Below are 121,896 nucleotides of genomic sequence, written 5' to 3' on the forward strand. Positions count from 1 at the left end.
TTTGGTTCTCCCTTTTGACAACACTTAAATGGAACATTTTAGGATCAATATGCTGCTGTCAATCGAGCATGATAACTGTACAAAAAAAAGAAAAGAGAAAGGACTGCATTAATGAAACAGGTTTCTTTTGTTTCCTGGCGAAGGACTTGTCCATTGTAAACAAGATTACATTCTGTCTTATTGTTTTTCCAATGTCCAGATCTCATCTAATTCAGGCCCAAGTTGAATCATGAAGCTTATTTCACAGTACAGTACAAAACAAAATAAAAATAGGAGGAAAACCAATCCCAAAGGATTTGCTAATGAATTGAGGGTCATGCTTCTAGACCTCTGTTATGTTGCTCAGTAGAGTGTATGCTGTATATTCGTTGCTGCAGCAAAAACAATCCTCTTCTCTTGTTTATGTATGCAGAGATATCAGTGACTGGTCTCTGTAAAGGCTTACCACTGACAGGCACTTTTCCCTGTCTTCCCATGCATTCATTGTATTTCTTTTGCCCTGCTGAATCTGCTGAAGGAACAGTTGGCCCTATAAGCTTGGAAAAGATAATAATCCTTCATTGAAACCACAGTGTCTGAATGAGTTGGGCTATTTTCAATTTTGCATCCTCTCCATAAAAGGAATCTTATCTACCTAGTGGTGTCAGCAGAACTCAGCAATGCTTTCTTTCTCAACAACTATATAAGGATAACTCGTTAATCAAAATGCATACTAATGAGATCAAGAAAAATAATTTGCTGTTATCACCTGCTTGAAGTGTACAGGGACAACAGACACCTCCCCATTCCCAGGCTGTGTCTCCCCTCTGCATCGCACTGGCCAACATGCAGGTAGGGAAAAAGTAGTATTTTTAATCAGAATATTTTTACATTTTTTTTTTTTTTCGTGGATGGGCCGATAACATTACAACATGACAACATGTATACTTACAAATACGTTTAGGCAAAATACATGTCAATGTTCTGTTGCTGACAGTCCTGGCCTTGGCGACTTCTTCGGGAGGAAGAGTTCAAGAGGCTCCAGTGGTTCAAGATGAGGCGCTTCTTCCTACTTGCCTTCCTCAAGTGCGTTAATCATTTCTTGGTCGTCCAGCAATCTTCGACGTTGTTGTGCAGGATACAACATGCTACGAAGATCCTTGCCCATTCCCTCTTCCCCTCTCCCAACCGGCTCTCCTTCTTGCACTTGGTTTTCTTGTCTGTCGCTTTGTACTGAACTCCCGACCGCCGTTCAGCCAAGCTATTTATAATTTAAAAACTGCTAATTAAAATGATCCACGAGTGGGAATGTTACCTCTTTTTTTTATTTTTTTTTGTAAAAAATATAGTGTTGATTACAATGTGCTTTATGCATGGTTAATTCACGGAAAGTTACATTGTTGCTTCACTATACGTGCATTATAGAGAGGGAGTTATTTTATTTTGTATTTTAGTCAGATGTGTGTTGTTATGTGTCCCGTGGCGCCCCCCACCCCCTCCCCCATTTATAACTCTCTTTGGTTATAACGCTCATATTGTGTGCCCCCCGAGACCCGCGTTATAGTGAGGGAGCACTGTATAATGTATAATTCAAATAAAATCTACAGTAGAGATCAGTTGTCATATAATGTATGTATCCAGAGTTCAGATAGGCTACAGTTGCATTGATCATTTCTTGGTAGTAACAGTACACTGGGTGCAAATAATGGTATAACATTTTTTTGCAATACAACAAATGTTCTGTAAGGTTGCAAATGGTTAAAACAAGGTAATAAATCTCATTCATAACCATAAGTATAGAAAAGGCTAAAATATTTTCATAACTACAAATATTGCAGCATACTGCCATACTGTAGTTTGTTTATTCTATTTTTTAACACCAAAGAACTTAAATACTGTTTCAAGGTGAGTTATATACCTTTTCGTTAATTAAAACCCTCTTTTCCAAGTGCAAATTAACTCCTGATAGATTATGACAATTAACACAGATTTCCTTTTAAATTCTCACGCAAACAAAAGAAATAGTCACAAGAAGCACTGCTCATTAAGATATAAACATTATTTCGGAAATCACCATAATTTCAGAAATCACGATTATTTAATAACAAAATAGGCATAACGACAGCTTGAAAATGCCCAAATCAATGCTACATGTTGATTTGTTCTTTAACACTGACGTTATCATTTACAAACTTTTGAAAATCTCCCCCAAAGGGTCCACTTGAATACATCAATTTCAGTAATAGAAAAAAATATATAATGTTTACTCACTGCATCAGGTTTTTGCTAAACCAGTCTAGACATCGCAACGTCACCTTATCAGTAGCAGCAGTACAATCACTATGGAAACGTCAAGAGACAGCAAGTAGGATTGTTAACAAGGTTTTTGTCCAGGAGCATCATTTTTTTCATATGTATTTTCTGCCAGTTGATTCTACCAGGACTGTGAAGATTACCCTTAAATGCTCATCAATGGACTAAAGTAAGGCAGCTGCAGTCGCATGTTAATTACAACCTGATCAAAATGCTGAATGCAAATAAAATACGTTGTTTTCACTTCTAATTTTCTGGGCAGGGTTATGTGTTGCTATTATTGATTCTGAGACGATTTTAAGAGCCTCATGCAAACAAGCCTGCCTTATTTGTAGTTTGTCGAGTTCCCTCAAACTTAACAAAGTTAAAGCATTTTGAGTCATTTCCAACTCTAGTCAAACCTGGCCTAATTAGAACTCAGGTTGACAGAGCACCAGCTGCCAAATAATCATACTACATTAAACCTGTAGCTAAAACACATTAAGAGAGCTCTGTAAGCCTCATTAGCAGAACCCTTCCGAGGTGCCAGAACAAATCAGCAAAGAGCTGGAAAAAGTGTTCTTCTGTATGTGATTCATTTGTTTACTTCAAAGATGAACAACCTGGAACAGAATACTGTGAAGCAAACCTATGAGATGTGATTGCTGTCTTTCATGGCATTGGGACCCAGAGTAACATCGCCAGCCAAAAAAATTTAAAAAACACATGAAAGGAGCCTTGTTCCTTGGCTGTTGTACTGTGCAGGTATACAGGCTATTAATAAATAAAATGAAAGGGAACATTAATGCCAGCAAATAGAAAAGGGTTTTTAGAGAGATGGAAAGCTCTCACACCCTGCCACAGTGAATTAAACTTTAATACCAGTAATATAGTAACATTTTTATCAGGGCCAAGCTGTCCTGATCTATATTAGCTATAAATCCAAGGAAATAAGGCTTGGAATAAACAGATTTAAATCTGCGCCAACTCATCTATTTCTAATTAAACCCTTACCGCACCAACTACCTTGTATTTGTTGTGAATTATATCACTGACATAAAAGCTTTGAAGAGCTTGAACACACGATACAAAAGGGTATTTATTAGAAGGAAATGAAGCGCAGTAATTATTTTTGGGATGCACGCGAGAATAAATAAATAAAAATGTGATTCTCAAAGTATTTTTAATATTACATGTGGGAGTCGAAGTATTTCTGGAATTTGTGTTGGTGGTAAATGGTAGTAGTAAAGAGAAAAACAATAAAAACGTATTTTTTTCCTTGTGTAACGCAGGGCAGAGAAAGACATTAACACAACATGACGACACACCTAAACCTGCACCAGAAATGTTCTCCCTGAACAAAACGAACAGTCATAATAGATTGCCTAAACGGATCCATGGCTGTCTAAAGGTTAAAGGAACAATGTGATATTTCATAACATGGTTAAAATGAGAGGTGCTGAAAGGATGTTTAATGCCATTGCTGGAGTGTCAAACATCATTGAAACTATTCATTGTACTGACATGCATTATGTTTTTTCTCTTCAGAGGATACATTTGTTATTTATGAAAAGCATTGTGTTCCATTGCTGTGCAGATACAGTGTAATGTGTACTGAAGGTTCACTTACAGTAGCTAATAAGTGACTAATACATTACAGCCTGTTGTTTTTATATTATCAACTTAATCATGATTCTTGCCAGTTTTTGCATTAAATGTCTCTGTTTACTGTGTATTTACATAGTAGTTACTGAATAAATAAATGGGTATTTACACATAATTACAACAGCTTTTGGCATAGTTACAATGTACTTAAATATTTGTGCATTATTATTATTATTATTATTATTATTTATTTCTTAGCAGACGCCCTTATCCAGGGCGACTTACAATTGTTACAAGATATCACATTGTACATTATTTCACATTATACAGATATCACATTATTTTTTACATACAATTACCCATTTATACAGTTGGGTGTTTACTGGAGCAATCTAGGTAAAGTACCTTGCTCAAGGGTACAACAGCAGTGTCCCCTACTGGGGATTGAACCCACAACCCTCCGGTCAAGAGTCCAGAGCCCTAACCACTACTCCACACTGTGCATGATATATGTAAGTACACAATTGTATCAGAAAAGGGTTAGGGATAGGGTTAGAGTTATGTAGGGATAAGGTTAGGGTTATATCATGCAAAAAGATTTACACCTTAAGTACATTGTAACTATGCATAATAACATTGTAATTATTTGTTTAATAATTTACTAAGTAACTACTATGTAAATATATAGTAATTTCAGACACTTATGGATAGATGTACTAAAATGTTGCGCTTGTTGCAATAGTCGCAAACCAGTTGCAAATGAGTCGGAAGTCTAGGGGGAAATATACTAAACAAGCGCAATGCTGTTAGCGACTTTTTAGGGAATGCTTTGCGGCACCAGTTTTTCTTTGCGGTTCAACCTTAGATGAATCTGTAATTATGGGCATTCCTACATAAATTCACAAAAAGGGGGCAGAGATAGTGCAAATGAGGGTTCTCAAATATTATAATGAGATGTACTAAAGCTGCCGACAAATGCGACACTTACAATTGCATCAATTTGTTAAGAACTTTTGAAAGCATTTTTTAAACAGTCGCAATCTTTGCTGGAATTTCCAAGTCTGCTTTTTCTCTACATTGCCAGTTGTGCTCAATGCAGTTTTGAGGTGAACACCCAAGGACCTAATTTTCACTAAAGTCAAGGTGTACTTACAGGCCTTGAAAACAAATTCCTATGCAGTTTCTGGTTTCCCCAGTGTATTAGGAGCAACAGATTGCCCACATGTGCCATTAACCCCTCCCGCGCATTCTGAATTGTCACAGCAAAAATGCAAATTGCAGTATGTTTGAACTGCGACTTGCACATCTACCCCTTAATGTAACGTGTTACCCAATTCTTTTAATGTTTGCATTTCATATGAGAATATATATGGTGGCTGGTTGGTTAATTGTCCATCCTCCCTCAGATATACAATAAGAGTTGAGAGATATTTAATGTTACAGGGTGAATCATTTATACTGGATCTCATTTTGGAGTTTATCTTGCAGTTATTCAAATCCAGCTACAGTCAGGGTGAATCTCACTGTTTCAAATCATGTCACATTGCTTAGCATATGTGGAGTTTGATTTAAGCAAAATCATTATCTGACAATGTGAACAGATTTACTGTGTACACATATTCAGTATGCACAAGGGCTAATGCAATAAGTCCATTACCAGTAATTATTATTTTATAATTGCGTACTGACATGGTCGGTAAGATATTTTTTATACCAAAAGTTTTTGTATGCTAAGTAATTATAAGTTAAGGTAAACAGACAAGTCCTTTTGATGTTGCAGCCCTGAAGTTAAATACGATTTTTAATTGATGTAATATTTTTCAGTGTACAAGCCTCTTTTAATTATATTCCCAAATAAAAGAGGACGTATTGCAATTATGCAATAAAAAATGAAAGCCTGAAGAAGATAATAGATAAGCTTTGCTTTAGACTCAAAAAAAAGAATATTTTAAACTGTTCATTAGACTTTCCATACAATTAATGAGAGCGGAAAGATACAACGAAGAATACTTCTACAAATTGTGAGTACTGTCAATTTTACTAATTAAATGGTAAGGCATTTTTATTATATTACAATATATTTACTTATAGTCCATTTTTGTGTTTGTTTTGTTTTTTGATGATAAGAAAATGTATCTGTTAATGCCAGCCTTGCTTTTCTTTCATCTCTAGTTCTAAAGATGTGAAAATTAACACAGATTTAACACAGAAAATGAAAATCAAAGACTTGCAGCTGTGTTTCAGCACAGAGATAACTGGGTGTGAGGATTCGGAAGTTGCTGCTCACTCAAAGATTTCACAAGCCCTTCAGAAAAACATAAAGCCATCTGTCACAGACTTGGAATGTAATAATCCAGATCACTGCTGTCTGATGGACAAACTGGCAGATAACATGCCAATCGCTGGCCATTGGATGTGTTTATCAAGCAGCTAAATATCAACACAAGATACAGTAAATCCTGCTTTGAGAGGGAACACTTTGCAGTCTACTTGTTCGGTATTAGGGAAGCTTACTCCAAGATAGCTGTCCCTGATAAATCTGTAAGCTGTCATGTTTTATGGACAATGATATTCTTTCTGGTCCCTGATAAATGGTTAGAATGTTCAAGTGATACTGACTTGACTTGTGTAAGATGAATAAAAGAAGAAAAGAAACCGGTTTACACCTGTTGTTGCATTTCTTAAATAAAAGCCCCAGATGCTTTTGGATCTAAAAAAAATATGTTGTAATTTTAATGTGTATTACACTGTGGTTTTACTGTAGTGCTGGTAATAGTTTGCTAAGGATTTTATAGCAAGAGTAGTGATATTCCACCATCGCTCCTTGCAGTGTATGCATTCATTGATACAAAATAACTATTCCTGAACTGAAGGAAAACTTGGGTGAATCAGGTCGCGGATGGATCACACTAGATATGTGAACTGATGACTATCTGAAAATTTCTTATCTTTGTGTGATTGTGCATTACATCAACTTGGATTGGATCTTGAAAGAAAGAGTGCTGTGTACATTACGAAAAACTGCAGAGAACATTAAACCAGCCATCATACATGCACTGAGAAAGTTTGATTTGGACGGGCTTTTTTCTAAACTTGTTTATGTAACAGATCGTGGTGCTACTGTGAACTGTTACATGCCTGAACTGCATCAATACAGTGTTGCAAAATACTATCGGTCAAAATGTGAATGAGGATGTTTTTTCCCCAAGAAACAGCGAGCATCGTTGAAGCTGTAAAGGCATTGGTGACATACTTTAAACAATCCAACCTACAGAATCGGCTACAGAAGACACTGAAGGCTTCTGTTGAAACGCGCATAAACAGTATAAACAGTCTTTATATTATGCTGGAATTATTACTAATAAGAGCAAGTTTAAGAGCAAATACGGTATATCTTTTTTGGAATGCTACCTGTGCTTTTGATATGCAGTGCCTTTTAAACCTGTTTTACTGTGAATAAAATTACTTTTAAACAGTGCATGTAAAATAAACAGCTTGTGTGAAAATAAATTAGACCTGACGTGCCTGACAGGCTCTGAATAAATGGACAGCAAAGTGTTAAAATGGCATTTTCTGAAAAATCAGGTTTGTTACATTTGTGATAATGTAGCATTATATAAGATTTTGTACAGGACCCTTTCCTGCTATTCCTGGGTAACGAAATGTTTGATATGATGAAATACCATTTAATAGATCATTAAAGTATGCTGTGTATGTCAGTTTTAAGTACCGGTAACTGACAAAAGACTATTGGAACAAATGGTGTTTCTATTTTCTTTATCCATATTGCCAAGGAAAAGATTTAGTTAAACCTTGCAAATGTGAATCCATTGCTGGTATATATTCCATATGCTTGCGATACATAGCATATTAAAAAATAAGCCCCAGTTAAGATTATGAAAGTGGAAGCAATCAAAATACACTACCATCTAAAACAGACTGCTCTGCTATCATATGACATTGTTCTGCTTCAGTCTGTCCTATTTTAGTAAAGAACATTAGAACATACACACATTTAAGTGGAAAGTGCTTATCTATAACTAGAATATGAAAGCCTCTGTAGTTAATCCAAATAAAGTAAATCTGAACTGCATGCCCAGAAATAGTATCAACACGTTTAAGAACCTGCCATAAAGCCATCTACAACTCTTTTTTTTCTCAAGATTAAATTGCTTTTCAAGGTGTCTTTAGCTGACCCAAGAGCACTTTAAAAATGTGCAGTGGGTTTGTTAAAATGATCAAATACTTTTCCATCTTTACACGTATTAATATTATAAATTATTTTCATTAGATAATCTGTATAGTTCCATGGAAAGGTGCTGGAAGTTCTCTAAACCATTACCAATGCAAGTGATATTTTTTTTTTTTTTTTTTTTGCCATGGCAAAATTCCCAATTCTGCAATTTCATCTATTCCTTAGTTGCTTTATTGCACATTTTGTAGTTTACTGTATTTCAAAGTACTGTAGCCTAAACATGGGGTAAGTATTTGTTTAGCATCCAGAGACAACCAAAACAAAGATTTTACTGAACATTGAGTTCTCTTGTGGAGGTCAGAATTTAAATGAAGACCACCGATTGGTGACAACAGTAAATAACATTTGAAAACTTACAGTAGTATTGATTTTTCAGTGAACTAGATAATCCAATTTGAGTATGATTCCCAGTCTACAAAGATATGAGGCTGTGACGGATATGACAGCATGTTTCTGATAGCTCGAATCCACAGCCATCAGAGATACGAATCATGGAAATGGTTGAAACCAACAATAGCTCCAGGCTACATTAGAACACCAGCCGTGCACTCTACTTAATGGAGTCCTTGACCCTGTGCCAGTTTTGAATTAAAGAAATCTTACAGAAATTTCTATAATGTTGTTGTCTTCTGGTGTCCATATTGTTTCAGGTTTATCATAGAACAGAAACCAAAGGCACTCTTTAAAAGTTAACTTTTTTAAAATCAGGATTCTTTATTTTGTTTTTACTTTTAGATTTTATCTCAATTTGACAGGTTTATGTTAAGATTCCAAGATACAATATGATTGGGTTCAAGATTACTATGGAATAACTAAAACATGACCCCATCATTTGGGGTTCATAGTTATCCCTATTAACCCCTGTTCATATACTTGAGATATAAACATATCCCTCTAGTTTCAACGAAACAGCTATAATCTGTGACTTGCATTATTTTCTTGTGCTTGGCGGGATTCACTGAGAATACAATACATGTCAATTACAGTATTAATTGTTCACTGTTCCCCTGCAAGCCAAGTTTTCCTTAGTATTTAAAATGATTCATGTTTTTCAAAGTGATTTGTTTCTTCATCTTATAAGCATTTTGTACCAATGTGCATACTGTATCATTTATTATTATACAGATTCAACATTAATTAATCTCCTCAACAGTATGTTTATTTTTGAAAAATGTGCATTCTCTTTAGGCGTTCAGAGTGCTTACTGGCACATTTTCTGATTTCCTCTAAATATTTCATATTACCTAGAGTGGTCACCAATCCAAACTATAAATGATATTCTTAATTTTTTAGCGTATGGGTGTGGACATGAAATAAAACAAAGAAACAAGCACAAGCATCAATACAAAAGGTTTAAACAAAATACTTCTCAGGTGGGGCATTTGCCTTCATTGAGTAATTCACCTTTTAGTCATAATACAATAGAACCCAACACAGCACAGCACAGCACAGCACAGCACACAGGTTACTCACCCAAACTCCCTCTCTCAAACAAAGGATGTCTAGCTCCTTATATGCAGTTGTGACTGGAGCATAATTAATCATCCATTTTTCAATTATTCACTCCAGTCCCATTCTCACAGGGAGCTGACAGGGCGAGATTAACTCCTTCCGTGCCAACAACACAACCCATGTGCAGGGCCTCTGCCCTGTCACAAGCACCTAGTGTTTTTATTTGCAAACTAACAAATATACAAACCAAAATGTCTTGTACAATATTTGAAAACACCAAACTAAGATTTATTGAATGATAATACATATACCTTTATATATATATATAAAAAGGTACAAGGACTAACAAGCACATTACTATAATTGAAATAGGCCTACTGCTTATCGTTTACAGATGTACAGCAGTTATTAATTATAGATGTTTTCTTTCATTTACTGGTACAAGTAAAAAATATAACTTTCCTATGCAACTTCTTGAAGCATTCTCCATCTCTCAAAGATCTTTTTTTTATTATTAGTTTTAGAACCTCTGATTTGGGTTTTAGTTTTAAAATAGTTCCACTACTGCAGTGTTTTCTTTTCCATCTCCACTATTCTTTGGCTCCTACCTACAATCTTAGCTTTCAAGCAATTAATTCCCTGTTGGGTTTAACATTAATCAATCATAGAATGCACGAGGCAGTCAGGCTTAAAATACTTAGGAACGCAGCATGCAGCTGTCACACTAATAGCTGGAGGTTCTGCTAAGTAAACAAGGACTGAATTGGAATCTGCCAAAATTATATGCAACCCCTAAATGAAGAACGTTTGCTGTTGCTTTGTTTTGTTTTGTTTTGTAAAAAAAAAAACTTTTATGGTTTAACAAAATGAATTTTCAGCAAGGTACATATTTACATTTTCATGCTAATGGTGCCGCAGCAAATATTGACTTGTATAATTTGTTTCCAGTTGATACCTCTATGGAAATGTAGTACTGTTCTTGGATTCTTTATTGTCTTACTTTAATGTATTCTTCTGCTGTTTTCTCCTGAAACTAATATTTATTTGCATATAATAATAAAAAGGTATGTTCATCTGCATAGAGTATTTTACCTGCACCATATTTAAAGAAAATAAATGTCCAGATCTTGTGTTCTCATCTTTTGCCAGCCTCCATTTCATGGTTCAAGAGTGACACTTTTAGGCGGCATCTGGAACTGTTGTTGCCATCAAGTGTGTTACATAATTTGTTGATATACATTTAAAAAAAAAAGCACAGATGATCAAATTAGACATAGTTATTATGTATCAAGTCTGTGTTTTAGTTTGTAGCATTCTCTGAACAATTTAATCTCATTCTTATCCTAGCCAATAGATCCCTGATCCTCTATATAAGGAGCATCATAGAAAGAGCTGCATTTAATTGTTCAGTAAGATTTTTCCTGCCACATGAAGCTTTCTATCACTATTAAAATACATACTCTTGTTGTTTTACTTACAAATACATTATTGTAGGATAATCTAACAGTTGCTGAATCGTAAGTTTATTTATTTTTTTACATTTCCTTTATGTATTTTTTTATTCTCTAGACAAGCTCAACTTTATACACATCTACTTGATAACATATTTTAAACATGATACACACACAGACAATTGTAGCATATTCACAGGGCTAATTAATAAATTTGAAATGTATTGACACTCACTAAAGCCAGGGACTCAATTCCAATTTCAGAACTATATACAAAAAAGAACTATGTACAAAACATTGGATCTGCAAAATGAGGTCAAAATAGCATAATGACGCTACACTCCCCAAAGCATGGCAAGATCCAGGACCAAGGACCAGAAATACTGAGATCAAGATACATTAATCAACTGGTGGGGGAGACAACCTTGAAAAACTGGTCTTGTCTTTTGCTTTGTGCACAAGCACTTTAAAACAAAATGTTAGCAAGAAATGCTTAATGAGGCTTTAAAAATGGGTCAGAATTAATAAATCAGATCTTCAATAAACTGAGAGTAGAGGAAAAACACTGTCAACTAACTGTGGAATTAGTCATAGTAGTTGCAGTCATAGTAGCAGTAGTCATATTATTATTATTATTATTATTATTATTATTATTATTATTATTATTATTATTATTATTATTATTATTACTGTTGTTGTTGGTGGTGGTGATGCAGTTCAACTTGTGCTTTGTATCTCCAGACATGTGGACTGAAGGCAAAGCAACAAAATGCCCAGACAAATGTGGTACCTTGTGCAGATCAACTTCAAATAGACTTATGTCAGACAATGAAATTAGGACTTGAGTGCCAGGCTTGTTTATGCAGGCAGTTACAGAATCTCAATCTGGTGATCTTTCCAGTTGTGTTGAACGGCCTCCACAGGAGTTATCAGGTAAAGAGCAGCAGTCGTATTTCGTTTGTCAATCCATACCATCTCCAGGTGAAATGGGTAATAAACCCCAGTCTAACACTTTCCATTCTTCTGAATTGAGATTATTTTATATATGTACATTACATTTTAATTGACCTAAATAAATAAATAAATAAACAAACAAAACATGAAGAAAATGTCTGAATCTTCCAATAACCAGAGTTCATTTTCTTTGAGTCAGTGAGCCATATTAAATATATTTACAGTGGTTCAGCAGCAAAACTAACCTCATAAACTGCCATTAACAGAAATTTGCAGAAGAAGACTGATGTTTCAACAAAATATGTACCTTGCTGACTTATGTTTCAACATAATTCCACTCAGAACTAGAAAAGTGTTAAGGCACAATTATTCAGCACTGAGTTGTGAAATGCATACAGCTCATGTTGTGATTGTTTTGCAAACTATCAAATGCTAAATGTTTTTGGCACATATTTGTATACAGATGAAATGTATATAAAACTGTTGTAATGTTTCCGACAGAGAATACAAACAGGAACAGCATTGCCTTTACAAGTTGCTGAATATAACATGGACAAAGCCAAGAACAGAGCAGCGTTTATAGACACTGACCTTTATGGCTGTAGCAACTAAAGATATTCTTTATGCTGCAGTGTTCAGCTACCTCCTTTCCCTTTATATGGATATAAGAAAATCCATTCATTGCAATGGTCATATTATCAGAGATCTCCAATGTGGCACTCTGTCTAGTATTGACCCCCACAAATGATACATAGAAATAATATACATTGAAAACAAAAGAAAAACTATGTAGCAACAGTAAACCCTTCCCAAGCATGCTGCAGGGCATCTACAGCTCAGAAGAGGAGACATTGATCTTATTGCTTTATGCCTCTGTGTGTCAGTGACATAGTTTGTTTAGAAAAATTATTTCTAAATGAAAGAAATGAAAAATAGGTCAGCATGTGCTTTCATGTGCAAAGTTCCATAGGCATAACGTCACTCAAACCTTAACATTTCTTAATTCTAGTCTGCTGTGTTTTATTCCAATCACTTGCCTGAGGGTTTTAGTAAAATTATCTATTATAATAACCTAAATGTCCTCCAATGGGCTCAGTATAGATTTATAGTATTAATCAGCTCCTTGCAATGAATTCAACACCAGCTTCTCTGTAACTCGCTGTGCTCCAGTTTCTAGTTAAGCACATCCTTCTTTTAGATGGAATGAGCCTTTCAATTACATGCCAAAGTGGAGTTTTAATATGTGGGTTTGCGATATTTTGCTGTTAACCTGAAATCAGTAGTTGAAACCATGAACACAAATCTCATGTTTTGAGTATGAACTCCAGAGGGTAAATAGCATAATAGTGCACAAACTTTGTTTTGGTTATGCCAGGTTTTTATTTATTTTTTTATTTTTTTCTCCAAAAGGATCCATTAAACCACGATGCATTGACTTGCTTTCAGCACTGTCTTACAGACAGTTGCTGAGAACTGGCGCTGGATTTTCAGATTGATTGCAGAGTGAGTTCGATGGCCACAGCTGTGATGCTGATACAGTATACTGTCTGCTTCTTTCCCTTTTGCCCAAAAAGAGCATCATCATGGGCAATTCTATCACTTTTTGCAATAATGAACCTTTACATACTATAAAACAAGACTGTGGCCAACACAAGCAATCTGCAGCCTCTCTGCCATAGTGTCAGTAAATGGGAGAGCTAGAGCTTACACCATTTGTTTTCATTGATCTCACATCTCCTGAAGAATTAGACTAGGGAGTCACAGAGAAAATGGAAAATCAACGTAAACCATAAAATGTTGAAAAAGAAAGACAAGGTATCTACAAGGTTGAGAATATTGCAATAGAATGCCAAAGAGGTATGCATGGGTCAACTACCATAAGTATATGCTTATAACTAGCACCAACTTATAAATCAAGCATGCATATAATAGACACATTTAGAATCCCATATCAAGAGAACACACAGGTAACTCCTACCACAAATAAGATGCATGAGTTAATAACCTACACAAGTTATTTTAAATGAAAGATTGTGTCCATTGTTATACAGTAATTATGATAACTTGTCAATAAAGATTTTAAGGTAAATCAGTCTATATGCCCCAGACTACAGTATGATACTTATTATCAATACAACCTGTATGCTAGGGGTATCTAATCACAGTCCTGTAGGGCCATTCCACTCCAGATTTAACAGGTAAAATTAGATAGTGAACTACTTTAGAGTCTCGGTGGAGGTTTAATTGGTTCAATCAAGCAATTTAGAACAGAGTTGGAATAAAGAACAGGACCAAACTAGATCTGAGATATGTAGCACCTTAGCAATGGCACCATATATGGTTACAGTTGTCATTAGAAATATGCATGAACAAAATGTATAAATCCAAAGTCCAGATGATCCATTGTTTGCATGTAACTTGTTTGTTTCCCAGTCATATTGCTGTGTAAGACTTTCCCTGTTATATTTTAACTCAAATAGGAATTATTCCCTTTACTGAACATGACCTTCACACTCAACACCACTGGTAGCTTTTTTTTTTTCAATCACACCTTGACAGTTTTATCATTTAGCACAATGAAAGGAAATAGGTTTGTCAGGAAAAATAGCCTCAGAAAGTTAAAGCGCCTGGGCTTTTGATCAATTTGACACACAATTCTCTCCTGCTGGCCTTATCGAGACATATTTTAACACAATGCAAAATAAAATTTAAATTGATCTGCCCGTGCATTCAGCGTGTTGAAATTGCACTTTGAAAGCATAATAGTTAGATGTTACCAGGCACGATTCCAAGCAACAAGCTTAGTCTGATTAAATTATGCTGGATAGTCAAAAAGCATGTAAGGTGCTGAGCTATTGTGTAAGGACTGGCCTTACAAGTTACAATTGCTTTAAATATGATATGCTCCACTGAAACCCACAGAAGAGCAACAGTGTGTGTGTTGAGTGTTTCCCACATTTTATTTAATTTGTACTGTAATTTGTTCTTTTTATGCTTAAACCAATAAAGATATTGAAAAATAATGTTTTTTGAGTTTCTTACAGTTGCATGCCTCCAAAGAGATATTATGGGAGAGGAAATTGACATACTTTACTTTTCATATTTTTTTTTTAAATAACATTTTATAGAATAGTGGATAGCAGATTACACCTACTTTTGGCCTTTTCTGAAAAGAACTCTGCACTTCATGTTGTATATCCAAATTTAAAAAAAAATAGAACATGGAACAGATTTACTATCTTGGTGTATTTGACAACATGCAATTTGTCATAGTCACAGTGAACTATTTCTTTAAGTTTTACCTATCCTGAGGTAACAATTCAGACTTTGTAGAGTGCTAAATTCCTTTTCTATGTATAGAACATCATGATAGGTAGGCTTTTGAGATCTACACAGTTTGTAACTGTCAAACTTAAAGTCCAGCAATTACTCTCAGATTCCATTCCATTACGTCTGACAACTATATTTTATGTCACACAGGGATGCATTTGCCATGATTTCCAAGGGTTTACATTTCTCATGCTAAATTATTGGAATTGAGTCTTTCCCTGTGGCGCTTTGGTCCGTCATCTGACAAGAGAAGATGTCTGTTAGTCTAATAATTTGGAAAAGTCTGAAAATTTAATGGACCATCTGATATTTTTGAACACCTAAAAGAAAATTATTGTGAATTAAGTGGTTATGATAGATGAGTGACAATAGCACTGAAAATGTTGTCTTAATTGTGTGGTTCTTTAATGAGCTAAGTATAGACTGTGATGAATCACCACTCTGGGGTTGCTGCGAGGGGTCCTTTGCGGTCATCCATCGATGGGAAGTTCAGCTGTAGATTTGATGAGAGGCCAAAAAACACAGCCACGCAGCATTTCAGGAAATTCAACTTTGACTTCTCTTATGTCGCATGAGTTATACATAACTGGGTTCCCTTCTGCAGCAGTATCAATCCTATACATATATAGGCGTTGTGCATACTGTCTCTACATCAGTAAAATAACAAAGGAGGAACGGAGCAAAGAAACACATGTCCTCCATTTACACTGAATTCTCCCTCTTTCCCCTGCTCGCATTAGAATGTAGTGTCTTCAAGGTGCAGAATTTAAAGCATAATAACAGAATCGCCACAAGACCATCAAACTCTTTTACGTCTTCAAACCCAGGCTTCCAAAGGTAAAAGCATGTGAGACTAGTGAATTAGCCTTGCACTGCTAATAAGCAAAATGTACTTACGTATCTGACCTAGAGTATATATATTTTTTTTTTCTCTGGGAAAAAATTGATTCAATTTGAGTGGTTCTTTATATTCTTGCTTGATAGTCTTGCTTGGAGTTTATGTCATCTACTGGAAGCATTTAATGTACACAATGACTATAAAGATACCGTAATAGAACAGTAACATTACCTGCTGTTCAATATTGCAATGCCATCTAGATATAACATCAAAAAGCTGATACAACAATAATCACTGGGTATCACTTAAAAGAAAAAAGAGTTCTGATCAACTTGAGTTGCTGTAGGCTACCAATTAAATCATATTTCAGCAGCTATTATCAGGCAAATCCCAGTACTACTAGACTATTAAAGAGTATTCAAGCTGTCTCTGAGTTTAGGTAACAAAGCACTTGTGCCCAAATGTCTCAAACCGTTTAACTGAAAACCCATCACGCAAGCATGGCATTTCACACAGTTTTTCTTTTTTTTGTTTCTTCTCTTTATGTTTCCTGTGTTTCTTCATCAAAGCAATTTCTATTAATAATACACGTGTCACCATTTTCAAATCTGCTTGGCTATATTAAAGGAAATGGAAGACAGAATTGGGTAACACTTTACATTAAGGGATACTAACTACGGTGTAATTATATGGTAGTTACATAGCGAATACATGTGTACTTACACATATTTGCAGTGTTATTATGCATAGTTACAATGTACTTAATGTGTAAATACACATGGATAGATTGTAACTATGCATAATAACATTGTAATTATGGGTAAGTAAACATGTATTTACTAAGCAAATACTATGTAAATACACAGTAATAAGAGACGCCTAAGTGTCACCCTAATTGTATTCCAAGCACTTCAAGCCATTTGAAAAGCGGATGTATGGAACAAATACATTTCTGCAGTTGTTGCATTCATTTTCTAACAATAATGAATTAAATAAATTGCCTAACAAATCCTGCTGATCAGTCATCCTAGCCCCAATCTGCAGTTTGGTTTCCAACAGTTTGACTTTTGCTGTTGGAAGTGGAGTTGATATGATTAACTTTTTAGAACATTACAGCAACACCGGAGATTACGTACAGTAAATGTAAGTAATTCTTTAATATTTCTTTAATCAAAATGTAGTACCGGTAGTTCTCTTCCACCTCTTGGCATCACACTCAAATACAGGCCATTGCTACAGTATTCTTTTGTATGCAATTATCAGGTAATGATTTTATAATATATATATATATATATATATATATATATATATATATATATATAATTTAGAGAGACTATTGTTGTATTCTAATACATATTTTAATATCTATGATCCTGTAATTTACAGAAAGACCATTTTTTAATTGTATTTTTTACTGGCAATCATTCTATTTAAATTAAAACTTGATTATACTTGTTTATTTCTTTCTTTCTCGGCTTGATCGGTAATGTCACTTTTGAAACCAAACAAATCAAATGACTATTCTAGTTATGATTAATAAGTGCACTAAATTAATTTCATTACTGTATTAAAAAAGAAAAGAAAAAAGATACGAAAATAAGCAACCCACTCCTAAGCTTGTGGTTTAAATCTGGTTTGAAGACAAAAGTTATTTCAAATTTATTATTTTTTTTTTCACAGTGCAATGAAGCACTGCTGTCTTTTCCTCTTGTTTTTTTTAAACCTTTGTTGGTTCTCATCTCTAAATCTTATTGTCTAGTATTTCACTGACAGCAAGTAAGTGGTATTGATGCTTTACCAAAGAGGGTTACATTCAAGACTGCACACAACTTTGTTAATGTTTCAAAGCTATATGAGCCACTCGGTATTGTGGAAGAGGCATAATTGCATTTTCAGGTAGAGCAATCAATAGTAATTCCAGAATAAGGAAGCCTTTTTTCCAGATAATGAATAAGAAAAAGATGTAGTGCAATAATATATAATCATCTGCTCACAGTAATGTCACAATTACTATTAACAGATTGGTTTGTTGAGTTCATAATACTATACTAAGAATGAGGGAGGTCTGCTTCCACACCTCAAAATATGTAGCTCCCAGTGTCATTCAAGTAGAGACAGGTTTGTAGTCTCTGGCTGCTATGCTTTCAGTGGTGGTTTTATGCAAATGTAGACAGTCAACAAAGAAACTGCCTTTTTGTCAGTTTTTTCTTTAGGTGTATGGAAAACTACAAAGCGGTATGTAATTCAATATTTTAAAATAATATTAATCATCAGGTTTCATTTGACTTTGAAGCAAAATGAGTTAATTCTATAGGGTGAATCAAAACTTTTGGCCATAGCTGTAGGATTAGATACATCATATAACAAAATCTGCATATATTGCAAACTAGGGTATTTTCTAATTTTACTTACTTGTACATAATCCCTTTTCTCAAACTCAGTAATTTCACAGTTTATTGAAATTGTAATTGCTCTTGTGCCTTAATAAATAATGTTTGTGTTGCTGTTGTAAATGCATTTTGCACACACAGTATTACACTATTAGATTCCTAAATAATACATATTAAAAAATAAACAATAATAATAATAATAATAATAATAATAATAATAATAATAATAATAATAATAATAATAATAATAATAATTACAAAATAGGAAGATGGATTTACAAGAATACTGCACTTCCTGGACATTATGAAATATATATATATATATATATATATATATATATATATATATATATATATATATATATATATATATATATATATATTAAACTATATATTAGTCCATCACCTGCATTCTCAAAAAAGGCACTTTACTGTTACAATAATGATTTCAAGTGTGAAACGAGACCTTTATATTCTGTATAACACTAGTGCCCTACAAAATTGGGTGGATCATAAGAAATTGAAGTTGCAAGATGTGGTTTTAAGCTGCATTTACTTGGCATCGGAAGAGACATTTGCACAGACAGCAAGTGGCAAACAGCTGATAAGAAAAGTGTGTTCAAGAGAATTAAATGTCACATTTCTTTATGGTAATTTGTGAAAACGTATATTGTCTAAAATAATTTTAACACTAACAGTACGTGCTTATGAGAACCTCGTATTTATTTATTTATTTATTTGTTGTTGTTGATAAGAGCATAAAACTCAAGCATAAATGGTTTGTTACAAAATGTATTCATGCATTTGTATCAAACACGGACAAAAAGGCCTTAATATTTATATTTTCTATAAGGCTACATAAGAAGAAAACAGTTCCATAAACCTTTGTTTGGAAAAGTGAATCTAGGTCTGTGGTTATATTCCTAGTAAAAAGTCTGGTATAACTTTAATTAAAAATTGGAAACCTCTCTCCTAAAAATAAGATTCTAATTAGTCGGGATGATCAATGCAATTGTAAGGCCCTGTTCCATCGTGTGATTTGGTGGTTGCTCTTTAAAGTTTATGCTCTGGGTTAAATAGACACTAAATTTAAAAGCCCTTCCATTAAAGATTTTTTTCCTGATGAATGTCTTTCTTTTTTACACCAAAAAGAGTCAAAGTCACCCACACAAGTGGAAGTAAGGAAAGTAAACCTGATGTGCCCTTCCACCATCTTGTGGGGTGGTTTAACTCAGCAGTGGATTTTTATTATATGTTTTTTATTAGAAGAATGTTATGCCAATTTTCAATAAAGAAAGCTCAATTTCAGTCTCTAGTATTCTTGAGAGGGAATGGCAGAAGTAATTACAATATAGGGGCTTAGATACAGTCTTTATCTCCCAAACCCCAAAATAACCCCTAAAAGAAAAATTAATTGAACCCCACACAGATATAGCCTCAATAGCATGCCAACTCATGTTCAGTTATGATTGTCTTTAAAGAACAAAATGGCACTCTTAAAAAAAATTCAGTTCATTTTATAGTGATAAGTGGAAATTTGCCATCATATTAAAAATGTCTGCACTTGAAGAAATCATTGCAGAAAGAAATAAAAGTCAGCGTTTTTTCAGTCACTTATCTTTTACAATATTTAGAAGCTTAATAAAGGATAGCTAAATTCAAAAGAATGAATTAGGTACCATTAGCATTTTACACCTTTAAAAGTGCCATATTCCAGATTATCTCCCCCCATGTTGCTTGTAACTGAATTTCAAGTAATTACTATTAAGAAATCCATAATTCTACTGTTTAATAGAAGGGTAGTACTCAGAATTTGTTCAAAGGGCCTTTAGAACTAGCTTCAAAACAAAGATGAACAAGGAAGGACTAGCTATTAAAATGAAGCCATGCATATTTTTGTATTATTATTTTTATTTAGACTATCCAGTTACTTTATCCCCAATTTAGAATGTCCAATTATTTGTTTCCCTTCACCGCAGCAGTTCCACACATAGCTTAGGGGAACTGAAGGTCCAGTGGGCGTCTTCCCATCCCATGACCAAGCCAGCTTCCTCTTCTACACCCAGGAACCTAAGAGCAGATGTTAGTGAGCTATGGGCCTCTGGAGGACAAAAGCCAGCCTGTAGGTGGCCGCCCGAGCTCACTAGGCACCTGGCTGGTAGGGTCCACTATAGCGCGATGGGGAGAAACAGTCGCTTCCGATTTTGCCTCCCTAACCAGCGGGAGCACCAGAACCAATGCAACGCTTCTTCTGGAACTCCCTGGTGAAGACCGGTGACTATTGCATAGCCAATGCAACATAAACAAATTGTGTCATTTCTGCAGGTTTAATTTAACTTGTAGTTGTTTGTAGTAGACATTTTAAACAACACTTTACCAAACGTTTTGAAATATTTGTGAGAGAATAATATCACTGCATGAGTTCACAATGTATCTGAAGGGGATCTAACTGAGCGCTGCAGTTCTCAATATAATTCCTGACAATTGGCATCTCTGTTGAAAGCACTTACTTGGATTAGCTTATTAAATGCTACCTTGTCATGTGACTGTAGAACCCACTTACAAAATTAGTCTCTTTACCATAAAAGAATCCCCCCCACCCCCAAACACTGGTTTTCTCTATGAAGCAAGTTCCAAAGATGGGACATTGCATACTCTGCTGTGTCAATTTAATCCTGTTTCCCAATATGAATCAATATTAACCAGCCTATTAATCCTATGCATTAAATGTTCCATCTATATGCTGAGAATCAATCTGTTTGCTTACATTAATTCATGAGATTGTGTAATCTGCATTTTAACGAGTGACCTTTTACTGTGGTTGGATTTCTTTAATTCTTAGCTACTTTACTCTTCGATAAATTTAAATGAATGTCCCTAGGTGGAAGTCTTTGTGATGATTCACCGTTTTGCTGTGTTCTCCCGTTCAGCCTCAAACAAATGTTACAAATCTGTAAGCTTTTTAGCTTAAAATAATTATAGATAGATAGATAGATAGACAGATAGATAGATAGATAGATAGATAGATAGATAGATAGATATGGCAGCTCAAATGCCAGGAGTTTTTAAAAAGAAATCTAAATGTAGTGGCCTTTCATCTTTAATGACTAAGTTTATGAACCTAGAAAACCTCAATTGGATGGCTTTGAAGTTCTTCAAAAGGTTCTTGTTGTTGTTTTTTGTCCACTTGTGTAGGTTAGCATTCCGTTTTTAAACATCCTGGCACAGCAGCTTGATCTTCAAAAGGAAGTGCAGGAACATTGTCACAGCATTGCTTGCCACTGGGGATCGGTCTTAAAACAACAACAGTCAGAGTCAGGGAACGTGATTATATACTAGTTGTGCAACCACAATTGAAACTTTTGAAGATTCAGATAGATTTGAACTTTCTAGAGTCATTTAAAGGGGTAATAGTAACCAGTTTGAAACAGTTTGGGCAGCAGTGTGGAGTAGTGGTTAGGGCTCTGGACTCTTGACCAGAGTGTTGTGGGTTCAATCCCCAGTGGGGGACACTGCTGTTGTACCCTTGAGCAAGGTACTTTACCTAGATTGCTCCAGTAAAAACCCAACTGTATTAATGGGTAATTGTATGTAAAAATAATGTGATATCTGTATAATGTGAAATAATGTATAATGTGATATCTTGTAACAATTGTAAGTCGCCCTGGATAAGGGCGTCTGCTAAGAAATAAATAATAATAATAATATTGTCTTATTATTTGCGCCTCTCACCATGGAAAAACACTCAGTGTTCACTTATAAGTTTATCTTTATGTGTTTTATTTTCACAGGTGAGGCCTCCTACCACAACACTGTAGTATAAGTTCACCAGCAGTGTTACCGTTAATATCAATGGACCCTACCGGAGCCTTACGCATACAATCCATGAGGCTGTTCAGAAATCATTTTATTAAATTAAACCTATATATTTGCCTCAAATGCTGTTGAAAAGCAGGTGTGTGAAATCATCATCTTCTGATATTGTTTCTGTACTCAGACAATACAGTACACAGCAATATATATATATATATATATATATATATATATATATATATATATATATATATATAAGCAATATATATATATATATATATATATATATATATATATATATATATATATATATATTGCTTTTGTAACGGTTCCTGTTCCTTTAAGGATAGATGGTGCTCTGCCCATATATTGTGTGTGTGTGTGTGTGTGTGTGTGTGTGTGTGTATGAGAGAGAGAGTACACAGAGAGAGAGAGAGAGAGAGAGAGAGAGAGAGATAGCACATGTGAGATAGCAAAATGTTATCTGCAAGGGGTATATACAGTAGGTGGTTGGCTTGGGGTTGGGATTGAATTCATGTCCATAACAATCAAAACCCCTCTGAACAAATTATCTAGGGAATCTTCTGACAGCCATTCAATCAGACTGTGCAGCCTTGGGGACATTCTTGAGATTGCTTCTGTGAGAACCACAGGTGACTGATCAGGGGCTAGATGGTCAGCCCTCTAGGGCATTGGCTAATAGTATCGGTGCTTTATTTAGAAAGAATCACACTTATTTGCAGTTATAACACCTTAGTGAAACAGACATTTTTCAAGGTTTACAAGGTACACAGGCTTGCTCATTTACTAGGTGCTTAAAACAACAAGACTCTTCACTTGTGTGGGTCACATTATTGAGGACTATGTCAAGCTCAAATGGAAAAAACTTTTTGTGTTTGCCTTTATTACTTGAATCTCATATTTTTTGGCATGGTTTTGTCCGTAGGCTACCATAAGTTTACCAGTAGTTACATCATTAACATTATAATCAATAAAGGTTATCATTAGGTACTTTTTAAACCCACAAATACCAGCAACTAAATAGGAATACACCCCTAAAAACATCAATTAAATAAAGCTTTGTGAATAGGGACCTGTAGCAGTATTTCTTTTCTATGTTAACCTAATAAGGCACAGTGATCCTGATCGATCTGTGCCGAGTTAGACGCCTCTGCTCTTGATATACACCCCCACCCCCAGGGCAGGCCAGCTCATCAAAATCAGAGACTGGGGAGCTTGTACTGGTCTCGAGTGATGTGTGCTCAGGATCACTGACCTGTAAACTATTATTTTGTAAAGACAGTCTCATGCATCACCAAATCAGAGAAATCATGTTCAGGGGGAAAAAAAGGCCAGGTTGACTGGCTTTTGACTAGTACCAGATATAAACGACATACAGCTGTGGCCAAAAGTCTTGCATCACATTGAATTTTAGGTTTTGCATCTCCCCTTAGAGTTACATTGCTTCATAAAGTTGAATGTTACGTTAATATTGAATTACCTATGGCTTTGTAGTTTTCCGTATACTTAACAAAAAACTAACAAATTAAAAAATTTGACATTTCGAAATCTAATGTGAAATACTGTACTGCTATTATGGCTTCAGGAAGACTTTTGTGATATAATTCTGTAGCTTCCTTGATTACATCATGTTAAATAAAAGATCAAAATTATGTTCATATAGTTTTTAGTTTTTAGTTTTTTTTTTAATGATGTCTCAATCCTAAAATTCTAGGTGATTTTGGCCATAGCTCTACTTCTTTCAAGTATTGTGAATAGGGCCCATGACTTAATGTTATTATCCATATTAGTAGTTGCAAGATAACCCGTTTTAGTGAAAGGAAGGAAAGTCCACTGGATAGCCTTAAGAAAGCAGCAAAAATTAGATGAGCCGTAGACACCAAGGGGCAGGGCTGCTTAGAAGGTTAAGCTGAGAAGTGCTAAATAAATCATTTATATCAGCAAAATATTTTCTCTCTAGAAAAGTATTTTTTTTCTTCTCATTTATTTCTTCACACTGCTCCTATTTAAAATCACCCAGCCAGATGCATAACGCCACTAAGCATTTTATAGAAAGACGCATTACTTGCTGAAAACTACTCCAGTCTCTTTTGCCCCAAAGAAACCAACAAACACTGGAGTTTTTATGTCTAAAAAAGGGACATTAAATATAATATCCTTCTTTAAAATAACGTAATGCTAAGAAAGGATATCCCCTAGACGAGACCCATTTAAGTGTTTACACAGCTAAATGACCAGTGTCATATTTAATTGAAATATAATTGCCTGCCTATATAATTGCCTGCCAATGGTGACTCTCTGCAATGTATTTTATTAATACTATTTAAATTAACTGAATATCTTTTATCTTAAGGGGCCATCCAAAATTATCGACATTTCATAATGCCCCTGAAGACTGGAAACAACAGGGCAGGATTAGCCTCAGGCTCTCACCAGGTGCAATAATGTACCTTTTCTTCATTCCTTTGAAACATAACCAGTTGTCCCTGCAACTAAAACCCACAGTAGTTGGAATTGAGATTAAAAAATGATTTATTCTCTTAGAAGAGCCATTATACCCAGTAATAAGCACTACAGTAGCATTTCAGGGAGCCAACAGCACAAACCTGCACTCAGGTGTGCTCTAAGCATTTTAAGCAATTCAAAGAAGATACCATTTTTTGAATGTTATTTTTTATTTATTTTTTTTCTTGCTACATCATATGATACAGGATTTTTAGATTAATCATTTAATATTTGGTTGCTGTTTGAGGGGTGTGTTTAAAAATACTTTTCATTTGTGGAAAAAGAAAATTGTGCCTCAATGAAAATGACCCAAAAGAAAGATGAATTGGTAGTAAATGCAGGTAGCATTAATCCTGTCATGTGCTATCAAGACAATAAAATGGAAGCATGTTATTGGCTATCTCCCTTAAAAAATGGTAAACTAGATTTTGTGTAACAGGTTAAATAAACCTTTGTTTGATCTAAATGAGAAACAACAGCAAATCACGTGGGATCCAGTTCACCCCATGTTTGTGTCTCTAATTATGCCTCTAATTTTAACAGCATAAAATACAAATCTATTTCTACAAATATTTTGGAGTTCGCCTATTTATGTAATATAATAATACAAATCATGTTGGTACAGAAATCAGCCATAGGAGAATACTTTTACTTTATTTACTAGTCAGCTGGGCCTATGCTTTGAATCTTACTTATGGTACCTAATTAAAGTAGGTATGGAGTAGTGCAGACATTGCAACATATTCTCTCACCTTGAAGAGTAATTAAACAATTTGGTTGCTTCATAGTACGAGAAGTGGTTGGAACTGCAATAACAACTATATTTGCAATTATTCTTCAAAATGGATAGTTTAAATTATAAGGGAACATAAAGAATGACAAGGGAAACTATTTATACAACTCCTGAAACATATATTAATTATGGTAGCTAGTTACCTAAACGACAGAAGACTTGTATAGATCTAGAAATATCATACTGAAGTTTCTTCAACAGAACACAACTTATATAGGATTTTACTGATATTTAAAAAATGTTGTATCTAATAACATTTTTTTTTTTTTTTAAGTGTCAGGAGTATGTGCAGTCTAAGTGCATACATCAGATACTAATCATCCAAACAGTGGCAGATCAAAATACTTCTTCTGTTTACAACATCATTAAAATAGGACCCTCGGTGTACCAAGGTTGGGCTGCATGATGTTTGTGTCACCATGTAAAGCAAGATTCCTGAAGTCTTGTTAACTTTAGTGGGCATGTACCTATGGGGTAATTACCACTTCCCTATAGGTTTACTATATGTATTCATTTTTAATGCTGAATATTTCACCCCCAAGGCTAGCCTGACACTCTTTAGATATACTTTATTAAATAGAGCAGCTGTCTGGCTCTAGCATGTTCTAGCATAATATATGTGCAACAAAAATAAAACATCATCAACAGCCACATGACTGAATAGGTCACAAGAATATAAAGTTATGCTGATGGTGTCCAGTCATGCTTGAAAGTCTTCAAGCGCTAGGAAAAATGGAAATTTGCATAATTTCTGTGAAAATTAATAAGTAATATCAGCTTGCTTTTTGTTTTTTTTGCTTCATTTCAAATTAATGTAAGAAACTGTGTCAAGAATTCCTTTGGGACTCTGTTTCTTTGCCACCATTAGATGCCTACCCCAAATTTGAAGGAATCCCAATGCTTATGACTTGATCCGAAAACATGTTTTACTTGTTTCATTGTACTTTCCATATTTCCATGTAGGACAAGTGATACTTGATAGTGAATGGTTTATGTGTCCTTTGCTGTCCCATGAAATTCTAAGAGAATTCTTTTAGATTTGCTGCCATAATATGAGAGTGTTACCAGTCAATTAAAATAACTCTTTTGTACATTCATTCCAACATTATAATCATGCCATGTAAGTACAGTACCTTCATGCTTCTTTAATTCTAGTCTACCCAGTAGATCAGGCACCATAGGCAATATCATACACTATGCCAACGAGAATGTTCACAGTTAAATTGGGTGTCTAGACCCTGTTGGTTATCTGCACCAAACATCACAATTATCTGAAATTGTGCTTAAGACATTTCACACCTGAAAGAAATATACATATAAGCCTGATGCCTGACTTCTGAAACACTCATTAGATCACAGACATTTAACCTTTTGCTGCTAGACCTACATACATCTACACAACTGCATCTGTCATTCATTCCGTTTGCACCTTTACTCTGTTTGGTATTAGCCAGTCCATTGCTTTTGTGTTTTTTTAGTTGCACTGTGAGTTGCTGCACACCTTGATTTCTACAGTATATTTCCTTTTTGTCAAAGGTCAAATACCCGGGGGCAACTGAGTCAATAATAGCTCTGCACATGTCATAATAAAAAGTCACGCTTTAGAAAACTGATTCCATACAAGCTGCCCATGAAGCAGTGCTGCACGTAAAGATATGAAGTTAGAATGTAATGATAGGAAGGAGATTTTAGATGAATCTTAGAAAGAAGACAAATATTTAAACTATAGCCTTCATCATTACACTTTGGTATAAGTTTAACCTTGCATTTTAAGGTAGTGTTTTGAAGTTGTAAGGGAATGAGATTTTAAAAAGTTATGGATATTAGTTGCCTATGCCGAGGTGTGAACTGAGAACTATATTTGAAATATGATCATGTTAGCAGCGTCTGAATATACTTCAGTCACTAAAGGGTTAACCCTGGTACTTTCTACCATGCATTCATACATAAACTACCATACCAAAACAAAAAAGCAATTATGGATTTCAGAGAAATTCAAATGGCACTTTATTTATATTCATTAAAAAAAATGTAAGTTTTGAATTTTAAACTGTGGTTTATGAATAGCCATATGTCACATTTCATTTATTTGACATTTCTGGACACAGCAGCACATTAAAATACCATGAAGTGGCACATGGACCATCTGTTAATGTGTCTGCATTAATCAACACTTTCCCTTTCAAGCATATTAAAAGTTCTTAACCCAACTGTGGTCCTGTATTGTAACACTAAAACTGGTTTAAGCATGAACAGTTGCTCCAGTATTTGCAGTATGTCTTCACAGTAAAAGCTTGATTATCTGAACTTCACAGTTTTCTGAGCACTGCTGTTATCTGTTGTGGAAACCTGCAAGCCTCTTTTTCCCTGTTGTCATAGAGAAAAGCAAACCGCAATCTGCACTCTACCTTACAGTACTCTGCATTACATATTTAAAGGTATAGGGGATTAGGTTTGTATTTATTTATTTATTTTTGCTATTGTTTATAATAGATACAGTCTGTCTGCCCGTCTTTTCAGGTCTGTTTGTCTTTCTATGTCTGTCTGTCTGTCTCACCAATTGTATGGCACTGCTTTGTTTTTCAGTACAGTTACTATACACTTTTGCCATTGTTTTTTTTTTGCTTTTTTTGCTGCTGTTTATAATCACAAATTGCAGATACCTAAACTGAAGTGTTACCTACATTTCGTGAGAGTTGGGTGTTCTCAAATATATTGTATTCTCTACTTGTGGGCTATGTAAAATGTTTCAGTCTTGGTAAAGAACATGCATTCTCAGTCCTGACTTCGCCTGCCTTCACTAGGCTTGGATGCTTTTTCTATTTATCATCTGTTTGGAGCGTAAACCGTCAGGTGAGAAAGATTTCTGATATAAGTTAGGAGCCTGAACCCACGAGAAACACACACAGCTACTATAGCAGAATGATTTGTGGGCCACACTTGATTTAAACCCTTTTTCTATCTTTCGGTCTAATGACTTTTGTATTGTTTACCTATAGGATTGCCATACCAAACCATACCATTTAATTTCCAGTGCCACCTGGCTCGTAATGCACTACACCTCATCTTTACAGCTGGCTGGGTGTGAGATACATCAAGGTGAAGTGACACCAAGGTCACATTGTAAGCCAGTGGCTGAACATACGCTTTAACTCCTGGATCCTTGTCTTTAAACTACTGTTCTAAGCTCACTATAATACCCAGCATATTCAGTAGTACTTCCTGAATGTTAGCCCCTAACAATAAAAAAACAAAGCAGTATGTTTCCCTCCAAAAATGTCTTTCCTTCTAGGGTTAAAACATACAGTTGTTTTTTGATAGGCAATTAGAAACAGAAAAAGAATCTTTGATTATTACTTTATAAGACTGCCTTTCAGTCTTTCTTCGGCCATTTAATGTGTGGCCATGTAATTAACATCAACTTAGGCCCATTGTAAAAAATAAAATAAACAGCTGCAGCAGTTAATAAAATGTATTCATGCACTGATCTTTAATGTCACCTCCGATAATGAGACAAGCTTGTTACCAACCACAAAAAAGTTTTAGTGATTAATGGCAAAGTTCATTTAAATCATTTATAGTTTCCAAAGAACAAATTATAATCATACTGGGATGAGATAGATGGTAATTTAAAGGATTATAGATATTTTAAAAAAAACATATTCTTAGATTATTATTATTTATTTCTTAGCAGACGCCCTTATCCAGGGCGACTTACAATTGTTACAAGATATCACATTATTTTTACATACAATTACCCATTTATACAGTTGGGTTTTTACTGGAGCAATCTAGGTAAAGTACCTTGCTCATGGGTACAACAGCAGTGTCCCCCACTGGGGATTGAACCCACAACCCTCCAGTCAAGAGTCCAGAGCCCTAACCACTACTCCACACTGCTGCTATATGGCTACTTGCTTAGATCAAGCAAGTAGCCATATAGCTATATTGTATATGAATACAATCTGGTTTCTTCACTTTTGTACTCATCTACATACATATTTTTAAAAAGCTTAAAGCATTGTAAGGAATTTTGTAATCATTTTTGTATTGGAACTAATTATTCTTTTATAATGTTTTTTCTTTAACAAACTGAACTGAGTAGCTGGGTGTGGTACTTTTTCTGAGCTATACCAATAAACATCTATTTGACATCAATAATATTGCTTGTCAGTTTTATTTTTCTCTACAGCTTGTAAACAAATGTATTGTTTAGTAGAGATCGAAGCTTTACACTTCCGAAGAGACCCAAGCATGAATAATCAGGGTTGAGACATCTCCAATGCAAATGTCTTTTACAAACTTGTCATTTGCATCCCTGTGGCTGCTTTTAAAATGTACATTTTCCTATGTTTATGCTTAATCGATAGGCGCTTACTTTTTTGCATGGATAAAACATGATACAATGTCTGCAAGATAAGTCTTCAGTTGAAATAGGAAGCAGAAATACCAATATGAAAAAAACAGTGTTTGTTTGTCTTCATTAAATGTTTGTTTATCTTCATTAAATAAAACATAAAAAACATGCTCATTTATATCAGTTAGGAAGTTGTTATTTGGTGAAAGGAAATGCAAGCCCAGGGTAATAAATGAGTGTTAGCAAAGACCAGATTCTGTCTTAGGAAGTTGTTTTTCCTACATATTTTACACAAACACACACACACTATATATATTGAAATGGTTTTCGTGTAACTCACTGAAGAGGCCCATCAATTATTTTGTATAATACATGGATACCCTTGTGATGCTGATATCAAAGAAGTAATAGGGCTGGCTTTCAAACTTGTAGCGGCTGCCTGAACTTAAAGCACATCACGAGTAGTGCTATGAGAGGAAAACACTTTTGACTTCACCAGATTTTTAAAAGGTGAAAAAAAAAAAATTACTAGTTTTATTTTCAAGCTTGCTTTGTGTGTTTTAGTCACTTTTTAGAAAATACATTCCACACTGAAGGCAATATCATAAGCAATTTCAGAGATTTGATGAAAATTACACTTATTCACTTTTATTAAAGCAAATGGTGCAATCAACTTTCGCCTGTCCTGTGCATTTTTCCATTTGCATTGCTTTGATGTCATTACAGTTAATAGATTTAGCACTCCATGTTTTAAAGTAATTGGATGTCCCTTTTGTCATGACTCATCCTATAAACCTCAAAATAGAAATCACAGATAACAGATCTGAACATATATGAAACAATGCAAGGACAAACTGCACATACAGTACTATAGTAGCAAGAGCTAAAAATGTACCATCTCAAATGGGAGGTTGTCAGTCACAATATGTATTTCTGGCATGCATGTCTGATTGTATACCAAAGCACCCTTGCACCTTTCAAAAGTAACTCTTCTGTGTTTTGGCAGTTTTTCAGGCCTACGCATTGTACCGTGTAGGGTTAAGAGCAGCTTTAACTTAAAAGCTCATCCTTAACTAGCAGAGCAGAGAGTTCAGCTAATTCCGCTTATTACCAGCACTCCAGTAAATTACTTCAAGGAACAGCATGCTTTTTTATTATTATTATAACATTAACACTGTCTCACAATGAAACCCAATGCTAACCATGTAACCTTCTTTGATACATCAGAACAAAAGGGAAAAGGCTTGAGAACCAAGCCCTTGGCTTTTCAAGGCTGTAACAACTATAATGAGCATTGCTGATGCATTACAGCTCCCCAAGAGAGTGTTGAAACCATTCTCAAAATTACAACTGGAGAACTCTTCACAACAAATCCAGCATGACATTTTATAATCCTAGCTTGTATTTTTTTCAGGCTATAAATTAACTTGATGTTTTACAAGGAAGTGAAAGAGGCTTTAAAGTGCTCTCAATGGGTTTGCATTGACATTTCACCAAACAATATGTAAGTGTTTTTCTTAAAATAATGTAATACTGGCAAAGAAAGTACCATCACACTTGAATTTGCACCCACTAACCAGAAAAAAGGACCCAAATACCCCAAGATCCAGTCAGGCTGGGTTCGTGCATACCCCTATTGGAAACGACTGCTTCTTCCAACCACTAGATCCCTGAAAAGTCTCTCTATTGGTGATGAGGGAAGCAATTTTAACAAAACGTTATGAACAAGATCTCTGGAACCCCTGTTCTTTGACTGACACAATTTTGAAAAATCCTTTTGTTCTTAAGCTGCAGAAAGGAACCCTGGGTGTGAAATGACCACAGGGGTTGTGTAACTGTAATTCCTGCCCCTCGGCAACTGTGAGTTAGTAAATGGAAAATCTCTATAGAAATTCAGCAGACAGTGGTTTAAATGCTGAAATGCATACTGTAGTAAACATGGTAAGTAATGATCTTAGCAGAATCAACAACCGGGAATGAATGCAGTGAACAGGGAATGGCAGAGTAGGATATTAACCAAGTAAAAATGAATTATTTGTGTTTTGAAATATTATTCAAATGACATATGCCTTTAACTCCTATTATACAGAATCTGGTAATGAAACTCATATTTTTCTGTTTATTTAATGTCAACATTATAGTGTTGATTGATTTTAAAAATCATTTAAATGGATGATTAATTAAAGTAGAGTTTATACAATAACATCCCAGTCTAGGTAACGAGAATCGCACATTTATTGGTAAATGTGTAATTTCTGGTGATCAATATATAATTATACATTGTTGATTAACTAGCTATGGTATAAATTAAAATTAATTCAATTCAATTGTATGATTTGCTTTTAATTCCACAAATGTAATTTATCATTAAGTAATATAAATGAGTAACTTGTGTCAGTACATGGTTGTCACATCTGAGACTAAGTGTTCCCTTGTCAACATTTCAGGAGCCTCATATGGGGGTACCCTTGTGCCATCACTAAAGAATTGCCCACTTGATGAAAAAATAAAACATGAAACATCAATAGTTGTGAGAGAATGTGGATGAGTTTCCTAACAGCAACCTCTTTCTAAAGTCTCAGAAAACCGACAAACTATCAGAAGCTGAAACACATTGGTTAGAGGAATAAGCTATTTACGAAACTGGAGGTGGTTTTTAGTTACTTCAGTTTGGAATTTGGTATCCTTGGGGTTTAGTTTTGTTTTTGCTCTACCTGTGTTTTATCAGGGAGATGTCTTGTAAAATGAGCCATCAATGAGTCAAAAGGACTTTTCAACTGTAAGCCACAGGGACTCCTCTTAAGATACACAGGAACAAAGTGAAAATGCATACTCAAGGTCATACCCTGTAGTTTTAGTTTGTGTCATATGAAGGACATTATTGTTCTGATAATAGGTTGAAAAAGTGAAGATGCCTAATTCAGCTTTAGAAATATCCTTGAGAAAATACTTGACGTACTTCTTCTAAGTGAGTAACTAAAAGCCTAAAGTACAGTACTATATTGTTCATATTGGCTGGCTACTGCATGTAAATTACACCTAATAAAATGAAACCTTTAATAATGACCTGATAGCGTTAAATCACACCAGGACAAAATGCATTGCAGACAGCACTTCTAGTTGTGCAACACTTTGGGTCACATGACTGTTATCTAATTCATGGTTTGTCACTTTACTATTAGTTAGTCGTCACTGTTGCAGAGCAAATAAAAAAAGTGTATTATCTACATCATATACTGAACACATTGTTCATAGAACATGATCATCATGTTTATATATATATATATATATATATATATATATATATATATATATATATAATTCAAGATTAAGAACTTGAGGTTTTTAAGGTTATGGCCCATAGTTTAAAAGGAAGGGTATATATATATATATATATATACAGGATTATACAGAATGTAATATTAATAATCACATGTCTGTACATTTTGGGACAATGGGAATACATTTTGTTTTGCTCCTTCAGTCTTTCGAGCAAGGCAATGCATGTGTTATTCTTCTATCTCTCCCCTGTTTCTCAAAGGTAATTGCAGCCAAGCAAATTAGTGAATTCCATGGATGCATAACTTAAAGTTATGATTGTTAAAAATAATAATACTGTCTTTCAACGACATCCTTTTTGTGTGAATGCTTTTTGCATTATTATTCACAACCTTGTTTGTCACAGGAATGACTAAGAGGCAACTGTGAGATGTAGAGCGTCAGTGTAGAACTTTAGTGCCCTCCAGTGGTTGATATGAGATATGACATGTATTCTCAGCTTTATGAGAAACAGGTACCAGAAACTGCCAGATAAGATTCATAAATGGTTTAAACTGTGGTTTGTTATATTTGCATACAGATTCTAGGGTATGGTTTGAGCTGTGGCTTGTGTCTCAACTAGTTTCTCTTGCTGATAGCTTGGCACAGAAGTACAACCAGTTTAAATTATTCCAATTTATTCCAATAAAGCTGCTGTTGTTGTGAAAAGCACCTGCCTTTGCCTAGTGTGTTTTCTTTTCAAATTGCAGTCGGTACCCAGTGCCATCACTTGACTATACCAGGGTTTCCTGTTCATTTTGTTTTAGGGAATGTAGGCTTTGGGTGCAGCCTTTACAGGATGGTAGTTAACTTGCCACAGGCTGTAACACTGCCTACCTCTGTAGAAAATATTGCTTCTCCCTTATCTTTCAATAAAGTAGCTCCACATCCCCAGAGTGTACTCGTCTAGCTTCCTATGCTTCTGGCTCACTCGCTATCAAAATATCTATTCATGTTTACATATGTCTTACTGTTTATTGTTTGACATGTATTGCATTAACCACCCACTATACATGCTGCAATGTGTTGTTACCTATTGCCTCCTCAGGGCCTTCTATAAACATTTGAAGTAAATTAATGAAATACACCAGAATCAGGCAAAACTGGGCCACCCTCCACTTTAATGTTGGTAAAACTCCTGGGCTCTAGGACTGCTAAGAGAGGAACTGTATTTGATTCTACTGTCTATTAGGCCTGATGAATGGAGAATAGCAGAGCGAAGAAGGTAATGATAAACATCACATGATTTATGAGAGCTGTTTACAACTGTAAGGCTCAAACATATTAACTCCTTAGCCTGAGGTAAAAGATGGCAAGAGACAAAAGTTGAGGGACAGCCCATTAATCTTCATAATATACATTAGATCCTTCTTCACATACTTTTCCATATTTGCTTAACAATGTACCTTCGAAAGATGAATGATATAATCTGCTTCTGGCATACTGCATGGAAAATGACTGCGAACTGTGACTGGGATTTTTTTTGCAGAAAAAACTGAACAAACACAAACTGCTCTAAGTTTGACCCCCTCAGATTACGGTCACATGAATGCAAATATTTCACACTTTAAAGATATTACACAAAAGCTAAACATATTGATTAGTGTGCATTTGTGTCCTTCCTTTCTACCCTTTCCCTTAGTTACAGCTGCTGGAAGCACCTGTTGCTAAGTGGTAAACAGCCTTGTGACCATGGGTATAAAAGCTCATTACAGTTGTTTCTCTGGTAATTATCCCTGTAATGGAAACCAGTTAGCTGGTATGCAAGAAGTTGCATTAACTGTTTTAATCTTACCACTGTAAAGTCTGAGCTTTTTGAATATTGAAATACAGTACTTGAATAGAAGTGGGTTAGATGAAACCTGTATCATTATTAGGGCTGGGATTTAGTCATGGTGGTCGGATTTAGTCATTTCTCTCCCCAGGGGGCGGCAGCGCTCGGGGGGGAGGGTTTAGGTTGGCCAGGGTGTCCTCAGCTTACTGCGTACCAACGACCCCTGTAGACTGGCCGGGCGCCTGCGGGCTTACCTGTAAGCTGCCCAGAGCTGCGTTGTCCTCCGACACCGTAGCTCTGGGTTGGCTGCATGGCAGGCCTGCACAGTGAAAAGAAACAGTTGGCTGACGGCACACGTTTCAGAGGACAGCGTGTGTTCGTCTTCGCTGCTCCCGAGTCAGCACAGGGGTGGGAGCGGTGAGCTGAGCCTAAAATACAATTTCAAATTGGGCGAAAAACAGGATAAAATCAATTGGCGACTACTAAGTAAAAAAAAAAAATAGTAGTGTATTATTATTATTATTATTATTATTATTATTATTATTATTATTATTATTATTATTATTATTACCAGGCAGTGACCCTCTTCTCATGGTATTAGCTTCAGTGTTTAAAGGGGCAGCTAACAGCTAATACATTTGTTCACTTTTTCATTTCAAAACTTTTTTGTTTAGTTGAAGGAAAAAAAAATGTACCGATGCTTCTAGGTTTGGCTACCGAGAAAAACAATAGAGCAGCTTAAAAGGAAGGAGGGGTCCGGCACGCCTGGTGGATTTCAGGGGGCTAGTCTATTCCGGTCATTCTGACTTAAGCTCTCTGGAGTCGAGTTTACATGCATGCAAGGCTCTTCACTTGCTTTTCTTGGTTGCTTTCATTTTACTAAACATAATGCTGAATTGTTACACGGGTAGAATTACAGCACCACTGCCTTCCCCCTGGAATGGGATGAACAGAAGGTTGATTCTGGGTATGGTTTTAACTTGCCAAGTGTTTGGGGGGGGGGGGGGGGGGGGCTACAACAATATTGAATTAGCTACTTATTTCTTTCTGTCATGCTTCACCGTCTCCCTTTTTTCACATGCTGTATACAATTTCGAGCCCACCAACAGTTCTGCAAAGTAGGAGAAACTAGGGGTGAAGCAGGGGAATTTTCTAGTGCAAGGGAAGCATCGCAAGATTCAGTTATTTACAGCTGGCATGACTGTGGTTATAAAAAAGCTTGCAACCCCACCAGGCTTTACCTCCTTGAGAATGGTGACTGGGTTCATCCTTATTTTATGAACCGGAATCACCTGTCAGCATTCAAAAACAATGGCTCGTGTTGACTGTGTAAATGGAACAGCATCTATTCAGTCTAATGTGAGAAGCTTTTTAGTAAGAGTGCTCTGTGGAAGTAAGTGAACATCATCTGTGCACTGAGAAATGAGTGACTACAGTAGTACTCTGGGTTATTTAGTCATTATAAATCAAATTGCCATCTTTTGGTTATTTTTCAGGTGATTGGGGACGGGGGAGGGGTTGCATTCTCTGAGGTACAGCTATACATCATCTGTTTTAGGGTTTAATCCCAGTGTTTCTGAAAGTATTTATGAAGCATGCACCAGGCTAGTGAATCTACAACTAAAATATAAAAACTTCAATTGCAAAGTGCTACAGCTAGGTGAACCCATTCAATGTGACATGTTAGCTCATTAAAAAAGGACTGGAATCTCAATGGATATGTGTTCTTCCTAACAAGGAGTATACGTCGACTCAACTAGGTGACTACACATATGTGGTGTGATAGGCGGAAAACACATATGGTCAATATCAAACTGTATACTCCACCACTGTATGTGAAACACGTGTTGGAATGGCAGAACAATATGTTTTCTTAGTGGCACAACTGCAAGGGACTCATTAGCTCTGATATTTCTCATCTTGACTCATGAAAGGTCACGCTGACAAATAGAAACAGAGTTAAATTGTAGAAGAGTGTGTTCAACAAAGGTTGAGGCTGTGTTTATGAATACAGAGCCCAGCTCATTGTGCCTGGCAGCCCACCTGACCTTGAGATCACTCAAGAACCGTCTGCCTGCATTCTAATAAGGACCTCATGACAGCATCACATCTTAAAATACTATTTATTGTTACAGCTTTGAAATGTCATTTCACATTTTTCTTGATACCTCAATGATGAATGAAAAAGTTCTCTGAAGATCAACAGTCTCAGCTGGGTCATTTTTTAAACCAGTTTAAGTCAGCCTCACTAGGCTCTAATTAAATTTAAGGCAGCGAGCCTTGGAGAAGCTGGGATTGAAATTAAAGTCGACTCCTCTATTCTTGCTTCTAAATCAACTTTCTTCACTTCTATAATGTTCTTTTTCTCTCTTGAGTATTATGCTGCAAGGCTGGTATTTTTTTTTTCAATTGCAAACCTTAAGAAAGTTTTTCATTATAAACAAATCACAGCCTAAGTCATGATATGCAGCGTGGATTTGCATTTTGAATTCTATGAATAGACAAAAATGAGTTTGTTCTCCAATGGCATTTTGATTCACACATTTTGTCAGTGATGTTACTTTCCATTTATATTGCTAAAGGCATCAAGGTAATAAGCCCGTTTTATGAGTTTTTCCACGACAAAGGACTCAAGGACAGCAATCAAGAGCTGATGGGGAACTGCACATGTGTCCTGATTCTAATGTTTGTTCAAAGCCATTTTTGATTGTTGTTTTTTTTAACAGTTTATCATGGCTTTACTGGTAAAAAAAAACAAACAAAAAAATGCACACGACAACCCTTGCATACATTTAAAACATATTTTAGGAACATTAATTAATTTAAAAAAAATGTTTTCAAAGCAAGCTCCAATGCTTACTGTTAATCAGTTAATTCTCTCAAGTGCAACTGTATAATTTGTTCACTGTTACTAGCAAGAGCTCTATCTGCAATCAGAACAAGACAATCTAAATGACAGCAGTACTGAACTCTGCAATATCCTTTTCAACATAATTATCATTTAACCCACATGCATAGTATTAGCAGGAGCTTGAGAACTGAGAGTTTTTCAGCTAAACTATTTCCTGCTGAGGTGTATCCAAATAAAAGTTCCCATGTAGAACTGGGCTCCTGCTTGTTTTCAATCTACCGAGAGGCATGCTCAGTTTTTTATGCAGGATACACCACTGAGGTCATTATTGTCAGGTAATATCATTATCATAACCAGTGATATACATTACATATGAATATTAGATTTCTATATGTGTGAAATGTTCTTTCTATTAAAAAAAACAGGCAATGCACAATACTGGAATTACTGCTTCATTTTATTTCACATGTTTCTAATATTTAAAAGCACAAAGCAGTTGATAAGATAATTAACAACACTGTGTATCAAATCATGTACAATTTGAATAAATGCATATCAGATACACAAAGATACAAGGGTACTGAAATATGTATTTGTATACACTACTTCATTTAAAGATAGCCTAATGTTTCCTTCTTAACCCACATCAGTTTGTTTTAATCTCAAGAAATGTCTTAAATGTCTTTTACTGATACTGTGTTAATAATTAATTACACATATCTTTAAATGATATGCTACCTCTTTTTCAATACTTGAAACAGTTACAGAAATCATAAAAAGAGTAGGAAATGGCATAAATCAAACCTCATCTGAATACAATAAAAATCCTGAAAAGGTGCTGTCGTCTTCACTGCTAGCATACACCCCATTCCAGTCTCGCAGGGTTTCCAGCCACACTTGGTCACCCGGATTTAACTTCAAGAGGATAAAGTTAGAAGCTTGGTCAATATCCTGTCCGTACAATGAATCCCTGCTTCTGAGCTTTCTGGAGCCATCGACAACCAGCACGAGTCGAAGAGGCCTGTTTCTTACAGTCACGTGGTAGGTGAAAACATACACCCCCGCAATGCTGCAGTTGAATTTACCGATACTTGCATCATAATGATTCTCCCCATTGTAGAAGATCTTATCGAATTTGACTGGGAAACCAGATGTAGGGAACGATTTACTGGGTGACAGGCCAACGCTGAAGCTAGATCGTTTGAGTACCAGGCTGTCACCCCTGGCTCCTTTAAATCCTCTTGGCCCACGGTCCCCTTTCATCCCTGGATGTCCCCTGTCACCTTTTGGTCCATTGTTCCCCCTTGTCCCTGCTGGTCCTGGTAAGCCTGCAGTGCCAGGGTTGCCTTTATCTCCACTTGCTCCAGGTTCTCCTTTTACTCCTTCCAGCCCATTGGCACCATTGGCACCACTGATGCCACGATCCCCTTTATCTCCCTTTTCACCTTTCATAGCCTTTTCCCCCTTCTCACCTTTGCCCCCTTTTTCCCCTAGTGCCCCGCATTCCCCTTTCTCTCCCATCTTCCCTTTCTCTCCTGTATCCCCCTTCTCTCCACTTAACCCCTGTACACCTGGAGGCCCCCCTTCACCTCTCTCTCCTTTCGTACCATTCTCACAAGGATCCCCTTTCTCTCCTCTGTCACCTGGAGGCCCAGTGAAACCAACATTTCCCTTCTCTCCTTTTGATCCAAAATCACCTGCAAACATTCAAGAACAAAAACAATGGGTCAAGTTGACTGTGTAAAAGGAACAGCATCCATTCAATCTAATATGAGAAGCACTTTAGGAAGATTGTAAGATTGGAAAAAGTAAATAAAACAATTTTCACATTGAGAAATGAGCAATTACAGAAATACTTATTTATTCACAGTTTTGCTTAACCCTTTAGTGTGATTAAAAACATGAATGAGAGAGAGTGTTCCAAAATACCTTTAGCTCCTTGCTTTCCAGGAATCCCTGGGATTCCACTCATTCCATTTTCCCCTTGGTCACCTTTGTCTCCTGAAGAAAGAAATTTTTGTAACAATGTTAAGTTTGATCTCAACTTAATACAAGTAAGTCATGACAAGAATACTCAGAAAGGTTCAAGAAAAAATGACTTTTTTTTTCTGGGATGTCCCGAAATACCATTTAGTTTATTTTCCAAATGTAATTGAAGTGAAACTGAAAAACAAATAATGTCACTAACACCCAGCAAGCCGAGCAGAGTTTCTCCCATTTCAATTGAGCAAATAGGTTCCAACAATTGCATGACCAGAACTGTAAGCAAGTATTTGTCTGTACTCTAATGCAATTCAAATTAAATGAACAGACCATTCACTACAAGAACATCCCATGAATTAGAAAGACCACATCATTGTGCAATAGATCAAACTGCATTGGAACAGACAGTTACTGTACCTTTCCCTCCCTTTAGCCCATTTAACCCAGCAGGTCCTGCTGCCCCTTGCAACCCTCTTAGTCCCTGCTCCCCTCTTTCTCCTCTGGGACCTGGAAAAGGTAAAACATTTTGAAGAGAAAGGAATTACAATATTATACAGCAAACACATACAGCAGGTCTTTAAAACAACCCCTTTTTGATGATTGTTCTGTACAGTACGTGAAGTCAGAATCATACTGCAATCCGGTTTACAGATACCAGTAATTAACCAGATTTAACTAGTCTGTTTGAAAACATATTACCCCAGTGTGAAATATGGTTGAAAAGTTTTAAATTATTCAGTATAATTAATTAACTCCTTCAGCACTAGGACAGCCCTAATTAAATGGTTTCAGTGTCATACATCAAAATATAATTTAAAATGGGCATAGCTATACAGCTTTGTATGCAAGACTAGTTTACATGTTTTGTAAGGAGTTTTCTTTGCTATATTAATAGTGGTCTGCAGTTTTGAGTGGTTACATTTTCTAGACCTGTCTGCATTGCTGAAGGCGTTAATATGCACCATGTTTATATACCAAGGCATTGCTGTGCTTTACCATACTTATCTGTCATTTTCAATGCTTTATTGAGCTTTTATTACTGGATGCCACAGTAAAAGGATAAGAATGAATTAGCTTGTAAAGTCAGTACTGTTCGATTGTGAATGCAAGTTAAGTGCCAATTAGTACACAAAATCATACCTGAATGTGTTTTAGTCCTCTAGAAGCAATGCAATGTTAGAAATCCATTTGGGCATTTAGGTCTTTTAATTATTGAAACTAATTAACGTTTAAAATGTGATCAAGTGAAAAAAGTTATTTATTCAGCTATTGCAGTGTTTTATACAGGTTAAAATGCTTTGCAAACACACACAACTCATCTAACAATTGATAAAAATATGGTAAGGTAGCATCTTCACCCATGGGTAAAAATGCACTGTTTGAATTGCATGGCATTTACTTGAGAATAAAAACTTAGCAGTGTACAATGAAGATAACGGATTACCTTGTTAATGAACACCCCAGCAAGCATTGGAATAGTGCAACCTATTTATGTCTACATAAGAGCCAAATATATACCTGCAAAACCAAGGCCTCATTGGCATTGCTAACTTTAAATGCCATTTTAAAACATAAAAACATAATCCAAAGAAGGACCTGTGTATTTCTTTATTCCTCCAACAAACATATTCTGTGGTAAAGAAATGTTTTTTTAAATTATTATTATTATTATTATTATTATTATTATTATTATTATTATTATTATTATTATTATTATTCTTTGTTCTTTCAAATGAAGATGGTTGCATAAAAACATGCATTCAGTTCACATCATATATTGATTAATGTCGATGCATACGCGTGTGGCTTTATGACTTCATTTACCTGGAAGCCCTCTGTCACCTTTCTGTCCTTTTGGCCCTTGTTCAGGGGGGCAGCACTCGCAGAAATTGAAGAAGCACTCATTATAATCAAGGGTGAAGTTTTCATGTTCCCCACTGGGAGGTGGTGTTGTTATGGTCCTGAAGGCGTGCTGCACGGTGTCAGGGAACGTGGTGCTGTCAGTGGCAGCTGAAGAAGAGGTTTCAGTGCCGTCCGTTGTCTCCTCTGTCATTGCGCTGGAGAAGGTAGTTGTGGTCTGATGGACCTCTTGAAAGGGCTTCTTCGTGTACTGGTATTTTGGAAATTGGGTGGTCTTTGCCGATATATGTGCAACAATAATAACAGCTACGAACAGGGCCGCTTGCACAGAAAAAAATCCCATGTCTGTACCTGAAACAAATAAATACAGTAAAAATAGAACAGTACTTGCATAAATAAATCTGAAACAAATAATGCTGAAATTGAGGATACAAGTTTATCATTTGTGTTTCAATCCTCAAACTAACAGTCACATCAAATGTTGTGTAACAGTAGGAGTATAAATATGGTGTCCTCTTGGCTTTTCAGGTTTACATTGAATATTCAATATTTTCCCTTTACCTTATTGTCACTCATATTAAATGGCAATTTAAAAGGATAAGATGCATTTGTTTTCTCGTTTCATTTTTTACAATTGTGAAGGATGAAATCAGAACAAGTAAATGTCTATATAGCAAATAAAGGTGAGAAAATATAGCAAAGTGGTAATGTGTTTCTCATGAACCTTGAATTTGACGCATGCACTGCACAGCATTGTGTTATTGCTCGCTCGCATTTTGTATTTCTAACACCATTTTCTTGTATTTTTTCTCCCAAAACAAGATTTCCAAATTTATCTTAAAAGCTAGTTTAAGAAAGCAGGTGAAGCCGTTATCTTGGTTATTTGCTCTTTAAAATCTATCTAAAGTGTATTGGTCAACTGAGAGCCAACAACAAACACTGCACCTATTGTTGAGAAACCCAATTAATAAAATAGCAATCCAGTTGAATATCACATCACTGATTTCGTATAATAGGGTTCAGTTTAGTATCCAGCACTGTTACCGACCCGGTACTGTAACTTAACTCCATGGGTTAACTGAGAACAGTTATTTGCTTTGTTAAGAAAAATGTAATCTTAGCAATTAGGATCTTAACAGTCTGATGACTCCGCAGAATTACACACGAGTATTAGATACTCCAAGTTTTATCTTGTAATTTAATGTTCTGCGGTTCAGTGCTGCTCAGAAGTTAAATGGTCAATAAAAAAAAAATACTTGCAAAAAGAAATATAAAAAGCATAGAAGCACTCACTTATGTAGGTTTACTTTATATTTCTCTCTTTTGCTTTCATTAATTTGTTTTCAATTCGTTTATATTCTCATTTCAACTTGCATCCAATAATTAACTTGTGGCATGCACTAAACAAGAATAATTGCACACTTAGCTATTCACATTCACTTGTAGGATTAATTTAAATATGATATTACATTATAACCTAATTCATTCTGGCAAATAGGTTCTACCTGCTGTATTTTAAACTTTTTTTTGTTTAATTAAAGTCCCTTTAGTAAAAAGTGCATATAATAAATTCAATATTTATTCTGGAATGCAATTTCTGAACTTCAGAGCTAATTAGTTAATCCAAATTGGCACCTACCGTATTAATGATCTCTTTATCATTTATCCCATCCCCTAATGGCACTTTGGACAAAGTAGAAACATTCTCTTTCACGCACAGTTTAATGTTATTGCTTTAATTCATTATGCCCTGGCCAATGGGAAGGTATGAACAACAGGATTGGTGGATTCTCACGATTTTCACAAAATAGCCTGAAACCTGAGGAAATGCTAATGTTTGTCGACATGTACTTTTTAATTGAACTTTCCTTTTCTGAGGTGTTCTTGTTTTCTTCAAATTTTTTGACATTAGATATGGCACTCTCATGTACTCATTGTATAAACAGTTGGCCATGGGAACAGTGGAGCTGGTGATTTGATATATAATGAATTCCTCTTCCTTAGAAGAAGTTATGGAAATTTCCACTGCAGGTACTGTAAGTTCCTTTTAATATTATTATTATTATTATTATTATTATTATTATTATTTATTTCTTAGCAGACGCCCTTATCCAGGGCGACTTACAATCGTAAGCAAATACATTTCAAGTGTAGCAAATACATTTGTGTGTAATAGTTTATATATATATATATATATATATATATATATATATATATATATATATATATAAATTTCTGTTTTTAAACAGGTTGCAGCTTTTTAAAATGGTGTAAAATTAGTCAAATCTTGAGTTATAACATTATTTATAACGTCCTCCTGCTGAAAGTAGAAGCTTGAGCGGACCTACTTGACGCACCAAATTACAACAAATTGTCTTTGTGGAACGTGAGCAAGCTTGACTGTCCACAATGGTATATATTTTATCAGACAATGTAACAAGATCATGGAGCACAGCAGCTTTAAAATGAAATATTGTAACAGCAGAATATCAGATCTGCAGTATGTTGTATAACTGGTACAACAGGACTGCTCTTATTAACTGGTCTCTCTTAAATTTACCAAAATCCATTCAAACCAGGGCAATCTGGTGTAAGGTCTTAATCATTTAAAATAATGATATTCTTTTCCATACAATGCATGACTTAACGAGAATATAAACTGTAGGATTGGCAAAGTACAGTATTATTGAATCCCATGAGGGAAAAACTATTTATAATAATGAAAGTGGTACAAAGTGTTACATAAAGGAAGTGTGTACTAATATTAATATACCCATAATATTATGTACTGTGCCATCTTTATATATAATAAAAAGCATACAACGTGGGTGATGTTTCCTATATATATATATATATATATATATATGTGTGTGTGTGTGTTTTAAATGCAGAACTTTTACTTTATCAATATTTTTTTATTGCAAAGCATCCCATTGATGGATAACTCCCAGGAACATGGTAAACACACACTTCCCAAATCCTTTTAAGAATCATGTTTTCTTGTAAGGAAAATATTGATATTTCCAAACCTTTTTGTTTTTCTAATGAATTAAGATAACAACCAAACAGTATTTGATCAGTCTGTTGGAATATTTCCATGAATGCATTTGCCGAGCGAGCTGAGAAACAGATTTGTTTGGGGTTTTTTTGTATTGTTGCCAGCACTCTGTGACGCCCATATTGATGTGCTCCCTGCGGTATACAGGTAAGTTGTAACTATAATATTACCATCAAAGTGGTACACTATCTCGTAGGATAAGTAAATCCATTATTTTAACATCTATACAAGTGAAAGTCTATCAACACAAATATCTTGGCCTCCGCAGACACATATTCTACACACAGAAACAAAGACTTTTCATCCTCCAGATGTGCACATTCAAGTATAGTAACTTTAATCAACAACCGACATTATATAGATAAACGTTTACAGGGCTACTTAATTCAGATGCAATGTAAAATATAACAAATTGTAATGATTTTTTTCTTAAACAAGTTGGTTTTATTACTGCTATAAAAAGGTAAGGATTTGATGCACTAGAATTTAAATTAATTGCAAAATGAGTCGGTAATATATAGACAAAGAGAAGGAGATGTGATACCTTTTGTTGGAATAACTAAACAATAACTTTCATTTCATTGTATACAGATAACATGGATAATGTGTCAATAGGCAAAAATTATTAATTTAGTCTCCTCTGGGCATTCCTATATTTCATACTCGTAATAGCGGAAGTGTGAATATATATATATATATATATATATATATATATATATAAATGCCAAAATTAAAATACAAAAATAACAATAATTTCAGGAGGGCCAATTTTCCCATTGTTAACCCATCAATTAATTCCATTGTCAGATACATTCAACTTGAAAAACAAGTGCTGCTTACATCTAAGCAAAGAGAACACTGTTTCAAACAGACAACTGCAGGGCAGAGGGAAGCCAGACAAAGCAGAAGGGAGAGCCCATTGTTATTTACACTTGATACCCATTTCATAATTTTCATTCAAATTAAGAGATGTAAGAAATACAGACATGTTATCCATGTGGTCGTTTATTTGATTAAAACTCAAATTCCATCTCCAAAGTTCAAGGGAGAGGAATATTTGAATTGTTTCTGATAGCAAACTGAGAATGCCAAAGCAACAAATCATTTAAGTCTCCTTTTCTTTTTCAGGCCAGATGCCTCTTGGTTCCCAGAGATTTTCTATGCTCTAATCAGCCCCGGAGCCCCCGCTAGGTCCTGGGTATCCTGTGATCGCTTCCCCTCCTTCACTGGATCCCTTGTACTTGGGAGCTACAGCAACTATAACTAGCTTCTTATCTAGGCCTCTCACTATCCCTCAAACTCCCTGACTCCTTTAAACTGAAACCTTCAATAACGCCTTTGTTGTTATCGTGGTTCATTTAAAGAAACCAAAATCTAGAAGGAGCTCTGGGACAAAATCTTCATGTTGCCTGGAAACCTTGGCTTGTCTCACTTCATTAGCTGTATTGCGTCACATCCACACTAGAAGGCTCATGGCCCCAGTTAGAGGGCCCTATTCATAATACTTAAATGACTGTTTTAAGGAATGGATTTTCAGTGTTTTTTACAGGTCATTTTGATTATTTAAATCGAGTTTTCAGTTCATGAAACCTCTTCTCAACTGTTTGAGAGAGGATTAGACGTTCTTAGCGCTATTCAAAGCACTGCCAAGAGGTGTTTATTAACACTGGAGTGGGAATTTCATTTTAAACACAAAACCTTGAAATACTAAAATAAACTTAATATATTAAATGTCAATTTTTTTCCCAATGTCTTCAAGAATGATTTAAGTTTATTATAGTGTTTCTGATTTTAGCACTATTGAGTTTTTAATAGTTATGGATAATGCACACATTAAGAAAACAAAGCATTACATTGTTTCTACTAAATAAGCAAAAGTGATACACTGTAACAAATGGTTTTCAATCACATTACCATATTAAGCAATGTCACAAATAGTAGTTACCTGCATCTCCTTTATCACCTTGTTCTTTCGTTTGTTCTGAAGGTCCTGTAATGTTGTAAAAATGCTGGTTCTGTGTTTAGCTGTTCACAGCTCCTCCTTCATTGCAGTCAAGAGTTCAGAAGGGGTAAGGTGATGTCATACCGATGAGAAGGTTGCCAGAAATACTTTGTCTACCATAGTCTCCGTTGTGTTGTTACTGGACTGGCTAATCGAAGGTGTTAATTTTGAGAATGCAATTACACATCCAGGGATGACTGAGGAGGAGCTGTGTTTAAAGTCTTGAAGATCGTTATCGTTTTTTCAAAGTCCATTGACTCTCTTTATTTGTGCAGGTTGTTAAGGACTTCTCAGCTTGAAATTCTGATCCGGATGGAATCACTGCAACTCTTGTGAGGGATGTTCAGACTGAGAATCAGGGTCATGTTGTTCTCTCTGTGTTACAGACATGCACTGATGAACTCATCGAATTGAAAATGAAAATCAACTAAACCAGTAGAAGCAATGCTGGCTTCATACCTGAGAAAAGACAGAAACTAGTGTGATAAATAGGAACAGAAAAAGTGCTTTATTGAATAACAGTAGAATTGTATATACAGTAGAATTGTATTTACTGTATATGATGTATTGGAAATTTTACCTTTCAAACAACCTGTCGGTGGTGCATAATAATGCAGGACTAGTTTTACTACAGTCATTTCATAGGAAATTAATATCCTTGATATTTATGGTAGCACCATAAGGCTCTGTCATAAATACTGTATTTGGAACATAAACAGAACAAGATATGGCACTTTTATCCTCCTATAAATAGTTTGACTTTATTCAGTACTTCACATATGGTGCTAAAACTGGTGTTTTATAGCAGAGTCTCCATGTCAGCATATGCAGTTTTGAATATATGATGGTATTCTAATCATATTTGACAATAATTCCACTGATGGGTTCAACAGACAAAGCAAAGTATTACTAAAAACTGATTTTAAAAAAAAAAGATAAAAAAGCCAATCTTACCTTGCATTTGGTAGCACTCATCTTTCCGTGGCGTAATGTTTTCTATTGTTGAAATGAAAATGCTTTTCTTGCTAGATAATTTACCTTTGCCATTTGTTTTGCGCTTCTTTGAGAGTTCTGTGTTTGGATTATCATGTCACCCTGAGCAGAGTGTATTAATATAGGAGGACATTAAGTTAGGTGGGGAACCTGGTTTTACCCCCTGATGGTATAGGTGGCCTAAAAACAGTGACCAACATATAAATATTTTTTGATTCAGTACTTTTGTGACCCACTGTGTAGCCACTTTCAATAAATAGAACTGTAACAACATTCCTTTAAACACTTTAAAACATTACCGACCTGCTGTTTCTCTGGGCAACACAGAATATCTACACATCCAGAAATCAGTTTTAAAGCGAACGCAGAGTCCCCAGAGCAATTTCTCCTAAGTACAACTTTGTTCATTATATCAGGTTTTATCATTTTTAGCTTCCCAAATATTCATTTGAGAAAAAAGATGGATGAATAAATTACAGTTTTCAAAATATAATATTTGGTCAAGTATGAAACAACATACTATTGAAAAAATGAAAAGCAAGACTATAAGACTATGGTTTTGCATCTATTTCTGTATTGTGAAGAGCTGTGTGTATTTATATCAATTAGAGTATATTAATGTAATGAACTGCCTTCGTGAGGAATTAAAAGCCATGTAAGTGCTAATAGAATAACATTTGTAATGAAAAATCTTAGCGTTTTAATCAACAAAAGCAAATTACTTTCAACAAATATAAAAAAGGAAGAATCTGTAGCAAACTGACCTCATCACAAAGAAGAGCCTGGAATGAAATGCATAGTTTCATTTAAAATCCTACAGCAGTATATACACATACATACATATATATATATATATATATATATATATATATATATATATATATATATATATATAGTTTTAGTATTTTAGTATAGTAGCAAAAGTAGACAATTTAATTATAAATTACCATTTGAAAAGATTAAATTTTACCTGGAGAACGTTCAGCAGGTCATGCTCATTAGATCTGATTTGCAAAGTGGAATTCACAAGTACTTTAAGTACCGAATGATATTCAAAGATTACTTTTGTGACCCTTAATTAGAGTGATGCTTCATTTACCTTCCCTTTTGTATATTTATAACATTAATGTTTTCTATAGGGTGGGACCTCTTTATGCATGAATGGTCTGTGACACTTTATAATGGACTTTAAAAATGTCCAACAATTCAAAAATGTGACCCTGAAACATTACACTACTCACTTGAATACTTTTACCTTAGATGCTATAACTTAACTTCCCATGTATGTTTTTTTTATGAATGACTTCTATTGTTTAAGTACTACCTTGCAATGGGTTGATAGTACCTTTAAGATACTGATATGCTGTCCTACTTTATATACATATATTATATGCAAAAAAATGTATATATATATATATATATATATATATATATATATATATATATATATATATATATATATATATAATACTATGGGAGATATATGGGTTTCGTGGTTGAATGTGTTTCAAAGATGCCACGCTACATATCGGTATGTTAAGTATGTTTTAAAATGAATGTAGATCATGTACCGCTGAATCAAGATCAGCAGGTGGCGTATTTGGACAAAAAGAAATTGCAACTGTGGATATTTCAATCTGTATTCTCTATTTTCAACCTGGTTTTGAAGACAGCATTTCCCTCAACCAATATTAAAAATGACTGGGTGTCCTAATATATAATATACAGATATGTGATAGTAGGCTGTATTAACAACGCTTTAACTCATGGATGGATTATATCAAATATGGCATTCATGGAACTTTTCTAGACTGCTGTCAAAGCAATATAAATATTTACATTGAATCGGATACGAATGTATAAAACAAAATTGTAGGCCTACAGCATCCATCTACATGTGCTGGAGACATGAAACAAACAATGAAAATATAATTTTAAAAAAAGTTTATTTGTTTATTTAGCAGACACCTTTATCCAAGTCAACTTACAGAGACTAGGGTGTGTGAATTATGCATTAGCTGCAGAGTCACTTACAATTACATCTCACCCGAAAGACAGAGCACAAGGAGGTTAAGTGACTTGTTTAGGGTCACACAATGAGTCAGTGAATGAGCTGGGATTTGAACCAGGGACCTCCCTTTATTATTTTTATTATTTGTTTATTTAGCAGACACCTTTATCCAAGGCAACTTACAGAGACTAGGGTGTGTGAACTATGCATCAGCTACAGAGTCACTTACAACTACGTCTCACCCGAAAGACGGAGCACAAGGAGGTGAAATGACTTGCTCAGGGTCACACAATGAGTCAGTGGCTGAGGTGGGATTTGAACCGGGGACCTCCTGGTTACAAGCTCTTTTCTTTAACCACCAGACCACACAGCCTCTTATAAGCCCACATATCCAAATGAATGTGCTCCACTGTCAAATTGGTGTTCTGGTCAAGTTACATTAAGTAATGCTAAAACGCTGACAAGTAAGCCTCATTAAATAAGCAGAACAGGAGATTTCCAAAGGCAAACTCGAGTTCGGAGTATACTCGAATACTATTTAAAAATGGCTCCAGAAAACCCGACTGTCAAGAGCCAATTACCCATGTACTATGCCATTTTGTGAGTTTTAGTTTTTTTACGCTTCTGTTGAAGTTGTAGGTTTACAACACGTGAAGTGGCTTGTTTGAAACATTGTTAACTGCTTGATAAAGACCTTTGGGGCAGGCTAACTGTATACAGCATGTACTGTAGACTATCTGTCAGGGACTAGAAGAAAAACTAAAGTCGTTCTGCTGCATTCCTCCAGTTGGTCTACAGGCTGAATCCTAGTATTATTTTTGTGTACTCTATGTAAACAAAACAAACAAAGGTATTATGTCCGGTGAATGGTAACCTATTGCAATGTTAACCTATGTTTGTCTTTTTTTTATTATTTTGTATTCAGTCGCTTGAAACCAACAGATCAAAGAAGCAGGTATGATTATAAACAAGAGGCAAGGGGGTGGCTGTGTGAAGCTTTCAACAATTTCACTACTGGTTGGTGCTACTAACTTCTGGAATAGGGGAGGATCTGTGTAAAATAAAAGTCCTGTTTAACACATACTCTTGACAGTATCAGGTAATATACATGACCATTTTTTTTTAAACAAAATAGGTATCTTATTAATTTGTATCTGTATCTACACACATCCATTCATTATTATTATAAACGGAGCTGTTACAATATACATTTAATAAATATATTTTAAGTACAGATCTCTGTGTTAGTTTGAAATATAGCTTTTATCCAATTTTTCAGACCGATTACAGTTTAAATTACACATTTGTGTCTTTCTACCCATGCATTTTCATATTAAAGTCTTTTTGTGTGCTTCCTGTGAACATTTTGCGTGTATGTATGTATGTATGTTGTGTACAATAAGCGTTAAAATTCTGCCAAATTCATATAAATAAGTTCCTATAAAATGTTATTTTTTTTTGTATTGCATGTTTCAAGCATTAATATAATGTATATATAATGTATTATATTATTACTTGTATTGTAACGCTTGAAATGTTTTTGCTTACGATTGTAAGTCGCCCTGGATAAGGGCGTCTGCTAAGAAATAAATAATAATAATAATAATAATAATATGCATAATAAATGATAAAACAAAGTTGAGTGTTTGTTACTTAATTGTAATCACAGTCACATTCCCTCATACAATTAATGTATCCAACCACCTTTGCAATTTATTACCCTATTTAAATAATATTATCTTCACATAGTGTTGCCTGATTTTAGGGTGTGAGTGGTGGTAGTGTTTACCACATCCTTGAGTCAACAGCTGTGTGTACCCTGAGGAATACAGAGCAGTACAGAAAGAGAGGGAAGAGTCAAGAACAGAAATAAGGGAGAAGGAGACAAAGGCTGAGAAAAGAACAGAAAAAGCTAATAAGATAAGTCAGTCATTTACTTAGACTGAGGCAGCTATGTAGATAAGCCAGGAGCAGTTATGCCGACAGGTAAAGCAGACAGTCTGAGAACAGGTAAGGTGATAGGGGAGGAGGAAGGGCTGAGAACAGGTACAGTGACTGGGGAGGAGTAAGGGCTAAGAACAGGTACGGGACAGGGAGGAGGAAGGGCTGAGAGCAGGTACAGGACAGGGAGGAGGAAGGGCTCAGAGCAGGTACAGTGACTGGGGAGGAGGAAGGGCTGAGAGCAGGTACAGTGACTGGGAGGAGGAAGGGCTGAGAGCAGGTACAGTGACTGGGAGGAGGAAGGGCTGAGAGCAGGGACAGTGACAGGGAGGAGGAAGGGCTGAAAGCAGGTACAGTGACAGGGAGGAGGAAGCGCTGAGAGCAGGTACAGTGACAGGGAGGAGGAAGAGCTGAGAGCAGGTACAGGACAGGGAGGAGGAAGGGCTGAGAGCAGGTACAGTGACAGGGAGGAGGAAGGGCTGAGAGCAGGTACAGTGACAGGGAGGAGGAAGCGCTGAGAGCAGGTACAGTGACAGGGAGGAGGAAGGGCTGAGAGCAGGTACAGTGACAGGGAGGAGGAAGAGCTGAGAGCATGTAAGGTGACAGGGAGGAGGAAGAGCTGAGAGCACGTACAGTGACTGGGGAGGAGGAAGGACTAAGAACAGGTAAAGGACAGGGAGGAGGAATTATCATATGCTTATATATAAAATATTGTTTTCAAATGATTTTATTCTTGACGAGCATTCCCTGGTACGTTATTATATTTAGTTCTATATGTAGAATGCCCTATTTTGATTAAGCCATTTGTATGTAGCAGTGTGGAGTAGTGGTTAAGTCTCTTGACCGGAGGGTCATGGGTTCAATCCCAGGTTGGGGGCACTACTGCTGTACCCTTGAGCAACGTACTTTACCTAGATTGCTTCAGTAAAAACCCAACTGTATAAATGGGTAATTGTATGTAAAAAATAATGTAATTGTATGTAAAAATAATGTGATATCTTGTAACAATTGTAAGTCGCCTTGGATAAGGGCATCTGTTAATAAATAAATAATAATAATATGTACAACTGCTTTCCACGAGGGACTTTTATTTTGAAGTTAATGTGAGCCGTTCCTATCGGAAGTTGCTTATTGCTGCCAGCAACTGTTGATAGCTTCAAACAGCCCAAGTGGGCTGTGGGATGAATAAATACCTGACAAAGCTGTGTCAACTTACATAAACTCGCTGTGAATAGTTCGTGGGTTTCTCACAACAGTCTCATTAGAGAACGAAAAAAACACACACACAGCAGTAGAAACGCTTAAAAAGGTGAGTGCTACATTTCTTATTACCAATTTTCAATAATATCAAGGCTACTGTAAAGGGGAAAAAAGAGCAAAATAAACAGTTGTCTGTGAGTCCAAAAATATAGGTTAAAACATTTTCATAGGCTGTATTAAATAAATTGGGACCAAAGAAATGTCTTTTCGTGTACTTTATTTAACACACATTTACAATTAAAATAGGATGTTCACTTCGAAAACATCTGTGTGATAATTTAATTTGGGATGTTAACTACTGAAAATCGCTAAAAAGAAAAACGGCGTAAAGATAAAATAGACTGCTTTGTGCTGTCGGGTCATATGTTGTTACTATAATTAGTGGTCGTAGTATTATTGTTGATATAAATATAGAACGAATTCTGCAACCCAAACACCACAGGAATCCATTTACCTTTCTTTTTTTTATTTTTCTTTCATTCAACTTTGGCTCTGCTCCTGGCATTATCTTTACTATCGCCTCCAAACCTCAATTTCAGTATCATGACTGCCAAGATAATGTACCTGGGAATTACAACAAAAAGTTTTGTAGGTTGTAGTGCAACAGAACAGAAATAATGCCAACATTGACTGTACCAGTACAGGTGTCAACAGCAGGGGGCATTGCAGTCAGTGTTGATTACAGGCCACCTACAAATAAAAGAGGTTTTCACCTGGGAACCTTTGGTGAAAAGGTATGTGACAATGACACTTTGATTGGCCTTCCACATCAATGGTGCAAATAGCATACCAAAATAATAAGATTTCTTAAATAGAGGCTACAGCATCTTCACTGTGGTATAGTGGGATGTTGGTGCCGTTGAGCGGTGTAAAAACACACTGGAGTGTAGGTTACACTGGAAACATGAAAAGTAGTAATAAGCAGATGAAAATGTCAGCCTACTCAGATAACAGACATCAAGTGAAAGATACAAGACCAAATCTGGCATCAGACTTTCTTTATCTGACAATAATTTAAGCCTCTTGTTTTTTTTATAAATATATTTAAGGGACTTCATGGATGCTTGCACTCCTGTTGAAAGCAGATAAAGGGTAATTCCAGCTTCACTTAACCCACACGTTTTCCAGGTACTCAGATAACTGGCATTTGAAGTACAAAGTCAATTTGTTTGATTATTAATGAGGTGTACACTCTGGTAATGTAAAGCAAGCCAAATATGCATATACCAAAATCAGCTAGATTATTAATTAGCAATTATTTGATGCCATACTGGTTACAGTTATTATTCAATTCCCAATTGGGTAAAAACATATATAAAAGTGCTTTTAATGGTTTTGATGGAACAAGGAATAACTGTTTGTTACATTATAATGACACATTACTAGTCCAAAGTTTGATGTTGTGGTATAGTAATTAAGTGTATATATATATATATATATATATATATATATATATATATATATATATATATATATATATAAAAAGGCAATGGGACAGTTCAAGTCAAACTCTGTAACTGTTACTCTAAAATTCTAAAGACTTGTGTCTAAACTGATTCTTTGAATGTGGCACCAAATATGCTTAATTAAATTAGATAATTGCCCATCATACTAATTGCAACTGATACACAAATAACAGTTTACATCTCAAAAAGAATCAAACAGTCAATTTCTTTGGAGGGGGGGGGGGGGGGAGTTTAATGAAGTCATAACCTAAAGCATCAGCCCTTAATGTGGCATTGCATTAACAAAAAAAAAAGTCTTGGTTCAAACAAATACATCTTACTCTGCATCCGTGAAATACCTTCTCACAGCTGACAGAACCGTATGCTTGCTTTGTTTTATTATAATACATGTATCAAGTAAGTTGTATAATTTGTGATTGAGCACAGTTGGTAATTTATTTGCTCTTCTATTTTTTGTAGGTGCTGTACCCCCACCCTGCACATCTCACAGTAACAGCATGGATGTGAAAGGGCTAAAGGAATACCTGGCCTGGCTCTACTATCAGTACCTGCTTGTCACCTGCAGCTATGTTTTAGAACCATGGGAACAATCCATCTTCAATACTCTACTATTCACAATGGTTACCATGGTGTTTTACACAGCCTATGTTTTTATTCCCATCCACACAAGCCTGGCACTTGAGTTCTTCTCAGGCGTATTTGGAGGCCAGCATGAAAGTACAGTTGCCTTCATGAGTTGACATTGGAACACTTTAAAAGGCATACAAAATAGACATGTATGCTGCTGATGAAATATTACCAATGTTGAGAAATGGTATTTGCTTGCAGAGAATGACTCACCTGCCAGATTTCCTTGTTGAAATTGTGCAACTGTACAATAGTATCGGGGCATGTTAATTTCTATTCTGTACCTCGGGCATGACTGTGCTTTCCGTCTCAGTTTGTGAAATATTTAGGATCTGAATCAGTCTGTGATGCAGACATACCCTCTTAACTTTCTTTGGTCACTGTACTGTTGGTGTTTCTCTTCAGTCTGTAAAGAAATGCATACAGCGTTTGGTGAAATGAAATTCAACCCATAGAATAGTTTGACTACCTGCAGAGTCAAGTTTGAAGTACTTACGCCTTATATACTTGTACTCCTGGGTTTGCGGTCATGAAGAATGTTGAAAAACCACTCATAGGTATGCAAATTACTCTTTTTTATATAAAATCCACCCACTCTTTAGAGCAGAGAAACAGACAAACTCAATGCCTCAATATTCATGGTAAATAAATACATATTTACACTTCTGTCTGTGCTAGACCATAGTGATTTGTTTGGTCAGTAAACAATCAGCCTTACTCAGCTACACTCAATATTTAATCTGCCCAGCAGGGATTATGAAGCAACCGAAATGAAATGCTTTGCCTACAATTGGATGCCTAATCCCTCTGAAAGCAAACTGTGAAGAATAAAAGAAATGAAAATAAAAAGATGCCTTACACCGTAGTGCTGGAATGTCCATTATTGAACTTTGAAAAATCTTTAAATACAATAAAAGTTGATTGTGAGTGTGTATTGGGCTTTAATGCAGGTGCCTCTTGTCATGCTTTGTATATCACTATGGGCATATATTCTTAACCAGGTAATTACTGTCACTTGCCAGTCAGCAGAAACAGAATTTGAAATGTTCAGTTTCCCATGTAGTGTGGTGAAATGGCAGGCAGTCAAGGCTGGTGAGCGGCAGGAATAGCAAACACACAGAAGCACAGTAACTAGTTCAGCACCTTGGCACACTTGTTTTCACAAAAATAGGCCACTGGCCCTTTAAGAAAACAAACAAAAACCTAGCTCCACCAAGGAGTCCCAACTTAACTTTTCAGTTGGTCTGACTAAACACCAGACAGCTAAGCCATTTACCAGTAACACAAAACAGTTGTAACACAATACCTTTACGTCCAGGTCTAGGCTTTTTATATTTTAAGTGTAAAATTGAAAGTAAAACCTGCCCGGTCTGATTAACAGAATTATTGAATATGTTTAAGGGTATGTATATAGCATCCGTCCTGGTGTAACTTGACTGTTGAATGAATGTGCCACCTACAGTTTGTTTTTAGCACAAGTCAACTTCACAGGATCTTTTAAATGTGAAAAACAACTGTACTCTACATTTTGCCTTAGATGAGTTCTCTGGGTACTGTAAATGTTTTAAGAATCTGTCATTGGACCCTTTTTTCAGAACATGTCTAAAAGTGATAAAAAGTAAGATGCAATTTCCCTAACACCTGTGATGATTTTAAAATTCACTATTTGGAAAAGGCTGTCATAAAAGATAAGGGGCTGTATTTACAAAGTGTTTCCTCCATTCTTTAATTAACTCTTGTTTTTTGAAAGAGCTGATAAAACAACAAAGTGATATATTTCAAGTTCTCTTAAGCACTCTCAAGTTGATTTGTTTTTCATTATGTAACATTAACATGATTTATTCTCCTTTCAAAAAATAGGAGTTAATTAAAGAATGGAGGAAACGCTTTGAAAATATGGCCCAAGCAGTCTTATCAGTAACGACTTTGGTCAGAGGTGGCAAGTCAAGGGAGGATCTCCAATCTGTTGCATGACCAGCAGGTGAGAGGGATGCTCTGCAGATGATCATGGTCATGATTTTTATGTTCCTCAACAATGCAGAACAGCGGTACCCTTTAAAATTTGTGAGTTCATTGGGGGTTCGGAAGGTTATTTTTGGTTGACATTGTGTTGCTTTCTGATTATGCATGTAATCGCTGTGAAACTTCATCTGTATGCTTATTCTTTATGCTGTCAAATGTTTTAATGTACAGTTATATTATTGCTCTTCCTTGCCGTAGTGCATGTGTTAAATAATAAATATATGGCGATCATTCATATGGTGTATTTGTCAAGTTCTGTTTTTGTCCCCCCCAAACACAGAATAAGAAGCAAAAAGCTAATAGTAACCCGATATCTCTGTTCTCTTTTAAAAAGGAGATACACATCAAAATCCCTGAACCGTTTCCCTGGTCTGATTTAATCCTGGTCATCGAAGTTTGAAACGCAAAGCTCCGTTTACAGCAAGGCTATTGTGCGGCTCCTAGCGTTTTATTTAGTCATTAAGTAGGACGGTAATGGTAACTTACTACCAGATTGTTACAGGTAACTGATTTCATCAATGCCCCTCCTTTCTTGTTTGTTAGTGACTGAGCAGTAAAGGTTCATGGGAACTGCAAGGTTTGATTACAGCAATGAAGAAAGGACAGTTTATAGATCACAATGACTAAGCACACTGAATAAATGCACCAATGCACTGGTTCAGGTTGTGGTCAGATTAACCAGGGAACAACTAACCATTGTTTGGGCACAGTCAGCTTGAATGCATTATTGGTTTTATTATATACTCCGTTAATAAGATAAACACAAAATAGCTTTTTTATTAAATTGCATTTTTACTGTCTAGTGGAAAGAACCTGATTACCGCTAGTGTAGATCAATACTGAATGTATTCATGGTTCAACTCACACCTCTGTTAATAGCATCTTCTTTCTTATGAGTACTGTTGTTATCAGAACTGCATATAAACACACACAACTTTTATACATAAAACTGTTAGATGCATATCTGACTTGTATATATTTTTTTTCATAGTGCAATCTAACTTCCTGACAAGACCAATTGCCAGATGGTAATGCCCTCTTACTTAATTAATAGAACCCAATAAAATGTACTGAATATAGTTCTTTAGATCTAATTTGCAAATAGTGTAGGTGTTTTAGCATATTTTAATGGTTTTCTGAGTGACTTTATTCTGTACACATTCATGACATGTGTCGTGGAAAACTGAAATGGAATTCAGGATTAATCTGAGAGAAAAAAAAAGTGATATTGCATACTTTATGTAATCTTTCATAATGTGTATGTTAGCACTTTTTCGACCGATATTAATATTTCATTTTAGTTTCCAAAAACTTTAAATTTAAAACAGAAATTATGATACATTGGTTGTTTTGCAACACTGTACAACTAATTGATAACCCCCAAAACATAATTCCTTTCCCAGTTTACTGAAGCATGTCTGACCATGCATTTGTATGTACTGGTGGCACTAACCCTGTTGCAAATATGTCAAAGAAAGTAAAGCTTAATGGCGCTTGAAATACCTTTGATTATTACCTGCCAAAACACTCCTCCTACATAACTGTGGTTACAGGTTACAGACGCAATTACATGCAGTCCAAGATCGTACGTGGCCTGTATTACAATGCTGGCTTCGTTTATGGCAGTTGTGCTTTTGAGCCAGATCTACTGGCTGCCAGACCAAATGTGCTCAGTGAACAAAGTGTGATCAAGTCAGAGCAAGTTATAAGTATTTAAGTATTTAGTTTTCCATAACATTTTATAGCCTTTATTGCACCCCAAATATCATAGCCATTCAGATATCAGAATTCAATAAAAATAGGAACTGAGGAATGGGAAAGTGGGCGGCTAAATTATTAAAGGTGGAAAAATGATTTCGTACCTAACCAGAATTTTATCATAATTAAAAAAAAAAGTGTTCTATGATAGATGTTCATATAAACCCTAACTATTAAGAAAAATAGAAGTATGGATTATTTGATGATTGAAAGCTATAGAATTACTCTTTATATTTCTTCTGGCACTGTTTGGCTAATTCTTTACATTGTTGTTGAGTCCTGATACTGTTTGTATTCACAAAAAATGCCTTACCTCCGGGGTGTCATTGTGATATGTTACCCTCACATGCTGTATCTATGACAATACAAGTAGATGCGTACTGTATGAGTTTATCTAGCGTTGCAACTATATCTAACTGTAAACTTGAAGAAGAAAAATTATTATTATAAGTAGTAGTAGTAGTAGTATTTGTTGTAGTCATTGTAGTGCTTTTAATGTTTAATTACCCCAGTGGTTTACTTTAAATTCTCAGTTATTTATTTGTTTTTTTCTCATTTTGAAAAAAAACTTTAAGATCTTTTACACTTTGGAGTAAAGCGCTTTGAAAAAATCCTTAAAGAGGAGAATTTTAAATCCCATGTAGTTTTTTTTAGATGCCATTTTATTTACTGTAAGTTATTTTCAATGTCACTGTAAGCTTTTTTTTATTTTATTTATTTGACCTAATGTGGGAACAATTAAACTCCAAGTTCCCAATTCAGTCATTCTAAGGGATGCTGGTTATTCATTGTGGAAAGTGCAGGGGAAACTATTTTGGTATTCACCACTTCACAAGAAGTGTTTATAAATGCGTTCAGGTCATTATGTCCACAGCAGCATTTTTATAAGAGAAGTAATGATTGCAGTAGAAATCGAAACAAAGAAAGGCACAAAACAAGAGAAAGCTATAGATTCATACACCAGGTAAATAATGACAGAGCAAGCAAGTGTGGATTTACTGATTACACTGCCACTACAACTCACATTACAAGTGAGTTTATATTCTGATTCGGAACTCTCTACAGCTGTAAAAAAAAGTATTTTTTCCTTGTGCTGAAAAGCTTAAATGGCTTTATTGCAGAGAGAAATGTAATTATATCCTAGAATGTAATTGCAAATGGGAATTGTTCCAAAGTTGAAACTGTCCCTTCAGAATAATCTATATTATGTTTATTGCAGGGTTTACCGGAGTGGAAATTTTCAAATGCAAAATGCTTGCTCTTGGCATGATGCTATCTGGGCTATATTTGTACGTGTACTTGCTATGCTGCAGATGGTGCTTGCCTGTGTATTCAATTGAGGCAGGTTCTCAGTTAAGTAACTTGGGATAGGTTTAATTATACCTGCTTTGATTCATCACCCCGTCATAGCTTATCTGTTTTAGTGAAAACAAAAGGCAGACAAAAACCAGCAAAATACTCATTGAAGACGAAACTGGATTAAACTGCAGCAAGTAAATGCTAGGTCAAAAAAGAAATACTTGAAAAATAGCCAGCATTTGAGATGCAAGCTGACATGAATAAAATTATACACTGCATGTGCATATATATATAATTAGCAACTTGATTATCTATATATTTATTTATTTAGAAACTTTCACCACTTACTTTCCCAAGAACATACTGAGTGTCCGGTTTGTGTGCCTGTTTTATATGCAAAACTGTATTACTTTTATATACCTGCTTGTCCCTGGAATTCATACGCATGCATGTTGGAAACTTTCTTCATAATATCTTTGTGACAAAGAGGGCAAATACTGGATTATTTACATTGGTAAGGCTTCCCAAATGTCATGTTAGAGAGGTTTTATAATTAGCACCACTTAGCAAACCTAGTCAATAATAAACTGTAGTTTGATCTTTTAGGTTTTTACTTGCTATGTGTCCATCACTCCAATGGTCTTGCTGCTATTGGGTCATGTGACCTAGAAGAGGACTCGATACCAAGAGGCAATAGCTCATCATGTTTATGCACATCCTGGGAATATACAGGTATGATGTGAATACTAGGTGTGGCAATGGCATTAACAGCGTAAAAACACACTCCACCCATACCACTCACAACATGAATCAATCATGTCCTGTTACAGCTTTGTTTTTAGAGAAAGAGAGTGAGTAAGTGAGTGAGAGAGAGAGAGAGAGAGAGAGAGAGAGAGAGAGAGAGAGAGAGAGAGAGAGAGAGAGAGAGAGAGAGAGAGAGAGAGAGAGAGAGAGAGAGAGAGAGAGAGAGAGAGAGAGAGAGAGAGAGAGAGAGAGAGAGAGAGAGAGAGTGTTCTGGCTTTATCCTATGGTAAATACTGTCTGTTTGACCCCATGCTTCTCAATACAGGGTACAAAAAAAATAATAATTTGTAAGCACAGTAGAACCAGTTCTTGAAAGGTTGAAAATGTGCATGCTCTCAGACCACCATTTAGATAATTGAATTGAGTAAACATGTAGTAAGTAGTGCAGGCTGAGATAACAGACTTACCTGTCGAGCTGTCAACACGAACATCCCTCTTTCAAATCCACACTGGTGCACTTACTCAACCTATAACCAGTCAACAAGACAAGTTACAACACAAAGGTGTGGCAGTGGCTCCCTGGTAAGATAATGCACCTGCTATTGAGTGTCGACACATGAACAGTAATAGAGACCTGAGATAATGCACCTGCTATTGAGTGTCGACACATGAACAGTAATAAAGACCTGAGCTACATTCCATTTAGTTCATTTTAGTTGCTTGTAGTTACCAAGAGACCTTTAAAATGCATATTCTTTGGGCACTTAAAATAATACTGCTTTGCCTCAATGACAATGATTTTCCACATGGCATGACTCAATCTTACTTTTAACAGCTAATAAATGATGACATTTTAATACAACATGGTTTTCAGACACTATAAATGTTCCAACATTAGGATTGTATTATTTGCTTTACAGCTCGAACTAGCTTCCAGCCAAATCCAATAACTTTTCATCCCTCTTCCTGGAAACCCATATGGCGGTCTATAATGCATACAATACTGGGCAGGGAGCAAGCATTGCACAAGAGTTTAATTGAAGTTAAACAAAACATCAGACTAGCATTTAAAGGTATTTACTCATTAAGGCGTGTGCCACAGTGACAGATGTAGTCTGCCATTTAATTGCAGAGATATAGGATCGTTGCTGGGAACCCTAAAAGACAACAATAACCAACTGGACCAGGTTAGTTTACTATCACAGCAAGTAGCACCTTATCAAACCCCTAGACCCACATGCAATACATACAGTTTAATGTAGATGGTATTTGTTTTTTTTAAGGAATTCCTTCATCTCATTTAGAAAAGAATAACTCCATTAACCAGTGTGTGTGTGTGTGTGTGTGTGTGTGTGTATATATATATATATATATATATATATATATATATATATATATATATATTATGATGCACAATGAAAATGCAACAGTCTAAGTTTTACATCAGTAGCTCATTGGGCACATACATAATACTATTTATATTTTAAATAGTGAGCAGATAGCCTTGTTGATTGTTTGAGTATTGTTCATTGGGATAAAATACTGAGTTCAAGTCATGTGACTGCATAAAAACTCCAGGTGCTCAGTGTTTGGTATTTGAGCCGAGTTAAAATTGCCAAAATTAGTGGATTAAGAATCTGTATAGCCATTCGAAAATACATGATTTTATATTAACGCAAGAACAGCGAAATCCTTGTGACAGTCACACCTGAATTCATTGATCCTATTCATCAGGGACAGAGAGTGGGACTACAAATCAGTCATCCATCACCTATTACTGAAAATAGACCACTGATCTTCCTGCTCCTGGTTTACAACTCTTAGCACTTATTGTGCAACACTTCCTATAGACATACTTAATGATTTAAAAAAAAAAAAAAAAAAAAAAAAGTTACAAATTATCCCACTGCAATAGAAGAGTCTAATTCACTAGTGCTCCCTGGTGGTTAAAATATATTTTCTCTGAGAAAATATATGGGTGTCTTCGTATTTTTGGGATATACGGGTAATGTATTTGTTATGAAAGTTAAAAGACGATCCCCTCTTACACTAAAGGTAAAAGCTGTTCCATGTATTAAGAAATTCAAAAGGAAATATACTTTTCGCAGTCTAGTTGGAAAACGACAGCTCCACAGTGGTGTATGTGTCAACGGGCTCAAAAGTAGTCAAAACCTGGTTTTAGTGCGACGCATTATAATTTCATTGTAATTTCTACAGGGCATGTGATGTGCAATGTGATCATGGCCATACTGGTTTGAATGTTTTCCAAGCAATGTTTATTTCACTGCAATGCAGATGAATGAATCCAGATTAATACTGTACTTCTCTGTTCAAATGCCATCACAACCAACGCAAATTCATATTCAAACAATCCTATGTACTGCTTAACACAGTTCAACGTTATACCAATGGCGTACTTAAAAGCAGTGCAATCACACAGTTTAAGGATATTAAAGTTTCCAGGCACAACAAACATTTTACCACACCATTTTAACAACTGCAACATCTTTGGATAATGGAGCACGATTTCAAAACTGAATATATTTCACTGCACACTGTAAAAAGTCATTGATTGGTAAATGGATACATGTATAAGAAAAAAAGAAATTGCAACATAGTTATTTTCAATAACGGTATTTTGCATTGGGTATAATATTATTCATAAAGCTGAGATTACAATACATTTGACTGGCTTTTAGCTTAATAAAATACACATGAAGAGTACATCTTTGAGTAATTTCTTTAAACGTGCACAATATTGATTGTGACAATGTTACTGTAATATATATTATAAATATTTAATTCCACAACCAGTGAAAATAAACACATTAAAAGTTATGGTTTTGATCATCAAAAGAGCACTGTTTTTGGAAAGACGGTTCATGCAGTTGTTATCATATCTGCTCCTTCTCCACCAGTGGCATCTTCAGAAATATTCAAGTCCTCCAACATTTCAACCAAGGAGACCCGAGGAGCCCCATCATCATCAGTGTCACTTTCCACTGGGATTTTTGAAGCATCTGGAAACATGTTTTGCAATGTAAATCCAATGCAGTACCGTTTGTCACAAAAGCAGTGTAATGTTGTAGAACCCATGGTTTTCTAAAACCAGCTTCCATATGATACAATTTCAAAATCTTAAAAAAAAAACCCCACTAAACAGCACCACTGTAAACCGTTTAACAGAAACATTTTGCTTGATATCTTTACATTTTTTTAGACCCGATGACTGAATTCTGCCTCTATCATTTGATCGTGACTTCATTATGCTTATTTATTTATTAATAATGTATTATTAATTTATTCTAACAAGTAATTGCCATAAAGATCAGACCTTAACTACTGCTGCTTACCTCTAAAAATGTTAATATTTTTCCGGAGGGCTTCATCTTCTTCAAGGTCTTCAAGAAAGTCCTGGTACTGCCTGAAGTAGGAAAAAAGACACCACTTACTCTTGGCAGATCCAAACCTAATACTACATGACGATTGAATGGAGTTTACCATAATTATTTTGGCTAACTTTACAATAAAAAGCAAAACTGGTGTATATGGTGCGAACTCTAGTAAACAGCTTTTAATAGTAGCGTCTTCCAGCAGTATCTGCACGCTTTTGTGGATTTGGGACAAATTAACATGAAGCATAGAGGATACGCTGCTCAATTAACAAGACTACCTCTCGTCATCTGTGTCCATGCCTTCCCGTTCTCTTTCCATTTCTTTGAGCCTCCAGTTCCTACGACGCTGCCTCCTGTTGCGGTCAAACCTCTTCTTAATCAACACCTGAAATTAGAACGCATGAAATTAAAATACAACTTCGCTAAAAGGATTACAATCATAGTGTTAGATCTGTTAACTAACAAACATGCTGGGCTTCGATTTAAAAAAAAGAAGTGAACAAAATAAATGTGTTTTAGTACACCATGAGATATGCCGAGCGTCACCACAAGAGGGCAATATAGCTTAAAGTTTTCTAGGCTTCTACCTTCACCCAATCACAAAAAAAGGATTGACAACTAGTGATCCTTAATGTATTTTTTGAAAGCAAATAAGTATCGACAGTATTTTATAGGAAAAAAAAAAAAACTTACCACATCAGGAATATGATGAGGGTTCATTTTATTTACAAACTCATCATTAACATTGGAATTGGCAAGATCGAACCTTAAAAAAAAGTAAAAAAGTGTTTTAAAAAAGGTGAAGCATTGATAACTTTTGAAAGTTGCTACACACATCTGACTTGTATTGAATTGTACAGTATAAAGTATAAACTAAAAAGTTATAAAAAATAAATAAATAAATAAATAAATAAATAAATAATAAACTAGTCAACAATGAAACAATATTAGTCATTTTAAAAACATCGGTTGCATAGGCACGGGTTGTAATTGTAGTAACTGTTTTAAGAAATATGACCCCAATGTTGTGACCACTTAAATGGCCTAATCCTATCCCAAGCCCTAACCTTAAAAATGTGCTAACCCAGGCTTTAAGAAATATGTTCTTATTTGCTTTATGTTACTGGTCCCCTTTTTATCCAGGATATGCAAATATTTCAAACACAACACTATAAGCAATCTTTTTTCCACGGGGAAATCAAATTAGTCTTTCCACTGAATAGGCACTAGGAACAAAAAATGTGTCTGATTCTCTACGTACTAGTTTTGATGGCACACTCAGAATCGGTCTCTGATAACTGGCGCGTATTTTAAATGTTTGCAGAGTCAAGAGTCACACACACAATGCATCTCCCACCCAATTGTCTGATTTCAGTCAGTTATCCTTGTGATGCAATGAAGAGAACATTAGTGACTTCTATTACAAACTACAGTACTACTTTAAGAAGGCGAACACTTTTTTTTGTAAAAATGCTGATTGAATACAGCACACTACCAACTGTGGCCATAACACAGGTTTAAAGCTGTGTTGTATATATTGGTTAGTGCAGAGAGCCGGGGATTGGAATGAACGACTGTCCTTGCAACTGGCTTAGTATGGCACTTTGTGCACAGGGTGTAACATTGTAAATTTGCAGGGAAAAAAAGTGTGTGTTAAGCTATGATTTGGTGGAGGAGGAATGAAGTGCCGGTGGGCTGGAATAGGTCTCCATGTCTTTCCTGTGTCTCTGATTTAGCTGTGGAAGATTCAGCCAAAGTAGACACATTGTTTTTTTTAAACCCGCCAAAAAGCACACTTGCTTTTAAGATTTACTATTATTATTATTTATTTCTTAGCAGACGCCCTTATCCAGGGCGACTTCCAATTGTTACAAGATATCACATTATTTTTACATACAATTACATTATTTTTACATACAATTACCCATTTATACAGTTGGGTTTTTACTGGAGCAATCTAGGTAAAGTACCTTGCTCAAGGATACAGCAGTGTCCCCCAACAGGGATTGAACCCACGACCCTCTGGTCAAGAGTCCAGAGCCCTAACCACTACTCCACACTGCTGCCATATATTACAAAAGCATAAATAAGTACTACATATTTAAAATAAACACTGATAAGTAATGTTATAAACTATTTATCTATCTGCTTTGCTTGTTTTTTTTTAAATACCTACCCCAAAACCAAGTCCCCGTGATTGAGAAGGTGTCCCAGATGCGTATGACAATGATACTGCTGGCTTGTGTTCATCTCTGAGGTTTTCTGTACCCACACATCTGCAAGGACGTGCTTAAAAAAAAAAAAATGTAAACAAACTCACATTTCTTGTTGAACTACAAAATGGAAACCGGCAAATAAAATGTATTATACACCTGGCATCTATTTATAAATTGCTATGCCCATTGACATCTTGTCTAGTCTATCTGGCCTGCGCCCAACTTTAGTACTATATCTGGACCACAAGCTTCTAGCTACGGACTTGTTTCTGACCGTGGGGCTGCAAGAGGTATGAATTTAAATTGCAGATCCTCTGACGGAAATGATGCAAGCTGCAGTAAATTGGTTTGTCACGTAACTGCAGTTTGCACCATTCATGCTTCAGTATCTTTATTATTTATTTTTTAATACTTCAGTCACATCTGTAGTTTTAAATCTGTAGTTTTATGACTGCGAGATCTTACTTTGTTGGATCTCATGCCAGCTCCAGCTCCTTGCTTGTGATCTCTGACAGTTTCTATATCCATCACAATAAACTCCTCCAGCTGCCGGGGTGAGCAGAGGCTGTGAAACGGGGAGCGCCAGTAAGTGTTTCCGTCAACCTCAGCAACTAGATTCACAGTCAATTCAAGGAAAATGTACAGTTAGAAACGTGAAACTGGCATTAAATCATAGGACTCAATACTAATCATTGTGCTCTGGGCAGAGATTGCATTTTGCCATATCAGCACTAGTCTTCAAGCTCCATCAATCAATTAATTCAATGGGCCACATTTCCAGATGTGGAGTGAAAGGGCAAAATACACTTTGTAAAACTAATGCCAATGTTTTTTATCCTGGGTTAGTGGTAAAACTGAACATGTTTTTTGTTTGGGGGGGGGGTTGGACAAAATACAGATGTCAGTGGTTTACTGTACTGGTACAGAAAGTAACAGTTGCACACAAACAGTGACCTGAAACAAACAAACAAAAAAAAAAAAAAGTGATTGAGGAACATCATGATCCTGTTAAATGCATTAGATCACTTAAAATAAAACAAACAACCACAAGTAACCCTGTAAACAACAAAAGAAACCTACTCTGCAGGGTACGGGGGTCAATAAGGTGAATGGCGCTTGTCACTCTGATGCACACACAGATCTGACTCATATTCCCAAGGCTCTGGGCCAGTCGTGGGGGCAGGCACACTACATTGTCCTGCAGGAATAAAACAGATACACCATATTTATCAGCAACAAAATGGACCCCTCTGTGGTATCCTTTACCACGATCAGTAAAGTGGAGTGTCAACTAATATCTACCAATTTACAGAATTTTGAATTACAAAAACAAAACAGGCCCGCATTGCTAAGTCTTATCTGAAGTTTGCTTTGTAAGTAAGGATAAGGGCTTTAGAGATCCTTCAAATTGTTTAGTTGTCACTTTATACAGTGAATGGTGCATTTCACATCATACTTGCAGAATATGTAATGAAACGTGAATGAAAAAATCATCAGCCCACGTCCATGTCATTTTGTGGTTGAATACCAACCCAACCCCACCCGAAATCATAAAACAACAAGGCTATACTATCTGTGCCTGCTCACACCATGTGCGAAACAGCAGGCAACACAGAATCAGAAAACAATTCAATTCCCACCACACCCCCATAATGGATGATCAATACCAGACATCAATAGGGAAATGCCGTTCTTTTCTGTCCTATTCCAATAGACCAACTATTAAAGTACGGAATAGGAGATTGTGCGAATTGTATGTGATGTAGGTCTGGTGTACTGATGTCGCCAGTTTCTAAAATACTGTTCTTGCTTGCTGAATTCATTTACGTATTATCTTTTGGAGGGCTAATCATCATTGTAGGCCTTTCTAATAAAACACATCCACTAGTTAAAAGTTGTGTGGAACACTGATTAGCACTAAGATTTCCAAAGGGAAAAAATTAAAAAAAAAAACAAAAAAAACTAGAAACGTACCTTGCAGATGGGTACAATCTCCACAGAGAAGGTGCTTTTGTAATTGAACGTGCTAGTGTGGATGTCATGGGAGATCAGCCGCTGAGATGTTTTAGACCTTTAGAAAAAGAAAAAAAGGTTTTGAAGATGACCATTTGGAAAAATGGGTACTTACCAAAATCTTAGGAAATACTGTATCAAGATTAACTTTTAGTGTCTACCTAGTGCTGACGTACCAGTTTTATCAAACTGCTGCTGTTAATACTGTACATTAAAATGTTGAGATGAACTACCTTAAATAAAAATGTAACTAATTAATTGCACATAGAGATGAACCCGCTTTATACCATGATTGGCATGCAGGCAGAATTTGCGATATAAAGCGGGTCATGACACAAACCGGGTTTCACGTTTGCCTATGACAGCACATTACGAGTGTGAAAAAAAAAAGAAAACTAACGGTGAATTAAAGGGGTGTTTTAATACTGTACATTTAGTCATTCTTTACATTTAAACAAATGCATATAGTTTACTACAGGATAAATACGTCTGTGTCATTAACTGGAACAAATCAGTTTGTGTCATTAACTACTGTCAACTGATGAGAGCTATCAGTTAAGCGTTGCACTTGCTGTTTTTTGTGTGTGTGCATTTGTATGAGACTGACTATGTTAAAAAAGTTGGTGTTTTTGTAACTGAACTGTATCCCGTTACGACCGCCCACGCAGCATTTGGCAGGCTGCACAAAATGTCAGTTTATCAGCCGAGATGATTAGTTACGTTGGAAATTCATTATATCCTGTGGTTACTTAGAAAAGCCCGGCCATGCAGCATCTGACAGGCTGCGAAAACGTGACAATAAGTGGGTTTGTGAGATGACATTAAGAGAGCTCATTTCTCAAAAGAACCTATGGTGCATGGCGTGTGGTTTTGGAAAAACCGTGATAATAAACGGGGTATGATATTAAGTGAGGTGATATAAAACAGGTTCATCTGTATAGTCATCTGTTATACCTGCATGGAACTGTGCATTGCAGGAAGTCCATCATCTTCTGTCCATGTTGCTTCAAGGCATAGTAGAAATCGATTCCATCTGCAAAGAAAGTCACAGAAACCATCAACAGATGTGAATATAAATTATAAAAATTCTATCTCTCTGAAGATACAGCAGTAGTAGATGCGTTAACTTAAGCCACTTTTACACTGGCACACCCGAGCCGAGCCGAGCCGGTACCGAGCCGAGTCAGCCTGTACGGCTCAGGTTGCTTTTACACTGAAGAGCAACAAAAAAAGTAGGTTGTGCTATATTGAAATTTTCCATTTTGTGCAGTTACATACCATGGGTTTCTTTAATACGAAGAGTATTCTGATGCAATTTGTGCTTCAGAATCATCTGCTCCAGGTAATAGAAAGTCTTCTTGTGAGAGGTCTGCAAGAAGTATTATTGAACAGTAAATATTTTAGAACTATTTCATCACTGTTTATAAAATTCAAACTGGCAGAAATATCTACACTATTTACAGTGTATTTATTTTGTCATTTTCAGACCTCCAGAAAGCATGACGGAAAGTGAAGACAATAAAACTCCTGTTTTGCAAATGATACATTCCACTGAAACAACTTTAAATATTCACCTTCTGTCTGACTTGCACCACTGCTTTCCAGAAATCCTTTGCTTCAATGCGGTGGCAGTCATCACACATCTGTGACTGAATTACAAACTCAACCACAAACACCTGCTGAAGTATGGCTCCATTCATAACCTAAAAAAGAGGTTAACTGCAATGAACAAAAAAAACATGCTAACTGAATCTGCTTTTGGTTAGCATGGAAGACAGTACTAGATCTGCAAGACCATACCAATTGAAATTAACTTCCAGATAGTGGGTAGGGTTTAAAGTTTTTTTTTTAGTTTTTTTTTATAAAATGTTTTTAATAGTTACTTATTAATAACATGTTTAAAGGTAAAAGGTTTCCCAGGAACATAGTTTTCAATTTTAATTTAGCTATTTTTACTCACCTCTTTTTGTATTGTCAGCTTCACTTTAATTCTTTTGGAGTGTGGCTCAGTCCATACAAAGCCTGCATCAATCAATCGAACCTTATGTAAACAAACATTTTTTAAAAAATTATAATACTTTTAATTGACCAATCCACAAATGACAATTTGTTTTTTACAATACAGTACAGCTCTGAAAAACACCTTTGTTGTAAACTACAGTTACCACATTAACTAACTAAATCAAACGTATCAGTCAGAACCACTGACATTTAAAATGCCATGCAAGAAATATCCAGCAACATACAGTTGCAACAGACAGTAAGCCTTTAAAAAATAAAAATCAATGTAGCAATTGGAAGAATAATATTATACCTTAGTCATTGATGCCTTCAGTTTTTTCAGACATAAGGTAAGCAGTTCCCTGGACTCCAAAGCACATTGCATCCAGGTGGCTGGAGGCTGAAGGTACCTGAAAAACACTTACTGAAACTAGATCAAGAAGGTGATTAAAAGTGGCCAACCCATTTTAAATCACCAGGAATTTTCCAATGCTGTACAGTACACAAAGCATGTAAAAAACTATCATAACATTTGGTACATTTCTATATATTACTCCTCTTATTTATTAAATATTCCTAATGTCTCCATGTTGAGATTTGTTGTAATCTGCGACTCCTAAAAAGTTGTGCAGAACTGTGGGGCAACTCACTATATAAAAATGTAGGAATTGATAAAATACAAGAATCATTTTTAAGTGTAAAACTATATATATTTACACACAGTACACATACCTTTCACATTGTTTGCAAAAATGAACAGAGACTTGTTTCGGAATTCCTTCTGTGATGTCCACGTGAGTTCTTAAACAAGCGACACACATATTGGCTGGGTTTGGGGCAATGGGGGTGCCACATTCACAGCACAGGCTATAGAAAGAAAAAAAAGAACAGTTATTTTATTTCAAGATGCTGTAATATATTTGTCTGGTTTTACAGCAAATGCACAACAAATGTTAGTTCAACAGAACACACACACACACTATCCCTGGAACCAGACAGGAAGGTGTAACAAACATTACTGCTCCCAGGTGAAACATTTGAGACAGTATAAACGGGGGGCCCCAAAGGTTATTCATTTACAAAAAAAACTACATATTATTAGAGACACTTTTAATAGAAATATGTATTAATGATGATAAATAATACTTACATGTTACCCTGGCTGCTTGCTGGTGCTTGCATGTACTCCATTTACGTCTCAGTGTGTCGTCCTAAATACAGCCGTAGTTGATTAACGTTAGAGTAGCCTTAGTTTAAGCAACTGAATTCCCATTGAAATACATACTTGTAAATAAAACGATCTAACAATGAGACACCAAAATACTTCCAAGTGACAAAATCACTCCTACTGTCTACCTAGTCGCATGCAGCGAGTATAAAATGACATGCGTGGATGGATTCACACCAGAGATATATTATAGATAGATAGATAGATAGATCGATTTTCTTAGCAGACGTCCTTATCCACGGCGACTTACAATTGTTACAAGATATCACATTATTTTTACATACAATTACCCATTTATACAGTTGGGTTTTTACTGGAGCAATCTAGGTAAAGTACCTTGCTCAAGGGTACAGCAGCAGTGTCCCACACCTGGGATTGAACCCACAACCCTCTGGTCAAGAGTCCAGAGCCGAAAAAATGATTAGTTATATATATATATATTAGTTATTGCTCAAACATATACATAGAATTTAGCGACTTCCCAGATCCCCTGCTAAATTCAGGGTTGTTATATCATGCCTCCTTGTTTAATTAAAGTTTGTTTTAGCCATATGTATAATTATGTACGCTGTTGCAGTAAACCGTTGCAATGTAACTTTACATAACGTCTACTACTAGAATAGTCTACGACTACATTACATAAAGTACAACAGGATCCATGACAAATTAACATACCTTCAGGCTAAACCTAACCGCGTGTTCTATGAATTGTATTAAAAGCTGATTATTATCATTTTCTTTTCGACATGCTCAGTGAATCTCCACGTTGTTACTCGTCGATCTCGGGTGACAGTATGAACGCGTCCCAGGCTGCCCAGAGTGGAAGGACCCCATACTCTGGTTGCTTAAACAGCGCCTGCACCGATACCAGCCGCACTACCGTACTACGTCGAATGTTTTTGGTCAATTAAAACATATACAGATATATTGTATTTGCAAGTTGTCGGATTTACTTTCTAATAATATAAGCAACAATGTGGCATAATAATGTCCCATTATACTTTTTGTTAGACATTTAATGGTATGATCTTAAGTGGTCATCATTGATAGCTTTAGTAATATAGTCCTGTATCTGCAGAAAAGAGACCGCATTCTATATGTTTAAAAATGTCTAATTACACTTTTTTTTTCATACACAAGCAATATGTAATCCAGTTATAAAGAGGTCTATTTTGATTTCATTCAATTACAACAGTACACGCAGTGGGTTGGACACATGTACCTTTAATGTAGTAGTATTGCATGTATTTTCAGCTCCACTGTAATGTCGCAGTGATTACTTAAATTACTTCCCACAGAAGAAAGGGACCTCAGTGTGTCACAACATTATTATTTATTCCTTAGCAAACCCCCTTATCCAGGGCGACTTACAATTGTTACAAGATATCACATTATTTTTACATACAATTACCATTACTGTTAGGTTTTTACTAGAGCAATCTAGATAAAGTCTTTTGCTCAAGGGTACAGCAGCGTCCCCCCCTGGGGGTTGAACCCACGACTCTCCGGTCAAGAGTCCAGAGCCCTAACCGCTACTCCACACTGATGCCTCTCTATGCAACAATTAACTTCTTTTTACAAATAATTTGACCCCTCTCCTCCAGTTTCCAGTGACGGATACTGTCACATGCATTGGCAGATAGATTTTGGCAGGTGGAAAACAGGAACTGTCAGTACTGGCACATCTTTTCCATTCAGCTGTCGTTTGTCTCCATTTTACTTTATGTTTTTGGTCACTAAACACTTTTATCTAACAGAAATTACAATAAAAAATAATTGAGGGGTTCTTTAACACTTTAACATTATAAATCTCAAAAGTGAGAATTTGAACTGTGAGCATCAAATATTAAGCAAATAGTTGTTGGGGTTTTTTTGGGGGGGGGGGGGGCAAATGCTGTGGACTACATTCTTGTAAGAATTGTACTGTTATTGCTTGTTTGCAGGTCTAATTTCCAAGATTTCCCTTTTCTGGAATATTATTAGTTATTTATTTATTTCTTTCTTAGCAGACGCCCTGGATAATGTTGACGTGCTGAAGTGTTGAATATATAGCATATTTCAACACTTCAGTCACAAATGCAATATTTATTGTTGTTAGCTGCAATCAGTTATTTATCACACAGTTCTATATTTACACCCCTTTGATGGGCATGCACTTTGCGCCTGTCTGCTTGCCGTCCGAATACTTTCTAGTAGAACGTGCCAAGCAAAATATAAGGGGGCGTCCTACAGGCATTCAATATATTTCAAGAAGATAAGACTTTTCATGTATACGTTAACCAATGTTAATTAAAAAAAATAAAAATAAAAAATTAAAATAAAAGAAGCGGCATAATATCAATTGATTTTCTGACAAAAGTAAATGTTATGGTTATAAATTTGTAACCCCCACCATTCAATCGAGTGCTCCACAGAGGGGAATGCGGCAGCAATGCTTGACAGTTTGCAGTCTGGCAGGAGAGTGCTGCGTGAGCGTTACTTTGCTGTCAGGAGCGACAGCATAAACAGTGTTGCTTTTAATCAAACGCGGCTCGTTCTACCACGTCCAGATATAATAGTATTTGTCTCTGAGTTTGCAGCTTTAAGACTTTAGATAGTTCTGTGATTAATACAAATAATGGGATGTCAGCTGTACCTCGGAAGCTGAGAATCTTGCTTGTAGCATCCTCAACACTGTTGATATTGAGCTGAAGAAAAATAATAATAATAATAATAATAACAATACATCTACATTGACCTGGGGGCTAAAAACATAACATTGTTATTGATCTACAGCATTCGGATTTGCTATACACCTGCTCGTCTTTTTCAGTTGCAAAAGTATGAACTGATTTATTCATGTAGTACTTAAGAACCTTTGTCAGTATCGTTTTTGTGTGTATAAATTAAATGATAGAAGATACAATGACGTTGTTGTCTCTCTTGGGTCGGATCATGCGTTATTTCTTACTGCGACCAGAGACCTTGTTCCTGCTATGCATTAGTTTAGCCCTTTGGAGCTACTTCTTCCACACGGATGAAGTGAAGACGATTGTCAAGTCGAGCAGGGATGCCGTGAAGATGGTTAAAGGAAAGGTAGCGGAGATTATGCAGAATGACAGACTGGGAGGTCTTGATATCCTGGAGGCTGAGTTCTCGAAAACCTGGGAATTCAAGCGCCACAATGTGGCCGTGTATTCCATACAAGGCAGGAGAGAACACATGGAAGACCGCTTTGAAGTCATCACTGATTTGGTCAACAAGACTCACCCGTCCATATTCGGAATATTTGACGGCCACGGAGGAGAGGTAGGTTATGCCGTTTAAATGCTCGTTTTTTATCGGTATTAAAAATAGTATTTATAATCTACTGAGTTATATACCATCAATACATCTTGACAATGAACAGCAACAATGTACATTAAAATAAGTAGGAGCAATATATTTTGCCAGATGTGCTCAGTACTGTATTGAGACAGAAATAAATGCCCCCCCCCCCCCCCCCCCCCCCCCCCCGAACAATTCATATTTATTTTTAATGCAATGTTATGAAATATGAAAGTTTATTTACTCAAACGTGTATCTTATTACAGGAGAAGTACCATGTGAAATGACATGGATTGAAAAAGACGCTACCTAAATAAATAAATAAATAATGGTCTGCAATGTGCAGTTGATTTGTTAATACATTACTTATGTATTAAGGCTATTATTCAAAATCAACCTGTTCAATACAACCTCACAGTCCCTATTGGCTAACTGTGTGTGTAAAATGTTAACTTGAAGAGATGTCCTATTGCACAAGGGGGTTGTTCATATATCTTGAAAACCAATTGGCTCAAGACATGGGCCAGGTCATGAGCAGTCTAATGCCCCTTTTACACTGGAACACCCGAGCCGAGCCCAGCCAGCCTGGTACAGCAAAGCCATATGTCTTATCTAAGTAAGTTAAAGCAGTTTCATTATTTCTCTTTAAGACTTAACAGAAGGACCCAAGTTAAATCAAAACATTGACTCGCTCGTCAAATAATTACAAACTGGTAATGTATTATCGTTGTCAATTTGTGAAGACAACTTCAACGACAGTATACTGTGAAACTTAAACGTATAAAATAAAGGCAAAAACAATAAGGTTACAGACACAACAGTCAAGATGCACCAGTGTCATGACGTAAATCAATAACCCCACCCCGTCAGGGCTCGGTATGGTACGCGTATGGGTGGTTCTCCACTGGGTATTTGTCCAGCCGACCAAGAACCAAACCGTGAAACTCCGGCCTCACAAGACATCTGAATCCGGCTGCGAGCCGAGCTGAGCCAGGGGCGGGGTTAAGGATTTTTGTCATTACGTTGCATTAGTCAGTACCATACACTCCAGAAGAGGTATGACACAGGCCCGGTTTTTGGAATAGAACCACATAACAGTCTTGCATTTTGATTGGTCCTTGTCTGTCACAGGAATATGATGTCAGCACGAGTGGGAAAGCTTGGAGGCCTTGTGATCGGAGAGGGAGAGAGATCTGCTTTCTAGATCCTTTCAATTAAAATCTAACGTGGCATTTTGCTGCACTAATATAACAAACTATGGGTGACTATTACTTTATGTAAATTGTCATGTTATGCACAAATGTAAGAATTGGCTTTCTGTGGTTATCTACTTTTTTTTCTTTCAAATAGCATATATCTATAATTGATTGCATGATTTATTTTAATTGCAAATATATATCCTGCCCACCATTGCAGTTTTGTTACAGGATTCTTTACTTTATCTGTAATGTAATCACAGTTTTACATATAGACTGCTGGTTCTCAGGGTTCTGGGCCGCTTTGAATTATAATGTCCCAAATTCTGGGCCGCTTTGGTTTTCAGATAACTTTATTGTATCTTATTAGAAGCTTAATTGGTCCAATTAATCAATTTAGTGTACAGTTTGAACAAAAACCAGGAGGGCATCGGCCCTTCAGGACCAGGATTGGGCACCCCTGCTATATAGTCATGCGTAGGGGTTTATCAGACCTTCTGGGTTTAAGACACCAGTGCCCTTCAACAACTTAAATCTTATTGTATTGTATTAGTCAACGTTTTCCTTATCTATTCCTGATAGTTTACACTGTAGCCTATAGATGCTGTTTAAGCAGTTGGACTATGCATATATAATGGGGAAAAAATTAAGTACATTGTACAATAGTAATGATTACATCTATTGAGAGATTACATACATTCTTGTGCAAGTACAAGTAACGTGTAAAAATGTGCCCCTCAACCATTTACTATAGTCCTTCCTACTTGGAAACATTTACACTGGTCATAAAAGGGTTAACTGCAAGAGTGATAGAATGACACAAGTTAATTGTATCAATCTGTGTGACCTACTGAATGCCTAGATTGATACTTTGTTGTAGTTGATACTTCTAACAATCCTTAGGCATTCCTGATATTGATAGCATTACACAGATTAAATGTATCAACCTGTGACATCTAATAACTGTCTAGATTGGGTGTCTCCAATCCTGGTTCTGGAGGGCTGGTGTCCCTCCTGGTTTTTGTTCCCTGTACCCTAAATTACTTAATTGGACTAATTAAGCTTCCAATAGCACTTAATTGGTCCAATTAAGTAATTTAGGGTACAGTTGGAACAGAAACCAGGAGGGACAACGGCCCTACAGGACCAGGATTGGAGACCCCTGAATTAGCAGATTCATTGCTCCATATCATCAGATTTATATTGCACCTGGAAAACAAAGAATTTAATGCAATATAAGATGCAAGCATTTACAGTTTTGCACACTGTTAGTTTTGCAGAAAAAGTGGCAGATCAGGTATATATGAAGCTGATAAGTGCAAGATTGCATCAAATAGTGCTATTCAGCAGAAATCGGCCGAACCCACAAGTCTGTGCATAAAACAATGGCGGCAGTTTAGCAGCTGAAAAACTACAATCACCCAGTGCTGGAGGGACCGATACGCCCAAGACAGCATAGCTTAACCCTAACCCTAATTACAATCACCCAGTGCTGGAGGGACCGATATGCCCAAGATAGCATAGGTTATGCATAGTGTGAGAACACAAAAGAACAAGTGCTAAACATAAACACAATCAAGCCAGAACCAGTTTACTTTCTGCAATATCAATCTTTAGATCACTTTAGTTCATGACACACCATTGTCTCTGCACATGGGACCTCATCCGCAGGTGTAGCCCACAGGGTGTTGTCCCGTTGTGATTGGACCTACAATGGAATGGGGGAGGGGAAAAACCAGCGTGCAGATGGGTATCAAAGAGCTTGTTTCTGTATGCATCTTTGAATCTGCATGCTCTGTAATGGGAAAAGGATTCCCTGCATATATTGAATAAACAAAACTAATATTTGAAGAAAAGGACTCTTTCTTTGCATCTAGGTCATATCAAGAAACTACTACGAGATATTCTTCAGCACCCTTTTTAATTCAAACACCTAATGAACCCCCCTTGTTGTTCCTTGCTAATTCTGAATTTGTTATGTGCTTCTCCAGGCAGAATGTATTTATTTTATAAAACAAGCAGCATGTAGTGTAGTGACTACATCTTCCTTACAGTGAATGTAAAGTGATCAGTTTTGTTCAAGGAATATTTAGCTAGAAACAGCTTGTTTCATCATCGTCAGATATCCGTGATGTAATTAAGAATTGAGATGGTTCAACAATGTTAATTACAGCTTTAAAGGCAGGTAGAGAGTAGCATTATAAACAACCTGTCTTGCATTTTGTGTTTACCCACAGCTGAGTTTGAGATAACAACGTGCTAAATAAAAATAAAATAAATAAAAAAAACAACAAACTTGCTGTGCCCTCTACCACCATCCCAAAGGGGGTGCATTTAGATGGGAGCTTTTACATTATACTGCCTTGAGCAAGAATGAATCCTGGAGAACACAATGTGATTACATCAATGTACTATATGAATGAATAATGCAATGAATACAAGCAATCGATGATAAACACCTTATAAAAGCATTTCAGGATGAAAACATTTAGACTACGAAAACATATATTTGAGGATATAGGCTATACACATTGCAAGCTATTTTGTACATCGTTCAGTTACCAGCATGTGTAATAAATATATTTCTTCATATTTTTGCAGTAGACTGGCAGTGTGACTGTGTTGCATTGTTAATAATAATCTGCAGGGTTTACAAAAGCATGCATTACGCTGTGTTAGTGAGAATTTATTTCGGTGTACTTACAAGCGGAAAAACACAAACCTTTTTCCACGAGTTTGAATCTGTGTGTTAGCCAATCTAAACTAAAAAAAAATAGTTGTTTAAAAGGGTACATTGAGCCTTAACACTGTGCAGAATGTGCTATTTCTCTTCCAGATACTAGAAAACGTCTTGTTTTATATAGTAAGTCTCTGCTGTTTAGATATTTCCTTATGACGTTGTCTAAAGAGTCAATTGGTTGATATTTGCAGTCCGTTAAGATGCTCAGTTCTCTGAGACACTTCATGGCATTAAATATTAAACAGTGCAGTCTGTATGCTTGCCCTCGGTTGGGGGTTGCCTTTTCTCTTTTGTTCTCGAGGACCAGTGCTAGGTAGTGATGAGGATAATAACATAAATTGATCATGGTGCCAGAACTCTGTCTGATCTCGTCAACTGTGACCTTGTTGTCAGCATCATAGCTGCATGAGCAGCTGACATCCCCAGACTGTCTCTAAACTACGTGGCAAAACTCCTAAACAGCCCCACCAGCACCCATCACGTGTGACAGCCATGATCTTATAACGCTCCCTTGGGCAAGTGTTGAAGTTTTTAAAAGAATCCTGCAGCCTGGTTTACTGCAGATAAAGTAGTGTGTATTAATTGCTGATGTTACAGATCCAACCAAATCTATGCAGTGCATTTGTACGCCAGCTTGAGCCTCCTTTAATGGAAAGTGAAATATCACATTACAACAGTAGTATGCATTAGTGGATCTGTGTAAGTGTCAGGGTACAGTATATAAGCATGTGAACACCTGCTTAGCTAGAGCTATAGCCCAGTGCCGGTTCAGTTAATCTGTGTCCCCAATCTTTTAATTTTGAGAAGAAAGAAGACCATAATGAAAAGGTAATGAGCTTTAAAAAATCCCTTAGTATTTTATTTCACAATTAGTACTACATACGCACTAAAGCTGCTGTGACTGCTATCCTCATCTGGAATTTTCCAAACTGGGGAAAAGGTGACAAGTAAAAGCATTCTTCACTTCTCAGCCACTCCCAATACAACCAACCTGCTTAGAAACAGCTGTGAATATCAATTAAAGGGATCTGATGTCCAGCTACATGTAAAGCAAGCAGAACTGTCCCACAAAATGATGGCTTACGTTATTTCTTATTGCTGGTTTAGCAACGAAAGGGTATCTGTTATTGTACAGTATCCCATGTGTAAAATGTTGTTCTAGAAGTACTTGTGGGTCTTCCATTCACATAAACGAGATGCACATCACAGCAGCTGTTACAGAGGCCAAGAGAACAAATGATATGCTATAGGAAGATGTATATTTGATTTTAATATAAAGAGTACAGGAGTTGGAATTTGTAATAATGAACATGTCATAACATTTTTCTTCAGATCTTCAGTATATGCTTGCTTCAAGGCATCTTTCTAATTTCTTCATGTAGACGAGGTCTTGTAATTTCCCAAAGGGCAACAAACATTTCCTGTAATAAATTGAGAGTTTTTATTATGACTAGGAATTGCCAGATAGCAGTCCTCCAAATGACAATGAATTTATCGTTGTGTTTTCTGTGTGACTTGTGGAATTGCTACGAGGCAACACGTGCGAGTTGTGATAACACCGCAGCCCACAAAGTGAATTGAGTTGCTTCAGATAATCGGTAAATACGTGAACAGCTCATTTCACATCAGTGGTTTGCAGTGTTGCAGTTATTAGGGCTTGGGTTGCCTTTTTGGGAAAATACCCCATTGCAGAGTTAATGAGATGTTAATGATATTAATATATATTAGTGATGCATCAGGATGTAATTATTTACACTGATGTTTTTTTGAAGGTCTTCATTTATTCTAAACAGCAGAACATGTGAATATTGCTCCTGTTCAGATAATTAAATACTAGAAAACTGTAGACAAGTAACTAATATGTTTTATTTTCAAAGGTGTTATTCAAAGGTGTTAGGTCTTATATACTTTTATTTCACATTATATTTGAAGCTGATTGTACTAGCTTTTATGTACACTACAGCATTTGAGGCATTGAAATGATTACACGGTTTTTCTATTATCAGCATGATGGTGATAGTCAGTTGGTAGCCACTTATTGTATACAGTGTGACTCAAATGTATTCATGTGTGAAGTTAATGTTTTTCTCAAATGTGTACTTTTATTGAAATGAAAAACCTATTATATTAAGTGAAATGTTTTAATGTATTTGATGCGATCATTCAAGTTTTCCAAATCTTCCTTCATTTAGGATGAAAAAAGGATTCAGCCACAGCAAAAACAAACCATTTACATTTAGTGTGTGCATTATATTAAGTAAGATTCGAGCCTAGGATCAAATAGGTCAGTAGTCTTTTTCATAGAACTTTGAAACTGCAAAGTCTTCCTTTTTAATGTGAGATTTCTATTCTTAAAGCATTTTTCAATTTTTTGTTTTCTGAAAGTCACTTATTGCTCTTGTGATTTCATGGCTTTTTGCTGCTGCAGAGTTTGTCTTTCATGCTGACGACAGAAATATTGTAAGCTTGATGGCAGACATCAACCAACAGGTTGGTATGCTATAATTTTGCCTCTTGGAAACAGAGAGAGCGTAGCCTCATTTGCATATAAATAACATCATTCGAATCGGGCCCTAGTTTTGCTGACGTGACAAAATTGGCTTGGCATGAAATCAATATGACATTAGTGAAATCTTTACCTACCTAGTAGTAAGCGAGTCTCTGTAATTAACCCACTGTGCTTATGACCTTGCATAATAAAGAGCGAGGTCATACTGTTGGCTGAATATTCAAAATTCAAAACAAGACACTGATCAAATTCACGTCCTCTGCAACCTTCCCATAAATACATTTGAAATGCAGATTCAAGTTTCATAACAGGGAATTGGGGATAATAATGGGGAATTATTACTAAAACAATATTGTGATATCCATGATTTTCTTTTTCTTCATTCTTTTTTGCACACTAAATTTAGATGCACTTTCTTATGACCCCCACCTGGATCCAGTGCAAATTGGAGACCTTCTGCTAAGAACCACACAAGAATCTGATTCTACCAATAAGAGAACACTAGAATATCAGTACTGCAAAGAATGAGCACAGTGATCTCCTTTCATCTCCCATAGTTAACCCTTACACTGTGCTCAAGTCAGCTTTTTAAGAGCTGATTCTGAATGTAAAACCGTTTCAAAGAATGTTTTCAAACATTGTTAGGCACTGCAGCTCTGGCTATTAAATTATAGGTTCTGTATTTTTATACAAGTGTTAACTTATACTAGTGTTGAGTACGTTTTATACAAATTTAAATGTGTCATTTAAGTGGTTACGGTATCGGTTTCAAAAGATATTGTACACCTATCCATCACTTGTGTACAGTATACGAAATGGCTTTGAGGCGTAATACAAAGTGTAAATATCATTGGCTGCATTTTATCTGTGCAGTTTCCCCAGAATGTTATCGGCTTCATGTGTTAATTACCAGCAAGTGAATTAAGTCCTGAAAGCATTCTGTGTGTTTAGACTTATCTGAAATGGAAGATCGGAGCTTTTAGCTGTGGAGTGATAATTTGTTTCTATACTTTTTCTTGATTTCTTGTTGTGTTAAACTGATTTCAGGCTGATAACACCACAAGTAGACTAATACATAGCATTACAGAAAACCCTTGTGGGCTAGATTTACTGAGTTTTTGTTCCAGTTCTAGGTTCGCCTTAATTGGTTAAAAAGTTTTCGAAACTAAAAGTAAACATCTTGGGAGCATGTGGGAGAAATGAAATTGGTATTATATTTTCTTAACCTTTCTAAAAGGTTTTGAAAAACAAATCTGCCCCTATTTACAAGGTTGACATAAACTGTTGCTAATTTTTGTTTGAACACAGTTATGATGTCCTGGATTTATAATCAGCTGTAATCTTGCTTTTTAAGTGATCTAAATTGGACGGATATTTTATCTGATTTCCTGTGGTTGAGCAGTTATTAACCTACTTTGGCAACAATACCCCAGTGAAATAAACTGTCTAAAAGACGTTTGCTGAAAAAAAAAAAAGGACACACGCTACACGCTGATCTTTTTCTTGCATGGTAATAGGAACAAAAAAAAAAAGGGACCAAAAAAAAAAACCTCAAACAACAATGTCACCAATAACAGACAGCTATATAATCAAGTTCCTGCGACTGCAGTGTTTTTAGGAATGTCATGCTGGGTAAGTGGTTTTAAAAAAGCGATGTCTAGCTTGGAGCCATCATCCTGCTGTTTGGAGTGCACTTTGCTGAGCGGCCCTACCAAAAACTTCTGTGTTTACAACAAAGCTGTCTGTCATTGACTGAGAGTTTATCTGCTTTATAAAGAAAAGAAGATATTTGCAGTTGTTTTTTGATGTTTTTAAGAAACCGTTTGAAAAACCGCTCGATTCCTTGTGTACCTTAAAGGGTTAAAAAGGATATGAAAAGAAAACAGAAACACAATACAAGAATTGGTAAACGGCAATTGGTTACTGAGGAAACCCAAAGGCTCCTGGGAATGCGAGTTCCTTCATGTGCCTCTTGACGTATCAGGCAGGTGCAGAAACAGCATTAAAATATCTGGAATGAGTGATCAGTAAATTTAGTTAATAGCATTAAAAAAATAATCAAACACCTTTTTATCATAATGTGTGTGTGTGTTTAGGTTTAGTAAGACCTACAAAATACTAGTAATTTTAGATAAGATTTACTGGAATTCTTCTGTAAGCTCTTTGTCCTTTTAAGCAATATCAATGACAGAATGCATTTAGTCTAAAATAAAGCCTGCGTAATTCATTTTTTTTAGAAGCACATCGCATTATCTTATTGTCTTCTCCTTTGTGATATCAGGGCTGTATTTCAGGACTGCTGACACAAACCCTTCTTTTTTATTGTTCTACATCCACAAGGCTGGCATGATTTTTACAAATGCATTTCTTAAGATTGGCTGACTCTTGACTTGACCTACAAGTGTGACTGTAGGTCAGCCAAGAGCTGCATAATTCAGCAATACTATGTGCACAAGGAACTAAAACAAATAAAATCAAATGAAACTATATAATGTAGGATGCTGGGATTCAGTTCTAAGCATGTATTGCTTAAGTGATGCTACTTCAAACCCATGCAGCCGAGAATGTTTTCCACATGGTTCCTACAGCAAAAATATCAGGCTTTGTTTATCAGCCCTTCAAAGAATGCTCCACATGGTTATTATAGACCTAATAAACCTGCTATCTATTCAAAACAGTTACACTACAAATTCAGGAGTTATTTAAATAATTAGTAGCAATGTTTTTTTTTTTTTTTTAATATACTGGGATTAGCCTTTTTTAAATAAAACAATAGCAGAGCCATCAGTATAATCCAATCTGTACCTCTGTGTCTGCAGTTTGGAACTCCTGAGTCCACACACAGGAGTCTTTGATATTCCCACAGCTTCTATAAATGTAGAGACCATTTCCAGCATCACACTTGCAGACCTTCAGTATCACATACATCATCACAGGTCTGCAGGCCTTCCTGCATCCCTACCATTATATGAATGCATTTTAAATTGTGTTTACAGCCTTGCACATCCACATTTAACTCTGGGTCAGTGAAAAACAGAACCTGGCACATTGCATTTTGATCTGGTATAACTCTGGCTCTATCCAGTATACGGCTTTGTGTTCAAAGAAGTATTGTAGACGTAATTTTTTTTATTGTTTTTAAAACAAGGTCCAAAAAAGTTAGTTAAAATGTAGTCTATTTCTTATTCAAGAGGCAGTAATTGTATTAAAAATAGATTTCTCTTCTTTTTTTCTAGCAGAGGGAAAAGCACTTTCTGATTATTTTTTACTTGGGTTCGTTCGGCAGCAGCATTGATGAATGATGCATGCTCATTACCCAAAGCTTTGGGTGAACAGCCTGAACAGCTTTCCTGACCGTTTGTAGATGGATTCCCCACTGCATCCCAGCAAAGTCTACCACAAAAAAATATTCTGTTCACAAAATGTGACTTGCATTATAACAAATAAAAGGACATTACACAAGGGGAAAGATTAGATTTATATTTGCAGCATTTGTGGAAAGGCCTTTTCTTTATTTCGGAAATGCAACATTTTAAGTCCGTTTTGCATGACTATTATATCATGTATAAATCCGCTTGTAACTGATGCAGTTAGAAACGAACAGCTGTCATCACTGATTGTGTTTTCCACTTTGCAGTTTGCATTGAAAGGCGTCTCTCATTTTAGGTTGTTGTTTTAACTTCGGTGTCTGTGATTTATTAGAGAATTAAATTACGTATGGAGCCTGAAGGCACAGTATGCATCTTTCACAATGGAAGGCAAATCCATATCACAAAATAGCCTCGTTCTGTGTTATAAAACAACCACATGTTGTTTGGCCCAGACACGGCACATTTGCTAGGATGCATTTTCTAAGAAAAGAGAACATACATTGTAGGCTTAGATGTTCCAGGGCAGGCTTGAGGCATGCTTGTAGGACAATATGTGTGAGAGTCCACATTGCCATCGCATTCTGCCTTCCTGTTCTTCAGATAAATAGAGGATACTGAATGATCATTTGTAGTATACAAATTTTATTCGCAGCAGGACATCCTCCTAAGGTGTATAAGCGTATACCACGAACTATCACAAACTATCATTCAGAATTCTGTTTATACCACAAGTATATATATATATGTAGAAATTAATTCTAGGATTATTTTACCTGGCAGATCTTTACTTAAATTTATGCTTTGACACAGATTAGTTTCGAACCCTGTTTATGGCCTTTTTCAGATATAACCTTGAGCTCAGTCTTAAGTGAAATAACAAAATTGTAGCCCATGCTTGTGGTATAAACAGAAATCAACAACATTCATGAAACCACCCCCCCCCACACACACACACAGTACAGCATACTGTCCTGCCCCTCCTCTTCTGATTGTGTGTGTGTGAACCCTAACGAGCAACAGTAGGTTATAGACTCTGAACGCTATCCACTAGTCCTGGTCTGTCCAGACTCCAGGTCTTTCTGGGTGTCCAATAACTCTGTCGAGGCCCATCTGGCAAGGAGGCAGCGGAAATGAGAAAAAGACCCCCAAAATAAATCTGTGCCTGTGCCTGTGTTGCAGATGTGCAATCAGCAGATCCATGTGCGGGCCTGAACACCCAACCGCTGCAGATGCTTCTTATTTCTTGCCATCTCATTTCCACAGTGCGTGCAAGACTTCTTTAAAATCAAGTGTACACCAGGGAGGGTGCTATTTTAATGATTCATACAGCAGCAGTATTTAGATTATCAGCCATGTGATGTTTTTTATTGAAGACTGTGTCATTGGGGTAGGCCCTATGCTTTTACAAATGCTCTCAAACACTTGATCTGAGCAACATTAAGACAGCTTACTACTTTTAACAATCCCGTGCCTTTTGACCTCTTTAGGGACTGAGGGCATGCTATTTTTATCCTTTATCCTTTTGTATTTTATTCAGTACAGGTTTTTACTGCTTTCAGCACAGAAAAGATACACAAGGTACTGTTTGGCACTCAAGGCGTTTTTCTTAAAACAGCCAATATTTACACAGCGAATACCAACAGAGTGGACATGTTACCAAGGAAAGGGAGAATAATGAAACCGTTTTTTTTTTTTTTTTCAGGAAACTACATCAGTCATAAATAAGCTGTCATAAATAATGTCATTTTTTTACATTTCATTCATTCTAATGATTTTGTATGTGCCTAAGTAAAATTCCACCAGCTGTATGCAATGCTTCTTATTGAGAAGTCAGGCTTTCCAAGAATACAAAAGTGCAACATCCATCTGATACTGGTCTACTTAAAAAGAGTTACTGGAAAATTGACCCAAACTTACTCCCAAGCTGAGTCTGATTTGTCTGCAGTCCAGAATTCTTGGACCTATTTCATTTTAGCTCAGTAACTGATTGTTTGAAATCTCTTACCTTCTTTACTGGCAGCATTGGAGCAGAAATGGCTAATTGTAAAGCTAGAGACAGAAAGTGAGGATATAACACAGTATGAAGCAGCACTATTCAGAAGGGTCGTCCAGCCTCAGATAGGTATTTGTATTGGACAGATTTTTGTATTTTAGAGGTTGATTATTGGAGAATCCCTTGTATAACTGTGTACTGATTCCAGTAACCCTCCTCTATATCATACTGTTGCAGTATCAGCAGTTTAGATTTTTTTGTATTTCATATGCCATCTGTCCTCACAATCTACTAACAAGTACAATGACAATTCTTCCTTTGTGTTTTATTTTATTTTATTTATTATTTTTTTTGGGTGGGGGGGGAGATATATTTCATTCTTTCATTTTACAAGTTGCTCAGCAGACCGTGAATCTTTCTGGCTGTAGCTGCATCAGCACTAACTCTTAACCTTCGTATGTGACCTTGATGAGATGCAGTATTCTGACAGCAACTACGGTAAGCACAAGCATTGGCAGCAGTGTGGAGTTGTGGTCAGGGCTCTGGACTCTTGACCGGAGGGTCGTGGGTTCAATCCCAGGTAATGAACAACGATGAATCTTAAGAAAATGAAAACCAGTTTCTGACCCAGCTTACTCTCCAGATATTTTCTTTATATTAAAAAAAAAAGATCAAAGCGTTTCTTGTAGCTTCAGAAATCTGTAGTTCAATGCAGTCTATGAAAGCAACTTAAAGAGCCACCCAATCCCTATTACTACTTTTTAAACAGAAGCTTAATAAATTACACATTTGTTATAAATCAGTAAGCTGTAAACCTAGAGTTAAGACATTGGTTGTTTGTGCACTAGAAAATCTGTAAAGGAATGCCTGTATTTAATCAAAGTAATCCAACCAAATTAGATGTGACCTACAGCAAATGATGCAGCGCTGTATCTACAGTAATGTTGTATTTTAAATATTTGCAGACTGTTTCCTAAAATAACAAGGAAAGGATCCAGATATTCTCAGCACAGTAGCATTTAAAGAAATAGTTACCTTCTCTGACTTCACTACCCAGTTACCAAGGTCACTCAGGAATTCAGAGGCAAACCCAGCAATCTCCTTGCAGTAAACCATTAGACCACACAGCCGCCTTCAGAAAAGCCATGATTTATACTCTGCTCAGAGGCCTAAGAGAATGCAATTATATTTGGTCATAATTTTTCGTTTTTCATTTTCAACATGAAACTTTTATTTTGATTTCTAAATTTACTGAGCACTTAACTGTACAGGACTTTACTGTGCAAGGCTAATAAAATAGTTTTAGTGACTCGTACTGGAAAAATATATAAAAATGGGATTGGTGTTATCTCTCCTATAACACAAAAGGGGTTGGCAGTTTAGAGAAGAGCTTTTGCTGGTTTCTAGTATGTAGGGGTGTGCAATTTTTGTACTGTGATACTTAAAATGTATTTGCTTACGATTGTAAGTCGCCCTGGATAAGGGCGTCTGCTAAGAAATAAATAATAATAATAATAATAATAATAATAATAATAATAATAATATTTTTTTTTTAAAAACTTCTTGTCCAAGTGACAAAATGCTAGAAAAATCTACTTGCCCTTCTTAAAAATCAACCCTCTCCCCGTCGCACAAAACACACACAGAAAAGTAGAATATAACCTGTAGGATTTTGGTTTTATTTAACAGTGAACACAATCCCTCAATTAGTGATTAATAGGGGAGGATCTAGCCTTGTAGCTTGACAGGCGCACTAAATTGTTTTAGATAGAGAAAATTGACCCCACCTCACCTCAACAAATGTAGAACTTACTTTAAGTGCAGTTGGAAAAACATTTGCTTGTAAATTTAAGTAACATACTAAGAGTACAACTAGAATAAGCAGTACTTGGAGTTATTCAACTATGTAAGTAGATTCTGCCTGTTTTTTCCCCACTCTTTCTCTATAAGCTGAATTCAACTCCTGATGTACAGGTGTTTTAGTTTGTTGCATCACAGATACAAAATCATTGCAAACTATTACTGCTGCTTTGTGGAATTCTGATTTTTCTTGTAACTGCTGAACCCCAGGTTTTTAAAGGACTTGTGTAGAACCTGTCAAGTTGCTCTGCATTTTTCACAGTTTTTCTACCAAAATGCACGCAATATTTACAGTAGGCTCCATCAAATACTGCAAAGACAAAATTATGTTTTTCCTTTTGTTTATTTCTATTATATACTTTTTTTTTAAACAGTGTAAAATATTTTATAGCTATTTTTCCTCATCTAACATCTTGTCCTATGATGACTAACTGGAACACTGCTGCGGCAGGGTGATCCTGGTTTCAAACCCTGATGGCTTTTTTGGTAGGGCAGCATTCTTTCCCTGTACTACTCTCACTGAAATATAAATACATAAATGAATTAATACATAAACACATTGCCACGAGATTTACACTATTAAAAATAATAATACAATATTGTACGGATAACCTCATTTATTTATAAGCATTTCCTTCCTATCATTATAACATATTTGTCAATCTTCATGTTTTAATAGTTTCACAAATCAATGGATTGTGCATCTCCAATAATAGTTGTTTTTTTTTTTAATATAGCGTTTTAAATAAAAAAAAAATGTAAATATGGCAAATGGCAAACTAGGTTAGAAACACTAAAATCTAAAGAAAAAAAATCATTATATTCTTTGCCAGGGAAAGTTTGTTACGAAATGCTTCTAAACAGTGAGCGAAACAGTCAGATATGTTTACAGTACAGTGTATTCAAGGATTGTCCACATAAATCAGCACGTGGGTAGTGGGCTGTCCTATTTCCCAAACAAAACTAGGATTGTATTAAAAAGCTTTGCCCAGCATACTGACTTCAAAATAAATAAAAAAAATAGTAAAAATTCCGCTCACGTCAGCAGAAGATGCATTTAGTAGATATGGTGTCATCTGAGGGATTGATAGCACTTTAATTGACATTAATCACAGCTGCTGATCATGTGCCAGTGGTCGCATTCCTTATAATGCTAAATGTGAGCTTTCACTGATTTATAAGAGAGAGGTTTGCTACCGGCATAACATATATTAAACCTTGCATGCTGTCAGATGTTCTTAAACTAGACATCTATAGCTTGCAGTTTTACGGCACTGACATTTTACAGTGGAGATTTTTTTTTTTTTTTAAATCCCATCTCAGGCCATCATGCATTCTATATGTGTGCCAATAACTCATGTCATCATGACTTTAAAAATAGAGAAAACGTCAAGGCTTTTGGAAAGATGAGCTGAAAAAACTGGGAATGAATGGATCTAAACCGTGGCACTATAAAAAGGCTCTCCGAACTAAATTGCCACTGAGTGTCAAGTATTCGTGGTACAGGTCTGTAATCACATTTGACAAGAAAAGGCCGAGCAAGACCTTTGCATAAATATAGAAAGAAATCCTTTCCACTCTAAAAATGTGTTTTTGGCTAGAACTCAGTTCACATAAGCCCCCTGTTACAACTAGATTGAGATAGCTCTTGATTTCTACTGACCTCTGCTCAAATAAAGCTGACGACCCCAGGGTGAGAGGCTTCATGTTGCATCCCACTGCCAATCCACTCAGCCCCCAGTGAGCTGCTTTGTGGGGATGTCAGGAGAAGTCGGGTTGGGTGTTGTTGAGTGTACTGTACTGTACTGTCTGTAGTAATTAGGTGGGCTGCAGCTTTATTGGCTAAAATGATTAAACATGGTTTGAAACCATTTTGTCTTTTGCTTCCAGAGACATCGTCCGTGCAGCTTTAAAGGATATAATAGATTCCTTAGGGGTTTACACCAGCCTAATGTGCTGTAAAATGTTCTGATAATGTGGGGGGGGGGGGGGGGGGGTTGTGTGCACCTCAACAAATCTGACCAGACATCAAGTGCCTGTATTCTTGTTTTGTCAGCATTTTTAATTCCTCATAAATCCATCCCTTTTTCATTCGATAAGCTTTTGTGTTCATGGCTGACTTCACATTCATTGATTGCAGCAAGCTCTGCAGAATATAACACTGCATTTGCATTTCATAACTACTTCAACAGTGAACATAGGAACAGATCGGATTCCTTTCAGGTCATTCCAGCTCAAGTGCACCTAATTCTTAGGAAGTGCTTCCTCCATTTGTGGACGATGATACAAATAAAAATACATCATATGGTTCATCCCATTTTTTTTTACCTTTCAAAAGGTTTCCAACAAAAGAAAAGAGGTTGAGTAAATTCCGTTGGTCTGCTTGAGCTGGAATGACCCATTGAGTGTAGAATACTGGCAACTCGGCACAACCGTGATAGGGACTCATTTGGTTCCTTTTGAGAATTGACTGGTCGTTGTGTAGGAATTTGTGTGGGTGGAAAGGAATGTGCTACTTAATTGCTGTACTTTTGGGTGATAAAGATCTGGTTGTTATCTTAATTGGGCATACTGTTTGTATTAATGTTCATGCATGCACCAAGTTCCCTTCAAACGCATGTTTTTATTATTATTATTATTATTATTATTATTATTATTATTATTATTATTATTATTATTATTATTATTATTATTTAGCTATATTCTGGAATATACTTTCTTCACATGTCTTATAAGTAACATTCATATTCCTGATTGTCCCATCAGCGAAGATGTTAGCATTTCTGTTCCCTGCAATAATAGATTTAAATAAAGTCTGAATAGCAGTGCCTTCCGAAGCATGCTAATCAGAATTAGTCTGCACTGTCACCTCTCCAGCGACAAAATGACATTCTTTTATTCTAGTTTTTGTTTCCTTTACTGCCAGAGAAGCACTGCTAGATTATTATCCTAAAAGTGGTTTAGCACCCTTTCCAAAATGTAACACCCAAAAGAGTTTTCTGTGTCGCTGCCCCAATCTCCGATGTTGCCAGTAGTTTAATGAACCCATAAAGCTTGTCTCGTGACTGAAATTGAAAAAAATAAACTAGGATGTAAAGCTAAAACCCTCTGTCAAATATTATTAAAATGAACAGGTGAAGTACAGTATCAAGGTTCTGTAAGTGGCACTTCCTAGCATAAGACAGCGAACTCCTGCTGCAAGGATTGTTTGTAGTGTTTTTCTCAGCAAAGAGCTTGTAACACAAGGGCAATGGCAAGGGTAATTGATTGTGCTGCGATGTGTTTTACACCACGTGTGTCCTTCAAGGAGAAAATGTTTTCCAATTATTATTTTTTGCTATACAGTTTATGCCCTTTCGTCACTAGAAAACTTGAGCTCAGTATGATGGCTGTCATGTTTTCTTTTTTAATAGTGTTAAAAAACATTTATACATGACAGAGCTTATTATTCCAAAACATTATTACAGTACAGCTACAGTAGCTACCATTTACACATGGGAACAAAAAATGCTTTAGTGTGTTGTTCCTATAATTGCCTTTTAGAGGACATTTGTTTAAGCTCAGAAGATCGACAATGTTGTAGAGGTCAGAAAAACACCAATATTCTTGATGTGACCAAGTAGTAAGTTATTAAACGTTAATACACGTTTCAATTAAATGTTTTAAATTCTGCTATCTGATATTATAATGAAAATTATATTTCCCATTGTCAGGCACAGTTAACACTACTCCGTCCCTAAAGAAAAATGTACTGTTTGCGTAACTGTGTTAAGCCACAAAACCAGTCTATAAAAGTCTTGTCTGTTTCCAGTATCAAACTGGGACTGCTGTCGTCTGCTACTGGATGTTACAAAGGTCAAAGATCGCAAGATCTCAGAACGTGGTATTTAAAATTTTTACTGTCGGTTTAGATTGTGTTGATGTTGATCTGCTGCCAATAGAAACGAACAATTTCAAGTCGCTTTTTATGTCATCTTTTATATTATTTATGAGAGACTTATCTGCCAGCTTGCTTCTCTCAAATGTATTTGTGTTTTTAATTTTAATATGATGTTTGTAAAAGCAATTTGGTGGTTAGAACTCTGCTGTGGTTCTGACCGAATGGAATGTATTATTAAAATGAAGTGTTATTAATGTATCATCTTTGGAAAGATAGATTTAGATTCAAAATATTTCTCTGTGGTAGGTGAGTATGTGTGTGTGTGTGTGTGTGTGTGTGTGCGTGTGTGTTTTAAAGATTTGGTTAAGAAAGTATTTTTTTCTCCTTTGTTTTATTTTACCACCTCATTTCTCAAAACAGTAAGACGACGACCATGTAGTATATTTACTTAAAATAAAAGTCAAGTGTTCTTAATCAGACCAGAATTAAGGATAAGTAAACCACATGTTGTCTGTAATAATAAACACAATCATTCTCAGTTAGAAGTTAACAGAGGGGTATTTTTTATTTTCATTAACGGTTAAAGTTAAGCAATATTGGACATATTTAGTGTTGTGTATGTTGGAGAGCACCTGGTTGGTTCTCAGACAGATTAATTAGGTTTCAGAGGTGTGGGAAGGTCTGAGTTTAGCAAGGTTATGAAGGTCAGAGGTGTAGCAAGGTTATGCATTGCTGTTAAATTTATTAAAACTTGTCTGAAGTTCTGGAAGTTACTGTACCATTAATTATCTCTTCAGATTGTGCTGATTCATCTCTCGGTCTTCCTTTTGTCGGCTTTGGAGCAACAGAAAAAAATACATTCTCTTGTGTCTCATTTTCTTTTTGTTGTTCTGCTGGCTGAGGATATAATGCAGTAAAGTACAGAAACAAATGAGGAACTGGACGTTTGTGGCAGAATTATTTTCCAGGGGATAAGATTAGAATCCATGCCTGTCTGTATGCAAACACTGGTTTCTACAACCATTGAATCTTGCAGCAAAAAAAAGCCTTGCCCACACCACAGCTGTTACAAAAAGGGCAAATTCTTTAAGATATTGACTGCACCTTTATGCATCTAAGTGATCCAAGCCTGTTTAATATACATTATTCTATCATATTGAAAATAATGTTTATCTGGGAGGGTTTGACAGAATTATTTTGATTACCAGGTAAATCCAAATCTATTGTAACCTAAAGTCTGTCGTTTTGAAGACGCATTTCTCAAAAGTGTTGCTGTACGTTTACAAGAAACCTTGGGGAAATAAGTCATCCAGAGATTTGGTTGATGAAAAAAAAAAGCATATGTGCTGTAGCAAATACAGGGCAGGAAAAAGGTGACTTTTTCCACAGTACTGCAGGTGTATGCTAGTATTAATACATTTTATATACTGTGTTTGTAATTTTAAAAGGATTGTCCCAAAATTCAGCACATCGCTTGGTTCAAGTTATGTTTAACAAGTTATATAGTAATTGCATCTTCAAGAGTAAAAAAGTGCCTATTATCTTTTGAATGTTTGTTCTGCTGAATTAGAACCTAAACTATGATGCAAAATGGGCAGCTTTGGCAATGGTGGTGAACAATACTACAAGTAACTGGGACTTCCATTTAAGTCCTACTCTCATTTCTTACTGCCTGACAGACTTCAATAAAAAAGGAATGGAAAAATAATAAACTGTCAGACGTATATTTTATGAAGTATCAGCAGTCTATATAGGTGAATTTAATTCAAACAATGTTCAGTTAATCATCTGGCTGCTTTCATTTCACAGGAGATTGCAAATAGGGTTATGGAGAGAAAGCCTTGCGCTAAACGCTTGGAGTCATACGCTTTTTGAAAGAACTTTAAACTGAAGTGAGCTGTTTTAAATGAAGTGCCAGAAACATTTATTTTTAACCACACACACACACACACACACACAACTCTAGGCTATTTGAAAAACTGTATGTTTTTTAAAGAGGATTAAAACAATTGGTTATAAAACTAGCAAGTAAAACGCTAACCCAATGACTAAATTAAAATGATAGTGCCTTTGGCAGCTTTTAAAATGTTAAATAAAAAAAAAACACCACCACTGATAAAAAAAATAATGAATGTTATGCAGTGTTGGCATTAAATACTCCCCACATACTGCAGTAGAAAGATCACGAAACAATAGGCATTATTATATTTAATTTATTGATTTGCCTAATTTCCTGCTACAGTAGGTTTACACCATCTTTATAATTTTATTTTTTCCACTGTGTAGATAAACAGTTTCTCTATAGCAAGGAAGAAAAAAAAAACGGTTTTCCTTGCAAACTGGTAGCTGAAGCAATCCATCCAGGTGGGCATTTTTCAATATACTAATATTTCTCCTGGCGCGATTGCTTTTGCAAACAGATATCTGATCTGGCAGTGCATTTCGCTTTTTTTTATTAAAGTAAAATAATCATGTAATACAAATACCAAGCAATAAAAAATTCATAAGGAGGGGCCTGAACTTTGTTATTTAAAACACATTAAAATCCCAGTGCCGTTGATCTTTTATTTAGTAATCATTATGAATTCATAATATCGCCATGTTTTGCCTAGTCCATTTCTAACTTAAATAGAATGTGTGTACATCGGGGCCTTTAGTTTCCCACTATGAGCTGAGGTCTGCAATCCATATTTGTTTTAAGAAAGTCAAGTTTTTGAAGTCCGTAGCGCATAGTTATATATTGATTCGTTTTCAATTAGTCACATTTTTCTGTACCTATCTTTTTTTCTTTTTGACTTTGCTCCTTTTGGTACACAACAGTTTTCCTTTTTCAAAATGTTATATATCAATAAGGGGGGGTAATTTAATGAACCCAGGGGTGAAATACTGGTGGGATTAATATAGAGTTAAAGAGTGGTGGTACTGGTAATCCGATCAATTCTGAATAAAAGTTGAAAATGCTCTTTTGAAGCTCCCTCTCTCTCTTTTTAAGGTATACTGAAAAATAGGTCCTACAGTTATAAATGAATGTGCTGGTATACAGAAGGCTTACAGAACTGTCCAAGACATGCCTTTCTGTGGAATGCAGTCTTGCTTGTAGAACTAAAATCCCAAAAGATGTGAGCTGTAAAGAGGACTTCAGAAAGTGACACAATTACAGAAAGATGAAACACAAGAGTCGCGGGAGATTGTCTTCTGATTGAATGAGAACAATAAGCCTGTGAGTTCTGACACCAGAGTCAATCCCATTAAAAGTTTTTAATGCAAACCTAAAGTGAGGATGCACTGCAGATTTGATGAGAATTGCATTAAAGAAATCCATTACATGTGCATAGCTTTTTTTGTTTGTTTGTTTTAATTTTTTTTTTTTAAACTGTGCAGCTGTTTTCAGGCAGTTTGGCCAAACCGAGGTCCTGCTTTTATAATGCAGTAGCAGCTTATCTGCTTGCTTGGTGAACCTAAAGTATTTTTTTATCTCCTTGTGCATTCATCCAAGCAGCTATAAAAGGGCTTCTCTGGATTTTACATGGAAATGAGATGTGCTATGTGAACTGGGTAAATAAGATGACATTTTTCCTAACTATTTAATCAAGTCTGGTATGAGTTAGTTTTATTTAAGGGGAAAAAGGTGCATTTTTTCGATTTACCTCTAGGGAGCGCTTTATTAAAAGTCACTGACCTCAACACCTTTTGGGTAAGGCTTGGCATTTAGGACTAGTCATCTGGATCAACTCGATCAACAACCTTGATAAACTTCCAGTACTAAGACCTCAATCTGGGCTACTACACTTCCACAGAGCAGTTTTCCTACAGCAGTCCGTTCAAAGATTTACACAAGTGATTTATGACTTTTGAAGTTGGATGTATACAGTTGAAACTAACGGTTATAAAAAAGACAATAAAGAGAAACTACCCTGCAGACATAAGAAGTGGTTAGAAATCATCAGCGCGTTGCCCTTTCAGAGCTGTCAAAGAAGTACTACAGTAGCCTGTAGATTAGTCTCGACTGCCTGACAGAGTGAAAATAGAATTCAAAATAAATTAAATAGAGCAGACCTAAAGTTTGAAGTGAATAGATAATGCATAAACAAGCAGCACTTGGGTAAACCAGTCCTAGAGACACATATCTCTGCTGTGTTTATTAACATGGCTGATTGTGAAATACAGCTATGTTCTGAAATGGTGGTGCCAGATACCAATGGTCTGGCAGTGGTAACCCATAAACCAGGGCTGACCATGTTAAAAGTACATGTTTAGATACAAATAGTTGGGTATGATTCAGGTGGATGTTAAGCTGAATAAATAGTTTCTAAAATGCATGTTGTTTCCTATACTATTTTTATATGAGCGCAAGCCACTGAAATGGTTTGTTCAAAAGACCTCATGCTGCATTTCTCTGAAACTACTTTTCCTATTACTGGGAATTGATCTTCGAAAAAGCTACTGTTTTAGGAGTCATTGGACTGTGCCCAGGAAACCACTGTGACCTACACAGGCAGCTGCAGAAGTGAGGGGGCTATTGAAAGCATAGCCTGTGCTCTGGCACTAATTCTCCCCAATCTCCCAAAGCATATAAAAATCATACATTTAATGAATGACTTCATATACAGTATACCATCATGCTCAATTGCACAAACTGTTCCCATTTAAACACCAGTATCTGAGAGGGATAGGCACTTGTTTAAGTTCAGTACACAAGCTTTTTTTTTTTTTTTTTTTTTCAATGCAGCAGCTTCAGTTGCATCCTTTTAAAGTAAGACTTCAGTTTGTATCCATATATGTACATATGAAGTGGTAGCAGTTGGCAGATCTCATATCCTTCCTCAGGCATTTTTCTTTGAGATATTTTATTTATTCTATAAATGAGTAGGATTTCTGCCAGTTCTCTCATGAAACGTTTATAGAATTTAGAATGCGATGGGGAGCAGTGTTTACATTAGACCTTCTGTGGGGAAGATCCTTTCACAAGCATTGGACACAATTTGCATGACAATGAAATGATACCTGTCCAAAAGCAGATGGTGTTGCACTTTTAAATGTTTTTTTTCTATCCAGAACAATAATGAGAGAAAATCCTCAACTGTGGCCCAGCACAAAATGTGAACAGCCAGCATTTATTGTGTCCCTGCAGAGCTATTTAAATGGGTGAATATAATGATATAACTTTTATAGATCCTTTGCTAATAAAATAGAGCATGGGCTGATTACAGTTTAAAAATTGGACTTAATAATTCAGCTTAATGCAGAACACAGGTATGTATCAAGTATTTCAATAGATACATTTTTGCCAACTACTGTATACTGTATGCAAATGAAATGTAAACCTCCACAATCTCCTTCTGTTCCTGGTGATTTTCCTTAACCACATTATCCACTAAAAAGAAAGAATTGAATTCTACTGACAAAATGCATAGACCAGACTGAAGAGTGCCCTTCCTGTCACATAGGGATCTGGAGATTCCCGGTATGTGGTTGTGCAAACTGCGAAGTGGGGTTCACATCAGTAATCGGTAACTGTCGCTACTCTCTCAAGATGATGTTTTAATATGTTTTTTTGTTGTTTTTTTTTGTCGAAAGGTTAAAATGCTTCCCTGTGGCTTTGAAGCTTTTTGCTAAAAGACATACTGTATGTAATATTCTTCTGGTTATAAACTGAAAAGTCATCCCCAAAGTGGCAACAAAACCATTAGCATTTAAAGGAAGGTTCTTAATTTAGCATTGTAATTATATAATTGAATAGACATTTGTTACAGTATAGCGTGGGAATTGAAGTATCTCAGTTTAAATTGCTTTCAATCTGTTGCAATCAGGAGGCTGTGTGGTCCAGTGGTTAAAGAAAAGGGCTTGTAACCAGAAGGTCCCCGGTTCAAATCCCACCTCAGCCACTGACTCATTGTGTGACCTTGAGCAAGTCACTTAACCTCCTTGTGCTCCGTCTTTCGGGTGAGACGTAATTGTAAGTGACTCTGCAGCTGATGCATAGTTCACACACCCTAGCCTCTGTAAGTCGCCTTGGATAAAAGTGTCTGCTAAATAAATAAACATTTCTCATGTACTGTATTGCCTCAAAATGGAAGCTATTAGATTTCCACAGGCATTTACAGCAGTGGAAGTTGAGCACACTAGTGCAGTTCTACTGTAAGTACCGTGACCTGGTCTTCAAGGGATGCTAACATTTAGCATTCACAGGGATACAAAACAAATATGGTAAAATTAATTAGAGAAAGGAATTGCAAACAAGCATTGTCTGGTTGTGCTTAATGGTCATTTTAATTATTTGTAATAATAAAAACACAAACAATAAATACAATTCTGGTTTCTGTGGTTGTGAATCTGAAACTAACACACTTCGACATTCTCGTGGAAATAATGATGCAGAGTACGATTAAAAATAATAAAGGAACCCTCTTGACCTTTTTGGTTTTGAAATACAGGAAATGAATCTTTTGAACAGAATCTTTCAGAAGCCACAGTGCTGTTTTTTTTTTGTTTTTTTTTTTCTCTCAAAGCCCAATGAAGTTTCATTACTGTGTGGGCAGGGAACAAACGCAGCATGGGGGAATTCAGTTTTGAAGTTAATTTGTGTAATTAGAAAATCCTTATTAGGGGGTGTACTGTGCATTTAATATCTGTAATATGTTTATAAACTGCAGTAGTGGCAAATTAAAATAGAAACTGTCAGCTTGCTGTTACTCTGTGTGCTAGTTTTTAAAGTGACATATCATTTGTGACTCCCCTCTGTCATTTTCTGATCTTGTGGACCTGATGTGCAAAGACATTTTACTTCTGTAAACTTTTCTGGTGTACCATGTTGTAAGCAGTAAGTTGCAACACAGAGGTTTGAAGCCCGAAGTTAAAGCCCGTCTGAGATAATGTGAGGGAATATTCGAGAAATGCTGGGGAAGATTATACTGTACATAGAGTTCAGGCCAAGAAATAAAAAAGAGAGAGGTTCAGACAGGCAAAGTTTTGTAATAATGTTCAAATTGTTCAGATTTTGAACTACAAAAAAAGTCTGCTTGCCACACCATATATCCATTCCCTTCCTCCATTATCAATAATTAAACACATTTAGAATATTCTTCATGTTGTTTAGGTATGGTAAACTTATTAAACAGCTGGTGTAGGAATATAAACAAAAAAATGAATAAGCGGCATACTAAAGTGGAAGGCATTTAGTAAAATAATTGCTTTGGGATCCGTCTCTTTTTTTATTTCTTTTTTTTTAAAGATCAGTTTCACTGGAAATTCTACTGATTTTGTTGAGGGTGCAGTTTCAATGAAAAACAAAATCTATCGCACAGAACACGTACCTAGTAATTCTGAACCCCATGTAAGTATTTTAGTCGTGCTGAAATAACATGTGTTGATGCTGTGGTTTAAATGAGATCTCTCATTTTAAAAGCAGTGTAACTGTACTGTGCCTCTAGGAGTGATTGTGAGGCGTTCTGGAAGCATTGTGCTGGTTTGGGTCTTGGTTCTGCGATACCCCAGTTGAACTTGAATCGTGTGTACAGAGAGGACACAGTGAACACACCACTTGACATACATTCATATTTGGTACAATACTATATACTGTATTGCGTGCCCCTGTAATGTGCACATGTACAGTCGTGCTATAGCTCATACTGTAACTCTGCCAAAACAGCATCGGTTTTGTTGTGGCATTAATAAATTATAACAATGTTGATTTGTTTAAATGTTTGTGTTTCTGTGTTATTTTTAATGCAGTACAAGCAGTTGTTAATTTACTTTATTACACCAACCAGGTCCCATAACACGTGGTTTTGAATAGGGAAATTTGAAAAAGAAACATATCGTATTTTGATGTGTACTTTACAATAATATGCATCACAGTGTTACAAGCTTACTATGAAATCAATATTGTTATCAGTCAGTAAAGCTTTAGAAGTGGATGTCAAGTGAAATCTTGACTGCAGTTTTTAACAAGAAGATCTGTATTATCACATATTATCTGACAGCGTGGTAGAGCAAGAAGCTTTTTACCAGCGTGTCATCTGTAACACAAAGTGATGTATGTGAATATTTACTATAGTAAATATGGACTGGAGAGGAGGGCTATAGTAGAAAATTATTGACCCGAGGGAAGACTATTGTTACTGACAGGGTGCTATAATGCTGCAGGAGGTAATTATTGTCTTCCCGAGGGGCATTTCATTTTCCACTATGGCTGCAGAACATATTTAATATATGAATCAGTAAATAAAATAAGTGAGGCAAGGTTGGATAGTAAATATAACTTTATATATTTTGTTTAAATAGAGCTGATACAGCATACATAAATAAATATTGATTCATACCGTATAGTTAGCAAAGTTTTTCTCTGTCTCCGTCTGGTTTGCTGACTGTTGCATAAACCAGTTTATAGACCGTCCGTCATATTTGTTTTCGTCGAGTTGAATTAATCACCATTTTAGTGTTCGGAGCATCTTTCTTTTGTAGTATGTTTTGTAATTCATTCTCTGTTAACTCACAGAATCGCTGTTCAGCCATTTTCTCTTGTGAAGAGTGCAGGGGAGAAAGGCGTTCCTTTGAAAAGGGGCGGGACTGACAGTGATGTGAACCAATCACATGACAGATGGAGACTATTGACCTATGGTGTAAGGATGTTTGGACAATAGTTCAATCGATTTTTCCTCCTACGATGAGGTTTTAACCAATCACTGGCCATGATTTTCAATCACTGATTTATATATACTGGTGAAAGATGATCCAAATTGGTTCTTTTGCTTCACAGAGCATTCATTATTCAGATGGTACAAGGCTTCCAGGGAACTCAAAGAGCAAACTGCCAGACCTTTCACTCTATATCCCAGGTAGCTGAGATTAGCTTTATCTGAGGTTGTCTGTATCAGTTATTGTTGTCTGTTTCCAGCAGGATCCCTCTAAAGAAGATTTGCAGATTTGCAAATATGTGTTGCTGATGCAGTACAAATGAAAAGGTGTTGTAGAGGCATACTTTATATCCAAAAGGCACCTGGTGCCAAGGGCCCTATCAAAATCAACTACTATTATATTGTTGAAAGCTATGAATACTTATGCATTATTCATTCTGGTATAAAATGGAGTGTTGCATTGTGCTAATTGTGTTTTCCTGATGCCATTTATGAATGTGATGTGCTCTGAGCCTAGCTGCATCTTCTCAACCCCAGTTCTTGTGAATATACTGTGCAATGTTACATTCCCTACTACAGCAAGACCCACAGACAAGGCCCTTGACTTCCTGAAGAGCATCATTACGTTTTGATTTGGCTCTGATGCAGGTTATTCCTGCTTCTGTAAATAAGCTCCTTGTCAGTGTTCATTTTCTTATTCAGAGTCAGTTTTGTGTGCATCGTTGGTAAAAAAAAAAAAAAAAAGCCTTCAACCACAAGCATGGTCAAAAAAAAAAAAAGGTTAAGATTGCAATCAGGTGATTTATACAATGAACCTCGTGGATTTTCTCTGCCCATTTTCTCTGTGCTCAGGTGTACCACATGCTTGTTAAACCTTCTGTTTAAAATGTAAGTAGTAAAAGTCTTCATACACTGAACAATTTGTTCATAATAGGAGTAATACACTCTTTGGCAGACAATACTTTTCCATCTAGATAACTGACCTTGTTAAATGTTGTGGCTGGAAATAAGTATTGGCGTAGAAAGATTGTTTTTTTTTTACTGAGTTCAGCATTTTGAACTGTGTCATACGCTAAGTATAGTCTTTGCTTTGGCAAAGACCTTTAATTCCCAAGCCCTTATAATCTGAAAATCTGCAAACTCAGTACAGTACAGTACAGTCAGTGGCATCCTGCAGAAATCAGAAGCCTTGTACTGCAAGCTAAAATCAATGTGTAAGCCTAGCTTAATTACATTTCAACAAACTTGCATAATTTCACATTTGTGGTATTATGATATCCCTCTGTGTTTTCTGAGGTGTAAAGCTGCATACTGTGTAGGAACAAAAATCAATATATGAGCTTTTAATTTTGCCAGTAGGGTGCAAATGCTGGGTAGGGGCTAGTGTACAAAGAATGGCAGACTAATTATATACAGTATGTGTGTGTGTGTGTGTGTGTGTGTGTGTGTACTGTGTAATATATATAGTAGCAATGTCTCCAATACATAATAAACTTTGTGTTTACATCTACAGGAAGTAAGAAAATAAAGTGTTTGGATATAATGTCGAAATGAGGGTTTAAATGGTTTGGGATCTCCAAAAGCAATTGAAACCATTTATAGAGTAGTACAGTGTGGTACAGTTCCAGTACCTTTGCTGCTCGAGGCACTGAGAAGCATTCTTTAAAGAAATTCTCTTTCACCTGCGTTCTTGGTGAGAAGTGGCCGGGGAATAATAAGGGTCGCCTGGTGGATCAGTAGATGTCTGCCCAGCTAGGATCTAGATCAGGGTTATTAATGGAATCTGTACTACATGCATCCCCTGAGCACCTTCCTATAGGAAATAGTTTGTCTGCAGCCTTTCTTTTATTAAGAGACATATTAAGAGGTATGCATATCTTTTTCTTTTAAGATTCAGAAGTTTCTAATCAAAATAGTTTTTTGGGGCGGGGGGGGGGGGGGGGGGGGGGGGGGGCTTTTAACTATATTCATGTGCATGTTGTGAATATCCTGAATGCCAAACTCCGTTTTTTAAATGCAGCGTTTACTGTACGTGAGGCGAGTTGCATTGCTAATCATTTTGGACTGTGCTGCTTGTAAACAAAATACTGGCTTGCTACTCCAATTTGCAAAACCGGATTAGTGGAGCTAGAAAGTCAGTCTCTGCTTGACACGACGGTGGATGATATTCTATAGAGAGCCCGATTCTACAGGCATATTAATGTCAGTCTATTCAGTTTGCATTGTGCAGTACATAGCTACTGTATTTACATCCAGAAACACTTCTTCATAAATATTCTTGACGTTTTCAAACCGTATTTAATATGCAAGGACTTTTAATCTGTCCAGTGAACTTGAATCAGAGGTGTGGTGTTATCTGTCTGCCTTATGCCAGCATACAGAAATCACAGTACAGTACTAATATTAGAATTAATTAGCCCTGTATCAAAGAATTTGCACAGAATTTTGACCTGACCTAAAATCCCTGAGGATACCTTTATGCATTTTAGGAAATGTAATAAAGTAAGTTTCACTTGTTTATTTATTCTTCCTTAAACACTTTTCTTAATTCTTCTTCTTCATTCAAACAGAGCTGTAAGTCAAGTTAAGTAAAAGTCTGGAGCTTTGAGAAATAGTTGGTTGACACTATTAAAAAGGTCTAAACTGTGGCGGATTGGTCTACAATTTGTCATTGCAATCATTTGAGACCTCTTTACTGTAACATTTTACAGGAAAGTACAGCACTTGCAGGCTATTTTCAACATGTGTACCCCTCAGACCAAATGTATTATGTCTGTGTGTGTTATGTGGTTTGAGATACTAATAGTTTTTAGGCTAAATATTGCTAAAATGACATGGCATGTAAACCCTATACGAGGCAATTCGTTTAGATGTGGCTTGAAGCTAAACACACTTGGTGATGATGTGCTGTTTCTCATTGCTGGTGTTTTCAATTTGATCCTGCTACAGTAGCTTCTGCTCCTTTTGTTCATAAGGATAAGGCAGCAGCCAAGCTGTTTTCTTAATGGATTATTTCGTCACAGTTATCATTTTAGGTACAGTACATAGGAAATGACCATAGTAACAAAATTAGCTAGTGAAACCCTTATAGACGGGAGGCAGCATGCAGACTGAACCCTCTGTTGTTGCTCATGCCACCTTTTCCCTTGTAATGTTTTAGTTTGGTTGAAAAGCACAGTTGAAATGGAAAAAATCTGTTTTAATCTTAGTAATCTTGGAAATGTACTTTTGATGTTACTTGTTGGCAAAATTTTAAAAAGATAATGACACTTTGTACCCTAAAATAATGGTGATACAATACATATTCATGAACATTATTAGTGGGGATGATACTGTTTTAAATGAGATATGTCTGCGTACCATTGGTACCACACTGTAGATTAAGCTGGTTTCAACTCTTGACTTAGACAGCCAGTTGTGTGTTGATGTGTCTCTGGGACATAGCAAGAACTGTGAACGGAAGATGTACTGGGTTAGCCTTGCAACAGAAGCATTTAGTTATTGATTTGGATCCTTCTAATAGTAAGCCGATTCCAGGTGGCAGGGGCTACCCTTGAGAAAGCCATTCATTTAATACATGCCATTCAATCAAGGGACTCAAGCTCGCATTTTAAGAAAATGGTCAGGTAGCCTTAAGGGTCAGCATGGAGTAGGAGGGAGCTGAAGATGAATTAGAGCCCCAAAGCAGGTTGGAGGTTGTTTGTAAGTTTAAATAAATGTGTACACCTGCTACTGTATCTACGGCTAAAAGTGGAGTGTTCGGTAGACAGTTCGGAGGTTTGGTGTTCGTAACAGAGATAATAGAGTACCACTGTGTGGGCAAGTATGGTGCATCATATACTGCACAGCAGCTGAAGCACAAACAAAATAATGTGGCATTAATGGCTCAATTCCCAGCCAGGTCCAAGAGATTAGGGGCTGAGCAGAAGCAGGTGCCCTTAGAATAAAATGAGGGTGTAATCAGGAATTCTCAGCTGTGCTTTCTTCTCTTCTCTTCGGTGTGGGTAATGTGCAGCTCCTTATTACATGGACAGCTGAGCTGTGAAAGTGCAGTAATTATGGTTTTAAAATCCTATTTTTCTTCACCTTGAATACTAATGTGTACCTCCCGTATTCTGCTCAGATGTGTGTCATCAAGTTAATTCACGCTCACATTGCATGGTCAGGACATGATCCTTTGAGCTATCAGCTGCTACGTTCTCACTAGGTTTGTTAAAAAAAAAAAAAAGAAAGAAAAAAAAGTCTGAACGTTCTGACACTAGATTGAAGGGCATTTTGTCCTTGGAATTAGTATAGTCCTATTCTTTTAGCCATCTTAGAGATCTGAATGATCTGCAGGGCTCATTTGAAGACACGGTATGGTGGAGTACAGTAGGTAATTCTTAGTAACAGGCTGGTTTGAACTAAACACTTTTTCATGGTCAACACATTCCTTGATGAATGTCTCCCATTATATATAGCATAGCAGTTTGAGGCATTCCAGATTTTATGTTAAGGTTACTAGGGTCTGCAGTAGCTTGGCTTTTCCTCACTATGGTTTTATTCACATAAGATTAGAAAGCATGGCTCTACTTTAGAACCAGAGTCTTATTTCCTTTATTATCTTTACATACCAGTACTATTTTATTAAACTTTTTTTTTTTTAATAACATTAATAGCTTTTAATCATTAATATTTCACTTAGTTTAGGGGTGTGAATAGATTAATTTACCGTAATGTAATTGACAGAGCAGTCTACTAATAATAAATTCAAACATTTCAAATGTACATCTTCAGCAGTTCGCAATCAGTTTTTAATTTAAGTTTTGATGTTAATGTGTGGGTTTAATTAACATATCAAGTGACATGGGAGTGATTAATTTACTTACCATTTTATTCATGAATGATTTGTTTAATTAAAGATGTAATTAATTTTATTTTGCAGCAACACCTGAAATGTCAACTAAGGTGTCTGTCTTTTTTCATATTGTGTGTGCACTGTGATTTGAACATGAGGAGGAACAATGATGGATCAAGGATACAAACATGTCAAAATCCAGCAGTATCATGATTTACAGTATAGAGAATAACTCTGACATTCACCAAGAACACCAAACACAGTTCTGTTTCAAGGTTGCTTTAGTTTTAAAGATCCATTTTTTAAACGTGTAAGATCTGGCTGTTATTAATGAGGAGTAACAGTTTACTACAGTAACATGTTAGGGTTGCATGACAGTTTTAAAAGTGTTTTATGATATTTGCAGTGCTCTAACATTATTTTACTTGCACATAAAAAGAATTGAGAAATATTCAGAGCAATGATTTATGACAGGTCCTTAGATGGTTAAGTATAGCACAATTTACTGTGGTCAGCACAGCCTAGCGGTGAATTAAACAAATTTGGAAATGATCAAAATGTAAAGTTACAAGGGAGTGTTGTATTATTTTAATAAAGATGTACAACCGGTTGAAAGCTTTCTCCCAGGTGCCTGCCCAATCTTCAGCTGTCCACTTCTTTTTTCAATTTGATGTTGATAGGAACATAATGTATAAGGAATGACACACATAATTATGGAAACTGGGCATTAATCATAGGTAGATGATGGCTACTGTAAGATGCCAGGGTAAAGACTTGCACTGTGTAACACAACGCAAACGGACAAAAGATATACCATACTTGCAACTTGCTTTGCGGACTTAACAATAAAGCTGATTGGTATGCAGTACTATAGGAAACTGGCATTTAACGCATTAAAAATGACTTTATAATTAGCATCCTAAAAAGAAACGTCTATGCACCCTCTTGACAGAACTGTGTCAAATGTCAAAAACGAATTCGAAATCAAAATTCCGGAAACTGCGCTAGATTGTACGTGTAGTGGAGTGAACAGTGCCTTTGGAAAGATGGCTCCTGAACTGTGAATACAGCTCTGTTTTCCAAACCTCGCCTGCTCTCTTGATTTGGAACTGTTTTGCAGCACGCTTTAGCCCCCGGGGTTCACCCAGTCCACACTTGTGTTGTGGATAAAATGGCTAATCAACACCTGGGTCGTATCTTTAAGACAGTGTCATCTGGCAGCTCTATCAGGGCTCTCTTTGTTGTGTCACAATTCAGAGCCTCTCTTTCATGGCAGGATCAATTGGAATGGTTTCCTAAGTCTTGAATCCGCTGCTCCCATCTCTGCACGCTCATTAGTATACAAAAAGTGTATTTTTTGTTCTCCTATTCAGTGGATCTGAACTGAAGATACTTTCATTCATCGTGTAAACAAATGTTTCAATTGCTTCAATCACTGAGGTTTAACCTACAGTCTATAACTTACTGTGGTTAAAGGCTTTAGACAGTATTTATAATGCTTAGTTTCCAGCAGTGTAAATATTTTGTTTTTATAATAAATACCAGTTTCTACGCCATTCTGTAATGATGTTATCATTTTATATAAAGTTATGAAAACGGCAATGAAATTGGAGCATTCTCCTCTTTATCTAGTGGATATATTGTTAATAGCAATACTAATAGATATGATAAGGCTAATACCTAGTTTTAAAAAAAAAGCAATTAAACAGACGAACGCTTATTTTCATTTACCGGCAAATTGCTTTGTTTGCTTTAAATCTTGTCATGTATGATTTTATATTAATTCAAATGAGAAAAGAAATGGTAATACTGTAATCCTGGAACAATCCTGGTTGTCATTTGAAGTTAGTTTCTGATCATTAAATCACAGATTACCAGTGGCCCAATAAGAAAGTATGAATTTGTTTTTCGAAAGTCATGTTGATTGGTGACTAATGACTACAATGATTTCATGATTTCAAGGCAGCAGTGTGGAGTAGCGGTTAGGGCTCTGGACTCTTGACCGGAGGGTCGTGGGTTCAATTCCCGGTGGGGACACTGCTGCTGTACCCTTGAGCAAGGTACTTTACCTAGATTGCTCCAGTAAAAACCCAACTGTATAAATGGGTAATTGTATGAAAATATAATGTGATATCTTGTAAGTTGCCCTGGATAAGGGCGTCTGCTAAGAAATAAATTATTATTATTATTATTATTATTATTACTGAATGCAGAATAGTGGAGTTTGAATAAATTAAAGGCTAATGGGAATTGGAACTGGAATTGAAAAAACAGGAATTTACAGCAACCCGGCTTGCCTGCGTAAAAATAAAGCTCAGACTTTAGTAAAGAATCATCTCCCTAGAGATGCTCTACTCTATAAACTGATGTATAAACCAGGGTACATAAAGGAAGCACATGCAAGAAAGGGTTGACTTTAGGTTAATGTTGGTGTAGACCTTCATAATAGTGGATTATGGTACTGTAAGTACATCATTGGATGGTGAAATAATGCAGGCTCTACATCCTCACAGTTGTATTTACATCAGTGTGGTCTTTTGGAAAAGAGCATGTAAATATTTAGAGCCGCAGTGGGTCCCTGTGGGAATTTTTTCCGCTGGTCAGGATATTTAGAGGATGTAATATAATCAGACCGGTGGCGTGGATCTATATTTAAACCATGTATGAAAAGAAGCCAGGCCAGGGTAATGCCATCATCATCACCAATACCTTAAACCTGAGTCACTTCCTTCACATATAACTGGAAAACATATTATAGCTTCATTGGTCTGTTCTAATTATTAATTTCCCGAAGGCACGCTTTATTGAAGTCTGATAGGTACTGTGCTTTGGAGTTTTTTTTTCTAGATTTTGTGACAGTGTCTCCCCCTAGCTGTTGTTTAAAAAACGCTATGGGGGACATGTATTCAAGCATTTGCGACAACGTTAAGGCCAAAAATAAAACAAATCTATTTACATTAGGCCTATATTCTACTGATGTAAGTTGCCTAAAATGTGTTATCATTGATAGTTCATCAAGAACATCACCCAAAAACCAAGGCTAAAACATTTTAACATGTAGCCTAGCTACTGAGTCCATTCTTTAAAAATGTACATAACTCGATTCGCTATTGAAACAATATTTAAAAATGTACATTGTAACTTGATTCGCTATTGAAACGATCTTTAAAAATGTAACAAACTTCTGAGTCGTTTAAAATGGTCTGTGTTGCAAAAAAAGTAACAAGCAGACAAAATAGTTAAAAAAAAAACAAAAAAACAAAAACAACCTTGAATGACAAATTCTGCAACATTTTCAAGTTTTGTAAACCTTTAAAACTTATGTTGGCAAATCAATTAAAATGATCATGTAATTTATAGCCTATTTTGCTGCCTCTAATCCCAGAATATTAAACACGGGAGAAACGTTAACTGCAAACCTGAAATGGCAAAAATGAGGCTTTAGTGTTTTTCTTTATACACACTGTACATTAATAGTACTGTATGTAGAAATATCATTGTACAGTATGAGGAATTCAACCAAATGCCTGACAGTGAGCTGGACCGTGTACACGGTACAGCTACTGTAGCGCTGCTTCTACTTGCTACGTATGAAATCAACAGGCGAGGTGAACAGTACAGTAATGTAAAATGCTGTAAGGCGCTATTTTTCAGATTAGTCTGTTAGTCTTTGCTACCGTATCCCATTTTTAGGGTTTCGGGACACCGGCACAGCAGAATTTTTACATTTAAATGTTCCAGCTTACGCCGTGCCTCATTAATTGTGGGATGGGGTAAATTTGTGCCGCGGCAGAGCGCTACTTTACACTCCGCCCATTTAGAGCAGCGTCGGTCGATCTTGATACATGTCCCCCTAGCTGTTCTGCATTCATGTTAGAAAATGTTTTATTAATGTATATATTGCATGACACCTTGTACTTTTAGTGATTGGAAGTACTGATTTCACTTTTTTTTTAAATAAAATACAGGTGTTTTACCATACAATTTGATAATGTATTTTAACTGATGAACTGCAATAGCATACTCTACAAAGCAAAACAGAAATGGATGATGAATATTTTCCATGTTGTATTTCTGGATATTGTATCAGTCTTACCTGTCATGTTTTTCTAACCCCTAATTAGGACTTGTATTTAACCCACTTGTTGCTTATTCGATCAGCCTTACAGCAAACCTCATAGAGAAATGGAAAGCTAAACAAAGTTACATCTTATCAGAACTGGCAGCCCAGCTGCTTCTTCCCATGAGGCTAAACAGAACTGTATTCATAAAAAGAATCAAGCCCCGATATATTTAAGAGTATTAAATCAAGCAAGCCAACCTTTCAAGGCTTTCAGTGTTTAATAGAACATTGAAGATGATCAGCCAGTCAGGTTTCCTTTCTGAATGTGGAATATAATATGTGGTTAAAGTTAATCAGTCGTTCTGTAGTGTAGAGAATCTTTGATGCAGTAATCAGCAAGACAACTAGCTAACGATAAACTGCTCCTTATGATTCTAGTTAAATGCATTTGATAATTAGCATGAGGGAGTTTGATGTTTAGAAGCCACCGTGATTTGAGTGGTAATCTTGCTGCTGATCTTTAGGCTTTGTTCCAAACAGTAGCATTGATTGGGTTTCTTACAGTTTTGACTCGTTTGGCATGGTAAATGTAAGCAGAAACAATGTCTGCCTTTTATCTTTTCATGTTGGCTTTATGAGCAATCAAGAAATACTTGCTCAAAAGGCTGGAAAGTTTTTTTCAAAAGAGCAGATGGGCTTTGTTCAGAATGTTCTACAGCGGGGTTTTTGACAATCTTCCGTCTCTTCTTTTAATAGTCTGCAGCTGAATATGTGAAGACACACCTGCCTGAGGTTCTGAAGCAACAGCTGCTGAACTACGAGAAGGATAAAGAGAACAGTGTGCTGTCTTACCAGAGTATCCTAGAACAACACATCCTTTCAATCGACAAGGAAATGCTCGATAAACTGTCTGCCTCCTATGATGAAGCAGGTAAGAGAATGCATCACCTCTGTATGTTCCAACTTTTCTTTGCAGGGCACACGGAGGGCCAAGCACGTAGAATGGAAGTGACCTGTACAGTATGGGCGTAAATTTGAGAAACAGACCAAGAAATGTGTATCCAATTATATTAATTTTATTAGAAACCTCAGAACTTTCATTCAATAATCTGGAAGAGACGAAACATTAAGATAGAATGTCTAACTTTAATAAAGCTGGTTGAAGCTAAATAAATCTATAACAGATGAAGACACTGAAGACACTATTCACCAGATGCAGCAATGAAACCCTGATTGCCTTGGTATTTGATCTTATCTCTACAGGAACACCCTGGTCTGTGGCTTGGGCTTTTGCCTTCCTGGCATGGTCAACCACAAGATAGTAATGCCCAATAATCAGGCTTCTATTGCTTAAATAAAATACTTATGCAGACCTCCTTAGTTCTTAAATGTATCATTCCAGACCCTCCAGTCTTACTGAACCTTAAACAATTTCTTAAAAAAAAAAAAAAATCACGTCATCATTTTGTTCCGTTGCTTCTGGTATTCCTATGTATTATCTATCACCATGTGACTGCCAACAGAAAAAAAAGTCATTTTCAAATTGGATAAAAAATGGAATATGATGGCATGTATCTGTAATAAAACCAAAAGATGACGAGCCTTACAGTTTAATGCAAGCAAGTGTTCGGTTTTGTTACTATGCTGCTCATTAAAAAGGAAGTGTCATTCCCAATGTGCCTGCAATGAAGGAGAAAGGTCAGGATGAGCACATTTTCTGGAAAAATAACACCTGCAGTAAAAATGTCAGGTAATAGATAACCATGTTGGCTTGTTGGAGCATCTGGAGGTGTTAAACATGGAAGTGACATTTAGCATTTAAGATTCTTTTCATTATTATTATCTCATCATCAATGCCATAGCATCTTAAAAAAAAAAAGAAATTGTGGACGTATCTTGAAGAAAGTTTGGTAAAGACTGTGAATGATTATCCATAACTTGAAAGACTCGATCACAGATTCCAAAGAATTCCATTACACTGATTTAGTTTGGTTTTATCACACTAGTAAAAGCCCAAGTGCTCTTCGTTACAGTGTGTTTGGGGAGTGTTTACCGAGGATGGCCTTGATTTAAATTTAGATAAGCACAGATAAGGCTGCGATTCTCAAAGCATGTCTCCATTTTGCGAGGAACACTATTGCTGCTGCACAATTTATTCAGGGTTTTTCATTTATTAAAAAATTTAATTGTGCAAATTATCTTTGACTGTTACATTTTTTTTTTTTTTGCTAATCGATTACTCAAATCTTCATTAAATTAAATATACTGTAATAAACTAAACAAGAAATACCGTCTGCACTTTCATTAAAAGATTAAATATGCTGAATGCACTTCCCGTTTAAAGCGAAAGTCAATGTTACTTAATGTTTCGGTAGAACTACAAATCCATATCATGTGGAAATGATATGCGATTAATCCATTTATAGATTGTTCACAACAATTTGTTTGGGGTTGCTGTAACATGAACTTGTCTGATGTTGTCCGTGTGTGTGTGTGTGTCTGTGTGTGTGTGTGTGTATATATATATATATATATATATATATATATATATATATATATAATCTGCACCACATGGTTCCTTATCTTGAACAAAACAGACTGTCAAAGTGTGTTTAGTCTGGGAGCCTGCTGTGACAACAGAAGGGGCTGTCTTAGAAATAACAGTTGCTCCCTGTGGTCAAACACCAGCATGCTTTTGTAAGTTGCAAATGATGGGTGATTCCTGGTTTTAGAAATCTATCATTTATTGTTTGTTGCCTCAAAAAGCTTTGACCATCATCCGTCAATCAGAAAGCTGAAAAGCAGAAACTACCTTATACTGTAAAAGTTTTTTACAAGGTTAAAATAGGACATTGTTTTGAAATTGGAAAATGCTGCCGTGTGTTTATTTTGGGACTTGCCAATTAAATGAACTAAGCATTTGGACCTGACCTGAAGAAAAAGCAATCTGGGAAAAAGCTCTTCGGCTGACATCGCTTTCCTTCTGTTCTACCTTGATACTTACAGCCACTTCGGACCCTTTTTTTCCCAGATTGTTTTTTCTTTGTGAAAGAAGGTACTTGCTACTATTGTTAAAACAATAAATATATATGTATATGTTGGCATCTAATTCAAGAATGCATAATATCTGATACAGCACCAGCTTTCAGTTTTAAAGCAAGAGCCTTGAAGGACTAACTAAAATAATTATTATAAGTATGAGCTTCAAAAATAAATATTTATCTGTACCATATAGAAAATAAAGAAAAAAACACTCATTAAAGGCAAATCAGTGCAACTACTTTCTTTCGACTTCTGTTACATAAGAAATGTTTGAAGGTTCAGTTTCAGGAAAATTCCTCGCTGATCTCAGAAAACTTTAACAGTCGTGTTTTATTAATGCTGCCCCTCTTGAAAAAGCAGTGATCATTTTTTTATTGTGTAAAATATTTGTGGCAGGATAATAAAAGGAAATGCTCTCCGTTTAGTTCAGAATACTGTACTATATATATATATATATATATATATATATATATATATATATTTATTTATGTATGTATATATATATCTCCACATACACGTCCACATACACCAGGATCTGAGTTCAGAAAGCGTGTGTATATCTAGCGTGACATACATTTTTGTTATTCTACTTAAATGTGTAAGGGGTTCAATTTCTTCTTAAAAATAATAAGCCAATTTTCTTCAGGTAGTTCCAATCAAAAATAGTTTATTCAGGAATCAAAATGCAAACAGAATCAAATTTGATACATCAGTGATCCCACACACAGGCCTCAGTTGATGGTGTTCTTGACTTGCATCAGTGTAGATGTTAGTTTCTGAGCTGGCATCAGGGTAGATGTTAGTTTCTGAGCTGGCATCAGGGTAGATGTTAGTTTCTGAGCTGGCATCAGTGTAGATGTTAGTTTCTGAGCTGGCATCAGGGTAGATGTTAGTTTCTGAGCCGGCATTAGTGTAGATGTTAGTTTCTGAGCTAAGAAATTACTTCGTACAGCACAGATATACTGCTAGCTTACGTAATTTCCTTGACCAAATTTGGTCTTATTTCCCTAGCATGATGTGTGGTGTGAGACAAAGCACATTGAAAGTTAACATTTGCGTTTCTTTTTCACTTTACCAATGTCAGCAGAAACCCAGATAAGAAGAAGTAACATTTAAGAACAATGATATGAGTTTTGCTCAATTCTCACAGGCAGCATAGCGCTATACCCAAGCATCACAAGGTCGAACGATAAGGCTGGCGATTGCAAACTGCTGATGTGCACTAGCAACAATAAGAGCTTGTGCCATTTAACTGGAACAATGTGTACACTGCCCCACACAAGGTGCGTGTTTATCAGAAAAAGCCTACGTGTTCCAATAGTGTGTTGTTATGCATTCTATGACACTTGCCTAAAGTTATAGCATGTCACATTTAACAAAAGTAAGTGGTTTTAGAACCAGTTTTAATTGGTTTAATTATGGTTTGTACATGGGCTCAAAACAGGTTTTATCATCCCTCCTTGGTCACAGCTGCACTCTGAGTTATTAAAAGCCAGTTACTCCCTACATGGGTGTATTTCGGGCCATGTGCCAAGTTAAAGAGCTACAAGGTCAGGGAAGCAAGAGTTTTAAAATCCTTACAAATGGAATAACATAAGTGGAATAACATGCTTAGAGGGACTAGTTTCTAATAGGTCTGTTAGCGTTGTGCTGCTGAAATTCAGGACGGAGCTGCGCTTTGATGTACTTCCACCGATATATGTGTTTTATAACAGATTTAAAATATCTGAAATATGTCAAAACAATTGGTCAAATCTGATATAAAGTTGCAGGGATTGGAACCAGATGTGCACTCAGCATTGGTGGAACTCTAAAGCAAATTGTTTGTTTATCATCAATAGTACATTGCCAGTGACTGGGATTCAGATAGAGTTTCTATTCTTTCCTTCGTTTTGCTTGCAAGAAACAGGAGGCTTCTGTCAAAGCAGATACCCTCCACTCAATCGAGCGTGCCCTTAGGTTGTTCCAAATAATCAGGTACCGTTGCTTGTTGATTATTGGACTGTAGGGGCGACCTCTGAAATTAAAGATACATTACCTGTTTAGAAAATAAATCAAGAGAATACAAATAGGGGCTCTTTGTAACCATAATCTGGCAAGGTTATAAGTAAAAGTATTGTCTTGTAATTAGTGCAACAAACACATAGCACCTGCACTATATGTCTTAATATGGAAGGGCATATGTATGTTACAAGCATGCCTCCCACACGTATTTCATATTTCAGTTATTGCTATCTTGAATCTTTTTTATGAAGTAAACATTAGAACCCATTTTACCTAAAATGATTTAAGTCATGGCATGAGGGGATTGGTGGGGTGGGGGTCAAGATGGATTCAAACATTGTCCCCGGTGCCCTGTTCCTATTTTACGAGATACTGTACACTGAAACACCTTCTTAAAGTTTCCTCAGTAACTGATGACTACCTCCCTCTAGTGGCTATTTTAGATACTGCGGTGACTAGGAAAGCACTTTTCAATTGCTGCCAGACGGTGACAGCTATGATTAAAAATAAGGAATGCAAACAGCTTTTGTTGATACAGTACGAAAGCATGCCACCTGCAGACCTCTTTGTAAGAGATCACACTCCTGCACATCTTGCATTCTGTTCCGTAATTAAATTTATGGTGCTATTGAGTCTCTGATTTTAACCCTGAAGAAACCCCTCTTGTGGGGTTGTCTTGTGGAATTTATTGATCTTTAATATAAATCCAACCTGTCAGTATTATTCTTTATAACTGATCTTTCTGAACTTCTTTGCATTTAAAAACGCGGCACCCTCCTATCTCCAGACTATCATTTCTCCCAACACCCCCTCCGCTCCTCCACCACCAGCAGATTAGCTGTACCATGCATCCGCTCCCCCACTTCCAGAGCCAGCTCCTTTTCCACCCTTGCCCCTCTGTGCTGGAATGACCTACCCACAGATAGCAGGACTGCTCAGTCCCTGACCACCATCCCGGCATCTCCTCGACTATACTGGACTATATGGCACCCAATTGTACCAGTACTCGCATCAGCTTATACTTGCACTGAACTGCTCCATACCTTGCCATATTGTACCACTGTCACAGTCAGCAATGACATTTTGAATGAATCCTATTTATTTTGCATCACTCCAGTGTCGCCCTGCCCTGGTGCCACTCCTGCGTCGCCTATCGCGTGAAATCTACTTATCAAAAGTATAGGTTTTATTCATTTTGACGCATCGCTGCACAATTCTGCATGCCGCGTCACGTCTGGTGGGTAGCAGCCTTAAACATGCAATGGAAAATTTGGCAAATATTTCAAGTAGTTTTGCCATCTGATGGTGAAATACTTTTTTGAGGAAAAAAAGAGATTTGTCAGTGAATACAACGTTAGATTTTAAAATGTGCAAACTCCACCAGGGTTGGGGTTAATTCCTGTTGCAGTATTCTGTAAAATGAGCTTCTCACAGTGGCACAGTGAAGGCATCTTTCAGGCAGTTTCATTTTAAAAAAGCATTAAACAGTACGAGCAGTGAGAGGTATTGACAGACTCTGTATATTGGCTTGTCTGGCAGATTTACACAGCAGGTGCCTTTTGAGCCTATTCTCACTTCAGAAGCAAAAGATAAAAATAATGAGTTGGGCCACAGTTGAGGACAGAGACAGCCAGAGAGAACACTGGAAATGAAAGTACAGATTAGGTAACGCAAGCAGTCGAAAATAATGTGATAACCTTGCTAAAATGCAATATCAGAAATCCCAACTTGTTATTTCAAAGGTTACAGCTATATTAGTTTGTTAGTTTTTTCTTCACAAAATTGAATTATTTTTACTTACCTACAGTTGTTTTAACTAATTCCCACTTTGTAATACCCACTTTGTAGAAGCAGCTTCTCAAAAAGGCTCTAGGTAGTTGCAATATATATGTAACTGCAATGCATTTAATTGTGTGTGCATGCATGTAATTTCTTTGATGCTTATTTTTATGGGTCTTAATGCAAACATGGGTAACCTTCTGAGTTCACGTTTATCATGTACAAATACAGTACATAAAATCAGATACTTTTAGGTGATCTTGTTCTTTTATAATGAACTGGTCTTTTCTCATCAGTGAAAGGCAAAGTAGTCTCTTTGAAATTGCTTCACAGGAGCAGGTAGCCCACCCTGGGTTAATCAACTATTCCATTTTTTAAATCTTCAGTTAAAGTGATGCACTGATTAAGATATTTTTCAGCTCTGATTAACAACTCAAGTTCACTGTGTAATGTGTTAATCATGCAAACTCTAAGATCAATTAAGCTAATTAACCACAATGCGTGTTATTTGACAATTAATTTAAAACAATACTGTATTTGTATGTTAAAGAAAAATGGGGTAATTAACATTCCCATTTCAGTTTCTTAGATATCTAACTTCAGATATACTGTCTAGAGTAGTTTCATGTTTTTTTTTTTTGTTTGTTTGTTTATTTGTCTGCAAGATGGGCCAAATGGCTTCCTCTCGTCTGTAAACTTTCTTAAAATACTAATTAAACTTGGCAAAAGCCTGTTTCTTTCTGTAATTGGTTACTGTCTTGTTTTATCATTGCAGGTACCACCTGCCTGGTTGCGTTGTTATCAGATAAAGAACTGACAGTGGCAAATGTTGGGGATTCGCGGGGAGTGCTGTGTGACAAAGATGGAAATGCCATCGCTTTATCACACGACCATAAGCCCTATCAACTGAAGGAAAGAAAAAGAATCAAGAGAGCGGGTAAGATCACGCAGTGCCATTAGAATTGATTTCTCTGTACTGGTGATAAAATAAAGGCCCTCATTCTGCACTGCAGGTTCACAGCTACACTGAAGAAAGCATTGATCGAATTATATTGCAGAATAAGATTGAACAGGATTCAATGAGACACTGCTGCTTATTAAAAATATACTTTGTGGTGCAATTAGACTGCTGGAAGTAAAACTAGCATACATTCTAATTACATGGTGTACGTGGAATCAATAGAATGTTCTGCATATTAATGACTTCATATTAATGATAGAAGTAATGATTTGTCACTTTCTATGCTAATATTTATAATGTGTTACGCATTTTAAAAACAGATTTAGATTTGGTATTATTTTAGAATTATATTTTATGGGAGTGTTCCAATTTTACTTATGGGTTAACAGTAGAGGGCAGCAGCAACGCAAATAGAACTACTCACTTCTGAACTGTACATGGTCACTGTCTTAAACTTTCTGTAAGATTCTCTAGAGCAGTGCTTATCTTCAACTTGTAATTTCCCCAAATCACAAAGCACTTTTTTTTGTTACTGAGGATCTCTCTTGAAGTGGTAATGCCTTTTATACCCCTAGATAAGAGAAAAACCTTAAACACTGATTTTCTTAACACCATTCCCTTATGAAGATGTTCTCCGCCCGCTTCTTGCACAGCCATTTCACTTGGATGATCCTTGCGTTTGCATTGCAGGGGGGTTCATCAGCTTCAATGGCTCTTGGAGGGTCCAGGGCATCCTCGCAATGTCTCGGTCCCTGGGCGACTACCCCCTGAAGAACCTGAACGTCATCATCTCGGAACCGGATATTCTGACCTTTGACCTCGACAAGCTGCAGCCCGAGTTTATGATCCTGGCTTCCGACGGACTGTGGGATGCTTTCAGCAATGAAGAGGCAGTGCGCTTCATCAAAGAGAGATTGGATGAACCACATTTTGGGGCCAAGAGCATTGTATTGCAGTCGTTTTACAGGGGATGCCCTGATAATATAACTGTCATGGTTGTAAAATTCAGAAACAGCAGCAAAACAGGAGACCAGTGAAAATATATATTTTTCCCCCACCGAGTTTTAAAGCAAGAACTATGTTTATAGCATTATCTACAAAGTATTTTAGTGTTATCTGAATTATTAGCAATGATAAAGGGCACAGTTTCCCAATGTTATATATATATGTTTTTTTGTTTGTTCTCACAGGTAAGAAACAAATAAATATTGCGTTAGATCTTTATAAACAGGATAAATATGCTTTGTGTTTAACGATTAGTAGGAGCCGGTGTGGTGGGAGAATAAATACGGAATATGGATTTCCAATCAATTAAGACTGGCTAATCTAACTCTTGTTCTCGTTGGAAAGTTTGCCTGATCTCCTAGCTCATTTTATTTTAGTATTGATGAAAATTAGTTATCCATGCATGAATAGTTTAACTGCTTAGAAAGGAAGCCCAGATTTAATCAGTCACAAATAAATGTTCTTCCATTAGCTAACTCTTAAAGCACGTAATGGATTAGTTTCAGGTGAATCTTATTCAGGTGACTCTTATTCAGGTGAATCCTGCTTCCATAAAGCTTTCACAATTTCAAAAACAGACCAGGGAGGCACACCCTCTTCCAGTAGACTTTGCTAAGTGTTATCTTAGTTTTTCAGTGTATATAATCAGGTCTGGCATAATTTATAGGTTTGTTGTTTTTCTTTTTTTACGACCAGCCTTAATTTTATAAAATATCCATGCGTTGAATTCTAGGTTCACACATAGAAGAAAAGAATGGTTTATCCTATTACTGGAACAGAGTTCCAGTACCTGATTTCAGTTAAATTCAGTATTCTATATAAATGTTAAGAAACAGTATGGTTTAACAATATGTTAAATGAGTGCTTAATCTGTAAGAGAAGAACAGAGAAGTATTAATAAAAATTGCTAATATAAGTAGAAACATAGGAATCTGGAAAATAAAAAGCTAATTTTGTTTTGACTGAAACACTCATCTGCTACCTTATTATTATTTTTTTGTTTGATTGCTTGCTTGCTATTAACAGCTTTGCCAAAAGGTGCACTGGTTATTGTAAAGCTTAGTGAATTCCCACGCACACAAAGTGAATCTGAGTTTTTACATCTAGATTGTCTTCATTTTTTACATTTGTCTCAGAGATAATATGAATACAGAACCGTGTACTACCAATGTACATTATGTACGTCAGCCTAGTACTCTAATAGGAAACTAATGATAATGCCACCTTGGATGAAAAAACAAACCTGTAATGATGCACTAGAGGTAGTAGTTTTGGTTATATATTCTTCTAGAATGCTGTATGTGTTACCAAATGTGATGTTTGTATTGTTGAATTTCAGAAAATGTAAAAAATAAAATAAAAAATTGTGGATTTAAGGAGAACATAATAAAAACACATTAAAAGCTTTACTTTTTGCCATTACTGTATTGTTTAGTATTTAAAAATATATTGATGTGTTTAAAAAAAAAGTTTTCATTTCCAGCCTTTTGTGACATGACAACGCAATCTGTTCGCATTGTTAATAATGGAACCTTTCAACTAAAACCTTCAGGTGCAGCCCTAAAGCTGAATGTCTGAAACCTGACCAAAGGCTGTTTATACCAAAAAAAAAATGTAAATCAGCAATTATTCAATAATGCTGTATGGCATCCAATTGGACAACATTGGGAAAGATTTTAATTGCACTTAATAAACTACCATTAAGTGTTTTATAGTTATGTGTTAAATACCTATGGTTTCACTGTAAAAAAAAAAAAAATTGAAACGATAGCAAAATACGATAATGCTCAAATATTCCTGCTTTTAGCCACAATACCAGGTACAATCCAGTCTGTGTGCATTTTAAATATTCCTCTGTAATGCATGTGGTTTCTCTGAATTGCTAATGGTGGGGGTTGGGAACCTGTCCCCACCTGGTCTATCCAGGTACAAATAAAACATAAATAACAGTCGCTTGAACCAAGCTGCCCCGTGTGTGCAAGTCAAAAAACCCCAAGGGGCTCATCACCATGGAGAGTTACTCATTTACTGCATTCCATCTGCCCTTTATTCACCCTTCACCTGTTCTCTGAAAATAAGCTTGCAGGCCTTGTATGTAGAACTGTACACAGCAACTCTAATAGAGTTGAAATCAACACTGCCGCAGTGAACATATGGTTCCAATCTGTACAGTGTTAAAGTTACACTTTCAAAAGTGTTACACTTTTTACACTGTCATAGGGTTGTATTAACACTAGCTATTGTTAAATTAACACTGAGTAACACCGGACGTTGTTGTTTTTCCTTAACGCTGTTGTTTAGTGTTGAAAAAAAAACACTATGGGGTGTAAAACATTAATTCTATAGGAGTTGAATAGAATTAACTCTACTGGAGTGTTGTCGCAATTTATATTATTGCACCCATGCTATAAATATATACATTCAACATATTAAATGTTCTTATAAAAAGTTGTTATAGGCATAATAGTATGTTGAAAATCAAGAAACAATCAAAGTATTCAAAATATTGCTTTATTTAACAATCCATCAGGTTAAATTTGCCTTTTTTTGAACTCCAAGCATGTACAAAAGAAATTGTGCAGAACCATACAATTAGGATGCCATTATGCAAAGGGTTTCCTTTCACAAACCAATAACACCAATACAAATCATTACAGATATGTTCAGATCAGCTGGGAATTTAGTTTGTTATACATATTTTTAAAACAATATTACACTGTCAAATGGCCTGCAGTGTTTAAAATTACCCAGCACAAATACAGACAATTTTTCAATTCTAAAAGCATTTTAGCCATCATACAGGGCCCTATTCTGACTTGATTTACATGCCAAATAAGCGCTCTCATTTTCTCCATACAT

General features: G+C 36.0%; 4 protein-coding genes across 10 annotated transcripts; 2 read left to right on the top strand and 2 right to left on the bottom strand.

Moving 5' to 3' along the window:
• Positions 1-38,431: 38,431 nt before the first annotated feature.
• LOC117422885 (inner ear-specific collagen) lies at positions 38,432-47,501 on the bottom strand. Of its 2 annotated transcripts, none has more exons than XM_034928609.2 (5): positions 46,825-47,501; positions 41,786-42,172; positions 40,379-40,468; positions 39,908-39,979; positions 38,432-39,675 (listed from the first exon to the last, which is right to left on the bottom strand). In XM_034928609.2, exons 2-5 carry the CDS (start codon positions 42,162-42,164, stop codon positions 38,777-38,779), a joined length of 1,440 nt encoding a protein of 479 aa, XP_034784500.2. In that variant the 5' UTR covers positions 42,165-42,172; positions 46,825-47,501; the 3' UTR covers positions 38,432-38,776. The 2 variants fall into 2 exon arrangements, with proteins under 2 accessions (XP_034784500.2, XP_058846319.1); XM_058990336.1 differs by lacking the exon at positions 46,825-47,501 and adding an exon at positions 43,461-43,522.
• A 5,473-nt stretch (positions 47,502-52,974) lies between these two features.
• LOC117423242 (serine palmitoyltransferase small subunit B-like) lies at positions 52,975-57,430 on the top strand. 5 transcript variants are annotated; one of them, XM_034038752.3, is made up of 3 exons: positions 52,975-53,135; positions 54,136-54,214; positions 55,012-57,430. In XM_034038752.3, the coding sequence occupies exon 3, from the start codon at positions 55,050-55,052 to the stop codon at positions 55,290-55,292; it is 243 nt and encodes an 80-aa protein (XP_033894643.1). In that variant the 5' UTR covers positions 52,975-53,135; positions 54,136-54,214; positions 55,012-55,049; the 3' UTR covers positions 55,293-57,430. The 5 variants fall into 5 exon arrangements, with proteins under 5 accessions (XP_033894643.1, XP_033894645.1, XP_033894644.1 ...); XM_034038754.3 differs by having other exon boundaries at positions 54,136-54,178; XM_058990337.1 differs by lacking the exon at positions 52,975-53,135 and adding an exon at positions 53,458-53,820.
• Positions 57,431-63,261: 5,831 nt separating this feature from the next.
• LOC117423058 (60S ribosomal export protein NMD3) lies at positions 63,262-72,723 on the bottom strand. Of its 2 annotated transcripts, XM_034038446.3 has the most exons (16): positions 72,531-72,723; positions 71,778-71,838; positions 71,360-71,494; positions 70,941-71,037; positions 70,587-70,667; positions 70,201-70,329; positions 69,905-69,995; positions 69,581-69,659; positions 68,588-68,684; positions 67,694-67,811; positions 67,079-67,224; positions 66,574-66,686; positions 65,091-65,163; positions 64,676-64,782; positions 64,356-64,426; positions 63,262-64,022 (listed from the first exon to the last, which is right to left on the bottom strand). In XM_034038446.3, exons 2-16 carry the CDS (start codon positions 71,816-71,818, stop codon positions 63,883-63,885), a joined length of 1,518 nt encoding a protein of 505 aa, XP_033894337.3. In that variant the 5' UTR covers positions 71,819-71,838; positions 72,531-72,723; the 3' UTR covers positions 63,262-63,882. The 2 variants fall into 2 exon arrangements, with proteins under 2 accessions (XP_033894337.3, XP_033894338.3); XM_034038447.3 differs by lacking the exons at positions 71,778-71,838; positions 72,531-72,723 and having other exon boundaries at positions 70,941-71,057.
• A 1,558-nt stretch (positions 72,724-74,281) lies between these two features.
• Positions 74,282-120,691, top strand: LOC117422998 (protein phosphatase 1L-like). Its single transcript, XM_034038301.3, has 4 exons — positions 74,282-75,143; positions 111,003-111,177; positions 117,847-118,008; positions 118,723-120,691. Exons 1-4 carry the CDS (start codon positions 74,745-74,747, stop codon positions 119,067-119,069), a joined length of 1,083 nt encoding a protein of 360 aa, XP_033894192.1. The 5' UTR covers positions 74,282-74,744; the 3' UTR covers positions 119,070-120,691.
• The last annotated feature ends 1,205 nt before the right edge of the window (positions 120,692-121,896 follow it).

This window comes from Acipenser ruthenus, chromosome 17 (assembly GCF_902713425.1).
Source record: "Acipenser ruthenus chromosome 17, fAciRut3.2 maternal haplotype, whole genome shotgun sequence".
Classification (NCBI taxonomy): Eukaryota; Metazoa; Chordata; class Actinopteri; order Acipenseriformes; family Acipenseridae; genus Acipenser; species Acipenser ruthenus.

Excerpts from the sequence above, each read along its gene's own strand:
- LOC117423242 (XM_034038752.3), top strand. The coding sequence starts at position 55,050 with ATGGATGTGAAAGGGCTAAAGGAATACCTGGCCTGGCTCTACTATCAG.
- LOC117422885 (XM_034928609.2), bottom strand. The coding sequence starts at position 42,164 with ATGGGATTTTTTTCTGTGCAAGCGGCCCTGTTCGTAGCTGTTATTATT. Across the intron at positions 40,469-41,785 it reads AGGTGACAGAGGGCTTCCAG|GTCCCAGAGGAGAAAGAGGG; the intron begins GTAAATGAAGTC and ends TACCTTTTCCAG. Across the intron at positions 39,676-39,907 it reads TGGAAAGCAAGGAGCTAAAG|GTGATTTTGGATCAAAAGGA; the intron begins GTATTTTGGAAC and ends GAATGTTTGCAG.
- LOC117423058 (XM_034038446.3), bottom strand. The coding sequence starts at position 71,818 with ATGGAGTACATGCAAGCACCAGCAAGCAGCCAGGGTAACAT. Across the intron at positions 69,660-69,904 it reads TCGTATTAAAGAAACCCATG|ATGGAATCGATTTCTACTAT; the intron begins GTATGTAACTGC and ends CTTTCTTTGCAG. Across the intron at positions 64,783-65,090 it reads CTCATCATATTCCTGATGTG|GTGTTGATTAAGAAGAGGTT; the intron begins GTAAGTTTTTTT and ends TTCTAATTTCAG.
- LOC117422998 (XM_034038301.3), top strand. The coding sequence starts at position 74,745 with ATGATAGAAGATACAATGACGTTGTTGTCTCTCTTGGGTCGGATCATG. Across the intron at positions 75,144-111,002 it reads TTGACGGCCACGGAGGAGAG|TCTGCAGCTGAATATGTGAA; the intron begins GTAGGTTATGCC and ends TTCTTTTAATAG. Across the intron at positions 118,009-118,722 it reads AAAAAGAATCAAGAGAGCGG|GGGGGTTCATCAGCTTCAAT; the intron begins GTAAGATCACGC and ends TTTGCATTGCAG.